At 42.8% G+C, this 141,869-nt stretch overlaps 1 protein-coding gene across 1 annotated transcript; it reads right to left on the reverse strand.

Annotated features, from left to right (window-relative positions):
- Positions 1–33,257: 33,257 nt before the first annotated feature.
- Positions 33,258–102,425, reverse strand: MBD2 (methyl-CpG binding domain protein 2). Its single transcript, XM_068993782.1, has 7 exons — positions 101,875–102,425; positions 85,306–85,465; positions 65,085–65,222; positions 42,820–42,910; positions 41,357–41,534; positions 36,450–36,588; positions 33,258–33,796 (listed from the first exon to the last, which is right to left on the reverse strand). The coding sequence occupies exons 1-6, from the start codon at positions 102,423–102,425 to the stop codon at positions 36,462–36,464; spliced, it is 1,245 nt and encodes a 414-aa protein (XP_068849883.1). The 3' UTR covers positions 33,258–33,796; positions 36,450–36,461.
- Between the last annotated feature and the right edge of the window lie 39,444 nt (positions 102,426–141,869).

The raw sequence follows: 141,869 nt of genomic DNA on the forward strand, positions 1-141,869 counted from the left end.
ATGAAATGGTGAAAAGAAATGAGAAGGGTGGTCAAGAGCTCTTTCAGAAATGTATTAATAAGATGTCCCCAAACTACTATCTGTGCAATCATGCCTTAATTTATGTATTACATGTCATCTAAGAAATTGGACTGTGAATCAATGTTTGAGTCAAATTCTATTTCAGATGTACCCCCAGGCAATTTAAAGAAATAATTTAGTAAATCTCCTCCTAAAGCAGAGACTGTTTTACAATGTGAATAATCACTTCCTCATTTTATGCCTTGTAAGTTGGAGTTTTGTCAAGTCTACCTAATGCAAGGCAATCTGCACCTTCTAGTTTGTGAGAAAAAAATAATTACTATGAAGGAAATGGTAGCACACGGCCGACTTTATCTCCAGATGCATTTTAGTCTTTAAGTTGGTGAAATCAGCTGTTCTAGTTTTAAATAACTTGCACGAGGTAGACTGGTATCTCAGGACAGAGGCAGACTAGGAGGGGGAAGACTGGGGTGCAGACAACCCTGGAAAGAGAGAGAGAAGGAAGGAAGAAGGGAAGAAGAGAGGGAGGTGGGGAGGAAGGGAGGGAAAGAAGGGAAGAAAGAAAGGCAGAGAAACAGGGGCAGAGGAAGGAGAAGGGGCCATCTAGCTCATCCCTTAAAATTTAAGGCACACATGGGTTACCTCAGTTCACTTCAGTTCAGGCGCTTAGTCACGCCCAACTCTTTGCAACCCCATGGACTGCAGCACGCCAGGCCTCCCTGTCCATCACCAATTTCCAGAGTTTACTCAAACTTATGTCTATTGAGTGATGCCATCCAACCATCTCGTCCTCTGTCGTCCCCTTCTCCCACCTTCAATCTTTCCCAGCAACTTGGTCTTTTCCAATGAGTCAGTTCTTCGCATCAGGTGGCCAAAGTATTGGAATTTCAGCTTCAGCATCAGTTCTGCCAATGAATATTCAGGGCTGATTTCCTTTAGGATGGACTGGTTGGATCTCCTTAGAGTCCAAGGGACTCTCAAGAGTCATCTCCAACACCACAGTTCAAAAGCATTCTTCGGTGTTCAGCTTTCTTTATAGTCCAACTCTCACATCCACACATGACTACTGGAAAAACCATAGCTTTGACTAGACGGACCGTTGTTGGCAAAGTAATGTCTCTGCTTTTTAATATGCTGTCTATGCTTTTAAATATGAGTCACCTGAAGTTTGCAGATTCTGATTTGGGAGCCTGGGGTGAGACCCAGAGGTTCTGCTTTCCAACAAGTTGCTGGTGATGCCAAGGCTGCTGCTGCCATGAACCACAAGTCAAGCAGCTAGGATGTAAGCGAAGTCTCTAAAACAGATGGTTAGAAGCATGCCTCGGAGAAGGCGATGGCACCCCACTCCAGTACTCTTGCCTAGAAAATCCCAGGGATGGAGGAGCCTGGTAGGCTGCAGTCCATGGGGTCACTAAGAGTCGGACACAACTGAGAGACTTCACTTTCACTTTTCACTTTCATGCATTGGAGAAGGAAATGGCAACCCACCCCAGTGTGCTTGCCTGGAAAATCCCAGGGATGGCGGAGCCTGGTGGGCTGCCGTCTATGGAGTCGCACAGACTCGGACACGACTGAAGCGACTTAGCAGCAGCAGCAGCAGCAGCATGCCTGATGCTATGCAGTTTATCAGCAACTTGAACCTCCAGGCAAAATGACTTTCAGGTCTTCAAACCATATTAGTGAAGGAAAAAGATCAAGAGAAGAAAGGAACTCGCTGCGACAGTATTTCCTGTTCCTCAGGGTTTGTTTTTTCTCTACTGCACTCCCATCCCCAACCCTCTCTTTGTCTGGGGACGGCTTTATTTGGAACAGGGAATCTGCTACCATCACATTTTTCAGCAGCGTCTTCGTGGTTTTTCATAGCAGCCACGAAAAGCCAGGGCACAGTGGAGCTGGTCAAAGGTTTTAGCTTTGATCTCACACAATATCATTTCTCTAAGACATCCAATGCTCATTTTTTGAGCAAAATTAATGCAGTGTCTTTCACTCTGGCTCTCTCCCTCTCCTGAGATGTCTCTGGGAACAATAGTGCTGTACATGAAAAGTTTTTCCTTTGAACTAAGGCAAAGGGAACACGTAAGCCCCAGAACACCTTCGGGCTCTAAACACAGCATCAGCTTTGAAACGAATGATGAGACTAGAGCTCTATATTTTTAGAAACACATATTTACTGAAAAAAATTGCAGGTATGCTATTGCACAAGTTTTTTAAAAGCCCGGGCCCAGAACTTCACTGATGGTGCAGTGGTAAGAATCTGTGTGTCAGTGCAGAGCACGTGGGTTCGATCCCTGGTTGGGGAAGATCCCGCATGTGCCACAATTACTGAGCTCGCGTGTCACAGCTACTGAAGCCTCTGCACCAAGAGCCGGCACTCTGCAAAGAGAAGCCCGCTCATCACGGTGAAGAGTAGCACCCGCTCACCACGACCAGAGGGAACCTGAGCGCAGCAAGGAAGACACCAGCGCAGCCAACACATAAAGAGACAAAGCCCTGGCCCAAACGAAGGCTGAAAAGACCCTCCCCTCATCTGGGCCTCAGGATAATTTCTACACCTTGGTTTCCTCAATTGTGTAAGAGAATTACACAATTAGATGTGCTTCACATTGCCGTTATAAGGTTTCCATGTGTGCATGGTTTAGAGAATTTCCTAAAGCCACAAAATCAGCTATAATGTTCCCCAGGATTTAACTTCCCAGATCATAGAAGTAAATTAGCGAAAAGGACACTCAAAATCAAAATACTCCCACATAGAAACTGCACACAAAAATCTTGAGGCAGAAATAAATCAGTATATCAGAACTGTTGCTTCAAATATATATTAGGCAAAAGTGTGGATAGGACAGTTGATATTCTTGCAAAACGGCATGCCATACCAGTTAGTTCTACATTCATGTCTTAAAATCTCCAGTGGGATGTATGTTCTATGCTTCAAAGGAAATCTGGGTAACACAAATCATTATCTATTCCTAAATACTATTTCCAGATCCATAACACCGCTATCAGTGAAAGTACAAGTAAAATCACCATAAGACTACACACATTCACTTAGGAGAGATATCAGTTTTATATGTATTAATATGCCCTGTTCATGGATGTGTGCTAAGTTGCTTCAGTCCTGTCTGACTCTTTCCAATACTATGGACTATAGCCTGCCAGGCTCCTCTGTCCATGGGATTCTCCAGGCAAGAATACTGGAGTGGGTTGCCAAGCCCTTCTCCAGGGGATCTTCCCAACCCAGGGATTAAACCTGAGTCTCCTGCATTGCAAGAGGCTTCTTTACCGCTGAGCCTCCCGGGAAGCCCGAGAAAGACACAGGAACATAATTTTTATGGTACATTTTGTATTTACCTGGTCTTTCTTTATTGGAAAACATCACCTGAGAGTTTCAATAGCGATGACATACCTGGCCTCTGGTGGGAAGGTGGGTTTAGCACGTCAGGCACCACTCTTCCAGATCCCGCCGCAGAAATCTGCCTGCAACAAGAGAGACATCTTTATGGAGCCAGTGGAAGAGTGTGATTCCATCCTGAGTTGATGTCAAAGACACAGCTGGGGGTGTCTTTCAGAATAATCGAGTCAGCTCTGCGGAGATACAGTTACATGAGAAATGAAAAAATCCTGCGTGAGAAACAGCGAATGCTGTGGGAAGCTCGCAGGCCCTACACTTGGTCACATGGAGGTGTCCTAATCCGACGGGAGGAAGAATTTTGAGTTCAGCAGAGATCCTTCACTCAGATGGTCTTATGGACCAGGGAGCTCCGGGCTTAAGTTAGGGTCTTAGAAAGCAATGTGTTGCTTACAAAAAGTGAAGGATCTATCCTCCATATGGTTTGGGAAGCAGAAAGTAGCACTGCCTCGGAACAAGAGGATGTGGCAGGGAGCTGCAGGAAGGTCCTCTCGCTTCACCTGTCCAGGCAGCACGGCCCCGTCACGTCTAGGGGCCTGGGCAGCAAATGGCTTCGGTAGAGTCCGCGCCTTAGCAGAAGGCAATGCTGCAGGCCCCTTTGAGGCTGGCAGAGCACAACTCCAGAGCCATCAGCAGGTGTTGGTGTCCAGAGCAGCCCTGCCAGCAGCAACACTAGAAACTAGAGCATCACCCGAAGCCTGGGCAGAAAACATCCGGGTGTGTGTTCAGAGAAGAGACGTGAGGGTGTCTGCAGGGGCTGAAAGGATTCTGCTGCTGTGCTGGGTTTAGTCGCTCTGTCGTGTTTGACTTTTTGCAACCCTCTGGACTATAGCCAGGCTCCTCTGTCCATGGAATTCTCTAGGCCAGAATACTAGAGTGGGTTACCATGCCCTCCTCCAGGGGATCTTCCCAACTCAGGGATCAAACCCAGGTCTCCTGCATTGCAGGCGGATTCTTTAACATCTGAGCCACCAGGGAAGCCCAAGAATCCTGGAGTGAGTAGCCTATCCCTTCTCCAGGGGACCTTCCTGACCCAAGAATTGAACCAGGGTCTCTTGCGTTGCAGGCGGATTCTTTACCAGCTGAGCCACCAGAGAAGCCCCAGAAGGATTCTACTCATGAGCAACGTGAGAGTCTCAGAAGACCCCTTGGAATAAATGGCTGTGGGAGATTTTTAAATTGGAGGCTAGGAAAGAGCCAGAAGGGTAGTATTTACTATTATCATTGGCATCTTTTTAAGCTCCAACTGCTGTGACCTGATAAAGTGACATCAGTCGTGTGCACCGTTGAGAACCTTTAGATGCTGTCATGGAATTCAGCCCTGTTACGACTCACTGGTAGCCAGCACAAATATTGTTGCTGATAAAACAGCAACAGTTCTGATGAGCGAACCTAGATCAAGAGTGAAAAAGACAGGGACTTCCCTGGTGGTCTAGCAGTTAAGAATTCGCCTGCCAATGCAGAGAAGTGAAGTGAAGTCACTCAGTCGTGCCTGACTCTTTGTGACCCCATGGACTGTAGCCTACCAGGCTCCTCTGTCCATGGAATGGAATTCTCCAGGCAAGAATACTGGAGTGGGTTGCCATTTCTTTCTCCAGGAGATCTTCCCAACCCAGGGATTGAACCCAGGTCTCCCGCACTGCAGGCAGACGCTTTACTGTCTGAGCCACCTGGGAAGTCTTAATGCAGAGAACATGAGTTCAAATCCCTGGTCTGGGAACCGATATTCCACACACTTCACAGCACCAGAGCCCATGTACCATGACTCCTGAAGCTGAACGCCCTAGAGCCCACGCTCTGCAGCAAGAAAAGTCCCTGTAACTAGAGAAAGCCCACGAGCAGCAACAGAGAGCCCGTGCACCGCAACAGTGACTGGCACAGCCAAAAATAAATAAATACAATAAATTAAACATCTAGGTTTTAAAAATGAAGGGAACAGAAGGCTGGAAGAAATTAGTTTGGTTAAGGATGGAACAACTCAGGCTTCACAGAAGCTAAACCCTAGAGAATCTCCTGTTGTCTAAATCTCAAATACACAAGCAGCCTGTCAGCATCTTCCTTGTATTTAATTGCTCCCACCCCTGGGATTCACGTCTGGTGAGCGCATTTCAATAGAACTCTCCGCTCTGGTACCTGATTCTGTAAACTCGATCACATTCCTGCCATACCGGCCCCCACGTTTCCACCTGTAAATCTTCCATGCTACTTTTAAATGCCATTTCCTCCGCAGTACCTGGTGCAGAGTCAGGGACCAATACATTTTAAACAAACCTATTTTTATGAGTGAAATATTTTTTAAGGCACAGAAGGCAAACCATTTGAAAAACTCCCACAGAAATAGTCTCCACCTTCACCCCTGCCTCCTGCTGCCCCATCTGTTTCTTTAGAATGAAGAGGCCATCAGGAATATTCCAGGAGTGGGAAGCATCAAAATCTCAAAATGCTGACATTTGCCTCCATAACTCCTGCACTATCCAAGTTTTCAAAAGTAAGCATGCAGCTACTATGAACACTGAAAGCAAAAATATTCCCAGTTCTCCCAGCTTAATTGTTTTTCCCCAAAACCATTTCCATCTCCTTTTTTATTCTCTGTTAACTTGGTGCCACCACCCCCCCAGTCACTTATTGTCGAAACCTTGACTTTGGGACTTCCCTGATGGTTCAGTGGCTAAGACTGCCTGAGGCCCAGGTTCGATTCAGGGTTGAGGAACTAGATCCTACGTGCAGCAACTAAAGATCCCTCAGGCCACAGCGAACATCAAAAGGTCCAGCATGCCACAACTGAGACCCAGCACCATCAAAAAACAACACGAGAAAACACTCCTCCCCAAACCTTGACCTTTCCTGGATTCTCCCCATTGCTTGCCTCCCCTATGCAGACAGTCTTCAGATTTCATCTTTTTTTCTCCTCACAAAGTCTGTTGCAAACATCTATCTTTCCATTCCTCTGCCATGTAACACGCTTATGACCTTAGTCTAGACAGTTGCAACTTCCTTTCACCTCTAGCTTAACCCTGCTGCGGCTAAGTCACTTCAGTCGTGTCCGACTCTCTGCGACCCAAGAGACGGCAGCCCACCAGGCTCCCCCATCCCGGGATTCTCCAGGCTAGAACACTGGAGTGGGTTGCCATTTCCTTCTCCAATGCATGAAAGTGAAAAGTGAAAGTGAAGTCACTCTTTTGTGTCCGACTCTTAGCGACCCCGTGGACTTCAGCCCACCAGGCTCCTCTGTCCATGGGATTCTCCAGGCAAGAGTACTGGAGTGGGGCACCATTGCCCTGCTACATCCTAAAAAAAAAAAAATCGTAAAGTTAACCTTAATTTAAATGTATACATTTGATTTGAGCAAAGCACTTCACTCAAAACTGTCACCACCTTGAGTAAGAAACCCGGATGTTCTAGTCTGATAGCCCGCCAACATGGTTTTCCCCTTCCCCTCCGGTTTCTATGCAGCCCCACTCCACTCCACACATCACCCCCTCCCGGGGGCCCTCTGATCCAGACAGAGGCACCTGCTCTTGGTTCCCTTACACAAACCCCTGGATCTGGAACCATCATATTCACACTCACTCCCTCTTCCACACTTCAACACTGTCTCCCACCTCCTCTCCCCTCAGCAAAGCCTCCTCCTGCTTCAAGGCCTAAACAAACGGACCCTCTCCAGAGAATCCAAGACCCCCAACCTCCTTATGATTACATCCTCCTCTGAAACTATGACATTTACAGGCCGCATTAAATATCTGACAGGCTTTCGGAGTGTGACCTGGCGTGTGGGGGATGCTCGTGTTTTGCATCTTTATTCCTGGTGAAGTATTCAATATTTCACTTCATAGTGCTGCCCCCATTCACGCTCAAAAAAAGTCTTCAACTAGATGATGAAATGTGATCAACCTACTTATCGAACCTGCCTTCGCAAGAATCTCGCCGAGCAGGACTGTCAGTGACTCAGACATGAGAATTTTATCACGTGCCCCTGCAGTTCAGATGGTAAAGTGTCTGCCCGTAATGCGGGAGACCTGGATTCAATCCCTGGGTCAAGAAGATCCCCCTGAAAAAGGAAATGGCAACTCACTCCAGTATTCATGCCTGGAGAATCCCATGGACAGAGGAGCCTGATAGGCTACAGTCCATGGGGTCGCAAAGAGTCAGTCACGACTGAGGGACTTCACTTTCACCTGACCCCTCTGCAGGTAGGTGCTACACATTTGCCCTAAGTGGCAGCTTAAACAGCCCTTGAAAATCAGGGTCTAATTGGGCAAAGGGCAAGCCAGGAATGCCTATTTTGTCACAGACGGCCTGCCCAACAGATCACTCTGTGGGGAATTACCTACTCTACTCATCACCACACACACACACTCACAGGCACACACACTCACGGTGCGACCAGAGTACATGTCCCAGCTTCACCTGCAGACCCGTGTTCACGGCGCACCTCAGTCCACGTGGGCGGGGCTCCTATGAGTCCAGCAAAACCTACAACGTTTCGATTTTAAATGTCTGTACTAGGAATTGGTCTGAAACCAAGTCCTAACAGTTTGTCACTGATGACGTGCAGTTTCTCTTTTTTAGCACATCCGCTGCCTCCTTTGGGCTTCTGCGGTGGTGCTAAGTGGTAAAGAACCCACCTGACAATGCAGGAGACAAGAGATGCGGGTTCCATCCCTGGGTCGGGAAGATCCCCTGGAGGAGGGCATGGCAACCCATTCCAGTATTCTTGCCTGGAGAATCCCATGGACAGAGGGGCCTGAGGGGCTACGGTCCATAGGGTCACAAAAAGTCAGACAGGACTGAAGCACCTGAGCACACACTGCCTCGTTCATTCGCAAAACAATGCATGAGCATCAGCTCTGTGCCAGGCACGATGCAAGGTGCCGTGGACTCAAGAAAATAGCAGACCTCCTTCCCTGTAGGAACTTAGAATTCTGGTAGCAGAAAGACGCCCACTCAGGATTCTGCGCAGCATGTTCTGTTGAGAAATGTATTGTGTGCTGGGGGACACAGAGCAGAGAATACCTAATTCTGATTTTGGTCTGCTGGGCTGAGTTGGAGAAGGTTTCACAGAAGTGACATTTGAGCTGAGTAACCAAACAGAGGATTAGGAAGAAAAGCTACACCAGCAGACACTGCAAGAACAATGTCCTGGAAACAGGAACTAACTGAGTGTATAATAAATATGCCAGGCGTGAGGGCTGGATATGGAAGGGGAAAGGGCAGAAAACAGGGCTGAAGAAGTGGACTGGAGCCAGGAAAACATGTTCAGAGTTTTGGGCTTTATCTTATGGGCAAAGAGAAACCAGTAAAGGTTTATTAATTGGGGAAAGATGTGATTAGATTAAGGCTTTCTTGTAGAAAACTCAGAAATCCATAAACAAGGGGGGGGGCTAAGGGCTGCTTTCCTGTAAGGGGAGGTTGGATATGAAGTATACCAGTAAGTACACTTAGAGTGTATGTTCAGGGGATGGCAGGATGGGAGTGATGGTTTAAAGAGGACTGTGGAGAAGTTAAAGCCCTTCCCACCACATAATTATCCATGAGGTAATTATGCACTTGATAATTACCCAAATACCCATTTGTTATTTATCACACATACAATCTGTGTTACTGGGTGGATTTTGAGAGGATAGCAGAAGTGAACAGGGCAGAGGCTGGGGGGTGAGGATTGAAAGAAACAGAAAAGCTTCCAGCTTGGGCTGCCAGGTGGATTACGCTGCTTTTAACAAAGCTGGAGAAGGTAGTAGGCCCAGATTTGGGGAGGTGTGATGATGTGTTTGGCTTGGGACACGCTGGGTGAGAAGTACTTGTAGGCATTCCAGATGGGATTATTTAATAGGTTATAGAAATACCAGTGTTAGTGATGGGGGAAGGTGTGTTCTGGAAATAGAGACTGGGGTGTTTTCAGCATATGAGTACTCATGGGAACTGTGGAAAGAGATGGCGTCACCCAGGGAAAGGATGGCTATCGAAATGGAATCAAAGACTGTTGGAGAGGCACTCAGGCAGGCTGGATGGGAGGTATCACTGGTTCTGTCAACTTCAATCAACGGCTGTGGCACCTGCGAGCCCCACGGGAGAGTGCTGGGACCACAGACAAGAGCTGGAGTGGATTTACAAGGCCGTGAGTGGTGGCTCCAATACCACGTGGCCACCATCCCAGGTTTAGGAGGCTGTGAGACACAGCAGTGCAGAAATCCAATGAGAAAGCCCTTCCGAAAGAAATGTTTGACATAAGCAAGTCCCCCGGGGAAAGCTAGTAGGATCAAGGGCTGAAAAGAGGATGCTGGAGTTCGGACACCTGTGACTTGAGAGCTCTCAGTGATGCAGTGGAGGCAGAACTGAGGAAGGCTGAGGAGGAAACAGAAGGAGTTGTAACTACCTCGATAAGCAGGGACCATGGCTCAAGAAATTCCCAGAATCCTTTGCACGCTGCAGGGTCTCCAGGGATCTCAGCTCTCCATCCCTGCTGGCCATTCCAGGATGTCTTGTGCGTTTCTACCATTCTCTCCCCCATACCCCACACTGCCCCCACCAGGCCTGAAGACTGAAATATCCTCCGATAAAAAGACAAAAGAAATTAGGACTTTTCAACTTTGAAAGGCAACGGCCCAATTGACAAATGTATACAAAAGCACAGGGCTTCCCTGGTAGCTTAGCTGGAAAACAATCCTCCTGCAAAGCAGGAGACCCTGGTTCGATTCTTGGGTCAGGAAGATCCCCTGGAGAAGGGATAGGCTACCCACTCCAGTATTCGTGGGCTTCCCTGGTGACTCAGACAGTGAAGGATCCACCTGCAATGCAAGAGACATGGGTTCCATCCCTGGGTCGGGAAGATCCCCTGGAGGAGGGCATGGCAACCCACTCCAGTATTCTTGCCTGGATAATCCATGGACAGAGGAGTCCAAGGAGTAGCGAGGAGCTGGACACGACTGAGAGACTAAGCACAGCACAGGATGCAAAAGGACAGGCTCTCTCTCTCTCTCTCTCTCTCACACACACACACACACACACACACACACGCACACGCACACACGAGTTCTTTTACTACAAGGCAAAAGGGGGAGTTAAAGTGAGGTGAGAGGACAGCAGGCTTCTGCCCATCCTGGGATGAAGCTTGCAAAGGACAGTGGGCACAGAGAACCTTCTGGGTCCAAACAGAACAGCTGAAAAGCGACGATGTCTTTAAAAACAGCACAAATAGTCCTGAATTTCAAATCAGAGCTGCTTTTGATTGCAGATGTTTAAAGTTACATTAAAGGAAAGTGGCCATCAGGAGGACTGTTCCAGAGCCAGTTTAGGCAGGAAGGAATAGGACTTCTTTAGGATGGAATAGGGATAAAGCTGTGACTGAAACCTCCAGGTTCAGCTCAGTTGCAAGGCTTGGCCATTTTTTATGCTGCACTGACCCCTAGAGGTTTTTCATTTGCTTCAGAACGCGCTGGGCATTTGGCCCCAGGGAAAAGAAAGAAAATAAGAGGGAAAGGTTGTTTTACTTTCTTAAAATCAAAAATGGAGGAGAGAGGAGCGGTAAAGCAGAGAGCCGGATCTCAATGCTGCTGCTGCTAAGTTGCTTCAGTCGTGTCCGACTCCGTGCAACCCCATAGACGGTAGCCCACCAGGCTCCCCCATCCCTGGGATTCTCCAGGCAAGAACACTGGAGTGGGTTGCCATTGCCTTCTCCAATGCATGAAAGTGAAAAGTGAAAGTGAAGTTGCCCAGTCGTGTCCGACCCTCAGCCACCCCATGGACTGCAGCCTTCCAGGCTCCTCCATCCATGGGATTTTCCAGGCAAGAGTACTGGGGTGGGGTGCCATTGCCTTCATCTCACTGCTAAGAGCCATCAATTCAAACCGCCTTAATAGGAGCAAACTTTGCAGCGTATTTCTCCTGCCCGGAGCACCAGCAGTTCGGCTTGCTGCTGTATGCGTCAGACAGATTGGAAACCAGCGCTTGCATTTAAAAGTGTATCCTTGATTTCCTGCGCCCGAATGGCAGCTGAGACCCCAGGCCAGCTGCCCGCCCCTCCAGTCCCTCCCGGCTTAGGGAGGGGAGCTGCGAACCCGGGAGGGGGCCCCGGGCGGGGTTGCGAGGTGATGCAAGCTGCGACATCGCCACGGGGTGGAGGGAGGCCTGGGGCGTGTCAGCGTCTCCTAAGAATCTTAATGACACACACTGGCAAGTGAATTTTTCGAATTTTTATTAACACGCAAAACGGCTTCCCCGGTGGCTCAGCAGTAAAGAATATGCCTGCCGATGCAAGAGACACAGGTTCGATACCAGAGTCGGGAAAATCTCCTGGAGAAGGGAATGGCAACCCCCTCCAGTATTCTTGCCTGAGAAATTCTATGGACAGAGGAGCCTGGTGGTCTACCGTCCATGAGGTCGTAAAGAGGCGGGCGCGCTGAGCGACTAACACGCGTATGGGGAGAAGGAAGGAAAGCAAGGACATGGAATATTGAGGGAGCTGAGATCCCAAGTCTGCAGCTCTGAGGGACAGGAGAGCTGGGGGTGGATTGGAAGGTTGCAGAAAGGAATGAACCCCTCTATGGGCAGACAGCCCACGCCCATCTTTCCAGAAGGGGATGGGACCATATGCTAACATTCAAATGATCCTGCGCCAGGGTCAAGACATCGACATAGCAGCGCAAATAGGAGCAAAGGAAAAATGTAAGGAAGTTTGGAAACAGTTCTGAAACAGTAGTTGCATCACTCTCTAAACATCCTGTAAAGCCTCTTAGTCCTTGAAGCAGCACTGCTGCTGCTGCTAAGTCGCTTCAGTCGTGTCCGACTCTGTGCAACCCCATAGACAGCAGCCCACCAGGCTCCCCATCCCTGGGATTCTCCAGGCAAGAACACTGGAGTGGGTTGCCATTTCCTTCTCCAATGCATGAAAGTGAAAAGTGAAAGTGAAGTGGCTCAGTCGTGTCAGACTCTTCCCTACCACATGGACTGTAGCCTACCAGGCTCCTCCGTCCATGGGATTTTCCAGGCAAGAGTACTGGAGTGGGTTGCCATTGCCTTCTCCATGAAGCAGTGCAGACCCATCTAAAGGGGCCTTCCCCTTCCAGAATATCCCGGGTTTTTCAAGCAGCTTTATAAATTGCACCTGGGCGTACTTGGGTGCTCAGCGCCCCCTGATAGGAAGTGGAGGATGCTCTCCAAGGGGCTTGCTGACTAACCTGGACAGGTCATGGCTGTCAGTGGGAGACGCCACAGCATGGTGTCATTGCCTCGGTCCTCGATTTTCTGGGTCTGAGAAGGCAAGAGTTGGGATGAGGCTTCTAATCGATTTTCTGCTGGGCAGTAATAGCCTCATCTACAGTATCACTACCCTGAGACTCCTTTCCTCAGCGGTGGTAATCGTTAGCATCTCGAGCAAAGCCAGCCTCTCCAGAGCATACACCAGGGAAGAGGCTGAATTTATTGAAAAACGGTGGGCCTGAGAAATATAATCTCCGATAAGTCTCTTTATCCCTACGAATTGTGGAAGAAGGAATTTTAAGCCAGCAAATTACCTGGGTGACTTTTTTCTCTTTTTTGAAAAATGAAATACCTGTATAGTATAGCTGATTCACTTTACTGTACAGTAGAAACTAACACCGCATCATAAAGCAACTATACTCCAATACATTTTTTAAAATGAGTACCTACGAAGGGGAAGGGGTGACTTCTCTCCTAGACACTTGATTTGACGCCAAAAATAGAAACGTAGAATGTAATTAAACAATTCCTGTTTTCTGGCTAAACCAACTGCCCATTTCCTGAAAGTTACCGCTGTTTGAATCACTGTCCTTGACACCAGCCATTTGGAATTTCAGGCTTTACTACCGATAGCGTAGTAATTGACCAGGCAGTGATCTGATTTGATGGGTGACTAGCTGAAATTACTGGACTGACAGTTTCCACAGATGACACACCATCTTTTGCGCATGAGGATCTCATGCATTTCCTTCAATAGAGTCATACAGCACCGTAATTACTCACAAAATCTTCCAGTGCCCCACCGCAGTTGTCACTCAGAAAGTATGTCAAGAAGCCAAGCCAAAGAAGTACATAAGCATGTGAGCCTTTGTGAAATGTATCCACCTTCCCGCCAGTCTGAGTTTCCGCCAGTCCCATTTTCATTTACAAGGAAACTTGACATGGTCAGCCCTAAGGTTGATAGCACTAATTGTGCCTTCAAATACATCCCTTTTCCCCATGTGTATTTTGAGTTTTTAAAAAGTATCAGAGCAAGCACCTGCTACCAACTTGTCAGGTTTCATCGCTATATCTATAATTGCTTTAAAAAATTGGGAGAATATCAGTCTTCCCAAGTTACAAGAAGAGGTGATTTGTACTTACTTTCCTTTTCCGTTTTGTTTTATTAGTTAAGTGCCTTTTGTTCAAGGGAATAAGGCATTCCCTGGGTTTGGAAGTTTGAAGAAAGTAGAAGATAAAGCTGCCAACAGTGAGGGAAAGCAAGTGTTGGCTGGCTAACTCCTATTTCCATCCCAGCCCAAGGATCCAATTGCTCCTTTAATTTCATCTTTCGCCTAGAAGTGATAAAATGTCGTTTATCTGCACCTTCTGGAGTTGCCCTGGTGAAATTCACAACCAGCCCCTGAATGCAGAGCACAAGGAGGGGCCACAGCCAGGTGACTCCAGATTGGTAGGTGACAGATGTAATAAGCAAGGAAATTTACCTACGAGGCTTATCTTGGCACTGCCCACCAGAATCTTAAAAGTTTTTATAGAGCCCTTAACACAGTTCAGTCACATACAAAGTCCAGGTGATCTCAACAAGACAATATTCTCTCAAGACTTATTTTTTTATTTTTTGCAATGGCTGTTAGTAAGAGAACAGTGGGTGGAACATACACCTTCAAGGACAGGGGACGGATGAGGAGCCTCTGCTTGTCTTGGTTAACTGGCGGTCACACCCTCTCTCTGACCTCCTCCAATTGTATTTAAAGAAGCCTAATGACAAAACTATTGTTCTTCCACAGCCTACGGGAAAGTAAGAATTCTATTGCAAATGTCTTTCTTTCCCTTCACAAAGTTGGGTGAATACCAAATGATTATGACACAGTAGAAAGCCTGGTAGAGTTTTCAAGATTATTATTTGTATTATTAACACGATTGCTGACTGTTGGTCTGTTTAGAAGCAATTATCACTGTCTATACATCCTAGTCCAACCAAAGAGTTTAATTTAAAATATACGAGAATTGCTTGAATGCATAATTACAGAAACACACACAGAATTATTGACTAAATGGTATTAATGCTAAAGGTTATCCAGAGTGGCATGCATACACTGCAACACCTTTTCTATAACATTCAGTCTCTTTCCCACTGTGTGTTCTGGGTAAAAATGTAAGTTACCCCGAGGATTGTGAAGATAAGAAACACAAGCTGGAATCAAGATTGCCGGGAGAAATATCAATAATCTCAGATATGCAGATGACACCACCCTTATGGCAGAAAGTGAAGAGGAGATAAAAAGCCTCTTGATGAAAGTGAAAGAGTGAAAAAGTTGGCTTAAAGCTCAACATTCAGAAAACAAAGATCATGGCATCCAGTCCCATCACTTTACGGGAAATAGATGGGGAAACAGTGGAAACTGTCAGACTTTATTTTGGGGGGGCTCAAAAATCACTGCAGATGGTGACTGCAGCCATGAAATTAAAAGACGCTTACTCCTTGGAAGAAAAATTATGACCAACCTAGACAGCATATTCAAAAGCAGAGATATTACTTTGCCGACTAAGGTCCGTCTAGTCAAGGCTATGGTTTTTCCAATAGTCATGTGTGGATGTGAGAGTTGGACTGTGAAGAAGGCTGAGCACCGAAGAATTGATGCTTTTGAACTGTGGTGTTGGAGAAGACTCTTGAGAGTCCCTTGGACTGCAAGGAGATCCAACCAGTCCATTCTGAAGGAGATCAGCCCTGGGTGTTCTTTGGAAGGAATGATGCTAAAGCTGAAACTCCAGTACTTTGGCCACCTCATGAGAAGAGTTGACTCATTGGAAAAGACTCTGATGCTGGGAGAGATTGGGGGCAGGAGGAGAAGGGGACGACCCAGGATGAGATGGCTGGATGGCATCACTGACTCGATGGACGTGAGTCTGAGTGAACTCCGGGAGTTGGTGATGGACAGGGAGGCCTGGTGTGCTGCGATTCATGGGGTTGCAGAGAGTCGGACACGACTGAGCGACTGAACTGAACTGAGCTGACTGGTTTTATGAGTGCAAATAACATGGCTTGGAACTCGCAATGCACGAGATGAGACCAGAGGGTCAGAGGAGTGTAGCAGTTAGTACTCTCAAACCAGATCACCTGGGTTTGAATCCTGGCTCTGCTGATTGCTAGGTTTATGACCCAAGTTCCTTAGCCTTTGTGAGCCTTGATTTCTTCATCTGTAAATATTACCTTTCTCACAGAGTGCCTGCGAGGATTAACTGAGTTCACAGTGTGAAGTGTTTTATCATCATCAGGGCTGTTTTGTGTTCTCTCTGTGCATGTTGAATGTGGAGACAGAACATGCCCAGCCTGTTACTTAAAGGAAAGGTATTCTGCGGGCGACATTATAGCAGCAAAAACAAACAGCCTTTGGCACAGACCAGCCAAACAGGCTCCCAAGTGTTGTACAATCTTGGTTATTCTTTAGCTGTTACTACTAACAAACACTTGCAGCTGGGCTTGTCCTTCACAAAGCCACTTACTCTCTGACTTCATATAGATTATACTTTGCACCTGGCATTCTCCACCTCCACGCCCTGGTAGGATTCTGCATCTCAAAGGAAAGAAGCTCACAGCAAATAACTTCAGGGATACCAGACCGGGTTGCTGAGCCACATGATGCCAGCTTTTGGATGTAAACTTGCAAAAAAAAAACCATACAACAACCTTCCTGAGAATATATTAAGAAACCTCTCCCTAGTCCCCCAGGGAGAGAGACAGTTCTAGCCTGCTGCGTACTGCCCTTTGACAGGCAAAGATAAAGTCATTTTTCTGTTTCCTCTAAGCTCTGTCTCTGTATTTTTTTTAAATTCAGCATTGGAGGACAGGGGGTCAAGATTCTGGCAACAACACCCATATGTTAGCCATTAGATCGTAACATTTGTCACACTACAAATGTATTAAGAGTCTGATGGAAGTATGCTCATAATACAGGACACAAGTTCTGGCCTATGATTTCAGCTTGTTTATGAGCCCCACGTATTTCATGGGCTCTAGATAAGAAGCCTTGCCTTAAACTGGAACCAGGTTTACATTGAAAACATACTGGCACAGTGAACATTAACCTATTTTTTTTAATTTCAAAATCTAAGATGTGTTATCAAGGATTTAGGGAGTCACGGACTCTGTCCCTTTCCCCTAAAATTCACTGGTCTGTATGTGTAGACGCAACCCTCTAGTAACCTCAGAACGTACTCATTTGCAGGCAGAGTTTTCAAGAAGTAAATTACTTAAAATGAGGTCATTTGAGCGGACCCTAAGCCGATGTGAGCTGGTGTCATTATAAGAAGAAATTGGAACTCAGCCATGTCAAGAGGGAAGATTATGGGAAGACACAAAGAGACAGTAGCCAGGTACAAGTCAAGGAGGCAAGCCTTAGGAGAAATCAACCTGCTGACGGCTTGATCTTGGACATCTAACCTCCAGGACTGGGGGAAAAACAACATTCTGTTGCTTAACCACCCTCCCCCTGCCCAGTCTGGGGTGCAGCCCTGGCTAACTGACACACAGGGTAACAGGAAGAGGGAGTGCACGGGGGTGTGCCAAACTGGCGAGCTGAAGGGGCTGCAGAGAAAGAGGAAGAACTCTTATTCTCCTACATTTTTTTTTAAAGATTTTGTTTTGATGTGGCTTCCCAGGTGGCAGAGAGCGGTAAAGAATCTGCCCACCAATGCAGAAGACGCAGGTTCAATCCCTGGATGGGGAAGATCCCCTGGAGAAGGACATGGCAACCCACTCCAGTGTTCTTGCCTGGGAAATCCCATGGATAGAGCAGCGTGTATCCATGTACTGGATAAACACAATCCATAGGGTTGCAAAGAGTCAGACACAGCAGAGCACACACACACAGGACTTTTTAAAGTCTTTCTTGAATTTGTTACAATGTTGCTTCTGTTTTACCTTTGGGTTTTTTGGCCCCAAAGCACGTGGGGTCTTAGCTCCCTGACCAGGGATCGAACCGTACACCCTGCATTCTTAACCAATGGACCACCAGGGAAGTCCTCCTTTACATTTTGATGTATGGATATTGAAAAAAGGTAAAGAAAAACAGTTGCTCTTATGAATTCTGCTGAGATCCTGTTTTGAAGCACATCCTTTGGAATTCCTAATCTATCATATCATGTGAGACCCCATGAGACCCTATGTCCTGATAAGCCAGCAGTTAATTCAGAGCTTTCATGTCCAGGTGAATTTAATTATGTAGTAAGGAAAAGATTCCATAGGCAGGCAAGTGCATGTAAACATGACTGATGTAGATATAGGTATTCCTGGTGGGGGACACTGTAGCTGTCCTTTGTCAAAACACTAGTTACGTTTGACCAGGGAGCAGAAATGGAGTCTCCCTGCAGAATAGCTGAACTCTGGCCACACATACTTGAGGGTCACGGGAGGGCTGCTCCCGCAGGCAGACAGGACGTAAAGTCACCCCAGACACTGCTTCTGAGAAAGTAACAGCCCAATTCTGTGAGTCAACGCTGGCCATTTTGGTCTCTTTTAGCGCAGGCCCTGAAATGAAACTTTGCATGTTGTGGTGATGACCGATGAGAAGGAAGAGAAAGAGACAGAAAAGAGAAAAAGCAAAGAAGGATGAGCAGCCCCATCATGGAATCGCTTCCCTTCGATCCAGCCTGGGCAAGAATTGCTACCAGCTCCGGAGAGGACTCAGGACAAAATTCAGAAAGTGTCCGGTCCATAGCACCTCAGAAGAGGTCTCTTGGAAACTCAGCACTTGTCAACACCTGCCTCTTGGAGCAGATTTGATTGTAAATGTTTTTTTTAATTAATTTATTATAATTGGAGACTACAATATCATGGTGGTTCTCAGATGTTGATACATAAGCGGGCAATGCTGCTCTTCAATTTTCTTGAATAAAACAATTCAGGACCTAGCTTGGATAGATTTTGTATATCATTTTTAGGAAGAATGTAGCATTCAGGAAATGTTTTAAATTGAGGACTTATTGCTGAGAGTACAGAAAGCTTCCCATTTACCCTCCCTGGGTCATTACCTCGGCTTGGTCCAACTGAACCTGAGCTATCTCGACAGCCAGTAAAAAATGAAGGTAATGATGCTGCCTCTCCAACCAAAGGCTAGGCAAAGTGAAGCATTAAAGAAATAAAGCAGGCCATTTGAGCGAAGATGCAAAACGCTGAAGAAGCAACATTTTCTAAAGTATCTAAATGTGGCTTCTTTCAACATGGGACTCTTCTATTTTTTTTTTCCAGATTTTGACACAGGCTTTTTTCTTTATAATTTTCTTTACCATTCCCTGTTTTAAAACATATACATAAAGTCAGACAGGGAAGGAGAAATATCATAAGACATCCCTTATATGCGGAATCTAAAAAGAAATGCTACAAATGAACTTATTTATGAAACAGAAACAGATTTACAGACTCCGAGAATGAACTTACAGTTGCTGGAGGGGGAGATGTGGGGGCAGGGAAGTTAGGGAGTTTGGGATGGACGTGTCCACACTGCTGTATTTAACATGGATAACCTACGAGGACCTCTGCTCAGTGTTTTGTGGCAGCCTGGATGGGACGGGAGTTTGGGGAAGAAAGAATACACGTATGTGAATGGCTGAGTCCCTCTGCTGTCCGCCTGAGTCTATCACAACATTGCTAATCTGCTACACTCCCATTTAAAATTTTACAATTTACAAAAAATTAACACAGAAAAAGGTAAAGCAAAATATAAATATATTTTAATTTCAAGCCATATTTTCCAAATTTCTCATTTTTTTCCCTCATTCCCAGGTCCACTACTCCACAGAAATCTCCCAGCTTTCACTCGTCCGAGTTCACGCCATTGCTCTCAGTTCAGGGATTTTCACAGGAATGTTGCCAAACTCTCACTTTAACATAAGCCATCCCTCTCTAGTATAGGGTCGCTACCTCATGCTTCTTTCTGTGAATAGGCTAACTGGACCCACAGAGACAGAGTGGAGGGGTGAAGGTGTGACCTCATGGACTCTGGCACAAGACTGCCCCGGCCCAAGCTCTGGTTGGGATGCTCCCCAGCTGGGTGGCCTTCCTGACTCCTCTAGGACTCTATTTCCCCGTCTGCAGAATGGGGACACTATTGTCTCTCTCACAGTGGGTACTATGAGTCTAAAACGAGTATATGAATAGTGAATGAAAGCCGTTCAGTCGTGTCCCACTCTTTGCGAACTCATAGATGATACAGTCCATGGAATTCTCCAGGCCAGAATACTGGAGTGGGTAGCCTTTCCCTTCTCCAGGGGATCTTCCCAGCCCAGGAATTGAACCCAGGTCTCCCACATTGCAGGCAGATTCTTTACCAGCTGAGCCACAAGGGAAGGCCGAGTATATGTACACATTTGTTTTTATCTTCTGGCCGCCCCGTGGGGGATACGGGATACCAGTTCTCCCACTAGGGATCGAACCCCTGCCCCTGGCATCGGCAGCGTGGCGTCATAACCACTGGACTGCCAGGGAGGTCCCTACTTCTGTCATTATTGTGTGTTGTTTCATAAGCTGTTTTCTGAGGGTTCTCCAGCTCAGTAAGAACTGATAAGCCTTTTTCATGGAAAGAAAAATGGATTGTAACATGAAACAAAGTAATGCTTCTCCTGGAAGAGTCTGACCTGTTACTTCCCTCTGTGCCAGCACAACCACCTGAGACAAGGTCCAGTCCCTGCAAAGCTCATCTCCCTTCTTTCTGTGGCCAGCGAAATTCCCACATTACGTCGGGTTAGGCCTGAGAACAAAGGTGATATCTAACTCGAGTGTTGCATTTGAAGAGTATTTCATATTTTCATTATTGTATCCAGCACAGTCCTGAGCGTACAAAGTGCAACTCTCTGAAACAAAACCTAAAATGATTAAAAACAGAGCAATTGTCTCCTGTTTGTATTTGACTTACATTGAATGTGGAACCTTACAGAGAGTAGGAGGCTACTCTTTTGTGGAATTGTCTCAACCATAAGATGTGTTAAGATGATCTAGTTTTGATACTAAAGTGAAGTCGCTCAGTCGTATCCGACTCTTTGCGACTGTAGCCTACCAGGCTCCCTTCTGTCCATGGGATTTTCCAGGCAATAGTACTAGAGTGGATTGCCATTTCCTTCTCCAGGGGATCTTCCCAACCCAGGGCTCGAACCCGGGTCTCCTGCATTGGAGCCACCAGGGAAGTCTAAAACATAGTATCAAAAGGAAATTCCTTCAACAGATGAATGGATAACCAAGGATAAATAAGCATCCATAACAATAAAAGAATGAACTTTCAATATTTATTCTCAAATGCATTATACTAGGTGGAAGAAGCTGGTCCCATAAGCTTATGTGCTGTATGATTCCATTCATAAGACATTCTGGGAAAGGCAAAAGATTGTGGAGACGGGGCACAGATCAGCGGTTGACAGAGGTATGGGGAAGGGACGTGGCTAAGAACAAAGGGACAGCACAAGGAATTCGGAAGGGTGAAGATGGCAGCTCGTGTCTGTGTCAGCTCTGGTGGCAGGCCTATGACTTTAGTCCTTTGCCAATTCTCATAGGCCTGCACATCAAAAAGACTGAATTTTGGTGTATATAATTTTTAACATAAATATTAAAAAAAAATGATAATGTAATCTTCCAGGCAAGCAGGAACACTTCAGAATTCTCTACGCACCCACCCATCCACCCACCCCCTTTCACGTCTAGAGAGAGACATTTACTTGAAAGGCAAATTAAAATGCTCAGATATCTCCACATTTTGACGCTCTCTCCCTCCCTCCCTCCCTCCCTCGCCCCACCCCGCCATCTCTCTTTCTCTCTCTTTCTCTATATTTATTTATCTATTTATGTGGCTGCACCAGGTCTTCGTTGTGGCATGAGGGGTCTTTGATATTTGTTACCTCGCATAAGATCATTAGTTGCCTGTGTGATCATGTTCCCTGACCAGGGATCAAACCTGTGCCCCCTTCATTGGGAGCATGGAGTCTTAGCCACTGGACCAGGGAAGTCCCTTGACACTATATATTTTGGAACCTCAGGATCCCCCCAGAGATTATGACTCTGTGGTAGAAATAATATGTGTCAACAGTTGTTCTCCCTTCCTATAACCTCACTTAGTTGGTTTATCTCTTTTACTAGATTTTTATGACCAGCATCATAAGATCAGCATCAACAAGGCACTAACTAATGTGACGTAGATAAAAGGATAGATTTTGTAAAAGGTCTAAAAATATTAAGTTAGAGGTAGGAAATACGGATAACTTGGTAATTGCTCCAATAATTAAGCATTGTTGCTAAAGTTTAATGGAGATTACTGCTTTTTCTTTCCAGGAGGTAGTGTTTGCAAGATTACTCAGACTGTGGCCTTCTTGTTTATTCTTGTGCCATTTATTTGCTCCAGCTTAAGAAAAAAGAAAGCAATTACATCTTAATTACCTTATAACTTGTGGAGAAAAACAACAGAGATACTCCTGCTTATTTTGCATTTGGAGTTCAAGGAAGTATTCCCGTGTCATAAAAGTGGGTGGTGCAGCGGTAAGGAATCCGCCTGCCAATGCAGGAGACTTGGGTCCAATCCCTGGATCAGACAGATTCCCTGGAGGAGGAAATGGCAGCCCACTGCAACATTCTTGCCAGGGAAATCCCGTGGACAGAGGAGCCCGGTAGGCAATGGTCCATAGGGTAGCAAAGAGTCAGACACGACTGAAGCGACTTAGCACATGGATGCTTGTATCAAATTATCAAAACTGAGCATGGTTTCAGGAGCCCCTGAACTTGCAGTTGGTATCAGAAGTGAGCGTAGACTTACGTGGACTGCACCCTCAAACTGTGCAATTAATGCCAGGTATGAAATTGACAAACTCACCCCCAAATTCAGTTTGTGAAACTCACTGGTCACATCCAGGAGAAACATCACTTGGTTAAGATGAAAAACACTGGAGGAACGCGCCATATGGAGTCCTGTACAATGTGTCAGACAGAATCATGCTACCCAGAAGGGATACACTGGAGCGAGGGAAGTGTTTGGCAAGCATTCCGAAAAGAAATGTGATGTTCTTGGGCTAAAGGAAATATAAGACTTGGACTGACTGTGAGAAAGACAAGCTAGTTTTTACAAAAAAAAAAAAAAAAGTAAAAATGAAAGCATAAAAGTGGGGAAAGCATGACACAGAAGAATAGCGAGCCATTTGAAGCAGATATTGTGGTTGACCCCTAAGAGCCACATTAGTCCCATATGGTTAATCTAAGCCCCTTGGGGTAATTCCAACCCCTTTTCTCAGTGACTGGGCTTCCCTGGTGGCTCAGCTAGTAAAGAATCCACCTGCAATGTGGGAGACCTCAGTTTGATCCCTGGGTTGGGAAGATCCCTGGAGAAGGCAAAGGCTACCCAACTCTAGTATTCTGGCCTGGAGAATTCCATGGACTGTATAGTCCATGAGGTCGCAAAGAGTCGGACACGACTGAGCGACTTTCACTTTCTCAGTGACTGGTCTAGGAAAGGGCATATACCCAAATCTAGCCAGTGAGGCATGGAGAAAAGTGTTTGGGGGGCTTTTAAAACGCAGACATACGGGACTTCCCTGGTGGTCCAGTGGCTGAGACTCCATGCTCTCAGTGCAGGAGGCTGGAGTTCAATCCCTGGTCAGGGGACTGGACTCCACATGCTGCAACCAAGAAGTTGTATGCCACAGCTAAAGAGCCTGCACACTGCAACAAAGACCTGTTGTAGCCAAATAAATAAATAAATATTAAAAAAAAAAAAAGAACGCACACATAGGAAGCAATAATCTACCTCCTTCCCCTGGCCACTGTCACGTCTAAACATGTCATCTGGAACAATCCTGCTGCTGAGATGAGGGTGAAGGTGAGGATGAGGATGAAGCTAACACGAGGAGAGGAGACCAGAGTGAGAAGACCACACGGAAGCAGAGCTGGAGCCCTGATGGTCGGCCCTGGCAGACCTCCACGGGGACTGTCTCTTAGATACCTTCAACATAGTATTTTATTATTCAAGCCACTTAAGACTGACTTTTCTGTTCCTTGCAGAATGACCCCTCCAAAATGTCCATGCTGTCATTCTTAGAAGCATCAGTAGATTAGGTTCCATGGCAAACGGGACTTAGCAGATGCAATTAAAGTCACAGACTTTTAAATAGAAAAAAAAAATCATCCTCGATTATCTGGGTGGACTCACTCTAATCAAATCATGAAAGCAGAGGACTTTCTCTGGCTGGAGTTGGAGACATGAGGTAAAAAGGGAAATGAGAGAGATTCACAGCAGAGAATGAATCTGACCTGCTTTTGTTGGCTTTTAAAGAATAGTTATTCATAACTTTTTGGCTACACTGGGTCTTTGTTGCTGCGCACAGGCTTTCTCTGGTTGCGGCGAGCAGGGGCTCCTCTCTACTGCGGTGCCGGCCTGCTCACTGCGGCGGCGTCTCTGGTTGTGGAGCGCGGCCTCTATGGCTTACAGGCTCGGCGGTTGTGGTGTGTGGGTTTACCTGTCCTACGGCATGTGGGATCTTCCTGGACCGGGTATCAAATCCATGCCCCTGCATTGGCAGGTGGATTATTAACCACTGTACCACCAGGGAAGTCCCTTTTGTTATCTTTAAAGATGAAGGAAGCCACGAGCCGGGGAATGTGGATGGCCTCTGGACATTGGGGATAATCCCTGGCTAAGTCATCAAGGAAAGAGGGACCTCAGTCCTGTACTCCATGCACCTGAATTCTGCTGACCACCCAAGTGCACCTGGGAGCAAATCTCCCCTAGAGCCTCCAGACAAAATCTCAGGCCAACCAGCACCTCCATTTCAACTGTAAGACTCTGAGCAGAGAACCAACTTGTCACAGTGAGCCAGGATTTCTGACCCACAGAACCAGGAGATGATAAAGGGACGCTGTTTTAAATTTCTACAACAGCAGTAGTTTGTTACCCCAGGAACAGGAAACAAATACACAGTGTCAGCTCATGAAGGATTTTAGTTGGGAGTATCCTCAGGTAAGGTGTGTAGACTGAGGGCCAGAGGTCATCTGAGGAGTCAGACGTGGTCCAAAAGAGTAGAAGCCCACAGTAAATGTGACCAAGAACATCAGATCATCTAAGAGGAATAACCAGTCCATCCTAAAGGAGACCAGTCCTGGGTGTTCATGGGAAGGACTGATGCTGAAGCTGAAACTCCAGTACTTTGGTCACCTGATGCAAAGAGCTGACTCACTGGAAAAGCCCCCAATGCTGGGAAAGATTGAAGGTGGGAGGAGAAGGGGACGACAGAGGAAGAGATAGTTGGATGGCATCACTGACTCGATGGGCATGAGTCTGAGTGAACTCCGGGAGTTGCTGATGGACAGGGAGGCCTGGCGTGCTGTGGTCCATGAGGTCACAAAGAGTCGGACACGACTGAGCAACTGAACTGAACTGAACTGAACTGAAGAGGCATATAAGATTTGGCAGAAACAGCAAAATGGAACAGAACTGGAAAAACCAGAGGCCTACAGAGCAGATAGATGTCTCTGTAGGAAAGCAGACAGGGCTTCACAAAAGCCTACATATGATTGGCAGCATATGAAACCATGAGAATGAGAAAGAAAACTGGCGGGGGCTTCCAGCGATTAGCTGAATATTAGTGTTCAAAGCTGAGTCTAAAGTTTGGGTGTGCCATGGCTGATTCATGTGAATGTATGGCAAAACCACCACAATATTGTAAAGTAATTAGCCTCCAATTAAAATTAAAAAAAATAATAAAGTTTGGGTGTGTACCTATTAGCAATGGCTGCTGAAGATCCAGGTATCAGAGCCTAATTAGAAGCACAAAGGTGGTTCCAGTACATCTGTGAATGGATACTGGATTAGCCAACCTTCTATGTCTGCCCTACAGCACATGGTTAAATAAAAAAGAGGTTTTTGCCTTTTCATTTGAGGATATGAGCCAAGACTGCTATAGACATTTGAATTAATAAACGAGTACTAAGTGGACGTGTTTGTGAGAGTGTACGTTACTTCGTTGTCACATTTATTTCTTCCCCAAATGTCCTCTGAGATGTCTCTGTGCCAGGCAGGAATGTCCTCAAGTGTTCCCAGTTATTCTCCATTCTTTAACCCTCACTCATATTTCCTCTTTTCTCTCTATTGGTCTTTAAGGATATGGTGAGGGAGCCTACCAGATTTCACTTTTTTAAATTAATCTTTATTGGAGTACAATTGCTTTACAATGTTGTGTTAGTTTCTGCTGTACAGCAAAGTGAAGATATACGTACACATATTTCCCCGCCTTTCTGGATTTCCTTCCCATTTAGGTCACCACGGAGCAATGAGTCGAGTTCCCTGAGCTGCACAGCAGATTCTCATTCATTGCCTACTTTATACACAGTATCAGTAGTGTAAATATGCCAATCCCAGTCTTCATCCCACCCCTCTCGTGTCCCTGCTTAGTGCCCATGCGTTTGTTCTCTACATCTGTGGGATTTCATTAAAAAAAAAAAGAAGAAGAAGAAGAACAATGATAGTGACTATTTCCTGAATGAATTGAAAGTTCCAGGAAAGTTGAGTATGTTTTTGACTCTCTGAGTAATACTGCAATTTCCCTCCAGTGTCAAGTATTTTTAGGGTTAGGTGACTAATCCATCCTACAGCAGCTTCTGATAAACTCAAATCTGGCCTGTTCCAAAGAGTCAGAGTGTTATTTTTAAAAAATAACAGTCATAGCTGTAAGCTTGTGGTTTTGTCACTTACAGTATTTTATCAAGTGACTCTACATTTTGGGGGCAGACAGAGCAAAGAAAGGCTTTAAAATAAGGCATTCAGTCTCATCATAAATAGAACTTTCTACTATGTTGCTATTCATATCTTTAAGTTTCCAAATGTTTCTATTTTCACACAACTAGCTATTGTTGAATCCAAGGCCCTTGAGTATAAGTCATGCTGTGAGCAACAAGGCACTCTGACAGCTGGCCCCCAACCTCCCCCACTGACACACACAAGTCCTCACCTTGGTTCTCTTCAGGTTCAAGAGTTATCTGTCTGGTCAGCAAAATTCTAGATAACTCCCCGACCAAAGCAGATTCCAATCTCAAAAAAATCCCCAGGGTGTGTTTTGAGGAAAGGGGTTGTTACCATCTACAAAATACAGGCCGTATACCAGGCATGTGAAATGTATTTCCCTACTGAGAATTGTTTTACAGAAGCTGTGGATACTAGCCCAGGAGTACATTGTCACAAAGCTTTATGTATTTGATGGCAAGAGATTGCCAGGCTCCTTGACTCCAGGGAATGTGAACCCCAGACCAGGAGTACTGGTCTCAAACCTCTTTTAATTAGAATAATTTAATAATAAACCCTTTTAATAAACCTGAAACCTTGCAACTCAGATTGGAACTCGAACCCACGGGCCAGGACTCGAACCCAGCCAAAACCCAGACTGGGATTCGAAGCCACTGTCTTCTGAATGAGATCACACACCTGATTTCAGGACTTAAGCTCAGGTTCTTTAAGTCTCATGGCAGAAAGAATTCAGTGTGAGACAAAGTGATAGGTAAGAAGTGGAATTTTTAGAGAGATCCACGTTCTACAGATAGTGCGGTTTTTCTCAACAGGTGAGCATGGCCTTGGGAGAAACACACTCCATCCACAGTGTGTGGGCCATCTCAGAAGGCAAGTTCCCAGAACATGGGCTGGTTACTTTTTCTGAGCTGTGTAATTTCACAGGCTAATGAGCGGGAGGACTATTCTAACTATTCCAGGGGAGGGGCAGGGATTTTCAGGAATTGGGCCACGGTCCACTTTTTGGCCTTTTATGACCAGCCTCAGAACGGTCATGGAGCAGGTGGGTGTGTCATTTAGACGCTGACGTATTACAATGAGCATATAATGAGGTTCAAAGTCCTCTGGGAGTCAAATCTTCTGTCATCTTGGACAGAGTTGGTCCTAACCAGTTTATGTGGTATCCTCAAGGGCTATATGTCATTCTTTCAGAGGTTGTGGCCTGCCCTCTTCCCTCCTGTTTCAAGCCCTTTAAAAAACAAAAGCATAAGCTATCAATGTATAGACGTTTACTTACAAATTATATACATGTACTACTCTGATAATATTCATTCACTCAGTCGTGTCCGACTCTTTGTGACCACATGAACTGCTGCACGCCAGGCTTCCCTGTCCATCACCCAACTCCTGGAGCTTGCTCAAACTCATGTCTATACTCTGATAATATGTCTTTAACTACTCAGAAATTAAAATCTCAAAAAGATCAGATGGAAACAGCCGTGTGGGACCCTATGGAGCCTTCCTGGAAAAGACCCCCTCCCCTGCTGCAGCTCCTCTCTGAAGGATCTAGATAATAGTATCTGATGCATATTTCCTGAGTTGTTCAGATGCTAAAACCACCACCCAGTGGAAGAAATTAACTACTTAATGGTCATGAGCACATAGAGCCCAGATCTACCGGAGTCTAAGGACTGATAATCCTAACCCCTGTGACACAGTCCTGTTAGCTCACCGCCAACCAGTCAGAGAACTGTGCACAAGCTGATCACGCATCCTGGGGCATTGCCTTTGAAAACGCTTTGCTGAAACCCACGGGGAGTTTGGGTGTTTTGAACACTAGCTCTTCTGGACAACTTGCTTGGAGCCTGCAATAAATGCTGCACTTTGCTCCACCACAACCCAGTGTCAACAGATTGGCTTTACTGCCCATGGGTGTGAACGTTGGCTCGGTAACATTCCCACCCGCAGTGAACGCTTATACACAAGCCCTAGAGGCAGGCGCCCCACTTTGCAGCCCCTTCCCTAGGCCCTGCAGTCCAGTTGCATCTCGATGCCAGACTTTTTCACAGCAGCAAGCTCATGAAGCAAAACACTGAAAGTGCTACAGCAGAAGGGAAATGCTAATCCCCTCAGATAAAAATAACTCCCAACATCGTGAGACCGAGAAGCTGCGCTCTTTCCACCTCTTACAGAGATAAATAATAACAGTGAAGATTTCTCAGCAGAATTCAACGGAAAAGCTTTGACTGTTCAGTGTGAAAAGAACCAAGCTTCCCCTGAAGATCCACTCAGCCCTGTGTAAGTTTTCAGGCCACAGTCGTGCTGTACTTGATAAACCAGACTGTTCTGTTCTCTGTCACAGAGACAAAGGCACCTTCGGATATGAGTGGGGAAGAGCGTTGAAAGGCTGCGTGGCGTTCTAAAAGCAGATCTCTTTCTTCAGCTGCTCCCTCTCTGCACCTTACCAGCTTGAGTAGGTCGTTTAACCAGTCCGCTTCCTAAGACTCCTTGACTCCTAAACTGGGGACAGTAGCATCTGTATATGACGTGGTTTATTTGTGGTTTGCAATTCAAACATGACATTAATGGAGGTAAACCTGTTCCAATCATAAACTGCTCTATAAATGAAAGGGAACAAAAACTTGCGTCCTCCTGCCATACAAACAAAGCCAAGTAATTAACAGAGTCACTTACATGGACTCTTCTGGAACGGCTCAGATGGGAATCTGCCTGCAATGTAGGAGACCCAGGTTCAGTCTCTGCGGCAGGAAGATCCCCTGGAGAAGGAAATGACTACCCACTCCAGTATTCTTGCCTGGAGAATTCCATGGACAGAGGAACCTGGCAGGCTACAGTCCATGGGATTTGCAGACTCAGACACACAGCAACTAACACTTTTTCACTTACATGGGCCCTTCTAGAAAAATCAGTATGCAACTTGAAATTTTCAAGTCCACCCCAGGGACTTCCCTGGCGCGTCCAGCGGTGGAGAGTCTGCCTGCCAATGCAAGGGACACGGGTTCGATCCCTGGCCCTGGAGGATTCCACCAGCCTCGGGGCAGCTGAGCCCACATGCCACCACTCCTGAAGGCCAGGCACCCCAGAGCCTGTGCTCCGCAACAAGGGGAGTCACTGCAGCGAGAAGGCCAAGCACCGCAACACAGAGTAGCCCCTGCTCACCGCAGCTAGAGAAAGCCCACACACAACAGTGAAGACCCAGGACAGCCAAATAAAAAAATAAACAGAAAAACAAACGAACAAAAAAACCTCCTTAAAAAAAATAAAGTGCACCCCAGACCTTTCAGACAGGCAGGTTTGATAAGCCATTGCTGCAACTTGTAATCCCGTAGCTAATCCTGTTCTGACGGATGTGACGGCTCCACCTCAGAAGCCACCGAGGCAGGTTTCACACTGGGGTCGTGTATGCGTCCCAGCTGTGAAGGCGGGCAGGACAAGGGAGTTGTGACAGTCCTAGCGGAGGACCGGAGGCTACGGCCTCGCAAGGTCCAGCGTGGCCACCACCTGATTCTGAGAACCCTTCCAGCTCTTTCTGCTCACTAGACACGCCGGCCGAATGCTGAGCCAGCGTCTCAGTAACGACGGCAAGCAGCGTCACTGGATAAGCTTGAAAGCTTTGGGGCCCTAACCCCAGTCTGCAGGCGCACCTCGTGTCCGGGAAACACAGGTCCGAGATTCCTCCATAGGTTAAGTCACTGAAGATGACTTACACAAACATTTTTAAAGCTTCGAAATTTATTGCTGTACATTTTCGCATAGCATTGACTATGGAAATACTAATAGTGCAAATATTTATTTTGGACTTTATAGCATTTGAGGGATCACAAGCTTTTTGACATCTTTCGCAATCATTTACGAAGATCTACATAGTTCAACTTCAGAAATTCAAACAAGTCATCTTATATTCAAAGAGATTACATAATGCTTTCTTGATCTCCTCTCTAGGACAAAAAAAAAAAAAAAAAAACTACTCCGGAAGCCAGCAGGGGCATTCCTTCCCAAGGTAACACAGATGTCTTGCAGGACTTTTCCAACTGCAAGACTTGGTGTTCACAGATTCATTCAACAAGTATTTACCGACACACTGTTCTGCGCCAGGCACTGAGCTGGGCTCTGGGGACACAAGCATGGAAAGATGCAGTCTCTGCTTTCACGGTGCTTACAGTCTAAAAGTAGAAACAGACATGCAAACAAATTTACAATAAAGTGCTTCCGTGGAGGTATTTACAAAGTGCAGTAGGAATCTGGAAGAGAGGAAAAGCACATCTGCCTGGAGGGGATGAAGGACAGCTTCACAGAGGAGGTAGACACCGAGCTGCGACGCGACCAGTGCTCGAGAACCGGCCGTGCAGGCAGGCAGGCAGAGGGGACGACAGGGGCAAAGACACAGAGGCCCAAGCAGCACTTCGAAGGAGCAGGTGATGCGGTTTTCCTTGAGCTGAAGGTGCGGCGGAGACAGTGGCAGGATGAGCTAGACAAGCAGGCGGCTATCAGATCCTGAAGAGCCTTTCCATCATTCGTCCGTCTATTCAATGCACCCGTATGGAGTGCTTACTATGTGCCAGGCAGTAGGCTAAGCGCTGGGATTATAACAGGGAACAAGGGAGACACATCCTGGCTCTCAAAGAGCTTACATTCTAAGATAGACAGACAAAAAAAAGTCAACAAATAAGTAAAATACAGGTTTAGAAGATTTCTACCAAGGAAATGAACAGAGTGTCAAGGCAGAAAATAAAGAGTATTGGGGGTAAAGTGGAGGGTAGTTAGGGTTATCAGCAAATGACTCTTGGAAGTGACATAAAATGACACCTGCAGAGCCCGTCATGACACACCAGGAACTGTGCTAACACGTGACAAACAGCATCTCGTTTAGTCCTGACGACGACTCTATGAGGTAGGTATTATTACTTCTATTTCACTGAGGAGGAACAGGCTCAAAGACATTGGGTAAACCTGACAAGTCACACAAACGGCAAAAGTAGGGTTCAAACCCAGGTGCTCTCCATTTCAAAGTGCTCACTAAGTGGGATTCTAAACCATCCACACAAGACAAGGAATTTTGAGCAGGGAAACGGTGAGATCACAGATGCTTCCAGGACCATTACTGATGCCTCCATGAAGGAGGGAAAGGACGGATGGAGGGCAAGGGGACAGGTGAGAAGCAGAAGGTGCCGAGTGCAGAGGAGAGGAGAGGAGGCTGCATGAAGGCGGCAGTTGTGGGAATGGGGAAGACACGCGGGTTGACATGTTCATCTATTTATTGATAAACAGATGTGAGAAAGGTGGTTAGTAATGCTAACAGGACTGATGGGATGTTGGCGGCAAGGACAAGAGTGGCCTCTGGGATCACTCCTGGGCGTCTGCCGCGGGCAGCGGGATCAGATGATCTGCCATCCCCTGAGTTAGGGAATGCAAGATGGTGGAAGGTTGGGGGATAAGATGATGAATGTGCTTTTGGACATGTCCTGTGGCGCACTTCGAACACCTGGATTTATGATTCTCAGCTGGACACCATGTAATGGCTTTCGAACCTTGTTCTCTACCTGAGCAACGCACAGAATAACAAAAATCAAAATTTTGTATGTGGCTACATTGTGGTCTTCCTTTGAATACAAAAGTTGCTTATAAAAGCAGGTATGTCTTGGTTGGGCTGCTTTGTGAAATGAATGCATGTGGCCAAGGTGACGTTACCCCAAGCTTAATGACGAATGAAGACTCGTGGACTTAGAGGAGTCTCAGAAAAGCCTTCGGGCATTCAGTCTAACTAGTCATGAGAGCTTTCAAAAAGAATCAATGCTAACTTCCCACTGTCGCCCCAACTGGGGACGGTCAGAAGGGCCTAGGGCAGGGAGCCGCTGCCTCTTGTCTTCTCAGAGTCTACAAGCATCTTTGCTTATTTGCCAGCAGAATTACTCTGAGGAAATTGGTGGCCTCAGGCCCAAAGATCAAAATTGAATGTGAATCAGGAATTCCAAGAAGGTATTGTCTATGCAGTTTGGCATAAGGTCCAGAGAAACAGCAGCTCAAACCTAGCCAGTCACATTGCTTTCACTATTTTCTTTTCTTTCCTCAGGAACTGGAAGGGTGCTAGAAATACTAATTAAAAAAAAAAAAAAATATATATATATATATACACACACACACATACACACACACACACAGAGGTGATATTTATAGGGAATTGGCCACATCCTTGATCACATCATTCTGCATCTAATTTTAAAAGAACTCAGAGTTAAGAAGTGCATAAGCCCTTCCTATAGAAAGATATTATGTTTGCTCTTTTTTTCTCAAAATATACTTAAATTTGCTTAGTTCCATTTCTTGGCATCAGATTACCTTGTTTTGTTTTTTAAAACTCATTTCTTAATGCTGTGCCAGTTTGAGCAATTAGATATCAAGGAATTTAAGAAGTAATAAGTTAATGCTTGTGAGTTTCAACAGGAAAAAAAAAAATATCAAGACTTTAGAGGCTGGGTAGTAACTAGCAAAGCGGTACACTCTGGTTCATTTAGCAAGTCTGCCCAGAATGCTGCCTCTCTCTGCGGCAAAGGGTCTCACCTGCACCTGTTAACTCTGTAAGCCAGTAGACACTCAAAAATACAAAATGTTCTCAAAAAACAGTCACGGACTTCCAGTAACATCTGAAGGGCACGTGTGTACCTAATTCATGCCCGAGGAAAGAAAATGCCTTATTTTTATAGAAGTAACAAAAGTACTTGTTACAGGCAAGGGAAAATAAAAATTACCCATACTACATGACAACTTAGAATTCTGAGCACAATTCTCATGATATCCAGAGGCATATTGCAAATGTATGAACTATTTCCCACCACCTTCATTTCAAACCTAAGGCCCAGGGAAGACGGCTGAATGTGTATCAGAAATCCTAAGAAGGGACTATGCATGGTGTGTGCTCCTTAACAGAAAGAATTCCAATCAGTCTGTGAATATAATCATTTATTTGTCTTTACAGTGATGATGGAAGAATGTACAGGTGTCCTCTTTCAATAAAGTATAAAAATCTGTTTATATACAGTGAAGTCACCATAAGCGCTCATTGGGAAATTTATTTGGTACTCCTGATCTGTTCATATGAAAATTGGGGGGGAACAAGTATTTCATGGAAGTGCTACATTTCCAGCAGATTGCACCTGGCATCAAAAGCTCAGCTTCATTTTAAGGGTCCTGCTTGATATTACAAAAAGACTAATTTTAAGTCCTGGGACTCAAAATAAACATCATTTTTGAATAATAGATATATACATCAAAAATACATCTAAAAAGGCATTGGTTAGTGCTATTAAAAAGCTCTATGTGCTCAGGTACATTTTTTCTTACAGGCAAAACCCAGTGGAAACGTTTTTGGTCAATTCTAGGAGTTTGCTCTCGGGGAAAGTCGGTCGAAAGTTACCTGCAAGAAAACAAACAGACTTAAGTAATTCAATGATTTCTCAGGTGAGGTCAGCAAAACTCGGAAAGCAGCGAGAGACCAAATTTCATGTAGAAAAGGATTTTTAAAACCTTGACAGCATTTAGTTACAGCACTTTGTACATAAAAAGGACTCAACAGCTTTTTTAATTGTTTCAATTTTTTTAATTCTGAAAGAATCTTCATTTCATTTTCAAAGAAATCATATGGACCCCTTTGCTTATGAAAATATTTTCTATCATTAAGTAAACCAGCATAAAATGGGAAATCACAGGGCACACAAATGAAAAACAATTCATAGATATTGCTAAATCCAAACATATTGAGAAAATTTAGGAAGATTTCTACTAACAATGATTTATTTCACCATAATTTATTTTACTTCAGAGAATTTATAGGTAGAAACACAGTGAAGTCTTATTACTGCTTAACTTGGATGAATTATACTGTACAATTGCCAATTCAATTATTTATGTATTTGATACTCATCTCAATTGTAGCTTTAAATCTTAACACTTTTTGTTTTTATAGTTATCTTCTTGCAATCACTCCTAAAATGTTCAGCAACCTGGGCCCTCTTCTTGAGCGTAAAATCTTAAGTAACACACCAAACCTCAACCTGTTATTGAGGGGGTTGCGTGTGTGTGTGTGCGCGCGCACGCATGAATGTGTGTGCATGTGTGTGCATGTGTGCGTATGCATGCTGTGTGTGCGCGTGTGTGCATATGTGTGCGTGTGCATGTGTGTGTACATGTGTGGTAGTGGTGGTGTAGTCACAAGCTGTGTCCAACTCTTGCGACCCATGGACTTTGTATGTGGGTATAAAACAAATAAAGGTTCATCCTGCTAAGAAGGACCATTAGAAAGACCAGCCCTGTCATAATGCAATGAATATACCTAAACAGAACTGCGTGGTACAGAGTCCTGCATGTTAGCAGGCATTTGAACTTGGCCAAGCCCCACCTTTGGTCAAGCTAAGTCCTACCTATTCCACAGTTAATTATGAACCCCTAATTAAGTCATGTGGCCATGCTCTGGTTTATTGAACACTGTAGGTATACGTGGGGCTAAATTAGTGATTTAGGTAAATTTAGTTTTCATAATTAAGATCTACTTCTAAATGTTCTAAAACCCAAAAGTCTAATGGCCTGGTCTAATAATGCCATTCTCAAGTTTAATATACGATATATATAATACCAATTTCTCCCTACCCAACATGCCGAAGTGTTGGCTACTTTTTAAATATATATTAACACTTTAATCACTCAACGTTAATTAGTTTGTTTTCCACGTTAACCACCTTTGTGCCAGGCATTGAGCGATGCTGGCCTTTATGTGAGCCAAGTACCCAGTCCCTATTACACAAGGTCGCTTACATGAACCAGGGGGCTGCCTTGACGTCAACCTGCAAAGTAATCTGCAGAGTAGGCAAAGGTCTAGTAAAACCTCAATGACAGGACCCTTGATTTTTCCTACATTGTTTTAGGGGAAAAGTCTGGAAAACAATTAAAAGCTCTGAAGAAGAGGGCTTTCTTAGAATCAGTTCTCAGATTTCCGCACTGCGCTGAAGTCTTTGGACCAAAAAAATACACTTTCAGACCCCCTGAGAGACTTTACACATATGAAGTGTGCTCATCACAGCCCAGAAAACACACCCGTGTTGGAACGGCAGACAATATTCAGCGTCAACACAGCATCTTCCTGTCCTCGATATGGAAACCAAAAGAAAGCTACTTAAAATAGCACCAAACTGGATTTAAATGGTTCTGCACGGTCAGGAGACTGTGCGGCCAGAGGTTGCTGCTGCCGCTGGCCATGTTAATGTAAAAAGTTGCAATTATTACCTGATTTCTGTGCCACTGTGGCATAAGCCACTCTGAATTAAGACAAAAGCACTGATGGGAAGGAAAGACTGAGTGAAGGAGGAACTCTTCCTCCCAGCATGTGACACCTCCTGTCTGCCCCTGTACCAAACAGGACCCCTTCCCATCCACCCAGTGGGCTCCCGTATAAAACCTGGGCTCAGTCATCTGTCCCACTCTCCCACCCTCCTATCATTCAGCCACCCGTAAAATTCTACTGCAAAATAAATCTCAGGCTGGGTTTTCCGTTTCTCTCTGCATCCATGACACCGAGACCCTCATGAAGCCACCGTCACCTCTTGCTAAGCTGCAGCAGACTCCTACCTTGGTCTCCCTGCATCAAGTCTGTGCTAGAGAGAGCAGAAAAGGAGGGGAAAGGGAGGGGTTTTTGCCTACTCTGTGACCATTCTTTTATGTAGGTGACAACAGACCCCTTTACCCCAGAAAGAGACCATGGCGGAGGCGACGGCTGCCTTGCCTCCTGCCACGCCTCTCTCCCTGGCAGAGTCCTTTCTTCCCTCCTCTGCTTTGCTCCAGTGACACCTTGGAGCCCAGATCCTTCACAAGCAGCTGCAGGGGTGTGAACATTTTCACATCATGAGAAGAAAAGGATGCACTCTGCTATGGTCCTTAAATACAAAGGGGGCCCAACAACAGCACGTACACAGGATACGCAGTAGAGAAGGCTTTGCAGGCGCCGCTGAAGCTGGCTGCAAGGGCAAGAGCAAGGAAATAAAAGCCCCGAGTTTCCAGGCGTCCCGGCGCTGCTTTACCTGATGCCAATCTTAGGCGTCATCTCCACTGTCCATTTCGAGGTCCATGGCCTCCGCGTCAGCAGCTCGCGACAAGATGTCTGCCATCAGTGCCTCCTCCAATTTCTTACGTACTTGCTGAACTCGCTCTTCCTGTTTCCTTTGTAAAAACAGAGTAGAAAGACACCAACAATTTGGCCGGTGTTGGAACAACGATGCTGCCGACAACGTGGTTTATCTTTACTCCAAAGTCAGGAAAATTCCTCAGAAACACACACTTCCTTCTCCTCAGACTTTGCAAAAGCGACCTCTAACCCTCACAAAAACCCGGTCTCGTGGGAGATGAGCTTTGCCCCAAAAGGGGGACATTCGGACAGGCAGGGAAACCCTCATCTCACAGAGAATTCCGGCAGGAGGAGGTTTATTTCAGGGACCTTTCTTCAACTTCAAAAACTTCAAGTATGTGAAGGTTCAGGGTTATTCCTATAAGGGATAATGTGAAATAAAAGTGGGAAGTGATATCGGAAAATAGGAAGGAAAGGCGATGTGCTGGGTGAAGCACCGAGAAGGACGGAGGAGGTGGAGGTGAGATGGGCCGGTTCAGCCGCCGCCTCTGGCAGCATCAGGGAGGGTAGTCGGAGCTCTCCCCAGGGTCCGCAGCCTGCTGACCGCGGGCCGTCACGACGGAGCCAAGAGCACACGACCCTGCACACGGAGGGCAGAGGAGGAGCGGACCCTTGAGCTGAGCTGAGCCGAGTGAGTGGAGAACATGCAAGGCTCTCTGGGTCCTGGGGACTCTCAAGGAACCTCCAAAGTGAGAGTTAAAAACACCAAGTCACACACAAGAGGCAGAACCGTGACACGAAAAACGGAGCGCACCACTGGTACCACATTTCATCCTTAAAAAGCAGGAAAAAAATGGAGAACAGCTCCCTGACAGGGCAAGAGAGAGATTCCTAAAACAGTTCCAGCAAACCAAGACGGCAAAGAGAAATTCGCCTCCGGAACCCAGTGGGGAGGCAATGGTTGAAGAAACAGCAGAGAAGGGACAAGCGTGGAAGTAAAAGGCTTAGAAAAGAAGCAAGAAAGGAACAGAGGCGAAGGCCCAGGTGGGAGGGCGAGCCTTGACTACAACAGGACGAGCCGCCTCCGGAGGCCGCAGGAAAGGTGCTGGGATGGATACAGACTGGAGGGGAGCAGCCCCGGGACGAGGAAGAGATGCAGCGAGGGGTCCTGAGGGCTCTGCTGAAGGAAGACGCACCAGTTTCTCCATCCATCGCTGAAGAAGACAAACCCCGGCACTGCCCCAAACCGGGGCAAGCAGAAGGCCAGAGGGGCGATGTTCCAGAAGACTCCACTAAGATGCCCTGGGCATTCGCCCCTTGGGTCCTCAACCAGCTGTGAAGTCACGTTTGCTACAGTCTAGTCCCCACTTCTCTTTATCTCATTAGTCTATGTCCAAGGTAAGCGAAATTAACATATGTTGTGTAACCACAAAAACTTTAGATGTCATTTTTACCAAACCATAAAAACATCACAAAGAGATAAAAGTTTAGACTTCCACCTTTTAAACAAATTTTTGAAAAGAGGGGAGCAGCCACTGAGTCAAGCTCTGTAGCCTCGATCATATTCACAGAAACTAGAGCTGAAGAGATTTTTTTTTTCCTTTTTAGAGATGTTTTGATCCGTGGTAGCTCAGATGGTAAAGAATCTGCCTACAATGCAAGAGACTCACATTCGATCCCTTGGTTGGGAAGATGCCCTGGAGAAGGGAACAGGTACCCACTCCAGGATTCTTACCTGGAAAATTACATGGACAGAAGAGCCTGACCAGTTACAGTCCATGGGGTCGCGAAGAGTTGGACACAATTGAGCATCTACCACTTTTGTTTTTAAAGTCTTTATTGCAAGTGTTACAATACTATTTCTGTCCTATGCTTTGGGCCTGAGGCATGTGGGATCTCAGCTCTTGGACTAGGGATCAAACCCGTACTCCTTGCGTTGGAAGGTGAAGACATAACCACTGCATCGCCAGGGAGGTCCCTGGAGTTGAACAGATTTTCACACAGTGGAGCAGAAAAACAGGATGTTTATTTCTTACAGTTAGTCTTACGCCTGGCTCAGTAACTCCAGGCTTATGATAAATGGTCATGAGCAGTCTCTCATGCCTCATAACAGAGTGTCTGCACAGCTCCCCTAGCGTCGCCCCGTCAGGATGACGAAGGAAATGGGAGGAACAGCGCTTTCGGCTGGAGAAGGGTATCTGAAACTCTGACACTGGCCACTGCTCCTCTGCTGTCTTGAGCGCTGCTTCCCACATTTATGAAAACCGAAAGTAAAGCCTCTGCCGGATGTGGCAAGCAGCGTTCTAACACAGCCCCAGGATGTCCCCATGGGCCCCTGGTCACATCCCAGGCAGAATTCTCTCCCCTTAAGGGCAGGAAGGACTTAGGAACACGTGATGGGATGTCATTCTATGATGAGGTTACTAATAGCTGACCCTGAGTTAACTGAAAGAGATTATCGTAGAGGGCCTGACCTAATAAGAAAGAAGAGGCTTTAAAAGGGGCTAGGCCCTTCTAGAAAGCAGCAGGAGAGGGAATGTGAAGGAAGCCACGGGGCAAGGAGCTGCTGGCAGCTTCAAACTGCGACTGAGAACAACCCGATCCCACAGCCAACAAGGGAAGAGGGGCTTCATCCCCACTAGAAAGACACGAACTCTGCAACAAGCTTAGGAGGAGCCCAGGCTCCAGAAGGCCACACAGTTCTACAGACACTCAGATTTCAGCTGTGTAAGACACGGGGCAAGGAGTCCAGTCATGGCCGCCCGGACTTCCGACCTACAGAACTGAGAGCTACAAACAGCTATTGCTTTAAACGGCGAGGTTTGTGAAACTTATCACTGGGTATCAGAAAACAAATACGCCCGTGAAGGAAAATAGTTATCACGGTGGCTGAAAAAAAAAACATGTGCTCAATGTTGAGATCCTTAGTTGAAGGTTTAACACAAACACATTACTGGAGACACAACTGGAGAAAAGGTGATGATTCCATCTGCGGCCATTTATTTTGAATATGTACTAACTGGAGAAGAAATGTTTGGCTTGATGATTTCTGTTATGACAATGCGATCAAATGGACAATCCGTCAGATGAGTTTACCCTAAAAGAAAAGCATCCAGATCCGGCTTGGCTGGAGAAGTATACCCAAAAATCTGACACGGGCCACCGCATCTCTTCTGTCTTGAGAGAGGCCTCCCACATTTATGAAAACAGGGTAAAGCCTCTGCCGGATGTGGTAAGCAGGATTCTAACACAGCCCCAAGATGTCCCCATGGGCCCCTGTCATCGGAGGACCTCAGTCAACACCCACAGGGATCTAGCAGGACCCAGGCTGATGAACTGGGTACTCATTCCAGGACAGAGGGGAGCTAGCCTCCTGAGTAATTTCCTTCCTCAAGGGTAGGAACAGTCCAAAGAGCAAGCTGATTCCTTTCCTTAATTTCACACTTAAAAATAATAATAATAATAACACTGATCATAAATTCTACATCATCAAGGCATCCGAATGCAACTGTGAACCGCTCTACATCTTTGGAAAAGGGACTACTTTAAAATCCAGGAAAGGCTCTCCAACTATAAACCTGGCCAGACGCAGGCATTTAACAAACAGCCTCATACCAACTTTCATGGAATTAGGAAAAAAAACACAAAAAAAGAAACGTAATACATATCTCTTTTAATTCAAAAGTGTCATCTGCTGGCTTGGTCTAGGAATAGTAAAGCTTTCGGGTTTACATTCAGAGGACAGAAATAATGAAGTATACATCCTCTCCTATTCTTAAAGGAAATACAGTATAGTACACAGTCATTCTGGCACCGTGGTAGAGACCCACTTGCAATGCAGGAGACAGCCTGCAATGCAGGGAACGTGGGTTTGATCCCGGGGTTGGACTGATCCCCTGGAGAAGGACGTGGTAACCCACTCCAGTATTCTTGCCTGGAGAATCCCATGGACAGAGGAGCCTGGCCAGCTACAGTCCATGGGGTCACAAGAGTTGGATACAACTTAGCGACTAAACCACCACCACAATACAATCATTCTAAAGAATAATACTGAATCCATAAATCCCATGTAAGAATTTCTTTGTGGTTTTAGTATCTGGAATAGTTTTGTTTCTCCTGAGCAATGGCTTGCTTATACTCCTTGGGCATTATCTGAGAGATACGGTTTCCCTTCATAATCTGCTGCTATAAACCTAATTCGTGGCCCAGCAGCAGAAAGAGTAAAAGATGTTAATGGATGAAGCTTGCGTCTGCTTCTCATTCTCGGCTCTGTTCTACATAATAGCTTTACCTTTTTCTTTGTCTTTCTTCTCGTTTGCTTCTCATCTGGCTTCACTCGATGTATGTAATGTATGCCTCACTATGCATGTGTGTGCATGTCTTTTCAGAGCCACCGTAAATCTTTACTTGAAACAAAGTTAAGCAGAGAGAAACAAATCTCTAAATTGAGTTTATGTGAGATCAATGAAATCAAGGTAAGTAAATTGAATTCTGAAAACACAACTGAACTCAAAGCAGCACAGCAATGATCTGCTACTGCAGAGAGCAATCAGAACAGGCGTAACTGAATGCACGGACTCTTCAGAGCAGAAAGGCAGAACCCCAGATTGCATGAGAGACCACAAAAACCATGTGGAGAGAGTATGACTGCTCCGTCCTTCGGGGATGATCAGGATGATACACCTTATACAATGCTACTTTTTTCAAGCATGCATTTGTTTTAAACATTCTATAGCATCTGTTTTACACCAGCTTTGTAAAGAAGGTTCATCACTCACGAGGACGTGTCACTGAACCTAACAAGCAATAAACAAAGCATCAAGTGTAAAAGACAAGTTTTTTGAAGGCATGTTCTGCTCTCACCTAATGTCTTCATCTGTGACAATGAAAGCCTTGCAGAGGGGTTGAGATGTGTTCAGCCACACAGCGGGGTTCTTTTCCACAGCAGCAGAGACTTGCCCTGTGATGGGTGCAGAGCTTGTGTGCAAAGCACTGGCGACAGCAGATAAAAGGGTCTCATCGTTACTACCCGGACCAACTCCTGCAATTAGAAACACGCATCAGTTCTAGGACATTTCTAGCTGTGCTGAGCAAACCTTGTGGAGCCTAAAACAACTGATTATCTTTATGTTCATCTGAGATCAGCTATTTAAAACTGACACAAGCCAAAGTAGCAAAAGATAAGAGCACATTTACTTAGTTATCAACAATAAAGAATTAACATTAAGGAAACAGTAACCCAATACTTGAGTATTTTAATAAAACTTTAACAGAATTTAAAAATACATTTCCAAGGTATTAAACTTCTTAAAAAGTTGGCTACATTTCCTCATGCAAGGTCAATTATTTTTAATGATCTAAGTCCCTTCTAAAGTCATCTTACATTCAAATATCCCTATTAATGTGTCCCTACGGTCCTGGAATCGCTTCCCCTGTAGCTTGCCATGTCTCAACACTTCTTTCTTGTGCAGGGATTTCAAAGGAAAAGCCAATGCAAGTAAGCTGTACCTACACCTTTAACAGCTTTTCAACTAACAAAATAACCACATGAATAGGATTAATCACTGTACATCCTGACTGCACATTAGGAGACTGGAACCATGGCTACATTTAAGTGCATTGCTTATAATCCTAAACGTGTTAGACCAGTTAAAGCAATAATTTCCAAGAGCACAGAGGGATGAGACACTACTCTAACCATGAATTATGAGGATTTTTGAGCAACCCGCAATGTATCAAGATTTGGAAGCCAAAGTTGTAACACTCGAAAACTAATGCTTCTCAGAACTTGGAGTGAACGTGTGACACCACGAGGCAGGCCAGCAGCTGAGATCTCCACCCTGGACCCCGCTCGCTCCTGTTACTGGACCCATGGGCATCTGAGGCTTCCAGCAGCAGGTCGCGGAGGGAGAGACAGGATTAGAGATGCTGGCTGTTCTTTTGATAACAGGAAGGGAGAAAAAAGCAAGTGCTGGGGCCCGATGCAGCTTTGAGCAGGAAGCTGGGGACGGTCTGCCACTTAGGCTGCATTTGGGTCTAAACACGTAACATGGATTAATTTACATGACGAGCCTAATTAACCTCAAGCCAAAAGGTACACGCAGAAAAAAAAACTTAGGTAAGACACCGCCCAGAAGCATTCTGCAACCTACAAAACGTTTCAGGCACACTGCCTCTGGGTTTACTAAAACCCAAGGGGAGCATCACCCAGTGAGGCAAACAGTCCCCACAGCAAAGACCTGCGACCCTCATCACATCTGTCTCCACTGCCTCCGACACAGAGCCTGGCACACAGCAGGGACTGCTCAACTGAACTCGGAGAATACCTTGAAGACCTTTAGGGAGTTCCATGGTTTTTATAATTTGTTCTGTTACATCTGATGCACTAAGTCCTTGTAGCCTCTTCTCCCAGAAAAGCTGTAAGGCAAAACATCACTGTTAATAGATACATTCTTGGAGCAAGAAAGTAGCGCATCGATGCTGCTGAATAATGAAATTGAAATTGTATCAGTAGTTCCCTAACGTCCCCATTTTTTTTTTCCTTACAAAAAGCTAAATGATACTTCAAACATGACTTCAACGCATCATAATTCTTTCAAGTTATATGACTCAAAAACCTTTGCTTTGTCATTCTAGGCAGACTATTCACTCGTTACACCTGGTAGATTGTTATGTGCTATGCACGAGATACAGTACTAAGTAGATAACAGTCCTTTGGAAGATATAAGGTATCTTCCAAAGAGTATTAACTTGAGTTCTTCAAAGTTTCATCTGGCATGAAAATTTAATGTTACAATTTATCAGGAAAAGGAAAAACTGTATTATGTAATACCTCCTTATCCAAGAGCATTAGGGAAAGAATTTCTCCACCTATGTGATTTTTCTAAGACACAGAAGTTTAGCCCTTTGGCCTACTTTAAGGGGAACAAATGCCATTTTTTAAGGAAACTTTTCTAAAATGTTTTGCATACTTCCCTGCTTTTTAAACAGGATGCCACATTCCTGAGTGCCTCTCCTTCCGTGGTACAGAGCCTGGGTCTCCTCAGTCACTAGGTGGCCCCAGGGCATCATTCCGGCATCAGTGAGTACGCTGAAGACTCTGCCTACCCCATGGGTCTAGCGAGATACGCAACTGCTTATTCATACACTGAACAGTCCAGGGCAGTTCTGCTGCTTGATTTTAAATCCTTTCTACACTTAATTCTCTCTCCTAGTCGGCTACTGTGTGCGTGCTTGCTGAATTGCTTCAGCTGTGTCCTTCGCTTTGCAACCCTATGGACTGTAGCTTGCCAGGCTCCTCTGTCCATGGGTCTCTCTAGGCAAGAATACTGGAGAGGATTGCCATGCCCTTCTCCAGGGAATCTTCCCAACCCAGGGACAGAACTTATGTCTCTTATGTCTCCTGAATTGGCAGATGAACTCTTTACTGGGAAAGCCCAGTTGGGTATTACTTGTCATTAATGTCATTCATCCACATGAATGTATTTACTGAGCTCCTACGATGTGCTGTGCTTGGCCTGTGAACGCAACAGTAGATAAGATAGAGAGTGTCTTTGTCCTCAAGCCTCATCTCTTTTCTACTCTGTTTCATATTTACTGCAGTCCAAAAAGCAGATAAAAGAATTCCTTAGAAATTTGATAAATCTGTCTTTAATCCTGGATACCCAGGGGCCTGTCATATAGTAAATATTGAAAAAATATTTGTGTGAATGACTGATGTGGGAATAAACGGGCTCAGAATCAGGATCCTGAGGGACACATGCACCCAAGTTGAAACCCCAGCTATAGACATGACCCTGGACAAGTTATATAACCTCAGATGTTCAGTGTCCTCTGTGGACATGATTGTGGAGATTAAATTAAGCAATATACACAAACACCTATCACACAGTAGGCATAAGGTTTCCTGTTTACTTTTAACAGATTTTTGAGCACTCTGAGGGCTTGCAAGCTTATGTACTAACTTCTGAATACATGACAAGCGTCAAATAACATCTTTCCGGACAAATGAGAAGATACAGTAAAATAATTCTATTTATGGCAGAACACTAATAGCTTAGATTATATAATAACCACAGGGCTAGCACCAAGAGTAACTTCTTTACTGTCCTTTTAAGACCTTTAGTATATGCTAACATCTCCATATACCTCCATATAAACTGTATCAGCAGCAGAATATGTAGTCAACACGTATGAGGACATGAATACATTAACCATAAACCATCATGAGGAAGAAGTAGTTAGTTCTTCTAAGTAATAGCCAAGGAACGTGATGAATGTCCTAGGAAAGTCTGCCTGCTTTTCTGGGGAAATCACAGTCACCTATGCTTTGAATATCACAACTATAGGGGAAAAAAAGCCAAGAAAAATTAAAATGCAGTTAATTCCTAATGCAAAAGTGAAGAGAGGCGTCAGTGAATATGAGATTAGTGTTTTAGATTATATAATTTTATAATTATATAAATTATAATTTAAAAATTATATATATAACTTAGTTTGTAAAATAAATCAACACTACCAAAAACATTATGAAAACTACATACAGAGATGATTACTAATAAATTATATCTAAAAAATCCCAATTCTAGATATCAAGTTAAATTTTTTACCTTCTATAATTTTTAACGTTTAAATTTCCATTATTTTGAAGGAAAACACAAATTTAGAATGAAATACTTTGCAAAATAAATCTTGGCTTGAGAAACAAGTATACAGCTCTAGATCACAAGTCCTGGTATCATCAGACAGCCCTCAACAAAATCTGAAGTTGAACCTGACAGGTTGATGACCTCTCTGTAAATGAAAATGGAGGCACATGTATTTCTGACTGTGTAAGTGTGTGTATGTGTGTGTCTTTCTTCCATCCCCTACTCCCTGGGAAGTGGGAAAGGTCAGAGCAGGAAACGAGGTTAGTTTGAGAAAAGAAAACATTTAACGGCCGAGGTCGCCACTGCCCTCCTCCCCATCCTCCCCGCCAGGCATTCAGCGCTAACGTGCCCAGCCAGGAGAGCTGCGCGTCTGTTCATGTAACCCACCTTCTCCACACCCATCTTCTCAGGTTCCTATTTGCTCTGTTCTGGAAAGAAGGGGTTCTTCGCACTTTAAAATATGTATAGAACTTATATCAAGCGGGCATTATGCCAAGTGAAGGAAGCCAGTCTTTTACATACTGTAGGAATGAATTTGTATGAAAAAGAAGAAAACTACAAGGGTGGTTGCCAGGAGTCAAGGGTGGAGGGAAGATCCCACTGCAAGGGGTCAGCACAAGGGGATTCCTTGGGGGTGCTGGAACTGTACTTTATCTTTTTTTTCCCATAAATACAAACTTTATCCAGCTGATATAATTACCATTTTCTTTGTTTTTCCAAGCAAACTGGTCAAAGACGATCAGTTTGTACTATCTCCACTCTCCCAGGCCCATTTCAACTTTATTATCCTACCCCCTATTCCATGGATTTCCATTACATTTACTCTAAAGGTTAGTCAGCTCCTCTCACCAAATGCAGTGACCTTTCCTGACTGGTCACTTTGGAGCCCTGAATGTACTGGAGGGGTTCAGGGAAAGGGGGGGTCTTCCTCTGCCTGACATTAGGCTCTCAGACCTCCTTGTTTATGTATTCCGTGGGATTACTAGGCGACTAACTGTGGGCATCTGGAGTTCTTCCTATTGCATTAACACTAGAAATTGAGACAGAAATATGGAAAAGACGAGGCTCCCTACATTTGAAAGGAGTCCTCCGTCCAGGACAGTTGTCTTGTCCACCATAGTTTCATGAACGCTGTTACTTTCATAAATCCTAACCGAGCTGACGAAAATCTGATTTCACCAGCCACATCCCATGATTTTCTCAGCTTCACCCTGCTGCCTGGTATGAGGTCAAATAATCAACGTAATTTAGGGATCAGTCATCTAATATTTGGAGAAACTCTTCAATGTGCTCTCACTCGGAGTCAGCGCATCCCTCCCTACTCCCCACTGATCAGGCCCTCCTCTGATATCACCCTGCAGTAGAGAAGAGAACTGGAGAGCTCCCACATGTACTTTCTAGGGCCAATGGTCTGGGCAACGCCCTATCCAGCCAACCAGTTGATGGAGAAGCATAGGACAGGATTAACAGTCACATAAAACCAAAAAAGTATCTAAAGTGTCACTGACAGGGACAGTCCAGCTTTGAAGAAACCATCTTACTAGAAAGTGGAGTTCATCTCCACACCTTTGCTCCTCATATGACTGTAAGTAAGTGAAGTCGCTCAGTCGTGTCCGACTCTTTGCGACCCCGTGGACAGTAGCCTGTACCAGGCTCCTCCATCCATGGGATTTTCTAGACAAAGAGTACTGGAGTGGGTTGCCATTTCCTTCTCCAGGGAATCTTCCTGACCCAGGGATCAAACCCAGGTCTCCCGCATTACAGACAGACGCTTTACCATCTGAGCCACCAGGGGAAGTCCCACATGACTGTAGGAAGTACCTCTATGACATCGCTGGAAACAACTGCTCTACGTACTTTATCTAAGGGCCCCAGAGGACAAGCGTGATGGCGGATGGTGAAAGCTGCTGCTTTGGTAAATGATCAAATCTGTTTCCTGAAAGGACAATCAACCCAGAATACAACTACCCCATTTTCTTTTCTTTCTTGGCTGCATGTTGGACAAATCCCTTACAAGTGATATCCAAGATGAAAATGAGGAGGACACAGGGATCTCAAACAACTCATCACAACACACACATACACACATAGCCCCACACACCCACCCACCCCTGTTCTGATGGGCTGGGAACTAAGGCTGATTGTGTTTATTCAGACCATCCTCCACCACCCTGAGCTTAATAATACATACTCTGAAGGAATCTGTGCTCTTGGGAGGATGTCAGAACAGAATGGTTTACCAGGAAAAAGTAAGTAGAGAATCGATCCAAATTCAGCAGATGTTCTTTTAGTGCCCATTAGATACAAAGCATTTTGGTGGGGATGGTTATTAGGATAGCCGGCAATCACTGCCCACTAGCTGCTTACTGTTTGGTGAAACTGTTTTCTTGTAAAACTCTAGAAGGGAGACTGTGTTAACCGCAATAATGAAGATACAACATTAACTTGAATTTGGGAGAATCTGGAAAGGCTTTTAGGAAGAGGCAGCTCTGAAAAAATGTGTTAAGAATTCTGTAGAAGAGGAAAGACTTCTCCAAGCCAAGGAAACAGCTTAAGCAAAGGCAAGGAGGTGAGACAGAGAGTGTGGGTCAGTATTTCTAGATGATTTTTACACGTAAGAATAACCAGGGTGGCTTATTGTACAGGCATGTTCTGAGACCTCAGCCCTAAAGATTCCGTTCAGTAGATCTGGGGTTGGAGAGCTGGTTTTATGTTATTCTACAAGCGTCTTAGGTACCTCTGAGGGACGCGGGGGATCTCGATCTGAGAAAGGCTGGTCTGGTCTGCAAGCACAGCAGTGCACACACGAGGCTGTGTACCCCAATCACCGAGATCTCCGAGTTATTCCCGTTCTGCTAGACAGAGAGGGCAATGGCAACCCACTCCAGTACTTTTCCCTTGGACAGAGGAGCCTGGTGGGCTGCTGTCCATGGGGTCGCAAAGAGTCGGACACGACTGACTCGACTCAGCATGCAACATGCTAGACGATTAAAAGACGTATCACGCTGTCCCCTTCTCGCAGAGGACTGGAGGCAGACACTCGCTTTTCTGTTTTTCATTGCAGGAGGATGTGTCAAAGCATATTTAAGAGTATTCCAAACTGTTCAGGGGTAAGCAGAGAAAGGGCTCGCCCAAAGATCTGTTTGTGCCCAGGCACATTCTCCTGGCGGAATAAGAGAAGGAGGAGGACAACTTCCGCTTACCCATCGAGCCCTTCCCTTCAGCCTGGCACCGTGCTCAGGGCTCCACATACAGAATTCGGTTAGTCTTTCCTACAGTGTTTCGAAGAAGACATTATCAGTACCCACTGGCAGTAACTCATCAAAGGGGCACAACTAGTCAGGGGTGCAGCTGGAATTAAAACCCAGGTCAGTGATTAGACAGTCCTCCGCTCAACAAGTGCAAGCTCTAGGAGAGTATTTACACGCATGCCTCTGTGTTTAACAAGCCCGAGACCCTTCTGGTCAGGAAATCAAAGGCAGACGAAAATCAGCAACTGCTGAGAAAGTTATCAGGCTGCTTTTAATCCATTTACCTACTAAGTGATACTGCGTTAACTGTGCATTATAGGCGATCCGTGCCAATGCCACGCTCTTCTTCACGCAGAATTAAGAAGCCCGTCTGTGTGATGTATTTAGGCTAAAGCTCGCACAGACTTTTATGACAATCTCAAAAGAGACGTGGGAGCAGCTCACATGATGAAAACTGAAGAATCGGTATAAAATATATCCTCTACAAATTAGCCTTCTCGGAATTAACTGCGAATAGCAATGACATCTGAACACCCCCCCTTTTTTTTTTAATTTGGTGGATAGAAATTAAAGAGTGAGATTTCTACTCCAAGAAAGCACTTTCTGAGAAGTCACACTAACCATGGAGTGTCAGCAGACGTTTCATGAAGCAGGAGAGATGGCGTGCTTTATGGAGCATATAGCATGGAAGGCTTGAGGTTTTTCTATAATACTGTATACGGTTACTTTTATGCTAACATTGATTTCTCATAAACACATGGAAAAGCATCTAGATCAAACATACATTTTCATCCACCATTAGATTTCATTTGAAAAGCACTGTGTGGTGTTTTTTAAAAAATTCACCAATGAAAAGAAACTGACTTGCCATGTATGCTCACGACCTCAAGTTCAGAGTCAGCCTGGAGGGCAGGAAGGATGAACTTCTGAGAAGCTGAGTGAACTGGGATTGGCCTTCAGAGTCAGACTGACCCTGATTCAAATCCATGCTATGTCACTCACTAGCTTTATAAACTCAGACAACCATCACAATATGGTCTGGCTTCCTGCCCTAGGGAATGGGACAATAAAAGCAATCTCAAATGGTTACCGACACTACGTGAGGAGGTTTTATCAACACTTGAAGATAACCTCTGACAGCAAACAGCAGTTTACTACTTAGTTTTTGCCCATGGTGCCTAGTACACTGCTGATCACATCATAGCACCTACTATGCATTAAAATTAATACATATAAACGGAGCAAAGAGAGTTGGCTCTGAAAGGCACATACTCACAAATGAAGACTGAGGCATGGCCTTTGTTCCAATCTGCTCTTCCGGCTCCAAGTTTCAGCGGGGGAGCTTTCTTGCTACTCTAAGTATCATAAAACCCTTCCCTTTCCTTTTCTCACGCAAGCCCGTCTGCCTCCCTCTCGGCCCAAGGCTAGCTGGGAGAACTCTAGTACAAAGCAGAAGCAGCTACACAGGTTGCAGGGCTCCAGACAAAATGGAATCAGAGGGGTCTTGTTCAGAAACCCTGATGATGGCCTCACAATGACAGCAGAGCCCCTGAGCAGGCGCGGAGCCCTAGGAAGTGAGTGCTCGGGCCATGACCCCGTGAAGCCAGAAGGGGTGGTGAGTACCGAGCAGGGTGGGAAGGAGGCAAGACCAGCAGAGACTGAGACCCCTGTGCTGCGGAGGGTACTTAGGGAAATGCCGGGGTGTAATCTCTTTCTGTGACTACCTTAAAAGAAGCAGGACAACGGAAAGTCGCTCTGGCTGGATCTACGCAATAACGAAGGAACCTTTCCCTCCCTTCTCATCAAAGCAGCCCAAGGATTCCCCCTCCCCACTGCGGCTCCTCATCTGGACAGAGTAGAGAGGCTGCCTGCTAGTGACTCAGCAGTTCAGCTGTACGGCAGGAAGAGGGGAAACCCCGGCAAATGACGAGACCACAGTGGGGAAGGATGGAATCTAAAGACGGATGGGAAGTTTGTTCTATTTAAAGGCTAGTGGATAACGTGGAAGCTTTTCCTGAAACTGTAATTTCCTTGTTATTTTTACCCGTCTATTTCCATGTTGTGATGAGAACAGAGCCCTTAGAAAAACAGAAAAACTTCAAAAGGGCTCTGAGCTTGTTTCAAGAACAGAAGGTCAGAGAAAACCTGGAAACAAACTACATTTCTGTTCTGCAGTGAAGCAAAAAGCGGGAAAACAAAACCTCAAGCCAGCAGCAGTGGCCTAGAATGGAGTTTCTCAATTTTGGCGTTACTGACATTTGGGGTTGGATAATTCTGGGTTCTTGATGTTTAGCGACATCCGTGGTCTACGCCCACCAGATACCAGTAGCATTGCTCAAGTTGTGACAGCAAAAAATGTCTCTGGATGCTGCCAAATTTCCCCGGGGTATTTGTGGTTGGGACAGGGAGGATAAAATCAGGTTTGGCTGAGAACCAGGGGTCCAGAGAAAGAGAAAGGGAACGGGAGAACATAAGGTCTGCAGTGGCAGGGGCCCAGATCTCGCATCTAAAACAGAAGGGAGACCCCGCCCTTGGCACACAAATCACCTCGGCCAGCTCCTGCCTCCACTTCCGGAGTCTCTGCCCCAGCTCTTGACTCCTGGGCCTTATCACAACAGCACTAAGTGGCCTGGAGCTGAGAGCACCTTCTGTCACTGCCAGACAGCCAGGGGGCGAGCAAGATAAAGTGGAAGTGGGAGAAACACTTCTTACTGAAAGAGCTGAAATTGAACACACTTTGGTGCACAGCTTAAAGCGTCTGCCTGCAATGTGGGAGACCTGGGTTCGATCCCTGGGTCGGGAAGATCCCCTGGAGAAGGAAATGGCAACCCACTCCAGTATTCTTGCCTGGAGAATCCCATGGACGGAGGAGCTTGGTGGGCTACAGTCCAGGGGTCGCAAAGAGTTGGACACGACTGAGCGACTCACTTTCACTTTCACTTTCCTGATAAAAAGATGGCTATAAGCAGTGGTTATTTTTAATAATTCAGACACACTTAGGAAATGCAGGTTCGATCCCTGGATCGGGATGATCCCCTGGAGAGGGGAATGGCTATCCACTCCACTATTCTTGCATGGAAAATCTCATGGGCCGAGGAGCCTGGGAAATCTGTATGCAGGTCAGGAAGCAACAGTTAGAACTGGACATGGAACAAAAGACTGGTTCCAAATAGGAAAAGGAGTACATCAAGGCTGTATATTGTCACCCTGCTTATTTAACTTCTATGCAGAGTACATCATGAGAAACGCTGGACTGGAAGAAACACAAGCTGGAATCAAGATTGCTGGGAGAAATATCAATCACCTCAGATATGCAGATGACACCACCCTTATGGCAGAAAGTGAAGAGGAACTAAAAAGCCTCTTGATGAAAGTGAAAGAGAGTGAAAAAGTTGGCTTAAAGCTCAACATTCAGAAAACGAAGATCATGGCATCTGGCCCCATCACTTCATGGGAAATAGATGGGGAAACAGTGGAAACAGTGTCAGACTTTGTTTTTCTGGGCTCCAAAATCACTGCAGATGGTGACTGCAGCCATGAAATTAAAAGACGCTTACTCCTTGGAAGAAAAGTTATGACCAACCTAGATAGTATATTCAAAAGCAGAGACATTACTTTGCCGACTAAGGTCCATCTAGTCAAGGCTATGGTTTTTCCAGTAGTCATGTATGGATGTGAGAGTTGGACTGTGAAGAAGGCTGAGCACCGAAGAATTGATGCTTTTGAACTGTGGTGTTGGAGAAGACTCTTGAGAGTCCCTTGGACTGCAAGGAGATCCAACCAGTCCATTCTGAAGGAAATCAACCCTGGGATTTCTTTGGAAGGAATGATGCTAAAGCTGAAGCTCCAGTACTTTGGCCACCTCATGCGAAGAGTTGACTCATTGGAAAAGACTCTGATGCTGGGAGGGATTGGGGGCAGGAGGAGAAGGGGACAACAGAGGATGAGATGGCTGGATGGCATCACGGACTCGATGGACGTGAGTCTGAGTGAACTCCGGGAGTTGGTGATGGACAAGGAGGCCTGGCATGCTGCAATTCATGGGGTCGCAAAGAGTAGGACAAGACTGAGCGACTGAACTGAACTGAACTGAGGAGCCTGGGGTCGCAAAGAGTCGGATCTGGCTGAGAGACTAACACTTTCACTTTCGCTTTAGACTTAATGGTCTTTTGTGGGCTGGTCTGGGACGCTAGAACCATTTATAATGATCATTTCTACTGAAAGATGCAGAATTTCAAACGACCAAAACATGACATTTTATATCTCAACCTGTAAGGTGAAAAGCATCTGTGTATGTACAGATTTTAGAGGCAGTTCCTTGTTATAACCACAGGATCAGAGAACACACGTGTGTGCAAAAACATCACTGATGACTAAGAACATAGCTCCATTCGGAATGACTTCAGATGCTCAAGTATAGGTACAACAACAGAACAGAACCATGAGCTGATTTTTACCATTTTAACTTCCATAAATTCTTAGTATGTAGCTATCCGTAGGGCCCGGACAATTCCAAATTAGAAGTCCAGGGAAACAGCATCTTGCCAAATTGAGCCAGATGAAAACTTAAAACTCAGAACTTCATATACATTTCATATCTTGTCTTAAAATACAACTGTTACCTTTTGAAATTACAATCTCCATTAGGAAAAATTAAACTGAACTATATAGAAACACACAGAGATTTCAATAATGAAACTAAATTCATCTAAAATTGCTAACGAGTCAAAGCGCTCTGCCCTGGAGATCGCCCCTGGACCACTTCACCCCTCCCTCAATTCCCTTCTGTCTCCTGGACCCCGCTGTCTTTCTAAGGGCTTCTCTACACACGATGCCTGGTCATATCCTCTCCTGCCTCCTTCTGATCCTGCCCATAGCTATGCCCAAATCCTTCTCTCACACGTTCCAGGTTACTCCTTCCTCTCCTCGGGCTTCTTCCCCTGACATGGTGGATACACTGGAACACGGCTAACAGAGAAAGTGTCCTTATTTACCTTATTGTTATTGCTCAGTCACTAAGTCATGTTCAGCTCTTTTTGTGACCCCATGGACTGCAAGCCCGCCAGGCTTCTCTCTCCATGGGATTCTCCAGGCAAGAATACTGGAGTGGGTTGCCATGTCCTTCTCCAGGGGATCTTCCTGACCCAGGGATAGAGCCCACGTCTCCCACATTGGTAGGTGGATTCTTTACCACGGAGCCACCTCGGAAGCCCTTATTTTATTACATCTCCTTCAAACCACCTGTCTTCTTCCTTCCACTAAGGGAGAAACTTTCTTATTTCATTTTCCATTCCTTCCTTCTAACCTGGATTCTACTAATATTATGTTAACTGACCTGCCCAAGGTCACAGTAACCTTCTAATTAACAAATCCAATTCCTGATTCAACCCTCTTCTGCCTTACTTCCCTGTTGCCATCGCTTGCTGTCAGAAAATCTATGGAAGTTTGCCTCTTATGATGGTTTTCTGTATGTTTCTGTATTTTCTATCACTGTTAAGCAACAAATTAATACCCCTGATAGTAACTGTCAAAGAAATAGGACTATAAGCATTTTTTTCTACTGAAAGAAAATATTTGAAATGTGTAAGATGTAATATACCTTTTAAAGTACTTGAAGACAGAAGTGTTACTACTTCGTAAAGAAGAAATAAAAGTTACCTTTAGAATCTAGTCATTACATGAATTTTAACTTACACAGTCTTCATCTCTGTCAAGAGCATGATACGAGACACTCAGATTTTGGGGGATGAATTTATGGCTAAGTATGGGCTTCCCAGGTGGCTCAATGGGAAAGAATCCACCTGCCAATGCAGGAGACGCAGGTTCGATCTCTGGGTCGGGAAAATCCCCTGGAGAAGGGAATGGCAACCCACTCCAGTATTCTTGCCTGGAGAATCCATGGCCAGAGGGGTCACCCATGGGGTTGCAAAGACTCGGACATGACTCAGCGACTAAACAGCAGCAGGATCAGGGTAACAGGAAAACCCTGCCGTGAAAGTTTAATGCTTCAGTCCTGACTCAACCATCACGTGGATGTGCTGTCTTAGGAAGTCACTTAATCCCCTTTGAATGTATTTTCACTAGTAAAATAGAAATACTAATAACTGCCTTATATACCTCAGAAGATAAACACTGATAAAAAGTGAAGAAGTTCTTTGAAAACATAAGCACTTTATTGAATTGCCCAGAGTATTTTCTCATGTTAGGATTTCATAATTTCAATGAATATCTTATTCACTTTTCTAAGGCTCTTGCTAAATCTGATCAAAGAACAAAGGATCTTGTCATGTATTTGCGGACTAAAGCAAAACCCCCCAAATGCTCACTTTATATTCAGTGACTCATGAGAAGCTTAATATGCAAGACATGGGGTTAGAGCTGCACAAATGATGCCTCCTGCCCAGAAGGAATCTGCTGTCCAGTTTATAAACCGCTGTATTTCAAACCAACCCCGTATGATATTCAAGTCATCTAGTTTGGGTCAGCAAAAACAGCTTAACTTAAATACTATGGCTTGCAAACATCAAAAGGCAAACATGAGCTACCCTCTTATTTTGGGGGAGTGACCTAGGAAGAAAAGGCTGGATAATGACAAGAAAATTATTACGTAAATCAAGGAAAAGCTTGATTCATGTGGCTGTGCAAACTATAGTGAGATCTCTTGCTAAGGCAAAAGATAACAATTTGGGCTAAGAGAAGATGGAAGGAAGAAGCAAAAGGCAAAAACTGGAGTTGAAGGGGATGGAGGTACAGTAGCTGTCTGCTGCAGCTGCTCGCCTGAACTTTGTCATGAACACAACTTACACAAAGTGGGCGGTAATATACCTGAAAGGGGACTACTATGCTAAGACAACCATGGAATCAGAATACTCGTTCATCAGGCCCCTAAGGTTTTCACGTGGCACTCCCGCAGGAAAAGTTGTAACAATAATCTCATTAATACATAAGAGTCCATGTGAGGACACAGGTATGCTCCTGTATTTCTTCTGTGTCACACTTCCACACAGCTAAGATTATCTGCTCAGTGTTTGTTTTCCTTCTTAGATTAGAAGTTTAATAAGGACCGGATGCATGACTGAATTATATGTTTGTATCTGCCTGCCAATGCCAGAGATGCAAGAGACACAGGTTTGATCCCTATCCCCTGGAGGAGGAAACGGTAACCCGCTCCAGTATTCTTGCCTGGAAAAGTCTATGGACAGAGGAATCTGGTGGACTACAGTCCACGGGGTTGCAAAGAGTGGGACACAACTGCACGACGGAGCACTCACACACACAGCATCATAAGAGAAGCAACAAGACACGCTGTTGAACAGATGAATTAATGACGTCACAATCCCATTCAACAGCAAGAACTTCGGTCCCTGATAGATAAGGAGCTATCATTAGCTGTTTATCAGAAAAGATGCCCTTCAGAAGAGCTTTCCTGAAACTAATTTCAATGGTATAAATTAATTCCTCATTTTATACAGGGGCATTAATAGATTCTATTTCCTTTTTAATATCAATAAATCAAGAAATAAAAATATATACGTATTATTTAAAGCATGACATTGAGCAACCACTAGAACTGAAATCAGGTTACCAATCCTCAAAATTATCAGAAGTAAGAATTTAAATGTAAAGCTCAGACCTGAGAACAAAAATACTGATACCAGAAAATGACAAAAAAATATAAGAACAGTATATAAATAGAACGATAGAATCAAGACCAAACATATCTATAAAATAAATAAATGTAATGATCAACTCAGCTCTAAAAGAAGAAAAGACCATCGAGTCAGATAGAAAACAATCAACTGCATGTTTTATGCAAAAAAAAAAAAAAATCTCCAATGATAAAGGGACTCAGAAAACTGCCAATGACAATGAAGAGTAAAGAAAAAGCAAGCAAATATAGAATGAGAAAACGAAAGTCTCAATATTACTAGAAAATTACTTTAAGGCAATAAGTGGGAAATAAGACGAAGCTTAACCTATTGTGTAACTAACTAGCTTCTATAAAATAAATATTATCTTAATAAGTTAATTTGGCTTTCCATGGGGAAATGGGCATGTATAGACTGAGTTCAAAACTTGTTAAGAAAGCTCCCCCCAATACTTCATCCCACCTTTCATCTAGATACTACCAGCATCAGAGAAAAGATAATACAACAGATACTACAAAACTGAAAAACATTACTAGAAAATATAACACTATTTGAATATTTTGAATAATGGTGAACAACATATACCATTAATTTGAAAATTATGGAATGCACAAGTTCCTAGAAAAACACATTCTCAAAACTGTTATAAGAAATAGAAACTATGAATATTCATCCATGTACTGATTAAATATACTGAATCTAAAATTTCAAGCCTTCCCATTTAAAAACAACAACAAATTAGGCTGAGATGACTTCACAAATAAGTCTTCCAAACATTTAAAGAAAAGTAGCAATCTTACACAAACTCTTCCAGAGAATATTCAGAGAGGTCACCTCCCAGATTATTCTACAAGGCCAATAAAACCTTGAGAAGAAAATCATGAGAAAGGAAAAATCCAAGTCAATCTTTCTTGTGAATATAAATGCAAAAAATCCTAAACAAAATAACAGTAAATCTAAACAGTGATAACACATCATGACTACACTGAGCTTATTAATCCAGGAATTCAAGGTATGTTCTCCAATCAAAAAATCAAGCACTGCAATTTCTCACATCAACCAATCACTGTAATTCACTATGTTAACAGAATAAAGGACATTTTATCATTTAGACAGAGAAAATAATTTGATAAAATTCAATACACATTCATGAAAAATATTCTTAGTAAACTAAAGTGAATTTTCTTAATTTGAGGATATTTACAAAAAAAAACACAAAAACCTATAACAAGCATCATATTTAATGGAAAGTCATTCAAAATATTCCCTGGTATTACAATAACCAATGAGGATATCTGCTATCACTTTTATTCAAGATTATACTGGCATCTGAAGCCAGTGAAAAGAGACAAGGAAAAAAACATTTAATGTTTAACGACTGGCAAGGAAGAAGTAAAACTCTTGTTTGCAGATGATATGCTTGCTTGTTCATGAATAAGGTTGGAGAGACTCACTGATTATTTAATAAGTTAATTTAGGAAGATAACTGAACACATACTATATAAAATTCAGCTTATTTCTACATATTAACAACAGTCAACTAGAAAAAATTTTAATGTAATCAGAATAGCATCAAAAAACAACAATATTAACAAATGAAAGACGTAACAGATCTCTAGACTGAAAACTACAAAATGTTAATGGTGGGACATACGAGGTTAGTTAACTATAAGACTTAGTATTGCAAAAACGCTAATTCGCCCCCAAATTGCTCTATAGATTTAAATCCTGGCAGGTTTTAAAGAAGACTAGACAAGCTGACGGAGAAGGCAATGGCACCCCACGCCAGTACTCTTGCCTGGAAAATCCCATGGACGGAGGAGCCTGGTAGGCTGCAGCCCATGGGGTTGCGAAGAGTCAGACACACTGAGCGGCTTCACTTTCACTTTTCACTTTCTTGCATTGAAGGAAATGGCAACCCACTCCAGTGTTCTTGCCTGGAGAATCCCAGGGACGGCGGAGCCTGGTGGGCTGCCATCTATGGGGTCACACAGAGTCGGCCACGACTGAATTGACTTAGCAGCAGCAGCAGATAAGCTGAGTCTAAAATGTACATGGAAATGACAATAGCCAAGACTAACCAAGATAATCTCAACTGAAGAATAACGAAGCTGGAAAACTTACACTACCAGATATCAAGTTCAACAAAACAAACAGGCCAATGAAACAGAACAGAGTGCAGAAACAAGTTCACATGTACAAACAGACCAAAGGAACAGCATGGACCAGAAACAGATTTTCACAAGACTTTCACTCATACATTTCATATATCACAGAGGTGACAACACAACGCAATGGGAAAAGAATGGTCTTTCAGTAAATGGTGCTAAGTCAATTGGATATCAATTCAGGAGAAAAGTCAGTCCACCTCGCATCATATACAAAAGTCAATTCCAGATGGATTAAAGACCCAAATGGAAAAGTAAAACAAAGCTTTCAGAAGATGGTATGAGGGATATGTTGATAACCTTAAGTAAGCAAAAATTTCTTAAACATGTCACAGAAATAAAAGGAAGAGACTGATGAAGTATGTCCTTTACTTCTTATAACTTGAAGTATTACATACAGAAAAATGTAAAAAAAAAAAAAAGTTTACAGTTCACTGAAGTTTCACAGAGTAAACACACTCATGTAACTACCACACAGATCAAGAAACAGAGTATCACCAGCACCTTAGAAGCCCCCACTGCCATACTCACCCAGTCTCTATCCCACCTCCCAAGTCTCTTAAAATTATGAACTTACATTTACCAAGAAAACACTACTAGGGAAATGGAAGAGGTTAAGCCGAAAACTGGAAGAAGATATGTGTGACAGATCTGACAAGGTACTGATACTCAGAATATGCAAAGAACTCCCACAAGTCAATGAAGAAAAGAAAGACACCGTTAACACAACAATGCGTAAAAGACTTGAGTAAAAGCTTCAAAAGAAAGGATATCTATGCAGTCAACAGACATACAAAGAGTGCACAATATCATTAAATATCAAGGAAATGCAAGTAAAAACTAAAAGTATCCCTAAACACATATCAGAATGTTCAAAATTTAAAGATTGACCATATCAAGTGTTAACAAGAATTTGAAGCGACTGCACACTGCTGGTAGAAGGAGAACTCTGTATAACCACTTTGGAAAACTAGATGGTAGCATTTAATAAAACTGAACGTATGCATACTCTTATGACCCGAAACCTCTACTCTGGTGTAAACCCCAAATCAAAAACATGTACTAGAATATTCACTGAAGCAATATCCATAACAATCAACAAGAAAGACAGAAACTGAAATTAACAACAATAAGAGAACAGTCAATGCAGGAAGCAGAGAAAAACCAAATACCAAACAAAAAATATCCTCATAATTAATAGATTCAGAGAGCTAAGAGTAGAGGTTGGAGCTATAAAATAAGAATAGCAAAACTCTATGTACAAACCTGCTGCTGGAAATTAAAAACAACATCACCAAAAAAAAAAAAAAAGATAAAAAGTTAAAATCAAGAAAACATCCTGGAAAGTAAAACAACAATCATAATAAGAGAGAAAATACAAAAGTAGAAGTAGGAAAATTCTAAGAAGGCTAATACACCACTTATACAAAGAGAGAATGAAAAGTTAAGGGATTCAGCAGAAGAGAGGAAAAAATGACAAAAACATTTTCCATGCAAAGGATAAACATTTCCCTCTATCGCCTATTAACTGCTCAGTGAATTAAAAAAGGCCTACAAACACATGTCAGTGAATTTTTTTTAAAATCACACACTTACTAAACATTTTCAGAGAGGGGAAAAAAAAGACCATGAAGGAGGAGCAGACATTCTGCAGAGCACTGAACTTCTTTTTGGCAAGACTGAACTAAGGTCCGGCTAGTCAAGACTATGGTTTTTCCAATAGTCATGTATGGATGTGAGAGTTGGGGTGTGAAGAAAGCTGAGCGCTGAAGAATTGATGCTTTTGAACTGTGGTGTTGGTTGGAGAAGACTCTTGAGAGTCCCCTGGACTGCAAGGAGATCCAACCAGTCCATTCTGAAGGATATCAGCCCTGGGATTTCTTTGGAAGGAATGATGCTGAAGCTGAAACTCCAGTACTTTGGCCACCTCATGCAAAGAGCTGACTCATTGAAAAGACTCTGATGCTGGGAGGGATTGGGGGCAGGAGGAGAAGGGGACGACCCAGGATGAGATGGCTGGATGGCATCACTGACTCGATGGACATGAGTCTGAGTGAACTCCGGGAGTTGGTGATAGACAGGGAGGCCTGGTGTGCTGCGATTCATGGGGTCGCAAAGAGTCGGACATGACTGAGCAAATGAACTGAACTGAACTGGAGAAATTCTCAGGGTCAAAATAAATGAATACTAAAGTATCTTATGAATTTTTACATAGAATGTCTTTAAAAATGCATGGCTTTAAAATTTATCTTTCATCTAGAAAGTTTCTTCTAACATTTAAAAACAGTCCCCCTTTGATTATGATCGGAAAGCTGAGCTCTAAGTGCTGACAAGGATGAAGAGAAAAGGGAACCCTCAGGCAGTGCTGGTGAGAAGGTAAACTGGTGCAGCCACGATGGAAAACATCATGAAGATTCCTCAAGAAATCAAACACTGAACCACCATACAATCCAGTAATCCCACCTCCAGGTAAGTATCCAAAGAAAATGATATCAACACCTCAGAGACCTACTGTACCCCCCGTATTCACTGCAACTTTAATGTCCATCAATGGACAAATGAATGATGTGTATATATACACACGCTGAAATACTATCATCCATAAAAGAAGGAAATCTTGCCATTTGTGATAATGTAGACGAACCTTGAGATCAAATGCTAAATGAAATAAGGCAAAAGGAGAATCTCATTTATATGTGGAATCTCAAAAACTCAAACTCACAGAAATACAGAGAAGAATAGTGGGTTCCCAGGGGCTGAAGAAGGGTAGCGAATGGAGAGATGCTGGTCAGAGGGTACGAACGTCCAGTTGAAAGAGGAATAATCTGGGGGATCTAATGTACAGTCTGCTGACTACGGCTAACAAGACTGTACTGTACACCTGGAAGTTGCTAAGAGAGATCTTTAATGTTCTCACTATCACGACCACAACAAAAAAAAATGGTAATTATATCAGGAGATAGATGTATTAACTAACTTTTTTTGTGGTTATCACTTTGCAGTGTATACGTATATCAAATCATCCTATTGTACACCTTAAACTTACATGATGTTACATATCAACTATACCTCAATAAAGCTGGGGAAGAAAACATTTTTAAAAAGACATTTATGGAAGGGAGGAAAGGAAAGTTTCATATCCTTTGAACAAATAATTAGTTAACAAAATAAAAAGAAAAAAATCTAGGATCAGGTGGGAGATTTAAGCCCACTTCTTCAGTGATTTAAATATTTACTTTTGGGTAAAAAAAAAAAAATTAATATTCTGTAAGAAATGTAATTTATATTCAAAGACTATCAGAAACACCTAAAGCCCAGCAAGTTTAATTAAAAGGAAGAAGTAAAAGATGAAGCTCAAAGATGAAATTTCTTTGATTGGTGGATTAAAAAAAGAGGAAAAGCAAGAGACCAGATGTTAAAGATGATAGCATTAAAGAAATAAGGAAACAGACATGTGAGATCTTCACACACTGAAAGGATGCTAGGAAAGACACCCGTAACAGCAAAATCACAATTCAATTGGATTAAAAAGAATTTAGGATGTGATTTACATTATCTGGCCAGATAAGGATAGTTCAATGATCTTACTGTTTGGAATAACAGTCTTACAGTTGGTGGAGTTCCCTCCATCCCCACCCCAGATTTCTTTTTAATCTAATAAAAAGACAAGCATGTGCTAGATATGTTTATATTTTATATATAAAGCTGGCTAGCTACTTACACTATCATAACCAGGTTTTACAAAAGTCATCCTTACTTTATAATTAATTACAGGCAGAAATCACTGCTGAGTTCTGTTTAACGCATTACTGTTGTACCCTAATTTGCACTTTTTAAATTAAGGCATTTTCAAGGAGTTAATATTTTAGAAATTCATAATTCATATATTTTAAAGAATTCAAAATAGACTGCCATATAGATAGACTCAGGCATAGGAGCTTTGTTATAAAAAACAGGAATTATTAATTTCTATGACTGCTTCACATGTAGACTGAACATTTCAAACTGATTTAAGGTAAAAGATCCAAAAATCAAATCCTAATTCTAGGTCTCAAAATTCAAGACTCCAAAAGGAATTACAAAACCACTAGCTTAAATATCCTAGAAGAATGTGGTACAGTTACGGTAGAGGCTCCCCTGGCAGCCCAGTGGCTAACTGTGCTCCGAATGCAACGGGCCCAGGGGTGATCCCTGGTCAGGGAACTACATCCTTCATGCCACAGCTAAGACCTGGCACAGCCAAATAAATAGATATTAACAGCTAAGATAAAAAACACTGATATATGCAGGAACCTCAAAAAACAGACACCTCACTGGCTAATTTATTTACTCTATGATCAGACTATCTCCTCCAAATGAAATATCGGCAATTCATATTACTAATCTAGCTCGATGAAGCTATGTAAAAGGTAGCAAAACCGGAAGAATTTTTGCCTATATATTTTTTTGCCTATCTCCTCAACAATAATAGCTCATTAGCAGCCATTTGCTATATTCATGTCAAAATATAATTAAAATCAGCATCTTCCTTTACCAAAAGACCCAAATCTAAACAGTCAGGATGACAAGATCATGATTTTGAAAACATTAACACCAAAGTTGCCTCTTTACTATTTTCCTACTTTTACTCAAGGCACAGTCTTATATTTTGAAATCCTACTAGCGGGACAGCAGTCAAATATGACCTCAGTTCTTATGTTCAAGATAAAAGGGGAGAGACAACTAATGTCTCAGTATAATCAAAAACATCCAGCAAAAACTGTCAAATGACAGAGGATAATGTGAAACACAGTCCAAGGATTTGAAAAAGTAACCTAAATAATCTTTAACACTTTCTGTCTATGAAAGCTCTAAAATGAAGATAAAACCCTCAAAAAATCTGGGTTAAAAATGATATAAGTGTTTTTTGTATGGGGGCTAGGGGGTGAATTTGATTTTTTGACAGATCTTTTCACTTGAGAATAATCTTATAAACCTTAATTAAAGAAGGAAAACTTAAAAACTCCTCAATGTACCAAAGAGTAAGGAGCAACTAATCTGGTTACTTCAGCTGTAAACATCTAGGTTGCCAATACCTCTATAACCAGATAAACACCCAGTGAATTATAATAAGTACAGTTTTTAAAATCTGTGACTGAACTTAGGTGCAGAACACAAATTCCTGTTAAAATGGCCATAATTTGCTATTTGGTTTGTTCTTAACCGAAATATTTGTTCAGAGACTACAGAGAATGATTTGACAAGGGCAAAGGGGTATAAAATTTACTAAATGCTATCTGTTCTCAATGAGACAACTCAAAGTTTCGATATGGAACTAACATGACGCATTATTCCACTTTCTTTATTTTTGTGGCTTTTTGAAGCAAACTGTCTTACCCAATTACATACTTGTGGAATTTTCAATTAACAAAAAAAATCTTTACAAAGAAACAATTTTTAAATCACCAAAAAGCCGAAGGACAGGATGTTCAAGACTTTAGACAGTATCTAAGAAAGAACACAACCAGGCAACGGCTTTGTCGAGGTGGGCAAGGCTCACAATGGCCGCACTGCTTCCCTGCTGGGACGAGTATCTAAACTGCCGGCGGCTGGGTGACTATCGGTGGGTGCGGGAGTGAAACAGAAGGGAAAGCCTGGCACAGGAAGCTGAATGGCCCACGGAAACCTGAGTGGTGACAGGAGCCTCAAGGCACATGCAGGTACGCATCTTTATGTTGGATGTGATACACTTACATGGCCCCTGTTGAATCTCTTGGGGACCAACAGTAAAGCAAGTCTAGAACTTCAAATCTTGAGACATCTATAGCAAGATGCTGATCCAATGTGGCTCCAAATATCTTCTGTTTTCCTGGCTCACCTGAAGAGGAAAAAACACTACAGAGGATGTGGGAACTGCATTTCTTTAGGCAGCTTCTTCTAGAGCAACTGTCTGAAAGTTTTGGCCCAGTCCTTTATGAAGTCTGCGGATGAGACACTTGAGGGACTAGTGAAAAACAAAATTCAAATGAAAAGGTGGAGTGAGACATCCAAAGGGGACACGAGAGTCAAAGATAATGGTCGTAGGTAAATCAGCGTTTCTAATCCTTAAGTGGGAGGAGGAAGAGAAAGGAGAGAAAAAAATGCACCGAGGTTTCTCCCTCCACTCCCTCACCCCAGTTGCTACTAAAATTTCACCAAGCACCTGAACCTTTTTTACCACAATTAGGGAGTGAGTGCGCAAGATTATTTGGAGAGTTCAAGCATTTTGCCAAGTCTCCCTCCCCGGGCTATGTGGCATTATTAAGCGGCAGGGAGGCCTTTCAGATAATACTTATTTTCTGAGAAAAGATTCTGGTGGAATACAGCTTGAAGCAATAAAGAAAGAGCAAAATAAATGCCATTTATACAAAAATGGAAGTCACAGGACAATATACCCTATTGACAAAGTTTATTTACTTCTGTTTTTCCAAAGGGGAGGGACTGCTTTCGTGTAATAAGAAATCAGAACAAAATGTCATTTTCAAATAATAGAAAATATTTTTAAACTTAGCAACACAAACTGCATGCTTCTTCCCCTTCGGAAATATTCTCCCTGGAAAGATAATCTTTAAAAAAAAGCTAAGACGAGCAGAACCAAGTCTGAGGTACAGTCACACAAAAGCATAAAAAGGTAGTCCGTGAAATTAATTTTTTATTTTTTTAATTAATTTTTTCTTAAAACATTTTATCTAAATATTGTCTTAAGCTATTCTCCAGCATTCATGTAATAGCCTAGGACATAAAACAATTTTCTTTCCAAATATATTCCATTTTAGCCAGAGTTAAGTTGCACTATGACTGGTCAAGATACCAGAATTTTCTGAAAAATAAAACTGGAGAACCAACTAGATCCTTACCTGACGTGGCTGTTCATTCATTCTCTGTGGATCGGATTTCACTTTATTACTAGGATGATTTGTGACTTTGGTTACTGGTTGCTTGAAAATAGATGCTGTCTGTCTAATTGGCAATGTTGTATTCAAGTCTGGTTTACCCTGTGGATATAAGTGTTTTAATTAATAAATATTATATAAAAATATAATTAAGTACTTATTAATTCAATATCTATTACTTTAACTTGGATTATTGCCAACTTCCCAATCTCAGCATTTTAAATACTCTGAAGTACATTTTAAACACTTTATTATATAAGACTTATGTAAAGTTTCATAATAAAAAGTGTCATGTTCTTTAAAATGTCAAAAAATTCTCTATATAAAATTCATAATTGATTTGATTAACAAGATACTAGCAACTTTTAAGCAAACAAATATATATTTATGGGTGGGTTATACAGTAATCTTGCCTGGAAAATCCCATGGACAGAGGAGCCTGGTGGGCTGCAGTCCATGGGGTCGCTAAGAGTCTGGCACAACTGAGCAACTTCACTTTCACTTTTCACTTTCATGCATGGGAGAAGGAAATGGCAACCCACTCCAGCGTTCTTGCCTGGAGAATCTCAGGCACGGGGGAGCCTGATGGGCTGCCATCTATGGGGTCGCACAGAGTCTGACACGACTGAAGTAACTTAGCAGCAGCAGCATACAAGAGGAAGGAGGGCTTTCAAGTCAATAACCAGGAAAGCAATCATTTCTACATTCTGAGAATGGAGGAAAATAATGGCATACTTGGCTATTAAAATATAAATCATCTCAAGTGTTAGGGGTCCAGGCGTACATAAAACCACAAAGGTTAACCTTCCCTTTTATATATATATATTTTTTAAAAAGGTAATTAGAAAGCTGTAATTCCCACAAACAAAGCTCAATTTAGGAAAATGTAATAAAATATTATCTTTAATTTTCTAACACACTTTTTAAAAAGAAACTTAAAATTCAAGTTTCAGAAAAGCAAGCCACATACTTAGACTTTTAATCAACCAGTTAAAAAAAAAGGAGGATGTAAGATTTTTATTTCTTAATGAAATGAAAATGCGGCACAGAATTGCTATTAAATTCACAGGAAGTACTGTAACGTAAGGTGGGGAGGGTGGGGGTGAAGAAAAGGAACAATATGGGATTTGACTCATTTGGGCTTCCCTGGCGGCTCAGCGGTAAAGAATACGCCTGCAGTGCAGGAGACACGAGTCCAATACCTGGGTCAGGAAGATCACCTGGAGAAGGAAATAACAACCGACTCCGGTATTCTTGCCTGGGAAGTCCCACGGACAGAGTCTGGTGGCCTATAATCCATACAGTCACAGAGAGTGACTTAGTGACTAAACAACATCCTTCTGATTTGGGCAAAAAGATAGAAAGGGTCAAATATATCCAAAAATAACATACATTACATTAGATATTTTTAGTATAGAAGTGTACTTGATAAATCATCTCCAGGATGTCAATGAACTTTAATTAACTATCTCCAAATAAAAATTGTATCAACTTCCAGACTCCAAAATAGTGTTTCTCAAACTTAAGCATGCATCAGAGTTACCCAGGGGGCTTATGAAAACACAGATTACTGGGTCTCCCTCCTAGAAATGATGATTCAGGAGGTCTGAGGTCGGGCCTGGGAATTTGCATTCCGACTGAGGGACATACACTTGGGCACCACTGCTCTAAAACAAAGACTGTAAGTTGGCGGCATGGACACCAGGTTTAACCCACAGATGTGTTCTGCTCCAGTTTTTGGTCTCTTGAGTCAATGAAGCTAAGAGCTACAAACAAAATTCGCATAAAATCAAGAATTCTAGCTTCTCTTAAAAACTCAAAGATCTAGAAATGGACTGATTTGGCGAAAACAGGCCATGACTCATTAGTAATGGCGGCCACTAGAGGTGTCAGGGTTGTCGTTTTGCAAAAGGCCTCAGCTCACATTTGTGATACCTGTCTGAGCCCTAGAGGTATTGAGTTTGTGACCTCTGCTTAAAGAACGTCAGAAATTAATCCGACCATTACTACAGTTATATTATCTGGGTGCCCTATTCAGTGAGTCTCCACTCCCCGACCCTATCCCACCCCACGCACACTGCTCTTCTGTACACAGTGGGCATGCTGGTCATTTCTCTCATTCACTTTTATTCTGACATTCGTGCTTACCTTTAAGAGGCATATTCCTCTTAAAAGACTCTAACAATACCACTTCCCAGGCATTTCATTTTCTTATCTTTATGGTTTAAAAAAAAAAAAAATCTTGATTTAGAGCTATGGAAACTTGGCCAACAGGCTGCAAAATAACCACTTAGGATTCCATCTCTAAAGAGTGTGAGGCCCAGGAATATGTATTTTTAAAACTCTCCTGGTAATTCTGTGATGTGCAGAAGGTTTGGATCCCTCTGATTTATGACATCAAGAGCATTCTAAGACCCTAAGTGAAGCCAACCAACCTGTATCAGTCAGTATTCAGTCCAAAAGACACTTAACACATAATGGCTTACAAAAAACTCTTCCTGCCACTAATTTGTTATAAGCAGTATCTACCACAAAACAGTACCTTGCTTGGTTTTTAACGTTTCTGTACTTTAACAAAGAATAATATACTCTGCTGGTATTAGAACAAAGATGGCATCAGTAGACAAATACAGAGCAACTATTTGTATGAACAAACACAGTCGAGTCTGTAAGATTCTGTTACAAAGAATGACTGGAGAAATGTCTATTTAGTTCTTTGGCCCATTTTTTGATGGGGTCGTTTATTTTTCTGGAATTGAGCTGCATAAGTTGCTTGTATATTTTTGAGATTAGTTGTTTGTCAGTTGCTTCATTTGCTATTATTTTCTCCCATTCAGAAGGCTGTCTTTTCACCTTGCTTATATTTTCCTTTGTTGTGCAGAAGCTTTTAATTTTAATTAGATCCCATTTGTTTATTTTTGCTTTTATTTCCAGAATTCTGGGAGGTGGATCATAGAGGATCCTGCTGTGATTTATGTCTGAGAGTGTTTTGCCTATGTTCTCCTCTAGGAGTTTTATAGTTTCTGGTCTTACATTTAGATCTTTAATCCATTTTGAGTTTATTTTTGTGTGCGGTGTTAGAAAGTGATCTAGTTTCATTCTTTTACAAGTGGTTGACCAGTTTTCCCAGCACCACTTGTTAAAGAGATTGTCTTTACTCCATTGGATATTCTTGCCTCCTTTGTCAAAGATAAGGTGTCCATATGTGTATGGATTTATCTCTGGGCTTTCTATTTTGTTCCATTGATCTATATGTCTGTCTTTGTGCCAGTACCATACTGTTTTGATGACTGTGGCTTTGTAGTAGAGCCTGAAGTCAGGCAAGTTGATTCCTCCAGTTCCATTCTTCTTTCTCAAGATTGCTTTGGCAATTCGAGGTTTTTTGTATTTCCATACAAATCTTGAAATGATTTGTTCTAGTTCTGTGAAAAATATGGCTGGTAGCTTGATAGGGATTGCATTGAATTTGTAAATTGCTTTGGGTAGTATACTCATTTTCACTATATTGATTCTTCCGATCCATGAACATGGTATATTTCTCCATCTATTAGTGTCCTCTTTGATTTCTTTCATCAGTGTTTCTCCAAAGAAGACATACGGATGGCTAACAAACACATGAAAAGATGCTCAACATCACTCATTATCAGAGAAATGCAAATCAAAACCACAATGAGGTACCACCTCACACCAGTCAGAATGGCTGCGATCCAAAAATCTGCAAGCAATAAATGCTGGAGAGGGTGTGGAGAAAAGGGAACCCTCCTACACTGTTGGTGGGAATGCAAACTAGTACAGCCACTATGGAGAACAGTGTGGAGATTCCTTAAAAATTTGCAAATAGAACTACCTTATGACCCAGCAATCCCACTGCTGGGCATACACACCGAGGAAACCAGAATTGAAAGAGACACATGTACCCCAATGTTCATCGCAGCACTGTTTATAATAGCCAGGACATGGAAACAACCTAGATGTCCATCAGCAGATGAATGGATAAGAAAGCTGTGGTACATACACACAATGGAGTATTACTCAGCCATTAAAAAGAATTCATTTGAATCAGTTCTGATGAGATGGATGAAACTGGAGCCGATTATACAGAGTGAAGTAAGCCAGAAAGAAAAACACCAATACAATATACTAACACATATATATGGAATTTAGAAAGATGGCAATGATGACCCTGTATGCAAGACAGGAAAAAAGACACAGCTGTGTATAACAGACTTTTAGACTCAGAGGGAGAGGGAGAGAGCGGGATGATTTGGGAGAATGGCATTCTATCATGTATACTATCATGTAAGAATTGAATCGCCAGTCTATGTCTGACGCAGGATACAGCATGCTTGGGGCTGGTGCATGGGGATGACCCACAGAGATGTTATGGGGAGGGAGGTGGGAGGGGGGTTCATGTTTGGGAACACATGTAAGAATTAAAGATTTTAAAATTAAAAAAATTAAAAAAACAAAATTAAAAAAAAAAAAGAATGACTGGAGGACACAGAGACTAGCTTAAACTATTCAAAACTATAAAAGGAAAAAAACTATAAAACCCTGAATCCACACAGACTGGAAGGAAGCATGTAACATGTAAAACTACCGGTGCTACAATGATAAGACTAATTTTTTTTTCATTATGTTTGTGATATAATAAAAAATTAATCTATTGGTTAAAAAATTTCATTGTCTGACAATGACAGTTTATTGCCCAGTGGAACGGAATGAGATTTTTCAAGAGTGTGCAACACTGCTCTTCTGTTGACCTTATTTATATTTTATTATTTTTCCTTTTTTAAACTAGCCTGAAAGCTCTGAAGAAAGAATTTTTTACGAATTAATTTTGTATTCTACAATAGTATCATGTAAAATAACCTGAGAAGCTGGACTAAATGGTTTTCCCAGAAACTGTCACAAAAAAAGTAAATTTTATTACCATTCTCTCCTGAGGACTATCAAAAGAGTCACTGTTAATTCAAACCCAGTTGTCTGAGTTTTTCTAAATAACTACCAATCTGCCATGAACCTAGGAGTTATAAAGCAAACATTCTTTTAAACATATATTTTAATATAAATACAAAACAAATTACAAAACATTATAATAGACTGATGGCAATAAAATACGGTATTTCATTTGTACTGTATGACATCCTCAGTCATAAATAAGTTCTTAGAAACCAGTAACAAAGACACTGATACACCAAGGGAAATGAAAAAAAGAAAAAGAAAAAAATGAAATAACACAAGTGACTAGTAAGGATTAAGCATATACGAAGATGACCACACTGAACAATAACAGAAAAACAACTTCTCTGTAATATCATATTGCCAGATTAAAAATCTAACATTTGTACAGTTTTAGGAAATATACCCACATAAACTCTGGTGGATACATTAATGGTCATTATAGTGGTGGTTATTTTAGCATTCTTTTTGAGACTTTTGCGCATGTGTGAGTTTAATATTAAAACATGGTTAATGTATCTGTGTATTGCTACATGACAATCTAAAAATGCAAATGTGAATTACCAAACAGAAAGTTGTCTGGAAAATCACAGCAAAATTTTAACCTTACTGTATAAACAGATCAGAAAAGGGACTGCTACTGTTTTCTGTCCTTAAAGTACTTTTTTCCAAATCGGACAAGATTAAAGCAATTCGTGTATTTGAAATCTTCCCTTTCAATATAGGAATAAGTGAAACAGAGTTCCTTATATTATAAAACTAAACTGACAGAAACACACATTCTAACAGTTTCCAATCTTCGATATATCTTCTCAGTATACAGGCTAGCCTCAAATACAAGTTTAGTGTATTTTATAATAATGTGTATATTAAGCTGGGACGTTTTCAAATAACTCAAATAATTGTTGACAATTTATTCTATCCCCCCTGGGATGAATACAAATATAAAAATTTAAAAAATTTTTTTAACTTTTATCTTTTTCTAATAAATATCTGAGATGGCTCTTAAAACTTCAAAAAACAAATATACAATAAAAATTAATTTTAATCAAGGACAAGGAGAAACAAATTTCCTTTTGAAATGGTTAACAGTAATTGATTCTAGCCTTCACCATCTGATGTGGATCTGAACTTTCTAGGGGTGTGGGCAGAAAAAGGAACATTCAATGACACAGATTTCATACTCAGAAAGGAGAAAGCATACCAATTAAAGAGGAAAACAAAAGCTGGTGTTAAACCTAGAAAAAACACATAGACACTTAACATCACAACAGATATTAAACAGATTTCAAATGCTTTTTCTTTTTCTAGTGATCTTCCATAAAAGCCAAGAACATATTTAAAGGACAACTCACTGAAGATGACTCTGAAAAGGACTAAACTAGTGTGGCCTGATTATTGTGTAACCTTTCAATCATTTAATGTGGTTAATCCTAGAAAGGGCTTCCGTGGTAGCTCAGCTGGTAAAGAATCTGCCTGCAATGTGGGAGACATGGGTTCAATCCCTGGGTTGGGAAGATCCCCTGGAGAAGAGAACGGCTACCCACTCCAGTGTTCTTGCCTGGAGAATTCCCGTGGACAGAGGAGCCTGGCAGCTACAGCCCATGGGGTTGCAGAGTCGGACACGACTGAGCAACTAAGCACACAATGCTGCTGCTGCTGCTGCTAAGTCGCTTCAGTCGTGTCCGACTCTGTGCGACCCCACAGATGGCAGCCCACCAGGCTCCCCCGTCCCTGGGATTCTCCAGGCAAGAACACTGGAGTGGGTTGCCATTTCCTTCTCCAATACAGGAAAGTGGAAAGTGAAAGTGAAGTCGCTCAGCAGTGCCCGACTCTTTGCGACCCCATGGCCTGCAGCCCACCAGGCTCCTCCGTCTGTGGGACTGTCCAGGCAAGAGTACTGGAGTGGGTGCCATTGCCTTCTCCGAGCACACAACGCTGGAGAAGAGGAAAAGTAAAGCAGTGATGCCGATCACGTGTCTCTAAGCTGTAGCGTTCAAATACTGTTTCATTGCTACCCTCTGAACTTTTTTGAAAATAGATAAACCCCACCTACTTCAATTTTTAAAATGGAGAAAAGGAAGAAAACAGGACACTTCCAGGCATCATTTTAATTCTGTGGTTTTGCATACCCCAAGAGATATTCATGTCCCAATTTGAGAAGCAAAGACTTTATTTTTCTAAAGTCGTTTTCCTCATCTGTAAACGAGGTAAATACAGTAACTATTCTTAAGATTCTTACAAAAATCAAACAAGATAATGCATGTGCGATGCTGCTGCTCAAGCAGCTTTCATTAAGTCAGTTACTGAACGAATATTGAATGCCTACTATCTGCCAGGTACAGACCGTGTGCTGTGTATGGAGTCATTCACAAATAGCAAAATCCTTCAGAGCTTACACTCACAGGGCAGCGAGGAGACAAAACAGTGGTATAGCTTATAGTCATGTTGGCACATAAACTCTGAATAAAGAGTAGCTATCTCTACTATCTGGAGAAGGCAATGGCAACCCACTCCAGTACTCTTGCCTGGAACATCCCATGGACAGAGGAGCCTGGTAGGCTGCAGTCCATGAGGTCACGAAGAGTCGGACATGACTGAGCAACTTTACTTCCACTTTTCACTTTCATGCACTGGAGAAGGAAACGGCAACCCACTCCAGTCTTCTTGTCTGGAGAATCCCAGGGACAGGGGAGCCTGGTAGGCTTCCATCTATGAGGTCGCACAGAGTCGGACACGACTGAAGCGACTTAGCAGCAGCAGCATCTCTATTATTAGCACTATCATCTTATTGAACATGCTATTGAAATTTAAAACCTTAACCTATTAAGCTTCCCCATAAGGAAAGTCACCTCCTGGTTAACGCAAAGAGGAGCCTGAGCTTTAGGGGGAACCAAGATTATCCTCAAAACTTAATTTTGGATTCGCTCCCGGATATACACAGTAGCCAATTCGTTTCCACAAAAGTCAAAAGCCAACAATATAAAGTGCTTTACAGTCCTTCTGTTTTTTTTATATGACTCACTCAACATAAAATCCACCATTTTATACAATTCAGTGGGTTTTAGTATATTGACATTCAGTGGTTTTTAGTATATTGACGAAGTCGTGCAACTTTGCAAAAAGGTTTTTGCAAAAAGTAAAGAAAATATGTATCTGGGATTTATGATTTTGTAATGAAAATCCACTTCATGTAATATTGTAAATAAGATAATACCTTTTTAAGGAGATCAATGGAATACTGAATATGTAAAAGATAATAAAACGGGTGGACTCTACTTTGAGCTCATTAAAAGAGGATATAGTTAATTGAAGCGGTTTGAAATTCATCACTGAAATCAAGTTTTAAAGAATTTTGTTTGAAAAGTACCTTCTTGGAACTTTAGTTAATATGAGGTCATAAAAGGACTGATGGCTAATGAGTTTCAAACAGAGCAGCTCTGCTCAAACTAAGGCTTCTTCTGCATGGAATTCATTATCTCCTTTACATCCGGGCTGGCACTAGCTGAGTACACAATCTTAGAATTATGAAAACAGTCACACAAATCATTTTCTGCAGGGCTTCATTCTCTCACTGAGAGAGTCTAAACATCAGGTAACTCTGCAGGACCTATAAAACTTAAGTGAAACTGACATCCACAGACAGAAACTCCAACATCCAAAATAAATGTTGACAGAACCATACCACGGGCAACTATGTCTCTACATCTACTCTCATTATTAGCACAAAGGTCAAGCCCAGAACCTCTCAGAAGGTCTAGTACATTCTGATATCTCTGAGGAACTAACTGTTAACAAGCTGAACCTACTCATACTGAACAGACTACTCTCATCAGCAAGTCTGTCTGCTAACGTGGCCAAATTTCTTCCGTTCACTGTTTGCTTCCTAGAAATCTTTATCCCATCCATATCTAAACACCTAGCTCAAATCGGCCAAAAAATGGAACAGTGCTGTTAGTTGTTAATAACTTCTTAGTTATCTTCATTTTGCAGCTAAAGATTTCTGCACATGAGAAAAGTAGAAGTTCTCTGGAATGGCCCTTGAACAACGTGGGACTTTGGAGTGTCAACACTTCTCACAAAGAAAGCTTTGATCTGTGGTTTTGCACCCATGGATTCAACCAACTGCTGACCGCTGGTACTGCAGTTATTTACTATGGAAAAAAAATTTGCATATACGTGGATGCGTACAGTTCAAACGTGTTGTTCAAAGGTCAACTTTAGTTATAGTGTCTCTTGCTACATCTTACTCCTTCTTTAATTATTCATTAAATGAGCACTGTCCAAGCCACCATCATTCCAGCTTAGGTAAATAGCCTCCTGTTATAACTGACCCCCGACTTCCACTCCTGCCCCTCTATAGTACATCCTCCACACAGCAGCAAAAAAAAAAAAATCATACTGCCCCCTAAGTAAAGTCCACAAGAGCATTCTATACCCTTCCTCATCCTGGTGTGCCAGGTCCAGTGACTAGGTCTGTCTGCTTCCTTGGCCTCACCTAGTACCTCTCTCCCACTCACTGACCTCCAGCCTACTACCTGTCCTCACGTGCTACACGTATCCTGCCTTAAGGGTTTTGCACTGGCTATTCCCTCTGCTTAGAACACTTCACCCTCTGGTTTTTGTAGAACTGAATCTTCTCATTCAGTTCTTGGCCAAAAATCATTCCCTTCTGATCATTCGGCCTAACACAGCCACAGAGTCAATCTCAACCATTCTTAATTAACTGTGTAGCATTTAATATTTAAATTGTGTTAGTCAACGCACTAGAATAATAAGTTCCACAAACACAGTATTTCCAGAATCTGGAATAATGTCTGTGCACACAGAATGTGCTAAAAAAAAAAATTTTATGGAGTAAATGATGCATAAAAGGTCTGTTACGTGTAAGATCTTAAGTTATGCAGCCCTTATTCCTAAATAGTCTCACTGTCAGTCTTAAACTTGTACATGCTATGTTAAGTGGAAGCTACTAATTCAATGTGGTCTACAACATCCATGTCAAAATTATCAAACATGATCATCTCTACTATACACCTCAAGATCACTAATGTAAAATAACCCCCAGACTTGTTCCATTAATTACTATGTAACATGAAGTTATGCTTAAAGATACATAGCCAGCCCTACGAAAGTATCCCATGGGAAAATAATCCTCAGATGGTATTTCTGGCAAAGTCAATTAGAGTGATGTTATAACATGAAATAATGGGAAATAAACAGTACAAAGAATTTATAACCCAGAAGACTGCCAAGATGAGATTAAGGCATCGAAACAATCTATGCACGTTGGCAAGAAGCATGCCATGCTGCTCTCAGATAGCCATGGTTCAGGAAAAATGTTCACTATGGATCTGAAAACTTAATCATCTCCGTATAACTTGCCGTAACAACTTCTCATCTGTACATTAAAATAACCTAAAATTTAGCAGTGGTTCTAGACAGAGGAGACTGGTATGGAAATTAAAACCTTGGGGCAAACTATAAGGTCAATCAATAGGGTGTCAACAGATTAAGTAATAGTGATGAGACAGGTAATCACTTGATTGAGTTACACAATTTAATCTGTAACAATAACATTAACTAGGTGATAAACCAGATAATACTAACTAGGGGCTTCCATGGGCTCAGTGGTAAAGAATCTGCCTGCCAAGCAGGAGATGTGGGTTTGATCCCTGGGTCAGGAAGATCCCTTGGAGAAGGAAATGGCAGCCCACTCCAGTATTCTTGCCTGGGAAATTCCATGGACAGAAGTGCCTGGTGGGCTATAGTTCATCGGGTCGCAAAGAGTCAGACACGACTGAGCGACTAAATGACAACAAGGAGATAAGTGGAGCTAATCAACTTTGGATTCCAAAAACTTTACTGAGAATTCAGCCTGTCCCAAATTGTAAGACTGTTCTCTCAGGAAGGTGAGCAAAGGTGCTTGTTTAAGGAGCCCATACTCCGCTGAGTAGTCCTGTAACATATCAGGCATGTAGGGGGGCTGAGAACTAAGGCAGGAATAAAGTCAGTTCTTCGGGGGCTCAGAGATCCAAACAAGTCCTATTTGCCTAAGAAAGTGCTTCTAAGTTCATTCATTATAGTTATCTGGCAGAGGTACACACTTCCTTTCTAAAAAATCAGGACAATTATATTCCAAATGTTTGCATACTCTGCTCTAGCAATTATCAAAATTAGTCCCATCACACCCCACATCCTATCTTCATAATAACCCAACAGCCAAGCCCCCCAGATCATACGTCATCACGCAGTACTCATCTCTATAACATTCTGTACGCCCACCCTGTAGTTCAGTGGCCCTCAAACTTTTTTGACTTCAACTAAGAGTAGAAATATATACTTTAAATCATGACTCAGTACACACAAGGGTGTACAGATCACAAAAATCACCTGCAATAATCAGCCTTACTAAATGGAATGTGCGCTGTTTCCTATCCCATTGTCTCGCGTCTTAAAAATTCTAGTTATGGTCAAGCGAAACCAAGTGAAGGTCGCTCAGCTGTGTCCGACTCTCTGCGACCCCATGGACTATACACCGTCCCTGGAATTCCCCAGGCCAGAATACTGGAGGGAGTAGCCGTTCCCTTCTCCAGGGCACCTTCCCCACCCAGGGATCAAGCCCAGGTCTCCCGCATTGCAGGCGGATTCTTTACCAGCTCAGTTTGAAAACCAACCCCTAACCTTACCCATCACTTCCCCTGCCAGTCCTTACCCTGTACACTCTTGGGAGTCAGCAGGCTCTCCTATATCCTCAACATTTTCTTTGAACATTCTCTCCAGTTCCTGGACTTCCTTAAACTTGCCACCCCTCAAAGATCCTATGCCCCTAAAGTTCTTCCAGATAGAGGCTTTTCCCTTCTTCCTCTCTGACAACTACATTTCTAAGGCCCAGTAAGTGGTTCAGCTTTCCTCCTTTCTCCCCATTACTTTCTCACATCATTTCTCTATTTTTCCTCCTTCAAAAAGCAGAGCTCCCCTGAAGCTCACAGGGTCTGACTGTATGACTTTCTGCCTTCCTCCCTGATTTCTCCTTTACTCACTGAGGACTTTAGTTTCTGTTTCATGTTTTCTTCCCCAACCCAGCTCTTAGTCTTCATTCTTAGAGGCCTCAGTACCCACGTGGATAATCCACCCAACATCCTGAATCCTCTAACCTGTTCTTCTACCCAGCCTCACCCACCTAACATTACAGGCACAGGCTTGTCTACACTGGTAACTATTCCGTGTCCAATATCTCAGGCAAGCATCCAACCTTCCAATTTCTACTTCCTGTTCTTATAACTCACTGAGGACTGCCCTCCAGGTTCTTTGAACCCGTCAATACTCCCTGCCCACTGGCTGACCTGTTTTCTTACTCTTTCAAAGCCTCTTCCATATTCTTCCCCACCCAGTATAGACTCCATGGTCCATCATTACACTGCCAATGTGCTTAAACTTCTGTGGTTTCCCACTGGTGCAACAGGCCCCATTCTTACCTTTCCACAGTATAAAATGGGAAATTAACCGAATCAGTATCCCTTTCATCTACCATCTAGTGATTCTCCTTCCTAGTCAAGAAAAGTTACTGAAAGAATTGTCCACCGTGAGCAATTTTAACTCTCATTCACTTTCAACCCAATCCAATCTGGCTCCTCTTTCCCCCAAAACCACTGGTATCAAGATTATTAATGACCTTCCTGCTGCCAAACTCAATGGAAATTTCTGTCTTCCTCCATTCAACGTTTCAGTGGCCATCAGCACACCTGACCATTCTCCGTTTGGAACGTTTCAGTGGCCATCAGTACACCTGACCATTCTCCATTTGGAAACATTCCCCTCTCCTGCGTCTCTCCTACCTTTCACAATCCACTCTGCTGGCTCCTTCTGCTCTACTTCAATGTCAATCACTGGATTTTCTCAGAGCTTCATTCTGGATCCTTCTGTCTATAAGCTCCAGGCCCATTACTTGAAAAACTACCTATGTAACTTTCTACCTAATGACTCTCCAGCTCAGACCTCTCAATCAGTACACACACACGACATGACAAATCCATTTGGATGTTTAATAAGCATCTCAAACTCTGGCCACTCAAAGTTGAATTCATTGCATTCACCCATATAAATTCTTTCCTAAGGCAATCTCAGTAGACGCTGAGATTTACCTAGCAACCCCATTTACCTAGTCATTCAATCTACCTAAAATCTAAGGGCTCACACTTGGGTATTCTCTGTCATCTTTCACACCCAGTTCATTAGTGAATTCTGTCAATCCCATATTCAGAACAAGACCAGGATCCCTTCACTTCTATCACCATGTATGTCTGCTGCTGATACTGCTGCTAAGTTGCTTCAGTCATGTCCGCCTCTGTGCAACCCCACAGACGACAGCCCACCAGGCTCCCCCGTCCCTGGGATTCTCCAGGCAAGAAGACTGGAGTGGGTTGCCATTTCCTTCTCCAGTGCATGAAAGTGAAAAGTGAAAGTGAAGTCGCTCAGTCATGTCAGACTCTTAGCGACCCCATGGACCGCAGCCTACTAGGCTCCTCCGTCCGTGGGATTTTCCAGGCAAGAGTACTGGAGTGGGGTGCCATTGCCTTCTCCGCCACGTATGTCTAGACCATCATTATTCCTCACTGTACTGTTGTAGCAGCTACTCGCTCCTCACTTCTGCTTCTGTCCATTTCTTTCAACTGCACAAAAACCTGTACTTAAGAGTGGCCCACACTTAAGTGAGATGTCAGTGATACCCTGCAAGCACTTCAAGGCCTAGAAATGCTGGATTCATCATCTGTGATCTACTCCCTCCCCTTTCCACCCTCAACGGGTCTAACAGAGAGACCAGCAGCCACTCTGTTCCACGAGGCTTAATAAATACTGAGAACAGGACCAGCATCTTTGGAAAACATTTCCGCTACCTTCCTATTGGCCAGGAGTGTTTTATGGAAGGAATGGGATCTCTGTTTTCAGTTTAGATGGAAAGATACTAGGAAGGTGGAAGCCAACAAGTAGATCTTACCACAATACCAGGAGCTAGTAATCAGACTGATCCTACCACAGGGCCCTTTAGTTGACAACGGGGTCCATAGTTCTGAAATAAATCACCCCACTAAGGTGCTACTTTAATAAGTGAAAAAATTCCTCATCAGTTAAACAAAGGTCTAATGTGAGCTACAGCAAGTGAGCTGATCCTTAACATTTTTTGCCAAAGCCTTGCTCCTTCTCCTGCTGTAAAACAGTAGTTAACTTTTTCAATTACATTCTCCTTTGAGAAACTGGTGAAGATTACTTTCTCCTTAGGAAAAAACAATAGAAAATATTATACACATTTCAAAGGTTCCTGGAGAGCATCCTGAAATGTGGACTCTCAGGTTAGACATCTTCCCTGACTCTACCAGTTCCAAGCGGGCCTCGTTCATCTTTTAAAGGAAAAACAGCAACAGTGATAATGTTCCGTGATTGTGTCTTCTTTTCCAAACACTGTCCTCTTTCCTCCGTCTCTCATTCAAACTTCACAAGAGCAGTCTAACCATTTTATGAGGACAGAGGCAGAAATGCACGTATGCGTACATGCTCAGTAAGTGCACAGAAGCTCTGAAAGGGTATACAAACAAAACTGGCTGACGATAATTCCTCTAGGGAAGAGGCTGAGCCTGAGAGACTCAAAGAGGAGAGAGATGCGTCTCACAGAATATCCTTTCCACCATGTGTGCAGGTCGTAATCAAGTAAGATTAAGTAAAAAATTTTTAAACTTTTACAATGGCAGGCTACAGCTTTGCTCATAATTTCTGGTTTCCCAGAAAGTTTCTGGCATTCTAAATATGACTCCTGGTCCTTCTAACCCTCTGATGCTGGTTATATCCAAGTTACCAGGTAACTTATTTGAAAATCCAGTGAACACTACAAAGTCTTTATCCTCCTCCATCTTGCCAGGGCACCCAGCAATAAAACCTCTCCTAGGCTGTTACAACACCACATTCTCTTCACTCTCCTACTACCTTGCTGGAGGTTCCTTCTGCCTCTCCACATAACTAATTTTTTATTCACTGCCTACAATGTGACAAGATACTTCTCTATCTGCCCCTACACTGGGCAATGTCAATGTTTAGCAAACCACTATGACAGGAGTTCTCATAGCGTGACTCGGGAATCCCTGGAAGTCTATGAGATCTTTCAGAGTCCAAGAGATAAGAGTAGTTTAACTCAGTCTTCTTTATCTACCCTCTCCCCAAACTTGCTCTTCCTGCCCTATTCCCCCTTGACCACTGTCCCAAGGGACTCACCCCAGAACTGGAGCAGGCATCAGCAGTTCCCACGCTCTACACTCATCAGAGACTCATCTACTGACTTGTCTTGATTGAGTCTCACCTTTTTATACCTCCTGGCTACAGCGTTAGTCCAGGCCCTTATTGCTTCTCCGGACTAAACTGCTCTAACTGCTCTCCCTGCTTCCAGACCCCACTTTTCCCAGATGGTACCCATTCTACATCCAACACCCAATCTGATTCCCACCACTACCACCAACTCACTGAAGTTTCCCAATGCGCAACACTATTGCCCCCAAGAAATATTAGCTCTCTTCAAGAATCTGTTATTATTATTTTGTTGAAGATAATTAGAGCAAATCACCTGCTGGATGATTCGATGGAGCACTTAGGACAGGGCTAATATCCCTTCTCCTGGGGATATTCCTGACCCAGGGATTGAACCTGCGTCTCCTCCTTGGCAGGCAAATTCTTTACCCACTGAGTGATCAGGGAAGCCCAGTATACTACCATAAACCAAGGTAATTCATGAGAAGAAATAATGGCAGACTGATACAATTAATTCCTTCAAGGGACCATAATGCTCTTTATTTCCAAATACATCCAATTTGTGTGACCAGGGAAATATGATGAAAGAACTGAGTCCTCCCAAGGTATTAGTAGCACTGACAAGTCAGGCTGAAATATAATGTGTTCCACACCAGATGCATATTGTGAGCAAGCTGTAAAATATAAGTCTCAGTGATGTTAGAGAACTTGAAGTTTGCTAGTTTTGTGGATTTAATTCATAAATGTTTCAGTGTTGTTGAGAGCTAGAAACACAGGAATTCAGTTTAATATTTACACATCTGAAACATTAAAATAAATTTCTAGCAAGAAAACTAAGCTACTGAAGTTCTTTAAATATATCACGCACTGAGGATCACCATACGCTTTTCTATCCAATCTTAAGACTGTTCTCTAAGTATGTTAGGAAATTAACTTCCTTCTTAAAAGGTTAAGGGTCGTTATCTCTTAAAACCTTGAAACATCTCCTCTTTGGAAAAATAAAGCCTGCATAAACACCTAAACAGTACTTAGATTTTAAAGCAAAAGTCATTTTTAAGAGGCACACTCTAGAACTGTGCAGTCCAATATGGTAGCCACTAGGCACATGTGGTTATTTAAACTTAATTAAATAAAACTACAAGTTCAGTTAGTCAACCACACTAGGCACTCTTCAAGTACTCAGCAGCCACGTGTGGCTGGTGGCTGGAACATCTGTGATGAAACATCTTCACAAGAACTGCTACTGGCAGTGCTGCCCTCCTACGACTCCTCCCTGTGAGTGAGCTCCGAGGAAGCCACTCATGACTTCAAAAAATCAGCTCGAGCCTGACGACTTCCAAATCACTCTCTAGTCTTTTTCCATTAGCCAAAGGGAATAACTTCAGTAACAAACTGGCTATTTTAATTTGACTTTGTCAACTAAAGAGATGGATGTCAGGGCTAGAAATAATTATGAGAGTGGCAAGAAAATCAATAAGGTACAATGCAATCTAGAATGGAACAGATTTCCAGGGTGAGTTTGAGACTGGATTTGAGACAAACAGGAAGAGGTACTGCAAAAGCCTTAGTAAATGTCAACTGAGAGACGACCTCCACTCTACTGCACCCACCAATCCTAAAAGGGTTAAAGACCATTTTAAAGTTCTTCAAAAGGTATCTTTCCAAACATACTTGAAGTTATTCACTCAGTAAATTCCCCTCTGATACAAAAGATATACTAAAATCAACATACCAGTCAATATAATCTATAATTTATACTGTTTATAACTGTATTGCTTATAATTCAAAGTTTATCTTGTTCTTTACATTTCTAATTTTTTCAAGATAACAGTCTTTAAAAAAAAATCCCATTCCCAAGTATGTAGCTGAAATAAAAGCACTAATTTGAAAAATACATGCACCCAAATGGTCATAGCAGCATTATTTACAGTAAGCAAGACACGGGAGCAACCTAAAGTGTCTATCAACAGATAAATGGAGAAAGAAGATCTGATATATAAATGTACACATAGATAGACACACACCATACACACCACACACACCTCAGAATACTACTCAGCCATTAAAAAAAAAAATCAAAAAAAAAAAGAATGAAATTTTGGCACTGCAACAATATGGATGTATCTGGAGGGCATTATGCTAAGTGAAAAAAGTGAGACAGAGACAAACAAATACTGTATGTTATCATTTATATGTGGAATCTAAAAAATAAAACTAGTGAATATTAAAAAATATTAATGCATTAATGAACTTCAGCCAGTTTCACAATCTGACTTCAAAGCCAAACTCTACCTCAGATTCCTGTTTAAATCTCTTTAAATCTGTATATCTCTCAACTTTCTCTATACTGCAGTATTACTTTAGAAAGACCTGGTATAGTTATTATTAATTACCCACAAATATGTTTTCTGCTTTATAGAGATAATGTCAGTGTTACCCCGAAAGGAAGCTTACTTAGAAAAAAAGGAAAAGCTCCATTTTCTGTCTTAACTAAAATAAAATCAGACGCAAACACAAGATCAGGGCCCCAAAATTCAGACAGAGCACTTTCAGAAAACGGTAACAAAAGGCATTTCCAAAATACATACAGTGCATTCATTTATTCAATCAACATTCACAGCCACTATAAACTTCTGGAATGATGTGAAAAATAAATAAACATTCAGCAAACATTAAGTACCTACCGTGTGCCAGGCTTTGGATTCTATATATATACACCAAAACAAAGCAAAACCAGAGACATGGGCCTTGCCCTCGCGGAGCTCACAGTCTAGCTGCAGCAGACCGACAGCCGCAGACCTCGTGGCCAAGCAGCGGGGAGGCCTACGGGAGGAGGGCCTGGCTCCAGGTGGAGGGTGCAGGGCAGGCTTCACAGAGATGGAGACAATGGAGCTGGGCCGTGGATGAGGAGCAGGTCACCAGATGGAGGGGAAGGGGGGAAGCACATTCCAAGCAGAGGCAGCAGCAATGAGCAAGCAGAGCCTTGAGAGCACATGCCACGGTGCAGGACGACGAGCAGTCCAGCGCAGCTAGAGCGGAAAGGTGCACACAAACTGGAGAGATGGATTAGTTCAGGTTGTAGGGAACTGTGACCGGCAGGAGGTGCATCTCCACATCACACTGAGCACAGCTGAACTGCGATTCTGCTAACAACGGGGTGCTTTGGAAGCATTCCGTTCATTTTCATACATATTTCAGCCCCTTCAAAAGATGTCCAGGACTGTTTAGAGCTTTAAAAAGGCAGTTTCAGAAAAATATATCTTAATTTTCCTCTTACATTTAAAAAGCAAAATAAACCCAGAATCCAGATTTTCTTAAGCTGAAATCACACAGGTTCACCCCTAGTTACGCTAGTGGCCTAGTTACTAGTGACCCTAGTTGCACTCAAGGTCCTAACTTGAGCACTCCCTACTCCTACCACTATATCCCAGCGCCCTGAACAGCTTCAGAATCATCGACACCATAGTTAGGTAGGCAACTTGGAGGCAATTCCAAGCATCCCTTTCCAGCTCTGCCTCTCTAAACCAGGAACCTGCCAACACCACTTTGGAAACTGGGCCAGATAACTAACACAATACGTGAGGACAAGTGCATTCTCACCTCCACACGATGCTTTTGGAAATCAAGCTATTGTTTAAAAAAAACAAAAAACTATTAAGCTAAACTCTGAAAAAAAGAGGGATATGAAGCAGAGACCCCATATTCTCCAGAAAAAGCAAAAGGAGAGGAGGAAAGGAGGCTCGGTCAGAGAGTTTCCCATCCGGGCCCCCAGGTGACAGCATTCACCGAGGCAGCTTGGTGCTTAGGAAGCTATAATGGGAAAAGGAAAAGAACACACTAGGTGACTTCACGGAAACTCCTATTTACTGCTCACAACAACGCTCAGGGAAAGATTTTATGATCGTAAGTTTACAGATGGGAAACCTGAGGCCATCAGAGGTTAATCAAGGTGCCAGTGACTGTGTGAGCTAGGAAGAGGCCGAGCCAGAACATGAACGCATGACTGCCTGGACCCACGGCCCGCTCTCCGACACACGGGCTCCCGGGTCCTCAAGCGAACACAGCGCTCCCAGGGGGCACGCAGGCCTACGCCAGTCACATCCCTAGAAAGAAAAGTGCTTCCTTTTCCCTCCACCGCTTTCACGGTCAGTGTGAGACAATCGTGTGGTAACACACATAAAACGTGTTTCTCTGAAATTTAGAGGAAAAAAAACTGGGTGGGGGGGGAAGGTTTATAAGATTAGTTGTTTGGGGGACAGGGGGAGGTGGGCGCTTTCTTTGTAAAGGTATTGGGGGCTTTAATACAATTAAATAAGCATAATTCAAATGCTACTCATGTAAATTCTTATATGATATATCATCAACTAAGCAACTCACTAAGGGTAAGAGCTAATGGAAAAATCTCCAATCACAGTATTAGAACGTGAATGTTATTCTTAAAGGAATATTATTCAATACCATCGAAAAGTCAAAATAAAAACTGTTCTTTCTCAAATCCTAATCCTGAAAATTAACAGGGACGTATATATAAACTATGTGGTAAGGGTACTTGCACCACAATAAAATTTTACCTCTTTATGGGCAACACGAACTATTTTAAGGGGGGAGGTGGGGTGGGGAAAGGAGACCATTAACATCGACAGAGAATTTTTTGTCAACAGTCTCAATGGGCCCAGAGTGTGATATACGTTGGCCTAGGGAGATACTGAAATGTTGTTTTCAACATCGTTACTTAGGCTCTCTCTCTTTGTAAGCCAACTACCAGAAAATTAATCAGATTTATTAAGTCAAAAGGCTTTGCAGGGGGGAGAAGGAAGGGGAAAAAAAAAACCAAACTGGGGCATTCAGACAACCAAAACTCCAGTGACACAGAACAACGCAGGAGACTTAGGGGAGAGCTTCTGAAACAGCACTCATCTGATCAACCCACCTTATTTTGATTAAGAGGATCATTCCGCAGTCTCTGTTTGTTCTTCTGTAATTTACTAGGCATCATCTTTCCAGTTCTGAAGTCAAAACTGCTGAGGTCAACAGTATTTCCCAGATACCTTGCCAACTGAGGTTTGCTTCTGAACTTCTTACCACTCGGACTAGAAGAAAGATAACATTAATTGTACAAAAGGCAACAATATATACCCCAGATCGCTACCTAAACCTTTTCTTCATGCCTGCCTTTCTGCTCCCAATTAGTATCACATCATGGCTTTACATATGTTTATTTTTTTCCAAAGAAATATTAAAAGTTTTAAAGGAATGTCTTAACTTCCTGAAGAAAGAGATAGTGGGTCTGCCACCTACCATACCACCCCTAGACACACTGCTGGAACACACAGCAGATGTGAATACAGGTTATCCCACTGGCCACTCGCCCAGCACCCACTGACAGAACGCCAACCCAAAGAGCCCGCATAGCACACGCTGCAAATGGCTTCTATTTTACCCATTTTCCAGACTGATTTTTGAAATGCTTTTTTCCCTGTATTACATGTACACAATGCCAACAGTAACTAGAAAGAACTTCAAAACAAACTGTTCTGATGTCAACAATTCTTGTTAAAAGCACACTTAGGGACTTCCCTGGTGGTCCAGCAGTTAAGACTCCATGCTTCCACTGCACGGGGCCCGGGTTCCATCCTTGGTAGAGGATCCAAGATCCCACAAGCCATGGAGCACAGCCAAACACACATACACCACACACACAGCCAAACACACACACAGCACACACAGCACACACACAGCACCAAACACACACACACCACACACACAGCCAAACACACACACACCACACACAGCACACACACACACACACAGCCAAACACACACACACCACACACACCCCACACACCCCACACCCCACACACACACCCCCCACACACAGCCAAACACACACACACCACACACACACACACACCACATACACACCACACACACACACACCACACACACACAGCCAAACACACACACCCCTGTAATCCATATAACCTTTGGGCTACCGATCTAAACTCAAAACAAAACAGGAAAAAAAACTGAATTCTGACAATAATAAATGCTCCCTAATGTTACTAAAAGGAGAAAAACTAAGGTAAACATTTGCTAATGTTTTTGTGTGACGCTGACATGACTTTTGTTAGCCTAACTCCTATCTCAGAGAAGTGTATCAAGAATAACTTACTTTTTGTAAGAAAAAATGTCAAAGCTGGATTATTACCAAAGTGCCAGAATTATACAGAGGCCTAACTAAACTAGTCTTTCCTAAAACAAAAACAAAAAAATTTCCCACGTGGCACTGAACTGTAAGAAAAAACTGAGAGGAAGAACGCCCCAAAGTCTTATCTAATAAATTGTCTGAACCAAAATGTGCTAGCATAAACTTCAGTGAGCTATGGCACCAGACAAGAATTGTGAGAATTCTAGAAAACCTTTTAAAAAAGCCAGCATGTCATATTGAGAACTTAACCTTGCTCCAACTGACCACAATAAAAGAAAAATAATTCAACCCAGAGACAAAAGAGAAAAGGCTGGAACACCAAGCAATTTACATTTCTCTGGAATAGCAAAAACTTCTCTCGGGGTCAAGTCGGAAGCAACACACCCCAGTCTGCCACAGACTCCACCAGCCACCACAGACCTCAAGACAGCTGAAGATCGTATCAACATTCTTTTTCCACGATCACATGACGTGGCTATTCCTGTAACACAATTCAAGGTATAGAATTCAGCCCACAGATGAAGATAACAACCAGTTAAGACCAGTATGTAACAGAATAGAAGGAAGCAAGGAGCAACCAGAACACAGCAGAGGAGAGAATACAGAGTTAGGTCTAAACGAACTTCAACTCCCATTCTGGGCCAGATCTCCAGACATGGTCAGGATCGCGGAATAAAACAGCACACGACCCTCAGTACTGTATAAATGTGAATCACCTCTGGCCGCTGCAAACTTTACCCCCCAACCTGATCCTCTGAGGCATCATCTGTCGCAGCATCACTGTCTACCCAGCAACGCATCTTCCGGCTAGAAGACCACAAACAGTGTGCAGGGCGCCATCCCTCGGCCCAGACGGCCAGTACCAAGTTCCAAATGTTCAGAGACTCTTCAATACTGGCACAACAGCTTGGCCTTCTTAGTAAAACATCAAAAACCTTCCAACTGTTCAAGTACTTTTTCCTGACTTTTTCCTACCAGACGTCAAGATACCCCACATTCTAAACTCAGTGTCACCAAAAATACGCCATGTACCTTTGACTTCCAGCTATGTCTTTCCAAGAGGAAGGGTGAACATAAGCAATATTCTGCTTATCATAAACCTATTAAATCCTCCAAGCCCAGGTAGAATGTCACTGCAACCATGAAGTTATCTGTGATTTTGCAAGCCCGGTTAGAAATAATTCTACTATCCCTCAATTCTACTTTATTACAATCTACACATTTCCTTGATAAGTCAAACAACCCAAAATTACCATGTCCCTTATTAAAACTCTCAAACAAAACTTATATAGGCTAGTATTAAAGTAACTTCTGAGAGCAAAAATGGTAAAACAGGAGAGGGAAAAAGCTGGCTTGAAATACAACGTTGAAAACACCAAAATAAATGGTATCAGTCCCATCACTTCATAGCAAACAGAAGGGGAAACAGTGGAAGCAGTGACATTTTATTCCCTTGGGCTAAAAAAAAAAAAAAATCAATGCATACAATGACTGCAGCCATGAAATTAAAAGATGCGAGCTCGATGGAAGGAAAGCTATGACAAACCTAGACAGCATATTAAAAAGCAGAGACATCACTTTGCCAACAAAGGTCCATGTGGTCAAAGCCATGATTTTTCCAGTAGTCATGTACAGATGTGACAGTTAGACCATAAAAAAGGCTGAGTGCCAAAGAACTCATGCTTTCGAACTGTGGTGCTGGAGGAGACTCTGCAGAGTCTCTTTGGACAGGAAGGAGATCAAACCAGTCAATCCTAAAGGAAATCAACCCCGAATAGTCACTGGAAGGACTGATGCTGAAGCCAAAGCTCCAAAGGGCCACCTGATGTGAAAAGCAGACTCATTGGAAAAGACCCTGCTGCTGGGAGAGACTGAAGGCAAAAGGAGAAAGGGGCGGCAGAGGACGACACAGTTGGACAGAATCACCGACTCCACTGATATGAATCTGAGCAGACTCAGGGAAAGAGCAGAGGACACAGCCTGGCGTGCGGCAGTCCATGAGGCTGCAGAGAGCTGGACACGACTCAGAGACTGCACAACATCAGCTGAATAGTTAAGAACACGGTTTTCATTCGCAGACACAATGGAACAGAAAAGTCTATGCTTATTTAAAACATTAATATATTGCCTGGAATTTAAAATACTGAACTGGAAAATTTTCTCATCGTTAATTTGACACTACGTAACAAAGGAAATACTACCAAAAAAAAAAAAATTCCTAGTGAAAAACTGGTAGAGTAGCCTGTTATTGTGTCAGTTTAATATAATTACAATTAATTTAAATTAAGTTGTAATAGCCATACAGTCGTATAATCAGATACTCCAGCTACTGGTAAACAAGATTCTGCTAAACAACTTGATGTACAGATTATAAGCACGTGCACTGCACAGCTGTAAGCACTGGTCTCACACACCGCTGCCTTCAGAATACTGTACAAGCTGTTTTCCTCTCCGTAACTGCCAGAGCTTGTGCTCGGGACTTTAAGGAGAGTCAACCTGGCTGCCCCAGCGGATTTCAACACCAGGGACCTTCCTCTGCAGGAGACGAAGGCAAGCCTAGTAGAAAGGCAGGCCCATGGGAGCTTAAGGTCAAACAGAAATTCTGTTGGCCAGGTACGGACCATCTTCACAGCACCAAAACGACTCTGCAAGTGGCCGAGGAAGTCAGGGCTAGATAAACAAAACGACTGTGGGTCACTGGAGTGACTAAGCCATCATCTGCGTGCTCTCCAAGATGGCTGCTGTCAGCTAACAGTCAGACACCCCACGACTAAACGTGACTAAGCTTTTATTCTAAAAGCATCAAACTGCAACTCAGGGGAATTACTTTTTTTTTTAAACTCTAGTAGACTAGTGAAGGATATTAGTCATTTTCAGTTTTCTCTGCCCAAAGCGATTACTTCTAGTCCCAGTAACGAAATACTAGTATTTCACTTTCAACCACAAAAAAATTCCCTACCAACTGCCCCCTTGATCTGCCCTTCCTGAGCCGACCTGTGATCTCACCTTTACTTGTCCTCCCCACTAAATACCCTGAAGAAAAGTAATTATTAATGAAAATTAAAAGCATGAGTTACATTTTTCCAGTTCATATAAGAACATTCCATCACTTGAATTATGTCTTTGCTTGCTTTCATTTTGATTAAGCTGTTTAAAGCAACTTTTTTTTTAAACTTTTTCTTTTTTTTCACTGAAGTACACTTAATTTAAAGGACTTCTTAAACCTAACTCTACCTGAGAGGTTTCCAACTATAGATTATCAAAAAGACAGAAATTTTATTTGGCATCTGACTTTCAAATCTAAAAAAACTTTACTGGGATCTCAGAAAGACTTAAAGAATGGCCACCTTGACTGAACAGTATTCCCAGGCTGCCCCAGTGGCATGGTAGGTAAGAACCCGCCTGCCAATGCGGGCAGCACGGGTTCGATCCTGGTTCAGGAGGGTTCCACACTCGGTGGAAGAACTAATCCTGTGCACTTCAACTCCTGAGCCTGTGCTCCTGGGCCTGGGAGCTGCGACTAGGGCCCATGCATCTCAAGCCTGCACTCTGCAACGGAGCAGCTGCCAACGCCGCACGCAGGGAAAGCCTGTAGGCAACCACGAAGACCCAGCACAACCAAACTTAAACAATTTTTTAAAAAGAATACATTTATTAAAAAAAAAAAAAAAGCTCAGTAGTACTCCCATGTCAGTCTATCAGCTCGTCCGCATCACCTTAGACCCTTAGGCGGCTGCCAGTCTATGACCTGAGGATTAATTCTCCTGAAGACCCACTGTGGGCACGTGAAGCTGCGCTCTGAAAATGAGTGGCAGAGCAGAACACGTGTTTTCACATTACTCTGGTAACATGGATAATCGTGATGCTTCAGTCAAACCACTGTGAGAAGCCCAGAGGTCTGAGCAAACACAGGTATCTCTTCAAACCAGTCCACACCAGGATGACCTGTGGGGACGGCGGTAACCAGAGCCGAGGAAGACGGACTGGCCTGAGACAGCAAGGGACGCTGGCGACGGCCACACGGTTAGGTCGGGGCTCAAGAGCAAGATCCAAGGCTCGCCGCTCTCCAGTAACTTCAGGAAGGGCTTTGCAGGGGATAATAAGAATCCTATAAGCTACAGCAATGGAAAAGGCTGAGAATAAAAAAATAATCAACTTTCTATTTTTTTAAATCTCTTTAAGTGTTCAAGTTTACTTGTTACTTAGAAAAGTGTAAGCATTGAAAGAAAGATTTCTCTAACTTGAAACAACAATCGTCTCCAGAAGTCAAATTTTAGCTAAGACTAAAACTCTGAAATTAAAATGATCTTTTTGTACCTCGGCACAATCAGAAAACTGCCAAACCAATTAATTTGAAAATATATATACCATTTTTTCCCCCAAAACCACACCACACACACACACAGGAAAATCTATCTAAAGTCAGCTCCCAGTCCCCCTCGACTCCTTTCCTCCCAAACTTTAGGGGTAGGCCTTTTCTAAAATGAAGCATCCTCAGCCCCACTCTACAGTTTGTCCCAGGGAGAAGTTCTCTACTTAGCATCTTACTTATTATCCCCTATCTCTGATCCATCTCTAAATCCAGTTCCCTTGTAATCACCTTTGAATCCATCCTTCCTCTTCCATTTCCTCTGCTGTTGCTCCTACTGCCAAGTCGCGTCAGTCGTGTCCGACTCTGTGCGACCCCACAGACGGCAGCCCACCAGGCTCCGCCGTCCCTGGGGTTCTCCAGGCAAGAACGCTGGAGTGGGCTGCCATTGCCTTCTCCATTTCCACTGCCACTGCCTAATCAAGTCTTCATCACCTCAAGTCTCAACCACTACAACAGGCTGACTTTCTACTCACTAGTCTCTTTGCCTCCTAAATCTTCCAGACTGCTCTTCCTCAAATACCACTATCACCCCAGGTCCAGTTTAAAAGCCTTCAATGGACTTCAACCCAATAGCAACAGGGGGCCAAACATCTCAGCACTGCATTTGAGATTCTTTTTCATTTAATCCTCTCCTAACCTTTCAACCCTACTTTGCACTTCTCTTACCCAGTGACTTTTGCCCCTGCCACACTGGTTTATTCAAGTCTATTCTGAATCAACAGGCTGAACGATCTCGCTCTTCAGTTCAGTTCAGTTCAGTCGCTCAGTTGTGTCGGACTCTTTGCGACCCCATGAATCGCAGCACGCCAGGCCTCCCTGTCCATCACCAACTCCTGGAGTTCACTCAGACTCAGGTCCATCGAGTCAGTGATGCCATACAGCCATCTCATCCTCGGTCATCCCCTTCTCCTCCTGCCCCCAATCCCTTCCAGCATCAGAGTCTTTTCCAATGAGTCAACTCTTCGCATGAGGTGGCCAAATTACTGGAGTTTCAGCTTTAAGATCATTCCTTCCAGAGAACATCCAGGGCTATCTTCTTCAGAATGGACTGGCTGGATCTCCTTGCAGTCCAAGGGACTCTCAAGAGTCTTCTCCAACACCACAGTTCAAAAGCATCAATTCTTCGGCGTTCCAACTCTCTACAAACCATGTCTTTCACTTGGTCCAGCATTCATGTCTCCACCCCGAATTCCCAAGAGTCCAGAAACATCAATCCACCTCACTGTCGTTTAGTGGCTGAATGGTGTCAGACTCTTTTGCAACCCCATGGACTGCAGTCCGCCAGGCTCCTCTGCCAATGGGCCTAGGCAAGAATATCGGAGGGGGTTGCCATGTCCTTCTCCAGGGGATCTTCCCGACCCAGGGACTGAACTCTGTCTCATGCACTGGCAGGTGGATTCTTTACCACTGAGCCACCAGGGAAGCCCAATCCATCCTATGCCTCTTTCATAACACCTTAATAGAACAAAGTATTAACAACTGGAATCACATAAGTAATCATGAATTGCCTGCTGGCATCTCTTGGATTCTAGTTTGAAATACTGAGCTCTGTATAGCTGTAATACTTCTACAAGTTTAAATTCTATCTTCACAAATAGCATATTGCTGCTGCTGCTGCTGAGTTGCTTCAGTCGTGTCTGACTCTGTGCGACCCTATAGACGGCAGCCCACCAGGCTCCCCTGTCCCTGGGATTCTCCAGGCAAGAACACTGGAATGGGTTGCCATTTCCTCCTCCAATGCATGAAAATGAAAAGTGAAAGTGAAGTCGCTCAGTCATGTCTGACTCATAGCGACCCCATGGACTGTAGCCTACCAGGCTCCTCTGTCCACGGGATTTTCCAGGCAAAAGTACTGGAGTGGGGTGCCACTGCCTTTCTGAATAGCATACTGAAGTGTAGTTATTTAAGAAATGAAATGACAGAATGTCAAATATGCTTCAAAACAATGAAGGCTGAGTCAGAGGTAGCAGATTTGAGTATGAATGAAACAAGGGTGACAACTTAACTGGACACTTGGTAGTTGTTTATTTAATTCTATTTCATGTATGTTGGAAATGTTCTATAATAACAATTTTAAAATATAAACCTTGAAGAATACAGGCTGAGTAATTCTCCCTAAAAATCAAAAAGCAAGTTTTTTAAAAATATGAAAAGCCTAGGCAAGTAAATTTAAGCATGAAATAATTTCCCTAACAGTTGGGGTGGGGTTTTGGGTGGAGAATTAAAGTATCAGTAAGGAAAAAATTTATTATATTAACAATCTGGCTACTCAATAGATGTGACAACATTCCACATTTTCCTTCAACTTAAGTAATTAAGGAATTACCACACAATTTTAAATGGTATGAAAGATCTTCAGTAGAATTTGAATTCTGTACCAATCATTCCATAAACTAGTATTTATTTAACAAGAATTATATGCAAAGAGTATATGACTGGTAGCAAATTCTATTATCTCTGTATCATGGTTAAAAAGTCAGGGTGGGCCACTAAAAAATAAAAAAATGAATGAATGAATATAGAATTCTCCCAAAATCTCATCCCACTGCCATGAGTACTCGCTTTCTGAAAAAGGGAAAAAAAGGTTATTTTGTTTGAACTGGGGACTGAACACTACTATGGAAATATTGGAAATTAAACACATCTAGAAATCATTTCAAAATATAATGGGAAAGGTGGGGAAAGGGATGAAACAAGATTGGCCAGGAGTCGGTAACTGTTAAAACTGGTAGACAAGCACATGAGGGACTCATTATACTTTTTTATCTACTCTTGTTTTCACATGTTTGAACTTTCCCATAATAAAAAAAAATACATGTAGGTAGATAAGAACACCCAAAAAACAAACTATTCTTTTAAAAAGAAGCTAAGGGTCCCTGGGAAAGGCTGTGTAAAAGAAATGCACACACTAATGTATATGTGTTAAAAAGAATTTTAAGTTCGTTTATCCCCTGGTGGCTCAGATGGTAAGGAATCTGCATGCCAAGTGGGAAACCTGGATTTGATCCCTGGGTTGAGAAGACCCTGGAGGAGGGCATGGCAACCCACTCCAGTATTCTTGCCTGGAGAATTCAGAAGACAGAGAAGCCTGGTGGGCTATACAGTCCACGGGCTAAAAAGAGTCGGACACAACTGAGCAACTAACACTAACTATCCTTGCTTTAATCTATGGATTCCTCCAAAATGAAAGGAACTATAAAAGAACATAAATACGTGTGTGGGGGTGTGTATATGTGTGTGCACAGACAAACATATCCAGGAAGCAGGATGAAAGTCAAAACATTATATCAAAATAGCAACAGTGATTCTCTTTAGAACTATATAAACACAGTCATTTCTCTTTATATACTCTTCAATATCTTCTCAATTTTCCACACTGAATATGGGTTATTTTTATGATCGGGGGAAATATGGAATATTTTTTTAAAACTCTTATGAACATGTATAACCTCTACCCTACTCACATTTCAAAATACAATAAAATACTGGGAATCTTCACGTAATTACTTCTATTTATGTTGGGTAATTAAGTGAAGAGAAAGGAACTAATGTTTTACTGATCTGACCACTTACTATATATGCCGGATGCCTTACACGTATTTTCATTTAATCTCAAAAAATTCCATGAAGCAGAATTCTTGTCCCTGATTTATAGATGAGGAATTGGAAGCTTACAGAAGTTTAAAAATCTGTCCACATTAAAACAGTAAAGCAAGACTCAAGTCCCAGTCTTCTGATTCAGAGCCCCTACTTTTCTATTAAGCCAGTCCTAGGCAAGTGAGTTTATAGACAGACTTACTTCAAACACAGTATTTAAGTAAGGACAGAAGTAAAAAGAAAGCATTTAGAAACTGCTATGGTAATCTGACATAGTAAATTTACAGTCTGTAGCATCTAAGAGTAAAAAGTTGCAACATGTATTTCACATGTCCACTTTTGTATTATATTGCCCATTTCCGCCAGGGGCCTCCAGAAAAGATCTTTCTTTTTTTTAAGAGATACATACATCACTGCATACATGTTAAAAATAATTCTAAAGACATTCATCTTTGCTTTAATCTATGGATCCTTCCAGTATAAAAAGAAAAGGAAAAGAATTCGAAGATACATTATTCAAAAATCATCAAGAGGATGATGCTTTTCTTTCTAACATTTGTAAATCACTAACAATTGTTCCTGACAAATGATAAGTATTCGATTTTAGGATCTAATTTTAAATTATATTTACTATCATTTGCATTTACTTACTGCTTATATATAGTTCAGTTTGCAAACAAATGAGTTTGAATTTATAGTGAGATAAGGCAAAATCAAAAGATACACATATATTATTCAAATTTCACCCTATTTCATAGTTCTATTCTCCTTCCTTGAGAAGTTTTAGTTTTTACGAAGTAAATTAAGTTAAACTTCATTTTCAATTTCTAGTTATTCCTTAGTGGCAATGGCAAACACCAACAAAAGACCAAGAGACAAGAGCTGCAAGGAGAATTTCTATCAACTCAAACAGTAAGTGCATGAAAAAAGAGCCAATGATTTATTTCTAATTCATCCTGCAGGTCTGAGAAACCTCAAACACAAGCTAAAGTTTATGAATCTTTATTAGTCCCACTATAAAATGTAAAAAACAAAACAAAAAAGTCACCACCAGCTTTGCAAATCGCCTGCTTGTTTCGCCAATTAAATTACGAAAAAAATAGTGACTAAATCTCCCAAGTGAAATTTTAAAAGCAATCTGAAAAAAGATCATATATCAATTTCTGTTAGAGATTATTTTTAGAATGTATGTGTATCAGTTCCTTTTCAGCTAAGTATTTCCTCCATTACAGGTATTATGAGCCTCCTGGCAGGTGAGACTTTGCATGTCAGACTCTAAAAATCAGATGCAGGACAGATGGTAAGTTGCAACCTAACAAAAATCCCTCTAGCGCATCACAAAAAGATGTGACGGTACAGCTGAGAAAGAAGTATCCAAGCACAATTTCCACCATGCCTAGGCTTTCTATATTTCTACATTATTTCTGGATCCAGGCTTCAATCAGAAAAAGCTAACATTAGTTTGATAAGAAGCATTATCAAGAAACTAAAAGCAAGGCAAACCTTCAATTATGCTATAAGCATTTAATAAATATTGCATATTGTTTCTTTCTCCAGCTAAAGGATTTTTTTTTTATCTGTAGTACATTTCAACTGGGTCTCAATTCTGAAAGAAACTAATAAAGCTTTTTGCAGGAACTATATAAAACTATCTCATAAACCACACTGAGCCTGCAAGTTACAATGTGATTTCTTCCAGTTTAAGTGAAAGCTTTTAAAAGGCTTCTTAGGTAATGCACTGCCTATTGGAATATCTGATAAATAAGAGGGGCAATCCTAGGGTGAACAAGAAAAAGAAAACGAAATATTTCTTAACAAAATGGTCACTTCTATTACCCAGGGAAAAAATGCTTTTTTAAAAAAAATTGGTCTGTAGTATATTTCAACTGTGTCTCAACTCTGAAAGTAACAAAGCTTTTTTTTGCTTAATTCGTCACAATTTTTCCACTTTTTCCCCCTTCAATATTACATAGAACTTGGAAGATTCTTTCGGTTCAATGGCTTCACTACAAAATAGGACGTAAAATGTACCCCTTATCAACTTCAGGATGCAAGCATAACAGTAAATAAACACGTTAGCTTAGTAGTACAGCAAGCTTAACAAAGTAGAGTAAGCATGAGATGTTGCAATACTTGAAAGTGAAAGTGTTAGCTGCTCAGTCCTGCCAGACTCTTCGCAACCCCACGGACTGTAGCCCACGAGGCTCCTATCTATGGCATTCTCCATAGAATTCTCCAAGAATACTGGAGTGGGTTGCCACTCCCCTCTCCAGGGGATCTTCCCAACCCAGGGATTGAACCCACATCTCCTGCATTGCAGGCAGATTCCTTACAGGCTGAGCCACCAGGGAAGCCCAAGTAGCAATGTTTGAGGATACAGCTCGGGGTCTCTCGAGGCAGCAGTGCAGGGTGGTTTGGAGTCGTTGGGGGTTGAAGCACCCGAGTCAGGATTCTAGCCCTGCACCTCCTAGCGGTACAACCTCAAACAGCACTCAGCCTCCCTGGCCTAACTCCCCACCTGTGAAATGCAGATAACCCTACAGCACAGTAACAAAGCAAAGGCCAGGAAGTCCTTCAAGCCTTGTTTCACACGGTTTTAAGTGTCATATCAATGGGTAAACACTTATTTGGTATCTGTGTGTTTAGCACTAGGTCTGGGGGGCGGGGAGGAAGACCCGTTCTAGGGAAATGAATAAGACAGTAATACAGGAGACGCCACATTTAACTCCATGGTGATGACCAGAAAGAAAATGTCACAAATGACAATTTCAGTTCAGTTCAGTCGCTCAGTTGTCTCCGACTCTTTGCGACCCCATGAATTGCAGCACGCCAGGCCTCCCTGTCCATCACCACCTCCCAGAGTTCACTCAGGCTCACGTCCATAGAGTCGGTAATGCCATCCAGCCATCTCATCCTCTGTCGTCCCCTTCTCCTCCTGCCCCCAATCCCTCCCAGCATCAGAGTCTTTTCCAATGAGTCAACTCTTCACATGAGGTGGCCAAAGTATTGGAGTTTCAGCTTCAGCATCATTCCTTCCAAAGAAATCCCAGGGCTGATCTCCTTTAGAACGGACTGGTTGGATCTCCTTGCAGTCCAAGGGACTCTCAAGAGTCTTCTCCAACACCACAGTTCAAAAGCATCAATTCTTCAGTGCTCAGCTTTCTTCACAGTCCAACTCTCACATCCATACATTACAGTTTACTGAACACCAATGAGACTTCAATTAAGAACTGTGACCCTTGGTCCACTGAGCTGATTTTTTCCAAGACTCTTCTACAAAGACTATGTGGAAGAGTCTGTATTTTTAAGACAAAAAAAAAAAAAGGACAGACAGGCCCTATTTGAACTTTGACATCCTCAATGATTCAGAATTCATGGCTTCAAAGAGCATACCAGCCTTTCACAACAAATGAGATATCCCTATACACTTTTTAAAACCTATTTATATGTTCCGTCCATACAACTGGAGTTAATGAACTTGAGTTAATAAGTTAATTTTCCTCTAATTAGTCCTTAAATGTATGCAAAGTTTTAAGAGAGCTATATATTTTAGTGTTCTAGAATTGAGTCCACTATGAGGTACAGGTACAGTCACACTATCCACGTCATAAACGGAGAAACCACAGCCCTGGGGAGTAAGTGACATGCTTGAGGCTGCGTCGGCAACTGCAGAGGTGGGTACCAACGCCAGGCATCTCCACCCCTGGGCCCTGTTGCCTTCCCTAGAGCCTCCTACCTTCATCATCTCACTCATGACTTAAAGCTCTCAATTATATTGCCTCTGAGTCCTCTTCTTTCCAGATCAAGGTGAAATCTCTTTAGTCTCTCATCACGCACCTGCTCCCTGGTGATTATTTCAAATGTCCTCTGGTTCTATTTTATCTTTTCAGAGAACTGATCTGGTGTAAATGCATCATAATTTGATACAAGAGTCAAAAACGGTTACTATTTTGTTTCCAATACCCAACCAGATCATACTTTATGGCGGCAGCTATAGCTGTTTACTCTCTCAGGCCTTTAACCTACGTGTAACCAGTAGTCTAGAACCCAACAAGATATTGACACAGTCCGCACAAAAAGACAACTGATTTTCAAAAAGACATAAGGCAGCTACTAAAAGGTTCCTTTGGCAAGGAAAATGATATTTCAAAAAGTACAAATCTGCAAGTTCACAGAACCAAAAGCTAGAAGTGACAGGAATCAAGTAGACCAGTAAGAAAAGTATCGTTGAAATAATCGGCTCTTATGATGACAATGAACTTTTTCAAGGGACTTTTTCATGTGTTTCCCTTTCAGAAACTCTACCAATAGATCCAACACTTGCTCAAGCCACACCCTTTCAGGAAACAAACTTTCGATGATAATATACAAACTGCCCCAGCACTACCAGTTATCCTGACAGAAGACATAACTATATTGCTTAACTGGCAACCAGAGGCACACCTTCCTATTAGAACCTGGCAATCTCAGCAGAGAGGGAAAAAAAAGAAAAATTCTATCAAAATTTGAGGCTTTCTCGAATGAGCTTAATTTAAGTCCGATTAATAAGTGTAAGACACCCCCTCGGCTAACAAGCACAGATTTGTTTAAATTAATCTCCCCAGGGGCAAGCTAAATCAGGAGTTAGCATTATTAGAATCTGTGTGAACTGTGTGCAGGTGCTCATATTACCAACGGAAGAGTTAACGCAACCTGCGTATTAACAGATAATGGCCAGAACTTTGTGAGCTATTGGTTGTTTAATGAGTAGCATGTATATGGGGATGCTAATATACAAAGCACTGACACTGTGGATTGAAAAATAGCGTGTTCATTGTTTTTTTTTATTTGCCACGCCACGCAGCATGTAGGAGCTTAGCTTCCCGACCAAGGATGGAAGGCAGGCCACCTGCAGTGGAAGGGCAGTGTCTTAACCACTGGACCGGCAAGGAAGCCCTACGTGTTCACCTTTAATATGAGTAGGTAACTTCCGTCATCCATCATTGAAAGCAGAAGTCAAAGTCAGAGGAAGCACTGTATCACAGGCGTCACATCACACTGTCTGCGTCCTCCTGCCTCGTAACCTCTCAGAAGGAAACCCTGTAGCATAACTAGGCTTTGTAGGCAGACAACCGACAGACAACACTCCCTCCGGCCCTGAACTAAGTGCGTGTGGCACAATCTGTTCGACGTGTGTTTTCATTTGGCACAGACAAAAAACAGCACATCATTCTGCACTGTCTCATACAGAGACTTTTAAATTGATTATACCAGTTTTTCTATCATAATCTATTACTATTAAAAACTTAAAGCCAAAAATTGACGACACACCCATACAAAAAGGTGAGCACACAATGTGCCTTTTTGAAACAACTTTTCCAGCCGCTGCAAGAACTGCAACAAAAAAAGCTCTGCAGGAACCAAGTTAGTTTGAACAAATACATCATCCCAAAACCAAGCAAAGCATATCCCAGGAAAAAGTCAAAAGGGGTGAAATTCAAAGCTGAAGATGCTCTACTGAGAACAGACTAGTCACCCATTCCTCAAGGAGGTCAACCCAGACACGGAATATTCTTGTCAAACATCACTGGCTACAAGACATCAAAACAGACTTCACCTGAAGAAGTGCAGGCATGCTACTTGATTAGAAAGAAAACAAAAGGCGCTGTTAATGAAAGACTCTGCAAAACTGAACAATAGTGAAAAGCACTACATGAAACAAGTGAGCCTGAGAGGAATAACAATTTGCTCCAAAATAACTTAGTATTACCGAAGTATAATTTAATATGTAATGATGGGGAAATACAAAACACAATTATCGCCTTTATATGTTTAAAATAAGCTTTCTAAGCATCACTTAAGATTTCAAGATGAATGGTCTCAGATTACATGTCAAAATAAACTAATAACACCACTTTCATTTTTTTTACTTGAATAGGTGAAACAATTTTACTAAAATTCCTCATCCATTCATTTGAGCAATCATCAGGAACATGTTTGTATATTTACATGTCATGCCAGTAGTGATCATACTTGGATGTATGTATACATGTACACGTATGCACATATACATGTATATATTTTTTAACCTCTTAAATCTATTTAAGAGTATTCTCAATTCATAAACATGGTATTTTGTGTGTGTGTTATAACACACACACACACACACACACACACACACACACACACACACTTTTTCCCAGGGGTAATGAATCAAACCTACTTGATGTCAGAAAACAGGAAATCCTTCCTAACACACTCTGATGGTTAAATGGCAGATGACAACTACTCCAACACCTTTGCATAGTCTGTGAAAATGATTCAATGAACCCACAAACGCTGCTCTCCAAGCCACTGAGTATAACATGTTTATGTTCTCTTCTAGAAATGGGACAGTTTATAAGAAAAGTTGGCAAATTTGTTAAGAAAATTCCACTGGTATCAAGAGCCACAGACCCTGTCCTGAGCTTACTGGGTCATCCAAACTAACGACACGGACAGCATGACGACAGGATTCATCATCAAGCTGAAAACCTTTCATTGTTCGGACAAAGATTTCTCAATCCCGCACTTGTGACATTTTGGGCCAGTTAATTCTTTGCAGTAAGGGCTGCCCTGTGTATTACAGAATGTTTAGCAGCATCCCTGGTCTCTACCCATTACATGTCAGCAGCAGCCCCCTTCCACGGTGTGACAACCAAAAACGTCCCCAGACAGTGCCAAATGTCCCCTGGGGGGACACACTCTGGTCGAGGAGCCTGACAACTGACCAGTGTCTGCTTCCAAAGGAGAGTCAATTCTGCAACAACAAGGGCGGTTCCAAGAAAACTACAGGCATCCCCAATAGTGACTTTGGATGACACTTCCCCGGGGATCCCAACAAAGTAACTAAAACCTGGTTTACTGTCATAGATGGCTCCTTTCTTCCACGTGTGCGTGATTAAACACTCTTTGCGATGATGAATCTGGGACGGGCTTGGGACGGCAGCCAACAGTGCCTGGTTTTATAGTTTCGATGAATTGCACCTTCTTTTAACCCTTCGGTGGACCAGTCATCCCTGACAGAATAACCCTGTTTCCCACCCCCGCCGCAAACCATCACTCCCCAGGACCCTACTCCGTGGAGACGCCCTCCGAGGGGCTCGCACCATTAGGACGCTGTAGCTGTCACTGCACTGGGGGGTTGCGGGGGAGTGGTCACCTCTCAGCCAAGGGTCCGGGCCCCTTCGATCATCGGGCGGGCCCGCCCCGGGCCCCTCCGCTGTCTTGCTGACACCCCCCTGCCCAGGTCAGAGCTCGACCCCCCGACCCCGGGCTGACCCCGCCGGCCCCCAAGGCGGTACCTGAAGTAGTAGACATCGCTCTTGCCGGCGCTGAGCCCAGATTTTCGGATCACTTCCTCCTTCTTCCATCCGGGGGGGAGGGCCGGGCAGTCCATCCTCTTCCCGCTCTCCGCGGCCCGGGGTCCCCGGGGCCCCGGCCCCGCGCTCCCCGACGGGAAAGGGACCGGCTCCCGCCGGGGGGCGCCGCCGCCGCCTCCTCCGCCGCCTCCTCCGCCGCCGCCGTCGCCGCCAAGGCCGCCGCCGCCGCTCGGGGGACGGCCGCGGCCCCGGCCCCGGCCCCGGCCCCGTCCCCGGCCACGGCCCCGGCCCCGGCCACGGCCACAGACGCCGCCGCCGCCGCCGCCCCGGCCCGCCGGCTTCCACCGCCCCCGGCCACGGCCGCCGCCCCGCGCGCCCTCCCTGCGCGCGCCGCTCACCGGGGACGGGGCGAGCGCGCAGCCCGGGCCCCCCTGCTCGATGGCGGAGCCGCCGCCAGCGCCGCTGCCGCCCGCCGCGCTCTCCCCCTCCTCCTGCTCCGGGCAGCAGCGGCCTCCCCCCGGGTGCGCGCGCATCCAGCCCCCTCCCCAGCCGGCGCTGCGCTTCTTCCGTAACCGAGCCCTTGGAATCCCGGAGACCCGCCCCGCCCGCGGCGCGGCGCGCGGGGGACGCGCGCAAGCATCATAGAGCGGGCGCGCACAGAGCGGCCCTCCCGCCGGGGGGCGGGGCCTCCGCCATCGCCTCTCAGGTCCTCCGAGAGGCCCGGGCGGCCATCTTGTCCCCGCCTCCTCGAGGACACGCCCCCTCCCGCGGCCCCGCCCACCGCTCCTCCGGCCGCGCCCTTCCGGCCCCCCGCCCCCACGCAGCGCGTGGTCGAGGCCCGGGGCTGCAGGCGGAGAGACGTTAGGGGGCCTGTGGTTCCTTTGTTTCGAGTGGGTTACCCTCGCTCACGGTGCAATCTCACCTACGTCTGCTTCCCAGTTAATGAGCAACAAACAAAGTGTATCTCTTATTTTATATTTACCACCTCGACTGTTCATTTAATGAACAGGAGATACCTTTTCCTGCCTAGACGTCATAGCTTGCCAGGGAGCTCAGGTTGTTGGAGTGAGTTGAAGTGTCCTCATAGCAGAGTATCACTAGCCTCCAGAGTCCGGCTTTCAGAACTTTAGAATTCTAGATTTATTATCATCCCAGAACTTTGTAAGGCCATAGGAAGGGAAATGACAGCCCGGAAAGTTCCCTCCAGTTCCTACAGGATTTTACCTCTAACGTCCCCATAAAACGACCAGAGTTCCTGAATCCACCTAGAATTGACCAAGCTTCTTAGGATCTTTCTTAAACTTATACTTCGTTTTCTAATGACTTTTGACAAATATCCATGGCCTTTGGCTTCGTTAATGCACCCTGACGCTGAAAAACCCATTTAACCTAATCACTAGCCTTAAGGAATCTGCGTGGAATTCACTTGCACCTGCCAACTGTTCAGGAGTGATTTTTAAAGAGTAATACCGAGTTGATTAAGAAAACTGATTTCCATTTCAGAGGAGCACAACTTCTGTTTGTTTAACCTTTTGAATACATTATGAAATGTTGGGCTACTGAAAATAGTGTTACGCTATCTTCAGATTTAACATACAGGACCTAAAAGTTGAGGGCCAAGTTTAATGGATAGAAAAAAACTGATGAACATAAAGTAGTGGAAAATCTATATTTATTTGATTTGCTTTTGCAATTTATTAAGACAAACACCAACTCAAACACACAAACTTGCCTCTGAGCCTGACCTTAGACTGCTTTTAATGTCTTTGAGTTGAGATACATCTGTGTCTAGCAAAGAGTTGGAAAGTCAAGTTCTCAGGAGAGAGGTCAGTTCTGAAGATAGGCATTTAGAAGTCAACTTGTGAAAGTGATAATTGAAGGGAACCCTGCAAGTAAATAAGATCTCCAAGGAAAAGCATGCATGGTAAATTAATAATTAATTTAAAATTTAAAGATAATTTAAAAGAAAGAGGAATCAAGGACTGAATCATAAGGAACACATACATTTATGGCTCAGGTGAAGGAGTTAAAGTCAGGGATTTATGAGGTCCAAGTTTGGATAACAGGGAATCCCCTGGCAGTCTGGTGGTTAGAACTCCACTTCCACTGCTAGGGGATAGGATTTGATTCCCAGTCATGAACCTAAGATCCACAAGCCATGTGGTGGGACCAAAAAAGTTTGAATAACAAACACCCTGTAGGAGGAAGGGGTTAACTTTCATATTTAATTATTGAGGTAATAGATGGGAAAAGATAAACTTTTGGAAATTTTTACCTTTCCATGCTGTGTCTAACAAGGCTGTAGATCAAATGATGCAATGGATGTAAAAACATGTCCAAAAGAGTAAATCACTATCAATTTAAGGTAATTGCTTGGACTTCTACTACCAGATTGTATTTGCTAAATCCCACTAGATAAACTGGGGTGCTCCCTTAGTTAAGAAAAAAATCATTTAGGGCATTTGAAAAGCTTTTCTGGTCAAATTTGAATTTTTCTGCCGTGATACCATAAACCAAAGGATAAAAACAAACAAAAGCACTTAATTATTCTACCACTAAAGGAAGAAAATTATCTAATTAAGAAAACATTAAATTTGTGCAGGGACTAGATTGACACCTAAAAGTATTGAGGATAAATGCTAAACACCTAAGAGATAGATCCTTTTGTTTCCCTTAAAATACTGGACAAACAATAACCCTTTTATAACCCTGGGAGAATGCATTTTCTATCACCCTTTGAAGAATAGCAACATTGTCTTTCTGAGGCAAGAAAGCTGTGACCAAATTTTTCAATTTTAATCTCTCTTACAGTGGAAAAGCTCTTGCTAACTTCACCTTATGGAAAAAGTGAAAGACAACACCAGAGCAGATTATGTATGAAATCTGGCCAATTAAGCAAACAACTGAGATTTAACCACCTTGGATCTCCTACTCTCAGGTGTAGAAGCAGGTGCTGAAACACCAACTGTCACCCCTGAAATATCTATTCTTTGAAATATTCTCCTTGCATTATTTCCAGGGAGAGCTGAGATTAAGCTACTATAGTAATGTAGTTTTCAAGAAAATTGGTGTTAGTTTGGATTTTTACTGAGAAAAATGGGACAAATTCAGAGAATGAAACTTCAAAGAATGTGAAATAGTGGCTAGTTTTAAAGACTGGGATTTTTCCAGTCAAGAGTACTGGAGTGGGTTGCCATTTCCTTCTCCAGGGGATCTTCCCAACCCAGGGATTGAACCCATGTCTCCTGCATTGCAGGCAGATGGTTTACCATCCGAGTCACTAGGGAAGTCAACAGGCTAGTTTTAAGATCTGTATGTTTATTAAAGATATACAACCTGCGGGCTTCCCAGGTAGGTCAGTGGGTAAAGAATTCACTCGCAGCACAGGAGATGCAGGAGACTTGAGTTTGACCCCTGCACCAGGAAGATCCCCTGGAGGAGAGCACGGCAATCCTTTCCAGCTTTTTGCTGGAGAATCCCATGGATGAAGGAGCCTGGCAGGCTACAATCCATAGGGTTGCAAAGAGTTGGCCATGACTAAAGTAACTGAGCACACACACATATAACTTGCATTTGAATTTTTGAGTGTGATAAGATACTCAGCCAAAGAAGGATTTAAATATTGGAAATCTTTTAATTTCTAATGAGCATATTTGCATCAGGTGATAACAGGGGCATCGCTTTCCCTCTCTTAACAGAGTCCAAACAGTAGGGTCAGAATTTATCAAGACGTTAAATTCCTGTGAGGGCATAGCCAAAAACCATTTTCCGGCTCCAATTAGCAGGTTTTATGATTCACTGAGTTGGCCCAACTACTGTTCACCTAATTCCCAACTAAAACGAAATGCTGCTGGCGTGGCACATCAGGTTGCCAAATGACACTTTCAAGTCCATGCAGTATAAATAAAGGGTTTTTTATTATTATTATTACCTGCCATTTGGAATGACTACAGAAGAATCTTACACTGCATAGTTCAAACTCAAAAGAGAAGGGTTAATTACTTGAAAGGCAAGAGACAGCAGCAGTAGCAGCAGCAAGAGAAAACAAGAAGTAAGTTTTGTACCAAGGGAAATTATTTCAGAAGACAGTGTCTTGTATTTTTTTGAAATTTTCCGTGGGTTGTTAACATTAGCCATAGGTAAGTAGCTTGTATTAAGTGTTTAGGATTAAGGGGTGGGGAGGTGCTTATTTGATTTAACTTCCTAAAAATAGAAAATGCAGTACTAAGAATAGAAAACCTCAGTTAGGTTTCAGACACCTAAGATGCCATTTAACACGCTCCACAATGAGATTTTTAAACTTAATCTTGGCTGCGAATCACGCTCAAGCCTGCGTTCCTAAAGGGCAGCAGCCGCAACCTCGTCGCCTTGCCTGCGTTGTGCACCCCAAGTTCCAGAAAACTGCTCATGCCCACATTGCCAAACATCTCAGGCTCTGCTGGCCAAAGCCTCAGGCCAAGGCTCAAACCCAAGCAAACTTCAGCTCAGGCTCCAGTTCAGGCTTCCACAGGTGCCCACGTTCCCACAAAGCCTCCAGAGTCGAGGCCTTTGTCTGCCAACGTGAGGACGGGAGGGCTGGTATGACCACTGGGCTGCCGTGTGCAAGGCGCTGGGGTCCTCCTGCGCTATTTGTGCAAATAAACCTGAGGCAGAGTCTGTCCAAAACAAACACGGAACACCAGAGTGCCAGCACAGGTGATCCAGAAGGCCGAGGAGTGGAAACTGAATACCTCGGAATATGCATCTCGCCAGATCTTGCTATAAGTGGCTTTCCCCATGTCCCAACATGTGTCTAGGATATAGCAGAGCTAGGACTGGATTCCGGGCCTCCGGACTCCAAGTTTGGAGCTTTGTCTCCTTAACTGCTTTCAAACTGCCCCATTGTCTCTGATTTTCTCACCCCAGAACATGTCCTGCTTCACAGTGGGAACCTTTGCTTCCACCCTCTGGCCAGCCCAGCACCTTTCTCTGGCTCATTCCTGTTTATCCTTGGGTCTCACCTTAGACATCGCTTACCCCCAGAGCCTTCTCTGACTTCCGCTCACCCTCCTCTCCTGCACTCCCCTGGGTGTGTGCTGGATGCCACTCTGCCATTAGGTATTCCCCCCATCCGACCTTTAGGACAGTTGGTTATTTAATTGTCTTTCTTCCACTACCAGCCTAAAAGGCCATTCTGCATGTTTACCATCGCATCTGCAATGCCTCTTACCGGGCTTACCTGGAACATGGGGAGAGGTTATTAGATACTTGATGAATAAATCAAATTAACACACTTGGCAAAAATTGTGTACTCTCAAAATAACGAGTGGCATGTTTTCTTTTCAATGGATGCATATAATCACATGTATTCTGTAAAATCAGAATACCAACAACTGTTCTTATCTTAGAAAATTTGAATAGGCGTCCGTGTCCCAAGAGTTATTTAACAATAAATTTGACTGACTCAAAAATGAGGTTTAAATTCATTTTACAAACATGTTTAACTACAAGACAGTTATAATGTTTTCCTTGGGTAGTCGCTCCTACATGAATTGAAAGCAGTTATTCATCAGTTTCTCAAAAATTTTGTGTCATATATATCATGGAACCTGCTGTATAGCACAGGGAACTCAGCTTGGTGCTGTGTAATGACCTAGGTGGATGGGATGTGGTGGGGGGGGTGCAGGGGGGTGATGGAGGTTGGGTGACAGCGGCCCTCCCAAGAAGCAGGGAATATATGTATACATATAGCTGATTCACGTTGTTGTGCAGCAGAGACTAACATAACATTATAGCACAATTATATTCCAATAGAATTTAAAAAAGGCCCTCATCACAAAATAAGACTCCACTTCTAAACAATGGTTCCTGAATTTGTATACTTATCTACACTTATGTTTCTCTTCTTTGACTTCAAATAACTGGACTCCTCCTAATATTCTCTGAAATTATATGCACACACATATTTTAATGTCTTTTTATTTTGGAATCTTTTGCAAGGTTCTCAGAAATTCATTTGTTGGGTTTTTTTTTTTTTTTTGCATTCTTAATTTCTGATTTTCCCCTAATCTGTGGTTTGTTTGTTTGTTTTTAGCATAGCTCATGATTCCATTCTGAAATACTTTCAGACTTCATATTTCAGCATTTCAGCTACCCCGACTCTCCGTGTTAATCACAATCGTACAGTTAAATTTGAGCGCTCATATTGCTTATCTCCCAGCATCTATGATTAATGTCACATAATTTCCTGCACAGCTTGGAAGTCTGTCCTCTGAGATGAAGGGTGGGAACAGCGTGATCCAGCAACTGGCACCATCTGTGGCTGACACATTGTTGGTCTAACAATACCCATTCCCAGTCTCCCTTGCCTGCCCGCAGTATGTGCGTGCATGTGCAGTCACACAGCCCTGTTCAACTCTGCGACGCCATGGACTGTAACCCACCAGGCTCATCTGCCCATGGGATTTTCCAGGCAAGAATACTGGAATGGGTTGCCATTTCCTACTCCAGGGGATCTTCCTGACCTAGGGATTGAACTCCCATCCCCTACATCTTCTGCACTGCAGGCAGATTCTTTACCACTGAGACACCAGGGAACTAAAGAGACAAAAAAAAAAAAAAAAGTAAATATTAGCTATCCCAGAATAGTTTAGACAAGAACAGGAAAGAGCTGGCAGTGGTTCTGAGAACGTTTTTACTTCTCTATTAAAGCAAAACAAAAACATGATCAGCACTACCCTTGTCCCTTTGTTCCTGCCATGGATATGATTTCTGAAGCCTTGACAGCTACTTGCAACTATGAAGCAAAGAGCAGAAAGATAAACCCACACAAGAACAGTGGGGCCAGATGATGAAGCCTGAAAGGCATTATTCAGCAGCTGAACCGAGTCTTGCAACTCTTTATCACCACACTGAGCTAGTTGAGAAATTAGACTTTTTTTTTTTTAAGATGGTGCGCTCTCTCTCTCTTTTAATTTGTCTGCACTGGGTCTTAGCTGTGGCTTGCAGGATCTTTAGCTGCAGCGTGTGAACTCTCAGCTGTGGCATGTGGGATCCAGTTCCTTAATCAGGGATCAAACCCGAGACCCCTGCATTGGGAGTGTGGAGTCCTAGCCACTGGACCACCAGGGAAGTTGCTAGACCATTCTTGGATTAACCTGCTGTTGGGTTTTTGGATAACCAGAGCAAAAAGCATTCTTTACTGAGATATGATTCCTACCCTCAGTGAAATGTGTGTATCTCGCTGGAAATTGGGCAGCTCTCGAGCGTAAGACTCTGGAGTGGGATATCGCACAGGGTAAGGGAGAGATGGAAGGAAAAGGGGAGAGCGAAAGGGAAGGAGAATGGCTGGTAGGCACCCCCCCACCCCCACCCCCCGGCAGTAGCAGACCGGGAAAGTCCTCCCTTCCATACTTCAGTGGAAGGAAAAGCATTCCAAGAAATCCCTCCTACTTCAGCTCTATTTTTATCCCATTGCTTCTCACAATGACCCTGGAGAAGGTAAAGGCTACCCACTCCAGTATTCCAGCCCGGAAAATTCCTTGGGGTCACAAAGAGTCGGACACGACTGAGTGACTTTCTCTTCACACAATGACAGGTCCAGCTCCAGAGAATATGGTCCAGTAAACAGTCTTTGAACTTGATCACTTCACTGATCATATCATCTGAGCCTCAAGTAGAGTAATAAGCATGGGGAGAAAGAGCCTAATCAATGTTGCTATAGCTGAAGATTCCATTTCAAGAAAATCTTTTATTAAAAGAAAAAATCCGAACCTAAGAATAAACACCTGGGATCTGAGTCATGCCGTCTTATTTCACAGCCCAAGGCTGATCTGCTGCTGCTGCTGCTGCTGCTGCTAAGTTGCTTCAGTCGTGTCCGACTCTGTACGACCCCATAGACAGCAGCCCACCCAGCTCCCCCATCCCTGGGATTCTCCAGGCAAGAACATTGGAGTGGGCTGCCATTTCCTTCTCCAACGCATTAAAGTGAAAAGTGAAAGTGAAGTCGCTCAGTCATGTCCGACTCTTAGGGACCCCATGGACTGCGGCCCACCAGGCTCCTCCATCCATGGGATTTTCCAGGCAAGAGTGCTGGAGTGGAGTGCCATTGCCTTCTCCGCAAGGCTGATCTAGTTGATAACAAACAGTGCTGTTATGAATGACATTGACTGATGACAAAGAGACAGATGCCAACTTAATATGTGAGCGATGAGGTTGTGCCACATGAAAGCCAAGTAACTTCAGAGCACAGTGAATAAGTTTTTCTGTCCTTCAATCAGAGAAAAGTGGTGGGAAAACTTGTTACCTGAAGAATGTAGTTGTGTTCATAGGCCAAAACCCAAATTGTCTGACTATGGTCATTTGTACCACATTCACATGAAATCAGTAACTTGGCTTCAAGGAGGGGTCGTGGGCATTGAAGGGTTTGGGAATCATCTACAATATTAAACTGATTTAATTTGATAATTTTACTTACATTTAACTTACAGATTTGTTCATTTCTATTTACATAAGAACAATAAGCATAATGAGGTTAAAACAAGCTTCATATTTTTACATATTTAAGTAACATCAGAACAATAATTTAACTCATCATGGGGGAGGGAGGCCCCTAATAATTTCTTCCTTATGAAAGGAATATGTGCTTTTCTCAGGGTAAAGAAAAAGCGCCCTCAAGTTTAAGAAAAGCTTGCACGCTCCTTGTCATATTCTTTTCCTTAGCAAAGAGATTTCTGAGAAATTGATAATTCATCTCTGGTGACCCCCTCCTTCTTAAAATTCTTTCCTTCCTTGGCTTATGAGACATCATACTCTTCCGATTCTCATTCTATCTACTGCTTTCCACTTGTCTTTGGTATAGCATCTTTTTTTAAATATCATTTTCTTTGTCAATAAACATGGACAGTACATTGGTTTTTTTAATTTTTAAAAACTTTTAATTTTGTATTGGAATACAGCTGCTTAACAATGTTATGATAATGTCAAGTGGGCAGCAAAGGGACTCAGCCATACATATACCTGTATCCATTCTCCCCCAGACTCCCCTCCCTTCCAGGCTGCCGCATAACATTGAGCAGGGGCCCCTGTGCTATGGTATATCTTCTTTCTTGAACAGTTTCTTAAATGATGGTGTTTTTCAAGGTTCATTCTGTAGGTGCCTTGTCTTCTGATTCTACATGCAAGGTAGGTCTTAAAGATGAATCTGCTAAGAGGGGTCTTAACCAGGAGGCTGCTGAAGGATGTGCTCTACCACAATATGAGGGTGAAACAAGATTGAGAAAGCTAGGGAATCCAGGAAAGGGAAATTCCAATAACAGTGGTGCAAGGCAAAGGAATGCTCTGGGTGATCAGGAAAAGAGCTCCTAAGAGACATGCAAGAGGCCCAGGGAGCAATATTCCAGACTGAGCAAAAGAGACAAAGGTTGTAAGAGGTACATTTCTAGAAAAAAAAAAAAAAAGAGGACCATTTATCCATGCCGATGCCTATGCAGAAAATACCTTGGCCACCTGATGCAAAGAGCCAACTCATTGGAAAAGACCCTGATGCTGGGAAAGATTGAAGGCAAAGGAGAAGGGGGCAGAAAAGAATGAGCTGTTTAGATAGCATCACTGACTCAACGGACATGAATTTGAGCAAACTCTAGGAGATAGTGGAGGACGGAGGAGCCTGGCATGCTGCAGTCCATGGAGTCAAAATGAGTTGGAAATGACTTAGCAACTGCTGCTGCTGCTAAGTCGCTTCAGTCGTGTCCGACTCTGTGCGACCCCATAGACGGCAGCCCACCAGGCTCCCCCATCCCTAGGATTCTCCAGGCAAGAGTACTGGAGTGGGTTGCCATTTCCTTCTCCAGTGCATGAAAGTGAAAAGTCAAAGTGAGGTCGCTCAGTCGTGTCCGACTCTTATCGACCCCATGGACTGTAGCCCACCAGGCTCCTCTGTCCATGGGATTTCCCAGGCAAGAGTACTGGAGTGGGGTGCCATTGCCTTCTCCGACTTAGCAACTGAACAACAACAAAAATGCAGAAAATTACATTAAAAAGCTTTTGGAGACCGTGGGGGGAAAAAAATCAATGATAATTACATACAAGACTAAGAACATTTTTAAAAAGGGGTAATCATTAACTTCAAGGGAAAAAATAAGTGAAATATAATCATGATGATACTACTGTGATATTATGTAATAGGTAGTAATATTTGAGTAATTTAACTAAATATTGAGAAGGTGAGTCTACACTAGAGGAAGCAGCTGCTAAAGCAGAAATGTGTTAAACGTGGAGGGTGAAACAGGATGAGAGATGGGGCTGAGCACTGCATATTTTCTGTATATACTTCTTAGTATCATGTAACTGAACCATGTGCCTGTATATTTTGGTAAAAATATAACAATGTTTTAAATTGTCATGTGACTTTCTTTTAGTACCATCACTCACCACCTCACAGATATGAAAGATAATTACCATTTTCCCCCCAGGTGTTTATTACACGCCAGTCTTCATGTTGGATACTTCCTGTGCATCCTATCTAATCTTTGCAACACCGTGCAGAGTAAATAGTATTATCTCCAGTTTACACAGGAGGAAACTAAGGCACTGAGAGGTTACATTACCCATCAGAGTTTACCTAACTGGTAAAAAAGAAAGCTAGAGAATAGCCATCTGGTTTCAAAACCTAGGCTCTTTGAATTACATATTGTGCTGAAATATAGCTTTACCTTTGATTATATATAATTTTAATTTTTGCACGTCTTGCACGTTTACATAAAGCCCTACCTGGGTTTTATACATCACCTCTCTTTTTGTTCAATTATTTTGGCAGCACTGGGTCGTTGGCAGGCTCAGTTGCCCCTCAGCATGTGCAATCTTAGTTCCCCAAGCAGGGATCAAACCTTCATCCCTTGTATTGGAAGAGGGATTCTTAATCACTGGACCAGTAGGGAAGTCCACTCCAAAGGTCTTAAGTTGATATTTTCAGGAAGCAGCATACTTATCTTTCTCAGTTTCCTGGTGTATCCTTTTGGATAACTCCATATTGTTTCTTTTTTAGCTGATTTGGGTTTCAGAGATTGCTCTCCGCCCTAACTCTTAGCTTAAAGAAACTTTTAGCACTGAAGGGTAGGCCCTAACTGTGGACAGTGTTCATCTGTAAGTTGGATTCCTTGGTGTCGGGTGAAGAAAAGTGCTAGTTGAAGAAGATGAGATACATCTAGAAAGAGAAGAGATTCTGTAGGCTCACTGACTACATAGCCAAGTATTGTATAGCAGCAGCCTTGAGAGCAAGAGAGAGCAAAGCTTGCTCTCTTGATGAGGATCATGACCTCATTCCCTTGCCTTATTTGTCTCCATCTAGTAATCAGGATGGAGAAGGCAATGGCACCCCACTCCAGTACTCTTGCCTGGCAAATCCCATGGATGGAGGAGCCTAGTAGGCTGCAGTCCATGGGGTCGCGAAGAGTAGGACACGACTGAGCGACTTCACTTTCGCTTTTCACTTTCATGCATTGGAGAAGGAAATGGCAACCCACTCCAGTGTTCTTGCCTGGAGAATCCCAGGGACTGGGGAGCCTCATGGGCTGCTGTCTATGGGGTCGCACAGAGTCAGACACAACTGAAGCAACTTAGCAGCAGCAGCAGCAGTAATCAGGAAGTAATTATTCTGATATAGGATTTTCATGACAGTGAAAATATATGAAAATATTAAACATCAAAAAATTTAGTGGGAAGTATTTTTCTTTAAAAGACAAGAAACAAAGAAATGTTTATAGACTTTTCTAAATATGTGACTTGTCTCCAGTAATTATACATGAGAAAGCTATTTTTGGAATCTTAGTTCACAATAAAAAGATAGGATTATAAATTGACCTTTTTTAGCCTTTAAAATTAACTCAGAAAGAAATGATTTTCCAGTTGTACACTCTTTGTTGTTTACCCTAAAATAACACTTGAACATGTATGGTGGATTTGTTGTTAGACCCTACAAGTTGTAGAATACTGCAATTAACTGATTCTAAATAATAAATAGCACTAGAGGATGTATAAGGAAAAAAGAAATGGAGAATTAAAGGATGCATGAAAATATAAGAAATTTGTACTTATTTTAGCAAATACCTCCTGCAGATTTTTCAGTCTATAATTATATAAATCATGACCTATCACAAAGGAAAAAAACAATTAGTGAAACCACAAAAAAGAAAAATGATACGTTTTACAGTTTTTTAAATAAATAGGAAAGTATATGGCTGCCTTACAGATGAGAGGTAGTTTTAGTTAACATTGTGTTATATTTGGAGAAAATAAATCACTGTTTTAAAAAACAGTGCTCCATGAGAAGTACTTTAGGGGGTTGCCCAAGTGCATAATTTCTTGAAAGTCGTGTGTAGTTTTCTGTGCATCTTTAATCTTAAAACAATCTCAGATTTACAAAAAAAATTTAATGAACATCTTTGTCTTGATTATTTGAAAGTAAATTGCTAACATGATGTCTTATAACCCCCAATACTTTTATGTGTAATTCTTACAAACAAGGATGTTCTTCTCTAAAACAATTGCAAGTAAAACCTTTCAAACAAGAAATTAACATTTGTATATAACCATGATCCCCAGACCCCATTCAAGTTCTGCTGATTGTCCCAGCAATGGTCTTTGGAGCAGATAAATTCCGTCTAGAATAACAGAGCATTCGGTTCCTGTGTCTTTTTGTTTTCTTCCACTGTGGAACAATTCTTCAGTCTTTCATTGATTTTCAGGACCTTGAAGTTTTTGGAGATTCAGTTCAGTTCAGTTCAGTTCAGTCACTCAGTTGTGTCTGATTCTTTGCAACCCCATGAATCGCAGCATGCCAGGCCTCCCTGTCCATCACCAACTCCCGGAGTTCATTCAGACTCACGTCCATAGAGTCAGTGATGCCATCCAGCCATCTCATCCTGGGTCGTCCCTTTCTCCTCCTGCCTCCAATCCCTCCCAGCATCAGAGTCTTTTCCAGTGAGTCAACTCTTCTCATGAGGTGGCCAAAGTATTGGAGCTTCAGCTTTAGCATCATTCCTTCCAAAGAAATCCCAGGGCTGATCTCTTTCAGAATGGACTGGTTGGATCTCCTTGCAGTCCAAGGGACTCTCAAGAGTCTTCTCCAACACCACAGTTCAAAAGCATCAATTCTTTGGCACTCAGCCTTCTTCACAGTCCAACTCTCACATCCATACATGACCACAGGAAAAACCATAGCCTTGACGGAGATTACAGGTTGATTATTTTGTAGAATGTCTTTCACTTTCAGTTTGTTTGATGTTTCCTTGTAATGAAATGCAGGTAGCTGTGTAACTTGGGCAGTAATATGGTAGAAGCAGTGTTGTATTCTCGTTACATCCTATCAGCAGGCCCAGGATTTCAGTTTGTCCCCTAACTGGTCCTGTAAACTTTGATCACTTGATGGTTGGTGTCTGACAAGCTCCTCCCCTGTAAGGTTCCATTTTTTACTTTTGTAGCTTGCATGTATTTTAGTATTAATATATAGGCTAAAAAAAATTTAATGATGATAAAACATACTCGAACATATATGTTATAAATCGGCTTTTAACAATTGGAGGCCATTTCCAGTTTTTGGCTTAACTCATGTTTGCATAGAGCCTAGCCAGTTGCTTACTATTTTTCTCAGGTTCTTACCACATAATGTTAAATGATTCTTTATAATTTTTTTTTTTTAGCTGAGCTTTCTGAGCTAATCTGTGATCACTCTCAGCTATATTTCTGAGCTTAAAGAATTTTTAACATTGAATGACAGCTCTGAAATTCTCATAGAATTATTTGCCTGGAAATAAAGCATCTGTATTCATTCTTCAACTGCTGGACAATAAATCACCACAAATATATCCTTAAACAATACACACTTATTATCACACATTTTCCATGGATCAGGAGTCTGGGCATGGTTTTCTGGGTTCTCTATCTGACTGGGCCCAGAGTATCCATGTGAAGCTCAGTCTTCTCCAGTCCATATAATGGTAGGCAGTATTCATTGTGAAGCCATAATTCTCAGGGATGTCTATTTCTTTAAGATCCACAAACAGTCTCTGGCTTCTGCTTCTGATCTCAGGACCCTCTTTGAAAGTGTTCACCTGGTTAAGTTAGGCCACCACGGATAATCTCCCTTTTTGATCAGCTCAGTGTAAACCAATCAGGCATGTTAATTACACCCACAAAACCCCTTCAGCTTTGCCATCTGGATTAGATACTTGAACCTCTTGTACTGCTTCAATTGGTTTGTCACTCGGTTCTGACTCAGCTTTTTCTTTTCTCGATAATAATTTAAGTCTGTGCATGTCGGAACACATAAAACTGTACAAGTAAAGACACTGTTACAACCTGTGTGCACTGTTGTGAAATAGCAGGCAAGTCTCAGGTATGTCTGCTTTATGGGTATGTACCATGAGCCGCGCAATTGGAGGACATACACAGCCCCTGGACTTGTGGTACTTTTATATCAGATGATTTTAACTTTCGTAAGTCTGTGGTGCTTTTTCCCTCCCTTTTTCGGTAAGGAACAAAATTAGTTGTTAGATATTACTAGGGATACCACTAAGAGGCAAACCTTTATTAACATCCACTTAAGCTACTGGATCAGGTTAACTGAAGAGTTTTCCATGGGCACTGATTAAAAAATACCACTTGAAATTCCTTGTCTGCATGAATCTAGAATTTCTGAAAACTCTGCAATCCCAACAAGATATAAAAATGACTGCTGGGGTTGATCTCTGCGTACATTATACTTGTTGATATGGATTTAAAAATGTAACCATAAAAAATAAACATATGGTCACAAGTTTCTGCTTTTATTTATAGCATGGGTAGTGATTGAGGTGGGTGTTTTAAGTGAAATTTTGCTTCACTGAAACGTCTTTTGCTTTAAAAACTAGTTTGAACACCACAGAAGAGTTTGAACAGGATAGTACTGGAAAGGCTGGATCTTCAGTTAGTAAATGAATCTAGGAAATTCAAGAACCTAATCAAGGTAATAATTTAATTCAATTCTTTTTTAAATAGGACTTATAAATCTTCTATATACTTTGAGTATTTGTATATCCACCCAATCTGAATAAAGGATTACTGATATTACCTCCTCCATTAAGGTTTTTCGAACCTGACCAAGACCCCAGTGACGCTCTACCACAGAAATATACAATAGCCTTTCTTGGGTTGCTGCTGCTGCTGCTGCTAAGTCACATCAGTCGTGTCCAACTCTGTGGCACCCCATAGATGGCAGCCCACAGGCTCCCCTGTCCCTGGGATTCTCCAGGCAAGAACGTTGGAGTGGGGTGCCATTGCCTTCTCCCTTGTGTCGCTGAGTAAGCCTTAAATCTGGATATATAAGATCTATCCAGACACATTTTATCAGCCAAGGTTATTTTTTTCATCTATCAGCTATAGCTTTAGTTATAGGCTGTAGGCTGCCTAAAGTCTAGGACACAATTTTTAAACACTGTATTCCTTGGTCTACGCCTCCTAAGATTTCCTCTCCTGGGATGGGGTCAGGAGAGACCTAAACCTAAATGTCTTAAAGTGTTAGCTTTCTCAAGGGTTTCCCTGACCCCTAATCTTATTGAGATATAATTGAAATGTACCGAACCACACACATCTGGAGAGTATAATTTGATCCATCTTAACAGACGTGCACACCACAATCATGATAATGAGCATTTCCATCTGTCTCAAAGGTTTCCTTTGCTTCTTTGTAATCCCTCCCTGCCTCCACCCCCTCCCCCAGAACCACTACTGTGCTTCCTGTTATCACAGATTAATATTTTCTGAAATTAAATGGTATCATCCACTCTGTTCTCTCCTTTTGTCTGGATCCTTTCACTCAGCTACTCATTTTAAAAGTCATCCTTTGAAATAAGTCAGAAAGAGAAAAACAGGTATCACATAATTAATACATATACATGGAACCTAGACAAATGGTATAAATGATCTTATGTGCAAAGCAGAAACAGAGACACAGACTTAGAACATATGGATACCAAGGGGGAAAGGGGAGTGGGGTGAATTGGGAGATTCCAGTTGACACATCTATACTACTGATATTATGTATAAAGTAGACGACTAACTCGAACCTACTGTATAGCACAGGAAACTGGACTCAATGCTCCGCGGTGACCTAAATGAGAAGGAAATCCAAAAAAGAGGGAATATGCATAAACATAAAACAAAAGCTAACACAGCATTGTGAAGCAACTATACTCCAATAAAAGTTAGAAAGAAAAGAATAGATTCATCCTGTGGTGAACACCAATTTTCCATTCCTTTTTGTTGCAGAATAGTATTCCACCGAATAGACATGTCACATTTGTTTATCCATTCATTATTGATGGACATTAGGATTGTTTCCCATTTTTCACTCTTATAAATAAATCTGAATGAGCTTTCATGTACAGGTCTTTATGTGGGCATATGTTTTCATTTCTTTAGGGTGTACAGCTAGGAATGGAATTGGCATATAGTAGGTGTTACATTCGGAGAAGGCGATGGCAACCCACTCCAGTACTCTTGCCTGGAGAATCCCAGGGATGACGGAGGAGCCTGGTAGGCTGCAGTCCATGGGGTCTCTAGGAGTTGAACACGACTGAGTGACTTCACTTTCACTTTTCACTTTCATGCATTGGAGAAGGAAATGGCAACCCACTCCAGTGTTCTTGCCTGGAGAATCCCAGGGATGGGGAGCCTGGCAGGCTGCCGTCTATGGGATCACACAGAGTTGGACACGACTGAAGCTACTTAGTAGCAGCAGCAGCAGCAGGTGTTACATTTAATTTTTTAAGAAACTGCCACATTGCTTTCCACAGTTATTGTACCATTTTGCATTCCCATGAAAAATGTGTGAAGGCAGGAGGAGAAGGGAGCGACAGGATGAGATGGTTGGATGGCATCACCGACTCAATGGACATCAGTTTGAGCAAGCATCAGGAGTTGGTGATGGACAGGGAGGCCTGGCATGCTGCATGCAGTCTGTGAGGCTGCAAAGAGTCGGACACGACTGAGCGGCAGAACTGAACTGAACTAATGAAAAATGTATGAGAGTTGCAGTTGCTCTATATCCTCATCCACACGTGGGACAGTTTTTAGATTAGTCTTTCTAACGGGTATGTAGTTGTGTTAACTCACATTTCCTCAGTGACAAATAATGTTAGGGATCTTTGTGTGTCTGTGTGTATATGTGAGGTAGTCAAATCTTTTGCCCATTTCCCCCCTATGTTATCCAGTGTTTTTCTTAATGAGGATGTCTAGGAAAGATTTGGCATTCAAGTTGCCCATTTCCTCACGTTGAATATTTTGGCTCAGAAAGTGATAAGCTAACCTCTTTGATCTCTGCCAAACTTGAGGAGACTCATACTTTCTGTATAATAAGGATCTGTTCGGGACTGCTCAGTCAATCACCTCGTATGTCAGAGGCCCTCTATCTCTATCCGTGTATCTCTTCCGCTAGGACATGTGCTGTTTGTTCAAATGTTATGACAGTTTGGTTGTTGTTGTTTAGTCATTAAGCCGTGTCTTGACTGTTTTGCAACCCTCTGGACTATACCTGACAGGCTCCTCTGTCCATGGGATTTCTCAGGCAAGAATACCGGAGTGGGTTGCCATTTCTTCCTCCAGGGAATCTTCGTGATCCAAAGATTGAACCTACGTCTCTTGCATTGGCAGGTGGATTCTTTAGCACTGAGCCACTGGGTACCCTCTTTATATCACATATGTTGTGGTAGATACTATTAATGTTATTGGAGACATGAACACTAGAATTAGTGCAGGGGCTTTCAATAGAAAGTCCCCTTGCAATCAATGTAGAATGGAAGAAAGGTTGTGTGTTTTGTTTTTATGGAAATTTTATCCTTCTAAGGAGAGAATGTCAACTTAGAAAATTTTCTCCAACTGTAACTATTAGTAAATGAGATATTGCCAGCAGAAATCTAGAGGGTCCTTTTTTTAGGGGGTACTTTTAAAAGTGGCTTCCCTGGTGGCTCAGATGGTGAAGAATCTGCCTGCAATGCAGGGGACCCAGGTTTGATCCTTGGGTGGGGAAGATCCCCTGGAGAAGGGAATGGCTACCCACTCCAGTATTCTTGCCTGGAGAATTTCATGGACAGAGGAGCCTGGCAGCTATAGGCCATGGGGGTCATAGAGAGTCGGACACGACTGAGTGAATAACACGTTTAAAATACTTTATATTTACCTTTAGTTTTTAGAATTATCTATTTAAAACAAGAGAGGTAATTTGAAAAAATTAAGCTCTCTTTTTGCACTCTCTTCCTCAGGGTAGATTCTTTGATTTTTTTTTTCTTTTTACTGTGCTGCATGGCAAGTGGACCAACAAGGGATGGAATCACCGGCGCCCTTGCACTGGAACCACGGGGTCTTAATCGCCGGACCACCAGGGAAGTCCTAGGGGAGAGTCTTTGGACCCTATTGACAGCGACTGATATCTCCTTCCTCTCAATCTTGAATAGTTGTCTCTGAGTTGTACACATAATTGGACTTTGAAATTAATGCGTGAGTGTGTCCTCAGTCATGTCCAACTCTTCGTGACCCCATGGACTGTAGCCCTCCAGGCTCCTCTGTCCATGGGATTTCCCAGGCAAGAACACTGGAGTGGGTTGCCCTTCCCTCCTCCAGGTTTGAAATCAATCCTACCTGATAAAACAAAGTCCAGATGAAAAAGATGGGAGTCGCATCCAAAATAATAGTGGTTATCTATTTTTCCAACTATTGCAGATGTCTCTGTGTGTGTGTCGGGGCGTGGGGGTTGGGGGGTGGTGGTTGTTAAAGATTTGCCCTGAATAGTGAAGAGGATTTCTGCTCTCCCAGAGGCCGTGTATTTACTTCTTTTCTCTCCCTTTTTCTTTCTTCATCCTCCCTCTCTCTTCCCCAAGGCAAGAACAGTTATTTACTTAATTAGGGAGGAGAGCCTGACGTTCCTAAAGCCAGGTGGGCTCAGCCCTGAGAATCCTTTCTACACGGCCTCCCCCAGGGCGCTGCGGGTTCACTGCGCGTCAAGTTCTCATCGGTGAGCTGGCAGGCGTGTCTGCCCTTCCACAGGCCCTGACAGGCCTCTGTTCTCTCAGAACCAGCTTCTTACGCTGTTCCCGGGTGGAAAAGTCAGCTCGGCTGTTCACATGTGGCTGTTTATCTTCAATTCACCGTGGGTGGGGCTCTGCGGGCGCTAGGGGGTGGGGTAGGTCTTAGGAAAATGCTTTTGAATTTAAACCTAGTGTTACTACTAATATAGTTTAGGATCCACATGTCTTCCTTCTGCAGGGGATTTGAGCCATGGCCTTTGGGATTCAAAAAAAGAAAAGAAAGCTTGGGGGGACGTCTGCGAAAGTGCGGCTCCATTCTGCTCCCCCGGGGAGGCGTGCCCCAGGTCACGTGTCCAGGGCCCGCTCTGTGCTTTTGCCCCACCCTCTCTGATATGCCGTCAAAACCAGACTCCCTCCTCTCTCCTCTGATACTTGAATAGTGAGATATCTTGTAAAAAGTCTAGGTGTTACGCAAGCCTTTGCTGAGACTTGCAGAAAAACAAAGGAAAACATAAGTAAAAAGGAAAGAAAGAAAGAGTAAATTTTAAGGTAGAGAAGGCTGATTCGAAAGCATTAAATAGAGTTATGGTTTGATAACATGCTGTTAACTTGAGTATCTACCTCAGCAATTTTTCCTAAAGAATGGATAAGGGTGACTCAAGAAAAGGGAGCTGATCTTTAAACCCAATAAATCTGTTTTTGTTTTTTCCTAAAGCAAATGTCTTCTGCTTTTATTTACTGAGTTAAAAACACAAATCATATTTTTATGGCATGCGTTTTTGGCCTCACGGTGTATTTTCTCCCTGTTTAAGATCGTAACCACAGTGGTTCTGCCAGCCACAGTCCTTTTCAGGAATGTTGTTGTTTAGCTGCTAAGCTGTGTCCGACTCTTTGCAGACTCCTGGCCTGTAGCATGCCAGCCTTTTCTGTCCTCCACTAGCTCCTGGAGTTTACTCAGATTCATATCCACTGAATCAGTGATGCTTTCTAACCATCTCATCCTCTGCTGCCCCCTTCTCCTTTGGCCTTCAGTCTTTTCCAGCATCAGGGACTTATTGATCTTGAACTGAGGACTAATCTGTTCAAGCTTAACATAGATCCTAGTTGTTGATGCTTCTACAAAGCCTGAACCTCAGTGAGCGAGAATGATTTCTTAAGTTATTTCAAATAATGTCAAATGAATTTCGAAGTCACCCATAATCCTTGTCCATTTTCTTTAAATTGTCTTTCTTTCTATGCTTGTATTTTTTCAATACTCTGTGCAATGAATACTTTAAAACTATTTGACACTTGGGATTAAGCTCTTCACAACTTCAAAGCATGAACTTGAGCAACCTGAGAGGCAGACTCTGTCTAGGAAGACGGCTGGCTGAGATTAAAAAACAATGATTAAAGAACTATAGAGAATAGAATTATGGACATAGGGAGGGGAGGAGAGGGCGAGATGTATGGAAAGAGTTAACATGGAAAATTACATTACCATATGGAAAATAGATAGCCAATGGGAATTTGCTGTATGGCTCAGGAAACTCAAGCAGGGGCTCTGTATCAACCTAGAGGGGTGGGATGCGGAGGGAGATGGGAGGGGGCTTCAAAGGGGAGGGGATATATGTATACCTATGGCTGATTCATGTGGAGGTTTGACAGAAAACAACAAAATTCTGTAAAGCAATTATCCTTCAATAAAAAATAAATTTAAGAAAACCCTAGGAAACATGATTCTGCCAAACAGCTCAACAATCGTGAATAATTTATTTAATCTTTCTGATCATTCATTTACTCATCTGTAAAATGACCCAGTCATTTCAGTCTCTATGATCCTTTCCAATTCAGAATATTTGAATATATGCCGTTTTAAAATACTCTGGTGTTTCTCATGAAGCCCTTTAACATACATATGTCATTTTGTCTTCAAGAGAATCATTAAAGTAGATAAGGCTGGTCTTTGGAGAATAGATAAAGAAGTTGGGTATCCTTTTAACTAAGATGATAACTAAGTGGTAACTAAGATTGTGGGAAATTAGGTGATCGGCAGTGATTACCTGTGTGATAAATGGCAGAACTGGAACAAGAACTCGGGTCTTCTGACTCCAGCAAACACCTGTGAAGGCCACAAAAAGATGCAAGAAAAAGCGTAACTGTTTGGAATCATTAATTATCTGCAAGTATTACTTCTGCTAGTGATAATGCGCTTTACTCAAACCACACTAACTCAAAGTAAAAGTAAATACCAGAAATAAAAGTAACAAAATGACCAGCGCTTTATTGTAATAAGAATACGGGGTAATTACAAGGGATTGAAAGTTAACCGCTGAGCTCCGGGTGGGTGAGTTTGAGGCTGCAGTGTGGAGGAAAGGTATGATTCAGTTATGGCCACTCCTTACCAGAAATGTAGCGATAAGGTATAAGCGGTAGGGGACAAAGCCATGAGGAAATGCCAAGAAGCAGAAAACTCTGACTACTTCTTGCCGTTGAGTCGTTAAGTCGTGTCCTACTCTTTTGTGACGTCATGGACTGTAACCTGCCAGGCTCCTCTGTTCATGGGATTTCCCAGGCACGCATACTGGAGTGGGTTGCCATTTCCTTCTCTGAGGGATCTTCCCCACCCAGGGGTTAAACCGCATCTCTTGCATTGGCAGGCAGATTCTTTACTGCTGAGCCCCCTGAGAAGCCCTAGAGCTAGGTAAAGGAGAAGAACTCGGAGACTAAAATTATTTGAAAAATAATAGCGTATAAAAAATACAACTATGACCATGCTGGAAAGAATGAAGACAAGAGAGGGATAAAAACTTGGTGATTAGATTGTAATAAAAATGTTTGTAACTACCAATTACATGCCAAAATATAGGGACTTCCCTAGTGATCCAGTGGTTAAGACTCTACACTTTCGATGCAGGGCATGTGGGTTCAGTTCCTGGTTGGGAAACTAAGATCCTCCATGCCAAGGGCAACTAAGCCTGCACACTGCAATGAAGACCCTGCACAGCCAAAAAAAAAGTGATATGATTTAGGAAATGACACTTAAAAGTTAAGGAGTAAAGGGTATGATGTATGAAACCTACTCCCAAATAGCTCAGAAAAAATGTGTGTGTGTGTGTGTGTGTGTGTGTGTGTGTGTGTGTGTGTATAGCTCAAACCAGAGTACTTTCTGCTTTCTGCTGCTCTCTGACACAATTATTCCTGACTGGGGAATAAAACCCTTCCCAGTTCCGTAAAGATACGGAAAATCAGCAAAGGTTATAGAGAGAAAGTATTAGCAATGTTTATGTCCTGGTACGTGGCCCCACTCCTGAGAGTGATAAACTAAACTGCTGTGTGGTTCAAGGTTTCCCTGAAGACCAACTGAGCTAATGAATGAGAAAGTACTTGGTAAAGACAATGGACAATAAAAAATAAAAGTATTCCTGAACTGTGGTGATGTAACGATCAGGTATACACAGTTGTTACTATTAAGCTAAAAGAAAGTCAATGTTAGCATAGGAAAATAAATCATCAAATAAATCATCAATAAATCATCAGATTTGTTTTTTTAGTACTATAAGTGCATAATAGGCAATTTAGCCGCCCTAATCCTAATGGATACAAATCCACCCTTGTTTTCTGTTTACAATGACTCATGAAGTGTGCTTGCCAGAGCTGCTGTAACAAAGTATCAGAAACCAGGCCGCTGACACAACAGAAATGTATCCTATCACAGTTCTTGAAGTTGGAAGCCCCACATCAAAGTTTCAGTAAGGTTAGTTCCTCCTGTGAGGGAAGGATCTATTTTAGGCCTTTCTCCTTGACTTATGGATGCCTGGAGACTTAAGAGATCTAGATTCAATACCTGGGTCAGGAAGATCCCCTGGAGAAGGGCATGGAAACCCACTCCAGTATTCTTGCCTGGAGAATCCCATGGAGAGAGAAGCCGGGCAGGCTATGGTCTATAGCGTCACAAAGGGTCAGACATGACTGAAGTGACTTAGCATACTCGAACATCTTCTCCCTATGTCTCTTCACGTCATCTTTTTCTATGAATGTCTGTGCCCAAATTGCCTCTCCTTATAAGAACACCAGTCATACTGGACTAAGGTCCACTCTAGTTATCTCATTTTAACTGGTTCACCTCTGTGAAGACCCTCTCTCTATATTCTTGGGTACTGTGGGTAAGAACTTCAACACATGAATTTGGGGGCAAAACCCACAATATGAAGAACAGTTTCCTTTGTGAGTATAGGTGCAAAGTCCTTCTCTTAAAGAACAAGTTCTTTGATGAGCCATTGATTTTAGTGAAAGACGATTCTTCCTTTTTCACTCTTTCAATTTCAAGGTATGCCTCATTTTCACTGCTAGACCTATCTCACTGAAATGGGGGAAAAGAGAGTAGGTTGACCTCCACAGTACTGGAAGGACTGATGCTGAAGCTGAAGCTCTAATACTTTGGCCTCCTGATACAAAGAGCCAACTCACTGACAAAGACCTGATACTGGGAAGGATTGAGGGCATCAGGAGAAGGGGGCGACAGAGGATGAGATGGTTGGATGGTATCACCTACTCAATGGACATGAGTTTGAGCAAGCTCCAGGAGATAGTGGAGGACAGTGACGTCTGGCATGCTGCAATCTATGGCGTCTCAAAGACTGGCACATGACTTAGGAGCTGAACAACCACCACCACCACGATATTACGAAAGATTGGCAGTGAATTAAAAAACCTACCAAATGGTTTTCCAGGCATACCCAATAGGTATTCCAATATACCTACTGGAAAGGTCCGTAATAATAGGTGAGAACTCATTTTACCGCTTTCTGTCAGAGTGTAAAAAATGGGAATGGTGTGGTTGCGGCTGAAGTCAGGCTGCTGGCTGAGCTACAAAACACAGTGCCATCAGGAGCCTCCAAGGCTGGGTGCCCATCAGCATAAAAAAGAAAAAAAAAAGATTTTCATAATGAACATATCAGTGACAACACTTACAAATGCCAGATATCAATGCATTCTGTTGGAGAGCACACTCTTTAAGAGACACATAGCATTGAAGAAACCTTTTTTGTGTGTGACTGGATTATCTAGAAATCTGAGAATTATCCTAGTCATTTATCTTTCACCATTAAACTAAATTTTTTTTTCAGTTTTAATAAGAGCGTTTCAGCTAAAATATTCATGGCAGCAACCAGCCTTTTCCATTGTTTGCTGAATACACCCCCAACGCTTAAAATATAGTCCTCATTTTCATTTGTCATGTATTAACATGTGCTCTCCGCCTTAACTGCAGGCAATTACTGAAAATGTCTTTGAGGCAGTAAGACAGGTTGTACCTAATTCTCTTCTTCTGACTCTCTGGAGTTTCATGATAAACCCTGGAAGTGAACAGGGAGGGGAAGGGAAGCCCCCAATCCCTTTTATGAAATCTTCCCCCCATTTTTTTTCAAATAGCAACCAGTTTAATTATAAGTTGTAGGGTTCTCTTGCTACCAACAATTGCTAAATAGTAATGACAGCACTCAGTGCTTCTCAGTGAAGCACATGCGAGAGGCTCTGAAATAATCCTCAGGAAACCGTGGAGAGTGTGTGGTGCCGGCTTCACGTCCGTAGCCATGCGTGGGAGCAGAGGCTTGGAAGTCAAATCCTCAGAGTCGACCTTCTGCAGCAGCCTGATGCCAGTCCATGAACTTCTTTATTTAGGAAGGACTTTCCACTGTATGTTAGCCACTCAGGCGTGTCCGACTCTTTGCAACCCTATGGACTGTAGCCAACCGGGTTCTGCTGTCCATGGAATTCTCCAGCCAAGAATACTGGAATGGGCTGCCATTTCCTTCTCCAGAGGATCCTCCTGACCCAGGGATCGAACCTGGGTCTCCTACATTGCAATTGTGTTCTTTACCATCTGAGCCACGTATAGTCCATGGAATTCTCCAGGCCGGAATACTGGAGTGGGTTACCTTTCCCTTCTCCAGAGATCTTCCCAACCCAGGGATCGAATCCAGGTCTCCCACATTGCAGGCAGATTCTTTACCGGCTGAACCTTTCACTGTATAGGGCTTCCGGGATGGCTCAGATGCTAAAGAATCTGCCTGCAGTGCAGGAGACCCAGGTTCGATTCCTGGGTCAGGAAGATCCCCTAGAGTAGGAAATGGCTACCCACCGTAGTATTCTTGCCTGGGAATTCCCACGGACAGAGGAACCTGGTCGGCTACACTCCACGGGGTCACAGAGAGTCGGACACGACTGAGTGAGTATAGGAGCTTCCACTGTATAAGAGCTGAAAGTGTACTGATGGGCTTAAACCAACAGAAGCAACAGTAAGGTGGGGACAATCGCTGAATCCTAGTTGAGTTGAATTATTGGTACAATAAATATAATGAGAAGGAAAGAATCTAGTATTTCCTGAACCCTTACTTAGTGACAAGATCAGCGCTTGGCCAACTTTAAAATGTGCGTGAATCACTCAAGGCATCTTCTTATTTTTTCAAGTCGTTTCTGATGTGTTTCAAGATTATTTTATTTAGTCATTTATTTAGCTGCACTGGGGTCTGTGGGATCCTTAGTTCCCCCACCAGGGATCGAACCAGCAGCCCCTGGAGTGGAAGCCAGGAGTCCTAACTCCTGGACCGCCAGGCAAGCTCCAGCCAGGGCCTTCTCTTAACAAATATGTTCAGATTCAGCAGGTCTGGGGCAGGGCCTGAGATTTTGCATTTTTACCAGATTCTCAGTCAGTGACTGCTACCTTCTGGTCCCCAGACCACAGTGTGTGCAGCAAAAGCCTAGATCCTTCATATGTAATACTTACAATAAATTTAAGAGATAGATATTATTATCTTTTAAAGCAACCATTGAAGGAGAGATTTAAAAATTAATAAATGAGGAAACCTGAAATTGATTTATAGCAAAGTTCCTATTCTTTCCATTACTCTAATAATACCCAATAAGAGTAACAAATGCTTTATTATTTTTTTTTTAATTTGCACCTCAAAAATGCCTGGTCACCTGTGATATTGGTCTAAATTTCAGATCTTCAGGTCCTACCTCAGTCTATCAAACTGAAATTTCTAGCTGATGTGCCTAGGAAAATGTGTTTTAAATGGGTACCTCGCTGATTCTCATGATCAGGAAAGTTTAGGAAACAATGATTATCTAGGTGACACTGTAGTTTTGCAACTTAAGAGAGGAACTCTGGTATTCTGTGATTATTTCTGAGTTTAAGCAGAACTGTACCCGCTCAGGACCTTTAATGCATTTCAACTTCACGGAGAAGGGCTGCCAGGACACACGGAGTGAAACTTGTCGGTTTCATGATGTAAGGGATAGGTTTGAACCTGTATCTTATAACAGGGTGCTAAAGTACAGTATCTAATTATGTCACTCTTAATTGTAAGGTGAAAGCAACAACAGCCACAAAGTTTTCTTTGCCTCTTTATCAGGTGAATGATCTTTGCCACCAATCCAATTAGAGAGGATCAGTATTCTAAAATAAAAGCTCACTGGAATAATATTTCCCATATCCAAAAGACACGGTTAACTTTTTTAGTAGAAACTCTCAGTGTGATCAGAATAAGGTTGGTTATTTATCTATGCTTTGAAAAGTTTACTTTGCACACAGGAGATGACCCATAAATATTTCACTATAGCTCGGAACAGGAAATGAAGGGCCAAAGTAGACTTTTTAAAGTAAACATTGAGTTACTTCTTTTAGATCACTGATAGTTTTTCTAACTTAAAGAGAAACAAAACACATTCAATGTATGTTATTCAAAGGCACTTTAGGACCTTGGTATAGTTAATGTACTTATGAAATATAATTTATTAGTTTGATACATTCTGTAACTAATGCAACCTAATAATTTGATAACTGGAAGACCTTAGATTTTCTCACATATTTCTATATTTTCAAGAAAATCTAATTATATATGACCAACTTTCAAATGAAATATTACATTTTCTTTTTAACGTTAACAGGATATTTCAAATATGTCAGAAGACTTGTATACTGAAATCTTCCCATGATATAATTCACTAAGCATAGAATTTGTTTCAGGGAAGTGCAACCAATATAAATATTAGTCATTTGGAGACACTCCACTTAGATTTGAAACCTAGATTGTGCCAGTTACATAACTTTTCTGAGCCTTCATTTCCTCATCTATGAAATAGGGACATTTCCTTGCTGAGCTGTGCTAGACTAGAGGAAGATGAAGAGGCAATGGCGCCCCACTCCAGTACTCTCGCCTGGGAAATCCCATGGGGGAGGAGCCTGGTGGGCTGCAGTCCATGGGGTCGCTAAGAGTCGGGCACAACTGAGCGACTTCACTTTCACTTTTCACTTTCATGCATTGGAGAAGGAAATGGCAACCCATTCCAGTGTTCTTGCCTGGAGAATCCCAGGGACAGAGGAGCCTAGTGGGCTGCCGTCTCGGGTCGCACAGAGTCAGACATGACTGAAGCGACTTAGCAGCAGCCGCAGCAGATGAAGAGGCAGGCATATGGTAGGTGATTAATGAATGGTAATAATAAAACAAGGTATCATTGCTAAATGACCAAAAGAGCTTTTTTAAAGTGATAGGGGCTTCCCTGATGGCTCAGTGGTGAAGAATCTGCTTGCCAGTGCAGGGGATTGGAAGGAAAGTTATGACCAACCTAGACAGCATATTCAAAAGCAGAGACATTACTTTGCCAACAAAGGTCCATCTAGTCAAAGCTGTGTTTTTTCCAGTAGTCATGTATGGATGTGAGAATTGGACTATAAAGAAAGCTGACGAAAACTGATGCTTTTGAACTGTGATGTTGGAGAAGACTCTTGAGAGTCCCTTGCACTTCAAGGAGATCTAACCAGTCCACCCTAAAGGAAATCAGTCCTGAATACTCACTGGAAGGACTGATGCTGAAGCTGAAACTCCAATACTTTGGCCATCTGACTAGAAGAACTGACTCATTGGAAAAGACCCTGATGCTGGGAAAGATTGAAGGCAGGAGGAGAAGGGGACAACAGAGGATAAGATGGTTGCATGGCATCACCAACTCAATGGACATGAGTTTGAGCAAGCTCTGAGAGTTGGTGATGGATAGGCAGGCCTGGCATGCTGCAGTCCATAGGGTCACAAAGAGTCGGACACGACTGAGTGACTGAACTAAACTGAACTGAACTGACTGGGAGGATCCCACACGCCATGGGGCAGCTAGGCCTGTGCGCCACAACTATTGAGCCTGTACTATGGAGCCCAGGGGCCACAACAATTGAGCCTATGTGCTGCAGCTACTGAAGCCCGCACGCCCTAGGGCCCGTGCTCCGCGACAAGAGAAGCCACCACAATAAGAAGCTTGTGCACCGTACCTAGAGAGCAGAGCCCGCAATTAGGGAGTAGCTCACCACAGCTAAAGAAGAGCCTGTGTAGCAACGAAGACACAACACACACAAAAGAAAATACAATCATTTTGTAAAAAGTGACAATAATCTGTCTAGCAAAGTTCCTGCATATGTATTTCCTCCATTGGATTATAGTGGAGTCACGTGATGTCTGCGTGTGCATGCTAAATTACTTCAGTCCGACTCTTAGTTATCGACTCTTTGTGACCTACTCTTTGTGACCCCATGGACTGTAGCCCGCCGGGCTCCTCTGATTCTCCAGGCAAGAATACTGGAGTGGGTTGCCATTTCCTTCTCCAGGGGATCTTCCCGACCCAGGGATCTTATGTATATCTGTGTATCTGATGTCTTCTGCATTGACAGATGGGTTTTTTACCATTAGTGCCACCTGATAACCCCCGCATGATGTCTACATTTTACTTATTCAAATTCAATTCTATGTACTTGACAAATAAAGGAAAAAATGGAAAGAGGGGGGAAAAACCTCCCAATATAAAATTGTCTAGGCAATTTCAGCCCGATATTCCACTCAATGAGCATGAATATTCTCGTGTACATTGTAAAATGAGAATGTGAGTCTTTATTGGTTTTGCTTCCAACGGGCCTCTCAAAGCATGAACGTTTCACTGTCCAAAGTGTAACTCTAGGAACTTGACATATACCTTTCAGTACAAAATATTCCTAAAGTGCAGCCAATGCCTGCACTTTATCTGCTGTTCAACTGAAGAAACAATCCTCCATTTCAAAGCTGGAGGGAAGCCGACTTTATCAGAACTATTGAGAAATACTGTGTCTGTCTTTGGAGTAACAACTTCCTGAAGCGTTTTCTAGTGTAATGTTTGAAAAATCTTTTATTTTGAAATAATTTTAGACTTACAGAAGTTGCAAAAAGTTGAAATAATACTTCAGAAAGATGGTCTCTGTTCTTCACCCAATTTCTCTGTGTTAACACTTTTCATTTCCATAGCCTAGTTATCAAAAGCAGGAGATACACATGGGTATAAGACTCTTCACTAAACGACAAAGCTTATTCAAATTTCACTAGATTTTCTCCATTGTCCTTTTTCTGTCACAGAACCTCATTCAAGCTCCTACCTTTCATTTAATTGTTCCGTTTTCTTGCTCTCCCCCAAACTAGGACGATTCCTCATTTCTCTTATGTTTTATGACTTTGATCTGTGACTCTATGAAAGTAAAGTAAATCTCAAGTCATTTTGAAAAATGTCTTAAGTAGGCATTGATGTCTTAGCTAATTCTGTGTAAATCCCAAACCAGGATATTTTATACAACGGATTATTTATCAATTTGTCATTACACAAGTGCACGTAATAGATGCTATTTACTGGAATGAATATAACTACCCAAGTGATAATGAAGTAACAAACTGTGCTTGCTTTTGGATAGTGACTATTTTAGAGTTGGAATCCTTTCAGATACTGGTGGAAGAATTTGTTGATGGTTCTACATTTCTAACACCTCAAATGAATTGGAGATTCAGCAATTCTGACTTTGGGTACTCATTACCCTTGATTTCTCAATAATCTTTCTGGCTTTATTCAAAAGAAAAATGAGGTAAAATGTATAGTCAAGTAAGAATCATCTCATACAGAAAGTTTTCTAAGCAGTGATCATTTTAACAGTAGTAATTAACTGTTTGGTGCCAGTCTATGCAAAAATATCCTTCAATTATAAACATTAAGTGGGCATGAACTGCAAAGATCACTTCTTTTAGGGAGTTTAAAATATGGTAACAGAAATGGAAAATAATAGTTGAGACTTTCAGTCAGTTTAGTCGCTCAGTCGTGTCCGACTCTTTGTGACCCCATGGACTGCAGCATGCCAGGCCTCCCTGTCCATCACCAACTCCTGGAGTTCACTCAAACTCATATCCATCGAGTCAGTGATGCCATCCAGCCATCTCATCCTCTATCGTTCCTTTCTCCTGCTGCCCCCAATCCCTTCCAGCATCAGAGTCTTTTCCAATGAGTCAACTCTTCCCATGAGGTGGCCAAAGTACTAGAGTTTCAGCTTTAGCATCATTCCTTCCAAAGAACACCCAGGACTGATCTCCTTTAGAATGGACTGGTTGGATCTCCTCGCAGTCCAAGGGACTCTCAAGAGTCTTCTCCAACACCACAGTTCAAAAGCATCAATTCTTCGGCACTCAGCTTTCTTCACAGTCCAACTCTCACATCCATACCTGACTACTGGAAAAACCATAGCCTTGACTAGATGGACCTTTGTTGGCAAAGTAATGTCTCTGCTTTTTAATAGGCTATCTAGGTTGGTCATAACCCTCCTTCCAAGGAGTAAGCATCTTTTAATTTCATGGCTGCAAACACCCTCTGCCATGATTTTGGAGCCCAAAAGGTTTAAAAAATTTATAAACAAAATTCAAAGGATAGTAATCATCGATCTCTATATGTATATGTTAACTAATAAAAAGAGAAATTTTTTGTTGCACTTTTGCATATCATTAGCTACATCTAAGATTTTTCCCTCAACGTTAGTGAGGTAGGCATGTATGCATGTTAAGGCACTTGGTTGTGTCTGACTCCTTGTGACCTCATGGACTGTAACCCACCAGGCTCCTCTGTCCATAGGATTCTCCAGGTGAGAATACTGGAGTGTGTCGCTATGCCCTCCTCCAGGGGATCCTCCCCATCCAGGGATCAAACCCATGTCTGCCACATCTTCTGCACTGGTAGGCAGTTTCTCTACTGCTAGCGTTACCTGGGAAGCCCTTAGTGAGGTATAATTGCAAGTAAAAATTGTATATATCTGGTTGTAAAATGTGATAATTTAATAAACATACATATTTCAAATGATTATCACAATCAAGTTAATTTGGAAGGAATGATGCTAAAGCTGAAACTCCAGTACTTTGGCCACCTCATGTGAAGAGCTGACTCATTGGAAAAGACTCTGATGCTGGGAGGGATTGGGGGCAGCAGGAGAAGGGGACGACAGAGGATGAGATGGCTGGATGGCATCACAGACTCGATGGACGCGAGTCTGAGTGAACTCTGGGGGTTGGTGATGGACAGGGAGGCTTGGCGTGCTGCGATTCATGGGGTCGCAAAGAGTCAGACACGACTGAGTGACTGAACTGAACTGGACTGAACTGATTGTCTCACATAGTTATGTGTGTGTGTGTGTGTGTGTGTGTGTGTGTGTATGGTGGGTCTGGAGGACTTCCTATTTTCAGTTTTTTGTTTTTTTATTTCTATTATTAAGACTTGAAAAAAACACATTGCTTTATTTAGAGTCTGTTTGTGATTACATATTTTTTAAAACTTATTTTGGAATAAATTTATGTTTACAGAAAAGTTGCAAAGATAATCAACAGATTTCTCACATAACCCTCCCCAGTTTCTGCTGTTGTTAACATATTACATTACCACTGTTCTTTGGTGAAAACTAAGAAACCGGCAGGCATACATTTCTATAAATTTGAGATTTTATTTAGATTTCCCCAGTTTTCCCATTAATATCCTCTTTCTGTTCTGGAATACACTTCAGGGAGCACATGGCATTCAGCTGCTGTGGTTTCTTAGTCTCTTCCGACCTATGACACTTCTTTCATCTTGTCTTTTCTGATCTTGTCACTCTTGATAGAAACTGGTTAACTGTTTTGTAAAACAAGCCTCAGTTTGGGTTTGTCTGAGGCTTTCTTGCCATTACGTTGAGATGACCCATTTTGGGGCAAGAATTCCACAGAAGTGATGCTGCGCCTTTCTGACGCATCCTCTCAGGATGTGTAACATCCACATGCTCGTTCGCTTAAGGTAACAACTGCCAGGCTTCTCCACTGTAAGGTCGGTGTCCCTCCCTTTCCATCTTCTATTTTCTGGAAGCAAGTCACTCGTGTAGTCCCCCTGCAAGAGTGGGGAGATTAAACTCCACCTCCTTTGGGGGTGGTTATCTCCATATATTATTCGGAAGTCTTCTACAAGGAAGGTTTGTCTATACGGGACTTTCAATATCTAATATTAATAAATTATCTAACTGATGATGAAATAATACTATTCATTATTGCACACTTGTTTTGGGTAGATACCTATTTAATAGATCCCTACCCTAGTAGGAAGTCTTCCCTGGTCGCTCAGATGGTAAAGCATCTGCCTACAATGGGGGAGGACCCAAGTTCGATCCCTGGGTCAGGAAGATCCTCTGGAGAAGGAAATGGCAGCCCACTCCAGTACTCTTGCCTGGAAAATCGCACGGACAGAGGAGCATGGTAGGCTACAGTCCATGGGGTCGCAGAGTTGGACACGACTGAGCAACTTCACTCACTCTACCCTAATGTATCTCAGTAGGAGAGAGAGATTAAAAATAAGTAAGCAAGGTTTCCCTGATGGCTCAGTGGTTAAATAATTCAACGCAGGGGACACGGGATCAATTCCTGGTCCGGGAAGATCCCACATGCTTCGGAGCAACTAAGCCAGCATGCCACATCTACTGGAGCCTGGGTACCCCAGAGCCTGGGGTCTGCAGCAGGAGAAGCCCCCACAGCTTCAGACTGCAACTAGGGAGTAGCCCCAACGATAGAAAAGCCTGAGCAACAACGGAGACCCAGCAGAGCCAAAAACAGCTAAAAACTGAAAAATCTATTACAAAATAAGTAAACAGCACCTGCCGTTCTCTTCAGCTCCCTGCCGCTTCCTGTCTTCAGCATGCCTGGTCCTACCCCCAGTGGCACTAATGGGGGCTCCTCAGGGCATTCTCTCACAAAGCAAGGGCTGCCTGGGCAGCTGGATCCACAGTCCAGCAGACAAAAAATGCCAGCTCGGGTGTGAGGGGCACAGGCCTCACGACTTCAGGAGGCACTTAGGGGGCTGCGGCGATTCTACACAGAAGACTCACTGGGGCTAGAAGTTGACCCTGTTCCAGTACTGGTTACAAGTCTTCTGTATTTACGTTGCACATTTGGGCAAGTACACACATTCATAGTTTTGGCTACATCCATCTGTCTGTCATCTTAAGATGAAAAGGAAAAAACCCAACATATCTTGAACTAAAAGCATAGTGATTTTCTGTTCATGACATTTTCTGTAAGCTTACTGTTTTACAAGGAACTTAATGAGAACTGATTTTTAAGGAATCAATTTTTTCTCTGGCTAACTAAACTTTTTAATTCTTTAAAAAACAAGCAAACAGCAAACGAAAACATTACATATTGACATAAGTGTTTTAAATGATACTCAGTATGTCCTGGGAGAATGGGGTATTTCTGAGGGAGGCCACCTAAGAGAGTGCATTCTGGAATGGTCGAAGGTGTTGACATTTGGCTTCCATGAAAAACCTTTCTAACAATAGAGTGGTCTGGGGACAGGAAATTGTCTATGACGTTCCATGTCACGTGCCAGCTTGATTGGGCCACAGGGTATCCAGGGATTTGGTTAAATGCTATTTTGAGTATGTCTGGGCTTCTCTGATAGCTCAGTTAGTAAAGAATCCACCAGGAATGCAGGAGGCCCTGGTTCGATTCCTGGATTGGGAAGATCCCCTGGAGAAGGATAGGCTACCCACTCCAGTATTCTTGGGCTTCCCTTGTGGCTCAGCTGGTAATGAGTCTGATTGCAACGTGGGAGACCTGGGTTCGATCCCTGAGTTGGGAAGATCCCCTGGAGAAGGGAAAGGCTACCCATTCCAGTATTCTGGCCTGGAGAATTCCAGGGACTATATAGTCCATGGGGTCGCAAAGAGTCGGACAGGACTGAGCGCCTTTCAGTTTCACTTTTCACAGAGTGTGTCTATGAGGATGTGTCTGGATGACATTTACTTTCCAGTGGGGGGACTGAGTAATGCAGGTGCGAGTGGGTTTCATCCAATCTGTGGACAGCCTGAACGGAAACTGAAGGCTGAATGGGGAGAATCGACTCTCTCTGACTCACTGTGTTAGAGCTGGGACATCCGTCTTTTCTTGGACTTTAAGGCTCTCCTGGATCTCCAGCTTGCCAACTGCAGTAAAATATGTCTCCAGGACAGAAAGAGGGGTGGGGTGCCCCAAATACAAGGAGAAGGTAAACTACCATGAGAAGTAGGAAGGAAAAAATGATAAACTGCTGTGAAGCCCTGCCCTAGGGGAGTCTTGAGGACCATGGCGGGATTGGGGTTTGAACTTTACTCTAAAGGTTATGGGAAGCCTTTAAAAGATTCTCAGCAGGAAACTAAAAATTGCATATTACATTATTAAAAGATCATTTGAGGGCTTACGGGTGGTAAAGGGCAGATGCTCCGAGGCCCCTGCTGTAGGCTGAGCTGGAGATGTCTGTGTGTGGTCAGCACTGTGTCGATATGAATGCAGAGAGCTGGAGGGATTCCAGAACCAACAGGCACCCTGTACCACGGTGAGCTCTCAAGTGGGGATATATGTATACCAATGACTGATTCATGTTGACGTATGGCAGAAACAAACACAATATTGTAATTATCCTTCAGTTAAAAATAAATAAATTGTGGGGACTTCCCTGGATGTCCAGTGGCCAAGACTCTGTGCTCCCAATCCAGGAGGCCTGGGTTTGATCCCTGGTCAGGGAACTGGATCCCACATGCAACAACTAAGAGTTTGAATGCCCCAACGAAGATCCCATGGGCTGCAACTAAGACCCTATGAGGCCAAAAAATAAACAAAAATGTAATAATAAATTTAAAAATAGAGAAAAAGTTAAAGATAACATTCTTACAGAATTTTAGGATGTTAGATTTGTCCTGGGGAAGGGCAGAATCAAACCGTAGAGGAAGGGCACAGAGAAGTATGTATAAGGATGTTCACTGCAGCGAAAAATCAGAAATAAGTGTCCATAAGTATGGAACTGGTAAACAGAATATCCGTTAAAAAGAATGCAGTATATTTTCATGCAAAGAAAAAATGTTCAAGAGACACTAAGGGGGAAAACGAAAAGCATGGTACAGAAGAGTCTCCACAGTACAATCCCACTAAGCTGAATTAGAAATGATTATTATTTATGTCTGTGCTGTGGTGTGCTTGGCCTCTCAGTCGTGTCTGACTCTTTGCGACCCCATGGACTGTACTCTGCCAGGCTCCTCTGTCCATGGGGCGTCTCCAGTCAAGAGTACTGGAGTGGATTGCCATGCCCTCCTCCAGAGCATCTTCCCAACCCAGGGATCGAACTCAGGTCTCCTGCGTTGCAGGTGGATTCTTTACCAGCTGAGCTACCAGGGAAGCCCTCACTTATGTCTACCCTACATTATAGGAGAAAGTCTGATGAAGTGTATCAATAGATGTTAACGGTGTTTAACTGTTGACAGTGGTTATGTCAGTGCAGTGGCGATATGAAGGATTTTCACATTATACCTTATGCCTTTCTGTCTTACAACAATATCTCGAACAATGGATGAGAAAAAAATTTTTTTTTTAAATTCGAACAGTACGTTTAGGATTAATAGGTACTTTAATGAAATCTTTAAATCAACTCTATGAAATAAGTCCTATAAATATAAATATTATTTTCCTTTATAAAGAGTGCAGATTACACTCAAACCAGGGAAATGGAAAATGTTATTCATTAAATCGAAATTAACATTTCACAAAATGACATTGAAAACACATTCACTTCATTCAAGTAACATCAAAAACAAATAAGCATACAAAGGTTTTTTATGTCATTTATTAAGGCAATGGTTTTGTGGTTTAGTAAAGAAAGAGATACAGAAATTTATTTGTGAAAGAAAACAAAAGCTTTCTTTTTAAGTTGTACTTTATGAAAAGACTAATAAATCTTGATCATCTCTGAGCACCAGATTATGGGTTATTATGGATGACTACCATTTTCTTCTTAACTCCTTTCTATATTTTTCAAATTGCCATAAAAATCACAAATCACTTTTGCAATTAAAAAAAATGTTTCATTGAAGTTAGGTGTCTATAAATTTAACACAGTGTATCTGATCAATGTCAATCCGCTTGCACTCTCTCTACAGCATCAGGTAGTTCTCTGGTTCTCAATGACCAAGTTTGCAGACTTTATTTACAAACTGGGACCAAATGAGTTGCAACATGATTACACTGGTCCCTACCTCTCTCTATCCAAAATGACAAGGGACCGTCGACTGAGCACACCCTGACAAGCCACTTTTAAAATGCCATTATTAAAATGACTATGCAGGCCTTTCATCAAATTTCTACACAACCACAAAGAAAGGTCAAAGCAAAGAGAAGCTGACTGCTAGAAAAACTCCAGCCTCTTACACCTTCTCTTAGCCACAGTCACATGGTATGCGGCAAATATTTTTAGGTAACACTGAGAAAGCTTGAAACTGCAGCCTTGGTGTGCAATGTGACGTGCGAAAAAGAGAGAGAGAGAAGACAGTTTTTTCATGACAATTGAGAAACTTATGCAAAGGGTGTGAGATCCTTGGATGAATGTTATTTAGTAAACACTGTCCAATAGGCACATTGTACAACTGCATACCATAATTCTAGTTTGCTTTCAACCATCTGAAGCCTTTCTGTGCTTTTTGGTTTTAGCTACTAAGCCCTGTAAATTATTTCTGATTCATTAGATTTTCACCCTGGGGGCAACTCACAAGCTTCATAAAAGTGTGAATATTTTTCTTAAATCTCTTTTCTAGCCAATGCATTGTTTTTTAGCCTCTGAACATAAATCTCCACAATGAAAATCAACTAAATAATACTTGCTTCCCTTTCTTATATCTTCCTTTCTCTAAAACTATCCTATTTATAAGTAAAAGCACATAACCAAAGACCAGTTCTACATTATTTGTTTACAACTGGGGATCTTAAGATGAGGAAGGGGTTGGGAGCAGGATAATGTAAACACTACTAGGCCAGAGTTCCCTAAGCCTGGCCCAGCTGACACTTGAGGCTGATAATTCTTTATCGTAAAGGGCTGTCCTGTGTATTATAGGATATTCAACCATATCTCTGGTCTCTACCCACTGGAGGCCAGTAATGCAGAGTTGAAACTTCTCAGATGTGACCACCAAAACTTTCTCCAATGTATTGCCAAATGTTTCCTAGGGGACAAAATCATTTGTCCCCAATTGAGAGCCGCTGCATATTGAAAAGCAGAGACATTACTTTGCCAACAAAGGTCCGTCTAGTCAAGGCTATGGTTTTTCCAGTGGTCATGTATGGATGTGAGAGTTGGACTGTGAAGAAAGCTGAGTGCCGAAGAATTGATGCTTTTGAACTGTGGTGTTGGAGAAGACTCTTGACAGTCCCTTGGATGGCAAGGAGATCCAACCAGTCCATTCTGAAGGAGATCAGCCCTGGGATTTCTTTGGCGGGAATGATGCTGAAGCTGAAGCTCCAGTACTTTGGCCACCTCATGGGAAGAGTTGACTCATTGGAAAAGACTCTGATGCTGGGAGGGATTGTGGGCAGGAGGAGAAGGGGACGACCCAGGATGAGATGGCTGGATGGCATCACCGACTCGATGGATGTGAGTTTGAGTGAACTCTGGGAGTTGGTGATGGACAGGGAAGCCTGGTGTGCTGCGATTCATGGGGTCGCAAAGAGTCGGACACGACTGAGCGACTGAATTGAACTGAACTGAACTGCACTAGGTCAAAGACTACAAAACCAAGGCCCTTGGCTCTTGCCAAGTCAGATTGTTTCTTTGGCCCTATAGTTAACCTCTACTTACCTAGTCACCACCGGCATAAAATACAGACACTCATAAACGCCCTCACACTCTGCACGGCAAAGCCTTTGAACGTTGTCTAGAGTTCTTCCTCTGATTCATACGTGGCCGGTTTGGCCAGGAGGCGAGGAGGCGCTGGTAATTTTCCCAGGCTTCCCCAATGTGGACTTTCGTGTCTGTCACTTTTTTTTTTGGATTGTGCTGGGTCTTTGTTGCTGCACCCGGACTTGAGTGGGAGCTGCTCTCTAGTCGCTGTGCCAAGCGTCTCTGCGCGGTGACATCTCTTGTTGCGGAGCACAGACTCTAGGCACGTGGGCTTAAGTAGTTGTGGCCTGAGGGTTCAGTAGCTGTGGTATACAGGCCTCATTGCCCCGTGGCACGTGGAATCTTCCTGGACAAGGGATGGAACCTGTGTCCCCTGCATTGGCAGGTGGATTCTTAACCACTGGACCACCAGGGAAGTCCACGTGCTCATCACTTTTAATGTCTGTAAATTCATAATGTCTTGACTCCAGAAGCTCGTGAATGACCCCAGTTTCTTTATCCATTACCCACACTCTGCAAAACCCATGCTCCCCCATGAATATTGTTTCAAACATAATTTTCTTTAATTAAATGTTTATTCTGCTTTGCAATTGTTTTTTCTTATTTGGCACTTAAATACACAGTTATGCTGCAGCTGCTGCTAAGTCGCTTCAGTCGTGTCCAACTCTGTGCGACCCCATAGAAGGCAGCCCACCAGGCTCCCCCGTCCCTGGGATTCTCCAGGCAAGAACACTGGAGTGGGTTGCCATTTCCTTCTTCCATGTATGAAAATGAAAAGTGAAAGGTAAGTCGCTCAGTTGTCTCCAACTCCTAGCGACCCTATGGACTGCAGCTTACCATGCTCCTCCAATCCATGGGATTTTCCAGGCAAGAGTACTGGAGTGGGGTGCCATTGCCTTCTCCGAAATACACAGTTATGATTCATGCTCAAAATATTTGTTTCTGGAAATTATCTTAGAGCCAATGAATTAAAACTGGGGTAAGGGATTTATTGATTAAAAAAAAAAAGCTTTCCCTAATTCATCCCACAACAAATTAACACATATTAGCTTAAGTAAATTTTACTTTGGGTTTTTTTTTAATGAGGCAGATGATTCAAACTTCTCTTATTGATGATAAATTGATACGAAGCAATTTCAATTTACTTAGTTGGAATTTCATTTCTCACTTTAAACAAGTCTTTTCCTCAGTGATCGTCAGTACATCAAAGGGTATTTGCTTATAAACAATGCAGCTCTAATACATAACAGGGCCTTGCTTATTCTTATTTAATGCCATGCTTTTGCACATACATGACTAGCACTAAATATATCTATGCACTTAGTGAAAACAGCCATATAAAAGTAACTGGAGAATTTCCCTTTATATGAAATTCTAGAGAATGCAAAGTACAATGTTGACCAGCAGATGGCAAGTTGGGAAGGGATGGAAAAAAGAATACAAACAGGCCAAGGAAGCACCAAGAAAAATGGGCAGAAGAAAATGTTTCTTTGGTGGAAGAAACATTCTCATTGAATTCTTCTCTGTGGAAAACTCTGGAAAGTGGATTTACATTACTAGAAGCATAATCTTGAGTAAGCATCTTAGTCTCTGCTGGCCTGTTTCATCTTTGGGAAAATGAAACTGATGATACCCACCTTCCAAGGCATAGTGAATTTTATGCTATTATGCTGTTAGGCTTGTGCCCGACACACAAGTGTTTTATAAGCATCGTTTTCTATGCTGCTTCCCTCCTTTGTTCCCAGCACTGGCTAAATAATTGAGGTCCAGCGCAACATGGAAATTAGGGCTCCCTCGTTCAAAAATTAAGAATTTCAAGACAGCAACAGCAGAACATTAAACCAAGCGATGGGCCCTTCTAAGAGTGGGGCTCTGTGTTATTGCAAAGGCTGTACACTCACAAAGTGAGCCCAGCTCGCTCCCCTAGGC

The sequence above is a fragment of the Capricornis sumatraensis genome, chromosome 21, assembly GCF_032405125.1.
Source record: "Capricornis sumatraensis isolate serow.1 chromosome 21, serow.2, whole genome shotgun sequence".
Lineage (NCBI taxonomy): Eukaryota > Metazoa > Chordata > Mammalia > Artiodactyla > Bovidae > Capricornis > Capricornis sumatraensis.

Coding starts and splice junctions, on each gene's coding strand:
- MBD2 (XM_068993782.1), bottom strand. CDS start 102,425: ATGCGCGCGCACCCGGGGGGAGGCCGCTGCTGCCCGGAGCAGGAGGAG. Junction 65,223..85,305: donor ATCCTCTTAATCAAAATAAG/GTGGGTTGATCA, acceptor TTATATCCACAG/GGTAAACCAGACTTGAATAC. Junction 42,911..65,084: donor TGAATGAACAGCCACGTCAG/GTAAGGATCTAG, acceptor TTTGCCTTACAG/CTTTTCTGGGAGAAGAGGCT.